This window comes from Astatotilapia calliptera, chromosome 3, assembly GCF_964374335.1.
Source record: "Astatotilapia calliptera chromosome 3, fAstCal68.1, whole genome shotgun sequence".
In the NCBI taxonomy this organism is placed as follows: domain Eukaryota; kingdom Metazoa; phylum Chordata; class Actinopteri; order Cichliformes; family Cichlidae; genus Astatotilapia; species Astatotilapia calliptera.
The window spans coordinates 45,019,281-45,140,987 of NC_137424.1; the positions used below are offsets into that span (position 1 = coordinate 45,019,281).

A 121,707-nucleotide genomic window follows, 5' to 3' on the forward strand; every position below is an offset into this window, starting at 1 on the left:
TAAGGCTAATGTTAAAAGTAGAGATAGTGTCTGTCTCCTGCATCCAAACTTTGAGCTGGTTCCACAGAAAAGGGGCTGAAGGCTCTGCCTCCCATTCTGCTTTTAAATACTCTAGGAACCACAAATAAACCAGCAGTCTGAGAATGAAGAGGTCTTTTGGGGTGATTCGGTACTATAAGGTCTCTAATATAAGGTGTGAGAAGACTGGTTTTAGAGTCGATTTTGGATTTAACCGGGAGTCAGTGAAGAGAAGCCAGTATAGGAGAAATGTGCTCTTTTTGCTAGTCCCTGCCTGTATCACTCGCTGCAGAATTTTCATCCACTGAAAGTTTTTAAGGGAGTAATCACCTTGGATTTATCCAAGAAGCCAGAATGGGAGAAGTATGCTCTCTTTTAGTTTTCAAGTTCAGACAACATATATGATACAAACGGGAAGAAAGAAAAATTCCTCACCTTGAGCGTTTCCATGGATGACTGTACTGAGCACTAAAATAATGGAAGAAATCAGATATTATTTAACTGACAATCCGAAGATGCAGCACAACCTTTGATAACGTAGAATACATTCCAGAGACAGTAAGAGATTTAAGGTTGGGGTGTTTTTGATCTGAAAAAAGCATTTGACACAATTAACCATGAAATATCATAAAACTGACAGGTAACAGGCAACAAATGGTAAAGATGGGAGAGTAGAAATGAAAATGTTTTTACATTGTTTGTGGAGTCCCACAAGGGCTAGTGTTGGGACCAAAACTATTTCTTATGTATATAAATGATATTTGCAAAATGTCAGATTTTTTTTCTATTTGTTTTATTTGCTGATGACCAGTGTTGGGAAAGTTACCTTAAATTGGTAACTTAATTACATTACTAGTTACTTCTATCAAAAGTAACTCAGTTACTTCAAGTTACTCGTTACTTTAAAAGTAACTAGTTACTCAGGAAAGTAACTTTGGTTTTACTCAGAATTCTCTTGTTAACGTGTTGCTTCCGTAACTTGATAGCCAGCAAGATTGTCTTCTAGCACTGTGCCACCTACCAATAGAAAGGAAAAAATCATGTGCATTGTCAGGTTTATATAGTGGATTGTCATTTATGCTTAGAAATATTTACTTATTTATGCTTAGAAGTGTATAGTTGATTGCATATTGAAAGAATGTCTCATCTTAAGAGGTCTGTAACAACTCTGTGTAGCATGAAGAGGGGAGTGCGTTCACTCCTCTTCAGAGTGTTCTGGCATAGATGACACACTTCCTAGGAGAGGTCGTACCTTCTCTTGCTGATATATGGTATAGCAAACATACGTATATCTGTTTGAGTGTAAGAGCCAGGAGTCTAGCGTTTCAGATGGACCGCTAGACTCCTGGCACCAGCTTTGGGGAGTCTTCACGGGGTCACATCTTGACCCCCCATACACACACACATACTACACGACACACAGACAAGGTATTCTTTGTCTGCATGTATACCTATATGAAATGTCATATGTTAATGAACTTGTGCATATTCATGTAACCACAATAAAAGGAGCGCTACAGGGAACCTGGCTGAGAGTCAAGATCAAGTGGGCGGAACGACATCTGGCTCCAGTCGGGTCTCCCTCGTGCACGAGCAATACAAAGAACTTTGCCTACTTGTGTCTTGCTTTGCTGTGTAGTAAATTGTCTCGTTCCAGCAGTGGCCCTGTGCTAGACAGACCCATCATGCATATTTCCACAAGAGAAATCCCACGCCTCGACCGTCGTTGACCGCCGCCATGATTTTAGCCTACGCCACAACGTCACGTGCGCTTTTTACATCCAACACAAAAACTGCAGTCGTGGTGCTTTTGATTGTACTCAGAACTCAGAAATTCTGCCTTCCGAGTAGGAAGATGTAGGCAACACCAGACTGCAGATGAGCTGCTTATAGGGCTGGACTGGGACAGAAAATCGGCCCAGGCATTTTGACTAGAGACCGGCCCACCATTATAGGAAAAATCATAAAGCCTTTGAATGAAAACAAACGCTGTTGTGACAGTGATGTTCACTGTTTTGATGGTATATATGCATCAATCTATCAATCATTTGTTGTAAGATTCAGATAATTATTTGTTAAAAGCTAGACATTTTAAATGAGAATAAGAAAGAAAAGTACTACTTTGTGCCCCCCTCTCCCTGTTAATGCCCCACCTGCCACCCTGGCAAAACTTTGCTAGACCCGCCCCTGCACAGTTACCAGCTATCAGCTACATTTTTTAAAAAAAAGGATCCTGGTGTTATTTGTCTCTCAGAAACAGTTTAGAACTTATGTCAGGGTTATATTGTTGATTGTCATTTATGCTTAGAGTTTTATAATCAATGTCATGTTGGTAGAGGTTTGATCCTTGGGAGTCTGCAAAGACTTTGTTTGCATTCCAGAGTGTTCTGGGATTCACACCCACATCCTGGGAGCATGGGAGAGGTCGTACCTTCTCTCATTGTTTTGTGGTAGGATAAACATATCTATGTCTGTTTTAGTCTAAGTGCCTTTTGTTTAGATGAACTGCTGGACTTCCAGACCAGCACGTCGTTTATGGGGTCACATTCTGACCCCCCCCCACACACACACACATACTTACACAACGCACAGGCAAGGTACTCTTTGTTTGTATGTATACGTCATATGTTAATGGACCTATGTATATTCCTGTAACCTCAATAAAAGAGCAGTGTTACGAGGGAGCAGACGAGAGCAACTGGGGTCAAGCGAAGGGACGGCGTTTGTCCAGTTGGTCTTCCTCGTATACGAGAAACATAAAGAACTTTGCCTGCTTGGTGTTCAATGCTTTTTGCTGTGTAGTAGAATTGTCTTGAACGTTCCAGCGAATAGGTTTATGCTACGAACCTATCAACTTCCCTTCAACTCATTCATGTCACCTAAAAGGTAAACCTGTTTCTCCATCACCTGTTCAGCTCTGATGATTCAGTAAGGACATCTCCTGGTTTCTTCATGTTTCCCTCTCACCAGATATCCAAACCGATATCATGACCAGCAGCTTTTACAGCTGTGGCTCCAGCAAAGATCAGCTGATACTAGAAATTGACATTGAATAAATTCTAACAACAGCTGATCAACCTTAAAAGTGATGCTGTTGTTTAACGCGACCTCCGCTGGTTTCCTCTTTCTGGCGCAAAGTGGGCAATAAACAAACAAGAGAGAAAAGCTGATCATTGATCAGTTTCATGATTGAAGTAGAAACAGGAGAGAATGAGAGAAGAAGAGGCAGCTGTGCAGCAAATACACAGAATAACTCCAGCTTTGTGTCTTTTTCATTGTAGCTGAAGTCCAGGACAAACTGTGCTCCTTTTCAGCTCAATACGAAACGCGTAATATTTTCTCTGAATACGAGACGATTTTTTAGGGAACGGTTGGCAACTCTAATAATTAACCTTATGAAAAAAATAAAGTTCAACATCAGTAACATCATAGCACCACCCAGCTGTATAGAAACCCCGTCATGCTAGCTAGCGCGCAGTACGAAAAAGTCAGCACAACGAAAATAAACTCCACCTAAACTTGGTTTATATCTGACCCAGATAGACTGCAGGTCATAACTTCTTACCTGAAGTTCAGTTCACCTGACACTCGGACGGGCGGCCGCCTCGAGTGTCTCCTCCTGCCTCCCCTTTCCCTCATCCACCTGCTGGCCTCCACCACTTGCTAATGTTACTGAATCTGTGGAAGCTCCGCGAGAGCCACCACACGAAGTAACAAATAACGACCCTATCTAAATCCCAGTAACGATTAATGCGTTCCTAATTTTGGCATAATAACTAGTTACCGTGCTCGTTACCACAATAATAACGTAGTTACTGTAACGCGTTACTTAATAACGCGTTAGTCCCAACACTGCTGATGACACAAATATCTTGCACCTTAATCACTTTAGAAATGAACAAAAAAAATGGTTTGCTCCATCCGTTTTCTTCTTCTTTTCAGTAGCTGGGTCATGGGCACAGTAGCATAAACAGAGAAGCCCAGACCAACCTCTCCCTAGCCTTATCCTTCAGCTAATCTGGGGGAGCATGGAGGTATTCGCAGGCCACCTGAGAGATGCAATCTCTCCAGTGAGTCCTGGGTCTGCCCCGAGACCTCCTTTCACCAGGAGGAGGCTCTGGGGCAGATGTAAATGTAGATGGCAATAATTGCTGGCGTAAATAAATTATTGCTAAATTGATATAAGACCAAATTCATGGTATCTGCTGAGCAGCACTCTTGTACTTGTGTCACAGCTGTCCCCTCAATTTTAATAGCACTTTGGTGTTCACACAGTGACATTAACTATTTAGTTACTATTAGTTACTCAGCTGTACCAATACACGCATCCAACAGACCACTTTTCACATGGACAAGGAGTGGAGTAGTTGGGTCTTCTCACACCTCTATTGTTTGGGAAGGAAACAATGGGGGTTTCCTTCCCAAAAATGGGAAGGAATTGTTTGGTGTCAAACACCCCAGCCCCAGGCCAGGTGTGGGTGGCCTGGGGCTGGGGTCGGCTAGTGATCTACAGTTGACTGCACTCCATGAGCGTCTGGCATGAGCGTCTGAAGGCAGGACAGTCCTGGTCCCCAAGGACCCCCAGGACATGTCCCATCCAACTACTGACCAATAACCTGCCACAGTACCACATGGAAGCTCCTGTCAGGCATCATAGCAGCGAAGATGAACAGGAATATGGCTGAATATATGAGCAGGGCACAAAAAAGAATTTGCAGGAATACCAGAGGAGCAAAACACCAGCTACTGGTAGACAGAGCAGTCACCCAAGACTGCAAGACCAGGCTCACCAACCTTCAAGAAAGCCTGTCACTCGATGCCCCACACCTGGATCCTGGAATGCTTAGAAGTACACAAGATTAACAGGACCCTAAGAGCCTTCGTCGGCACTCTATTTACAGTCTATTTACACCTGGGAGGAACACTGGTTTGAGTGAGGCGTCAAGGAGGCCATTTACGTGAAAAGGGAAGGGTGCAAGATACTAGCAGGCAGGGCATATATGGAACGTAAAACAGGGATGTTAAGGATATTAAGCTGCCATGTTGAAAATAAAATCAGAAAATTTTTAAATAATGCTACAACACAATTCTTGCCCAGTAGCCTTTTTATATCCAACACTGTTTCTTTTTATTATTTTTTTTATAGAGTTATCATTTGACAATGCACATATGCAGTAGTCATATTAATCATACTACATGTTATTATTATTATTTCATTTGATTTTTTCATTGTTGTTGTTCTTATTACTAGCACGGGTGCTGCACTGAACATAGTGTAACACTGACACAGGTATGAGGTAATATAACATCAAAAACAAGCAAAGGCAGATATCAAAAAGTTTAAAGCAACCATAACAGCAGCAAATGTAATGTGTGAAGTCTAGTTCACCTATCAGCAAAGGGAACTAGAGACCAAGATGCCAATGTATCAACAAATAGGATAGTTAGGTTAGTTAACTCAGCTCAGCTAAATTCACCAAAAAAACTGTTGCAGCACAGTTCCTTTTAATTTACACTTCCTGAATCTCCTCTTTGAGTGTGGACAAATGTTGTCTCACACTGCAGCTAATCTCAACCACCACAAGGGCATGTGACTTAATTTTTCTATCCAATAGGAAGTGTAAATTGACAGTTCAAGCGAATCAGACCACAGGTTCAATCGGAAAATTGCTCAGGATAGGGAGGCAATCAGGTGAAGAGGTGGTAAATCAGAATTGCAAACATAAACCTCAAGCAGTTATGTTTGTATCTGGCAACAAATATCTGTAGGTTCTGTATTTTTTTGCGCTTTGTCTGCATCTTTTTTCTGTTATAAAGATAGCTGAGACTTGTTGGAGTCTCATTAAGCAATTTATGAAAAAAAGTAGAAAAAATATTGTTTTATTGAGGATTTTGTTACATTTTTGTACACAAAGGTGTCAAGATCATCAATGCAGTATGGATGACATGTATGAGTAAAAGACACCAGATTTCATAAATTTGACTCAAAAAGAGATTTCCTCCAGAAATCCATGCCACAAGCTATATCACAGCTAAAATGATCACCAAATCAAAAAAAAAAAAGTTGGAAAAAATGTACAAAAGGGTTAAAGCAGGGATACACTGTCACCATTCACACAGAGAAGGTTTGTTTTGTACTCACAGAATAACCCCAGCAAACAGAGGAAAGAGTGCCCCATCCTCACGTCCAGCCCTGCACGCTCATCTGCATCTAATCTCAAAGTGTTCGACTTTGCATTGATAATAAATGCATAAAACCAGTTTTTATTCAGCTCCTCCTTCTGTCACCTCTCTGTGCTTCTTTCCCTTATACACCAACCTTAAACAGCCCCTATAGCTTTCACCACAGAAGTTGTGTGACGTGTTCACATTTCCTGTCCACTGCAAGCATTTAAGCTTCTCTCCTGTTTTGTGTTCCTACCTTTCTCTGTGATAGAGAGGCGCTCTCTTAGTTAGGTGACACACTTTGCAGGTCATAGTTCTGAATAGTTTGATTGTGATCCTGCTGGAATTTCCATCTTCTCAGCCCAGCTAGTGTTTTGTGTATTCATAATTATTCATGTTGTCATAGATGTAATCTACATAAAAAAATCTTTGCCACACTCTGCGTATCAACATTATGAATCAACTCCGAGCCCTGTGCTGGATCCTATGTGAACAAATGTTAAACTTGCAGCCTTTTGCTTTTCTATTTTTTCTTCTTATCTTTCTGTAAAAGTGTTATCCAATCACCTTTTCACTGTTTGAGGGTGCTTAGGCCGTTGCCCTGCCTGCCTTGTCAGACGTTCAACCTTATTTTTATGTCTTTCATTGTCTTTATAATCTGTCTGTGATGTCAGCTATCAGGGCTAAAGCATATTATCTGGGAGGCTGTGCACACTGAGCTTCATTTATGTTACATCTTTGTAATGTTAGTTGAACTTTTTCAACAAAAAAAACAACAAAAACTTTATTAATTTCACTCACAGTAGAACCTTCATCCAAACTAAAATTAAAATCTAGTCTTTGTGGTGTTAGATCAGCAGCATCTCCATCACTTTCCTCCTGTGTGAGCATGGCCTCTGCTGTTTTACAGCTTTGTTCATTGTACAGCAGTTTAAAAGTAGAGACATTTCATAACAGCCAGGCTCAGTCGACATCTCACTGTGATCTTGTTTTTGTGAACTGGTGCACAATTGATAACTGAACAACGTTGACTGTGCGTGTGAGTCCAGCAGACAGGTTGGAGTCACACTGATGTCATCATTACCGGTGTAAGAACCATTTCTGTAACACCAGCCAATAAGATAAATGAGTGTTATGAGTGGCATTATTGCTATTATTCCATTATGGGCAAAAAACAAGCAAACCCAAAAACCAAGATATCTGGTAACCTGAAGACGTCAGACTCAAACAAACCACAGGCGGAATTTCCTGTTTTCTAGGTTACCTACTAGTAGGTAAAAATAAGCCTGTCAGCAAACAGACTGTGGCAAACATTAGTCTTTCAGACAAAATTAGTCATAGACTGCTCAGAAGAACAAATATTTTATTCTGTAATGTTATGTTTTCAGTGTGACCTTTTAATGCCTAAATTGCTTCTTGAATAAAATATAATCACTGTATTCCTTTGTAGGTCCGAATTTATTGGAATTCTATTTCACGATTTTAAGTTTTACATCCACTATAAACTATACTAAATTACGGTGGCCCCTAGAGACAAAGCACGTACAAACTCCAAAACACTTGCAAACTAAAAAACACATGCAAACTCCAAAACACGTACAAACTCCAAAACACTTGCAAACTCCAAAACACTTGCAAACTAAAAAACACTTGCAAAATCCAAAACACTTGCAAACTCAAAAACACATGCAAACTAAAAAACACATGCAAACTCCAAAACACGTACAAACTCCAAAACACTTGCAAACTCCAAAACACTTGCAAACTAAAAAACACTTGCAAAATCCAAAACACTTGCAAACTCAAAAACACATGCAAAGTCCAAAACACATGCAAACTCCAAAACACGTACAAACTCCAAAACACTTGCAAACTCAAAAACACTTGCAAATTCCAAAACACAACGGAAGTGCTCCAGGACGCTAGGGGCAGTGTTGAGCTTTTGTTACCTAGTAACTACACAAGCCAGGAAGTGCCAATGACCGGATTTGGGGTTTGCAGCCTTAAAGGCCGCATTTTAAGGCCGATTACGTCACAGCGACAAGAGAAGGCTTTCCCAATTCAAAGGCTGCTCGAAATGCGGCCCTCAAATGCATCCTTAATTTCCCTGAATTTTAAGGATGGGTCGGTGTAGCCTTCAAGGCCCAACATATCCCAGACTTCATAGTGTGGTGGTGGTGTGGATAATTTTGCCGAAAAAAAACGGTGGAAGCGGAGCGGAGGAAGAGTAAACTTTCAGAAGTAATTACTGAATATTATGTCACTTATTTATGCGCAAATATTTTTTTAATGAAGAACATTAAACCATTATTGTTGGCCACATGTCGGGAAAGTTATGTGACATTAGCGATGTCTGTACTTTCAGAATTAACTTGGTTTTAAAGCCTTTACTTTAAAAAAATAGATATATAGTCGACCTTAATCTTACAGAGATTGTGATGATTTTGTGGATAATTAAAGTCAGTCATATATCCACAAACACAACAAGCTGAAGTCAGTGATGCTGCTCGGTTTGCAGTCCTGAATATCACGGCACAAGCAGGATTCACTGCACTGTTAATGTTAGCTATTTTACATTGCTGCCTCTGTTCGGTGGTGTCGAGCCAAACGGACTTTAACGTGTGTTTGAACGAGCTGACGGTTCACTCATTAAGCTGAAAGAAAGATGCTTTAATCACAGGAGTCACACATAGGGCTGAACGATATATCGCATTTGCGATAATATCGCGACATGATCAAGTGCAATTTTCTAACTGCAAAGGCTGCGATTATACTCTAGACATGTCCAAATTCATGGGCTGCATCCTCCTGAGGCCGCATTTGTAGACCGATTACGTCACAGCGACGCGCCGAGGGCTGTCCAAATTCGTAGACTCCTCCAAATGCAGCCGACAAATGCGTCCTCCTTTTCCCCGAATTTGAAGGATGGGTCGGGTGTGTCCTTCGTGGCCTACCATATCCCAGAATTCATAGCGCGGCCCAGCCAAACTCCAGTTTCCAACAATGGCGGCCGCTACTAAGTTTTAAAATTACTCTTATTAATCTTTCTGGGTCACAAAATAAACTTTTAACATATTTTCAGGCGAGGAAGTAGTTGTGTAAACATCAAATATCTGCTCAGTTTATCAAGATATCCCATATTTGCAAAAGTGCTTCGACGTTTTCAGAGACGTCTTCTACCCACCAGCTCGATAGCTAGCCGGGAGCTCGAGGGTTACTGATGCCGCCGAGAACGGCACAACTCCCGGCACATCATTTTCAGATCACCGCGGACTTTCGCTGCTCGGGTTAAACGTAATATATAAGTCACTTAGATAACCTAAAATGTTATTGTTGGGCTTTTTTCAGTGTTTTGTTTGTTCGTGAGTAAATCGGTTTGGCTGAGATTAAAGTTATTAGATTAGATAAAATAAAACTTTATTAATCCCCCGGGTGGGTTCCTCCTTGGTTTTCACACAGCTGACTAAACGTCAAACAGAAAACTGATTAAACAGAAGTGTGAGACGGTCGAGAGTTTACTCCAGTGTCTGGTTATATTTTAGATAGCAAGGAGCAGACGGCTGAGTTTATTAAACTCCACCGAGACAGCGGTGACGCAGATCAGAAGGCTAGACCGTCCAATTTCACAGCCTTTAAATTTTAAAGGCGTGTTTGTGTGTGTGTTTATACAATTGCTATTATGTTTGCACTTTATGTGTAATGTTACTGACTGCAGAGATCAGTAAGATGTGTGTATTTTTTATTTATTCGTTTTATTTATTTAATATTATTTTTTAATTGAATGACTGTCTAGTAGTTCACAGATGTCGAAAAACTGAGTGTGGTAAAGCCACTGATTTTGTTTATGTATATTTCTGCAATCTGCACATTGTACTGACTTTCATTTTAATGTTTACACCAGGGTTCCTTGTCAGCACTTTATGCTCAGATGTTTGTAAGCTAAAAATAAACTATTGTGTATGTTCAAATATACTGTTGTGATTGAAGAAGTTAAATAAAAATGTCAGTCATCAATTCATGCATCACCTCATGTCATCATAACAGAGGTCTGTCTTCCAGGAAAGAACAGTTTAAAATTAATGTAATATAGTATTGGCCATACTATAAGATGTATTGCTTGTCTTTGTTTAATAATACAGAAGACAAAGACCTTAAAAAATAATCGCATATCGCATCGCAATCGCAATATTGGGGCAAAAAAAATCGCAATTAGATTATTTTCCATAATCGTTCAGCCCTAGTCACACATGTGTCCACTGCACCATCTGGGAACTCTTCTTGTTTCGTAATAACACAAACACTAAATCCTCCTTCTTTTGTGCTGTTTTGTAGCAGTGTATACACCTGAGACTTTCACCTGTCTGTCTGTCCTGCACTCTCTCTCTTTTTCTTTCTCTCTGATTGTGTAATAAAAGTATGAACATGTGTTTATAAGTTACACTTATGTTTGAATCCTGCAGCTTATCACACATTTGATTTCCATGTGTGACAACTGCAAGTGTCCAGAGTGAGGACAGACTGAGGGACCCACTGCTGCACATCATCTGTGAGGCTTTGCACCCCTGATGATCCACCAGGACAAACTCAACAGTGTGTGAGGAAGAGGAGGAGGAAGAGCCAGCAGCAGCTGACAGATGGAGAGAATAGACAGACTGTTCCCTGTTTGTGAAGGACTGCTAGGAAAGTTTAACATAACTAATTGTCTGTCCTGAATCAGTCTTATTAGGTAATGTTCAAATAATTTGATCATTCCAGTGTTTTCAGTGTGGGAGAAAGTACTCAGGGCCTTCAAGTTACACACTATGAAAGGAAGCAACAAGTTCAATGTTCAGAAAAATAAAGTTTGTATCAGCAGCAGAATGGAGCTAAAAATAAATGTTTGTTTCAGTTCTATGAAGCTTTGAGTATTTTGGATTAGTAGTGTTTGTTGCATCATATTGCTGTAATTGTTTATATGCTTTATATATTCTGAGGTAAGTTGATCTATAGTGTTACATCATATTCTATAAGGATGTTATGTGTTTGTATACTTTCTGCCCAGTTTGGCAGCCAGGTATCCCAGAATGCACTTCAACAATCAGGGATTTTCCAGGCTCTAAATCTAATCTGTTTTAATTTTATTAACAAAATTGTCCATTTCCTGTTGTTTCTGTCCATTTGATAAACAAATAATTACCTCGTGCTTGAAATAAAAGGTCACATACAACTAGCATTCTTACTGCAAAGTTTGTAGTTTGTACGTGTTTTGGAGTTTGCATGTGTTTTTTAGTTTGCAAGTGTTTTGGAATTTGCAAGTGTTTTGGAGTTTGCATGTGCTTTGGAGTTTGCAAGTGTTTTGGAGTTTGTACGTGCTTTGTCTCTAGGGGCCACCGTACATGCTGCCAACAGTGGGATACAAGTGGTGGAGAAAAAGAGGATTAAGATCCAAGGGGGAGTCATACCCCGTGCATATGGAATGTGTAACGACATGGAGAGATTGTCTCGATATGACAGGGCTAAAGCATATACTACATCAGTTAGAGCAGTGGTTCTTAAGGTACCGAACCCCACCAGTTTCTTCTGTGGAACCAGCTTCCAGTTTGGATTCAGGAGACAGACACTATCTCTACTTTTAAGATTAGGCTTAAAACTTTCCTTTTTGCTAAAGCATATAGTTAGGGCTGGACCAGGTGACCCTGAATCCTCCCTTAGTTATGCTGCAATAGACGTAGGCTGCTGGGGGATTCCCATGATGCATTGAGTTTTTCCTTTACAGTCACCTTTCTCGCTCACTATGTGTTAATAGACCTCTCTGCATTGAATCATATCTGTTATTAACCTCTGTCTCTCTTCCACAGCATGTCTTTATCCTGTCTTCCTTCTCTCACCCCAACCGGTCGCAGCAGATGGCCCCGCCCCTCCCTGAGCCTGGTTCTGCCGGAGGTTTCTTCCTGTTAAAAGGGAGTTTTTCCTTCCCACTGTTGCCAAAGTGCTTGCTCATAGGGGGTCATATGATTGTTGGGTTTTTCTCTGTATCTATGAAGCGCCTTGAGGCGACTTATGTTGTGATTTGGCGCTATATAAATAAAATTGAATTGAATATGCGCATTCACTGAACCCTCTTTAGTGAAAAATAAAATATGATTTTTTTTTTCAAATTCAAGACATAGATATGTTTTTTTACTGGTGCACAAAATTATCCGTGCATGTCACGGCGGAGGCTCTGCCGAACCCCTGAGACCAACTCACCGAACCCCTAGGGTTTGATCGAACGCAGGTTAAGAACCACTGAGTTCGAGTATGTCACAGGATTTTCACCTCAAGATACAAACAAGTATCTGTTTTTTAGTAAGGTGAATCACTTTGCAAAAGGAGACGTTAATTCAAGCTTGTAGAAACCTTCATCAGACTCTGACACTGCAGAGATCTTCAGCTCCCCTCGGGGATCATTTTGAATAAGTTTGTCATTGTGATAGAAAAACACATTGGAAAGTATTTTTTGTGTTGTGTGTTGTGTCTATCTGTTTTCACCCCCGTGTCCTGCATACTTAAATATCACAGTGATAATGATTGCTACTACTCCAGTATGTCAGATCATATAAACATGTGGTATGTACATGTTTATATGATCTTACTTTTGCTTAATAAGTTCAAATAAGTTATGTGCTAAATATTAAACTTTTTTCTGAAACCACAGGCTTAATTTCCTCTTTTCTTGGTTGTCTAGCCAGAAATCATGAAGTCAGTCATGTAGATAAAAATAAGCGTGTGGGAGAATAGACGTAACCAACAAAGGCCTTTCACACAAATAAGAGTTGCAGGCTTCTCCGACGTTATTCTGCGTTGTCATCTTTGCAGTTTGAGCTTTTGTTATTTCTTTGCAGGTGTGAATTTATTGGAATTTAATGCAGTGTTTCACATCCATTAAAATATACAACATTTTCCATTTGCAAAGTGATTTATTCAAAGACACAAATACGGGTCATAAACAGCCTGCACGGTGCTCAGCAGCTCTGCTTTCAGATCTGAAGATGTTGAGTTTGACTGTACACTGTGTGTTTAGACACATGATGGCAGTGCTGCAGAGTAAAAAGGCAGAACGAAGGCTGCAAACACACAAAATTCAGTTATTTGACCATTCAGTTTTTTTCAAACACTTTCGTGAACTGAATTATTGCTGAGAAAATGAGACCAAAAAACCCCACTAATAGCAGTAAGCGGCTGTGAAGAGCTGGACATGTCAAAATTCAAAGGATGTGCACTTCTTCCTCTTCCTCATCAGCACCTGGGTTTAAATCTGGGACTCTCCACCATTTGACCCTAGAACTGAAGAAGCTTATTGGATGAGAGGTGAAACGTCTTCAAGCAACTTAAAGAAGTCCAGACGCTTTTCTTTACAAGCTCCTTAGACAACTATTATAAAGGTGCATTTCCATTCCTACCCTGCTGGAATGGAAATACAACACTCAAAAACACAGCAGCAGGAGACAGAGAGGTTCCCACAAAGAGTCCTTACACTTGATTTTCCCCAACACAGTAATACTGCTTGTCTTTCGGCCCTGGAGTTTGCTTTCCCTTAAAAATCTTAAACGTGTCGTCACACCACCACTGATAATAAAACCTCTAAAGTTCCCTCTTGGTCCTGTATCTTAGTTTAAAGATTTCTCCAGCTCCTCTGCATCGACTACATTTTAATAAAACATATTCAGTTGGTTCCTTCCCTGAACACTTTTCACACAGCCGTGCATAACACTTTCCACCTACAAGCTACAAAGTGAGTTTAATCCTGTGTGACCTTTTCTTAATTTTCTTAATGTGATTCATTCCCTTCTTTTTCTCTTTGTTGTCTTCACTTGTGCCACTTTTCCTTGAATTCTGGATGTGTCTTCCTTTTGCCCCTTTTACCCTTGTGTCCCACCTATGTTGCCATTTCTTTTTAAAATTGTAATTCTGTTAGTACTTTTAATTCCAGTAATGTATCCAGTACATGTCACTTTCTGACATCTCTGTAGGGATTCAATCATTTATATGTAGAATCAGGATTTCAGGCACAACAGTGTGTGTAAATCTAGCAAAATCTAAGGATGCGTAGCAGGATGATGTGACAATAAGCTTTATCTGTTCATGTGCAGTGAAATCAACGGCTCTCCCATGCCTTATTTGACAGAAAATTGAGCATTTACTTGATATGTATGATTATTTGATGATCAAGAAACTGTATACTTGAATAAATCATGCAACAGTTTAGTTTAAAAAAAAAAAGTTTAGCAAAATTAATTTTACTACAACACTGATGACTTTCCTTTGGCTCTAGCTAGTAAAGTTGTTTTTTTGTTTTTTGTTTTAATTAAATGGACAGAAATAAAAGAAAACATACTATTACCTATTACAAAACATAGTAATCATACTCAGTCAGAGCCCTTTGAATAAAGCTTACTCAACAGCTCTGAGTGATGGTGGACTCCGACCCAGTGACGAGGCGTCACTGTCTAGAGGCTGGTGCAGTGTGGAGGTGGAGGTGGGGAACTGGGGCAGCCAGGTATCCCAGAATGCACTTCAACAATCAGGGATTTTCCAGGCTCTAAATCTAATCTGTTTTAATTTTATTAACAAAATTGTCCATTTCCTGTTGTTTCTGTCCATTTGATAAACAAATAATTACCTCGTGCTTGAAATAAAAGGTCACATACAACTAGCATTCTTACTGCAAAACATATTTGAAATGTACTAACTTTGCATGAAAATTCTCAGGAGTTTAGTGTAAGATAATCTGATTAGTTTGCAGTACTGTGCTAATTACCCTAAGTATGTTGGGGGTCACTGTTAGGTTACATGAAGTGCATCAGACATCAGATTAAATTAAAGTTGTTGATGCTGATCAGATTCAGACACTGACTTCCACCTTTACATTTTCCAGGGGTTAGAGGTCAGCCAAGACAAGTCACGTAACATCTGTTAGCTTGTTTAATCCAGTTAGCTAAATCCACAAAAAGCATCAGCTGATCACAGCCTGTACACAGAAAAATCTACTGGAGCTCACAACAGAAATTATTGTGACTCATTTCTAAGTGATTCTTTCCACCACACGGCGCCACTGCAACCAATCTGAGTCCCACTTTAACCCCTGACTCATTTTTCTGTTTAGATGTGGAGCCAAAGTCACCCATCTACAATGCAGGCAACATCAAGCTAGTTATTATTATTCCCTTTATTCTCTTGTTTTCTACAAAGCTGACGTTCAAACCAAATACATTCAGTAGTAAGAATTTAACTTGAAATAATGACTGATATCCCCAGTATTAATATAATTGTATCATGGCATTAATATGACAAGAGGTCAAGAAAGCTTGGCATAAATAAATAATTTAAAAAAAATTTAAGCCAATATAAATGTCCTACAAAGAGTTACTTTTACTTTAATACTTTAAGTAGATTTCAGAGCCTGTACGTCTTCACTTTTACCAGAGGTTTTTTGTTTTTTTGTTAAAGTATGTGTACTTCTACTTGTATGGGACTAATGTGTGTACTTTTGCCACCTGTGGTGAACAGACTTTCAGAGCTTGGCAAGTTGGAGCTACATTATCTTCTGTTTAGCACCACAGAGGAATTTACTGGGGAAGCACATCCTTTGCAGAGATTATTAATAATAATAATATTGCTATATTACATTTTAAAATATTTTAAGGCAGTAGTAAGATTTTTGTAACTGTGTGTTTATTGAGTTTTAAACTTTACACTGACACCAAGATTAAACAAAACAAAACCAACATAGCAGAACAAAACAAAACAGACAAAACAAAACAAACAGACTGGCAACCCGGCTCATGAATACAGAGAAATCAATGGAAAATCCAGACATTTTGATTATGAGATACGATTAGCAATACATATATGTGTATTGCAGTGATCTGCTTGCATTATACCAGGGCCCGTGAGAAAATAGCAGAAATATCCAAACCGACATAAATAATAAATGGGTCCCATATTTTATGAAACCTTTTGTCCCTACTATGTAGCCTGCATGTTAGCCATTGAGTCTTAGATGGGGCCGTGTCCGTGATCTAGTTCAAGAGGACACATTTCCTTGCACAGAATGTTAACAGTGCATAGAGCTGCTTTCCAAACTTCCCCCTGATTTTGTCGTTTGCCACTCCAAGTAGCATACACAGTGGATTGCATTCAGTGTCAGTGGTGAAGATCTTATCCAATTCACACTTTATGAGAAACCAGAATTATTGTATTTTCCGGCAGGACCATAGACAGTGCGTGAGGTTGCCCACCTCTATTTTACATTTAGGGCACAGCGGAGAAAGGTCTGAATTGTATTTATGGCATTGAGAAGGTGATATGTGAGCTCTGTGTAGGATTTAAATTTGGATTGCCTATACTTTATTAGACACGCTCAGAGATTTAGCATTCTCCCAGACTTCGTCACTGATCTCTATATGTAATTCCTTTTCCCAAGTGCTCTTCAAATAGGTTGTGTCAGTGACCCCAAATTCTGTTAACAGGCCATAACAAATTTTTATAGAAGTTCTGAGATTTGGCTGAAATATCTGCTTTTCACATTTAGAGACGGTTTGATTAGTGAGTATTGTTGTAGCCCTCTGTATATGGTCCCTCACTTGTAAATATCTAAAGAAGTCATGCCTATGAATGTTGTATTTATCGATTAGCTGGTAAAAGCACATAAGGTTAGACCCGTCCATTAAGTCAGAAAAGGTAGAAATACCATTCGCAGCCCAATTCGGAAAGCTGGGGTCAGTGGTCCCAGGCAAAAAAAGAGGATAATCGGATAAGGGAGTGAAAAGAGATGTTAAGTGAGACCTTCCTTCTAGTTTTTGAGCCATTCGCCTTTAACAGTAGATAATGTGAGTGGGTTGCTACAGAACGTTGTTAAGGTCTTAAGTTTCCCCACAAAAAGCAAACTTTTCAAACGGAAGTTAGACATAGAGCTCTCAATATCCAACCAGACAGGAGTATACCCAGTCGGCAGCTATACGCATGGGTGCTCAGCTGATACTTCCTTATATCTGGAAAATCAAGGCCCCCTTTTGAGGATGGAAAACATAACGTGGATATTTTAAGACGAGGTTTCCTCCCTGCCCAAACAAAGGAGCTAAACCAGCCATTTAGAGTTAGGATAGTTTTATGTGGGAAAAGGGTCGGAACCATCTGTATTGGGTAAAGTAGCCTGGGTAGAATATTCATTTCAGAAGACCGAGCCAGGATAACGGTAAGGACTTCCATCTCTCCAGATCTAATTTGGCCTGCTCAAATAGGGGGGTAAAGTTATTTTTATACATCTGTTCAAAGGCAAGTGTGACCCTAATCCCCAGATACGTAAAGCCCTGTGGGGACCAAGTGAAGGGAGATGGAGAAGGGGCCCGTGGTTTTTGTTTCAGACTGCCCAATGGCATCTTCTGAGTGTAGTGTAAAAAACAGGTAAGACTATTCAACACGGTCAAATGCCTTCTCGGCATCAAGGGAAATTACCACACCAGGCAGAGATTTTTGTTGGAAGAACTGGATCATATTCAACAACCTCCGCATGTTATTATATGAATTGTGCCCTTTAATGAATGCCGTTTGGTCCTCATTAATAAGCGAGGGGAGTAAAAGTTCCAGACGTTTTGCTAATATCTTGGAGAGGATTTTCAGATCCACATTCAACAAAGAGATTGGCCTGTAGGAGGCACAATCTTCAGGTAGCTTACCTTTTTTAAGTATAAGGGATATATTGGCTTCCCTTAAAGAATTGGGCAAGAGACCCTTTTTAAAGGAGTCATTGTACATGTTCAGCAGCGGGCCAGCTAAAATTTCTCTGAATTCTTTATAAAACTCGGCACATAGTCCGTCTGGTACTGCTACTTTGCCAGCCTTCAGCTCTTTAATGGCATCTGTTTTGATATGGGAGAGTCCAATTTGAGGTTCTGGTCTCCAGACACCCTGGGAAGGTTAAGAGGGGCAAAAAATACATCCAATAGGTCTGCTGTATTAGTCTGAATTTGTGGTTTATAAAGGTCTTCATAGAAATTTCTAAATATATTATTAATACTGGTGTTGTCAAAAAACTGTTTACCATTTACATCTTGGATTTGCCTAGTAAATCTAATTTTAGTCTCTGCATCTTTTGTCAGTAGACAGTCTAATGCCTAGCATAGAGCATAAATTTCTTTGAGTTTACCCTTAGAAGGTTTTTTAAGATAATCTCCTTCTGTGTGTTTTAGCTTGGATTCCAAAACCTTCCTTTGCTCTGCTTGTCTACGCTTCTTACCTTTAGTATATGAAATAATGAGACCTCTTGAGTAGGCCTTTAATGTCTCCCAGAGTAACGACGGGTTATCCGTGGAGGGTGTATTAATTAACAAGAACTGTCAATCCAAGATCGTACAGGATAGAGGGGTCAAAGTGCCAATGGCTATCCTGGGGGGCGGATTCCTGACGTTGCAATGAAGGAAAACTGTCGCATGGTCTGATATAACTATGTTACCAATCGAGCTAAACGTAACTGATGGCAAAATAAGGTTTGGGACGAAGAAGTAGTCAATTCTTAGTAGTAAGATTATAACTGATTCAGCTTTTTTCCAAGAGGTTTAATGCAATAAAAACGCTACAAACTGTGTTTTTTACTGCGTGGTTAAGTAAATGAGCATTTTTACATCACTTGCAGCAGCATTGCGTGATTCTCTGTGGATTTTATTTTTATGTACATATAAATGTGGGCTTGCCTGCAGAGCTTTTTTGTTGGTAGGCGTGTTTCTGCTCCACCTGCCAAGAAGACTGCCGGGACACATTCCGCCCTGCTGGCCTGCAAAAACACTCAAAACTATGAAAGGAGAAAAGAAATAAAGGAGGACCCGCTTTGAATTGTTGTTGAACCGTGCACCCTGTGATTGACGTGAGAAACTAGGGGGAGGATCCTGTCTGGGCTCAGACGCAGTTTGGGTTGCACGCTGCTGCTCGGGCATACAGAAACTTCAGGACGGAGAAGAGGCATCCATCAGGAGGACTAATAAAAGTTTTAAAGGATTTCTCTTCGGGAGTCTTCTTCTTTTATCGGGCAGGCTCGTCCCGGTGGAAACATGAAACATAAATGATGTTCAACGTTTCCATAGATGGAGGTTCATTCTCTAAGAACCTGGAGGACTTTGACTCCATCCGCAGTGTTCTCCTTTACAGGTCAGTCTAAACTTCACTTTACCCTCAGTGAGCATACAGAGCATTTACGCACTTTATTTATTTATTTATGTATGTATTTATGTATTTATTTATTTTTCTACAAAGGCGACGTCCCGTGCTTTCATTTGCTCGGAGACACTGTTTTGCTGAAATCCTGAGGGGATTTAAAAAACCTTATGTATTCAGGGAGGTGGAGGCACCGGGCATCAAAATAAAGGTGCAAATTAACAAAATAAAAGCCTATATTGTCATATTTTATAGGCTACTTAAGGCTCCATATTCTTTCAGTTTCTTTACTGGATTTTTTAAAAAATTTAAAACATATAAATCATTAGCAGTTAAACTGAATTATTACTCATAGTACGTATAATATGAGCAGGCTTGAGCTGTTGTCTGTGTGCTTGCTGCATTATTTTATAGGAAATAGCTTCACGGTGCCAAATAAACCGTTAAGTGTGTTATCGTACGTAAACATGAAGTAAACCGTATCCCCGACCCGTTATAACATGATATGCTTATGTTGCTAATAATTGGCGGCGTGATTGACGGAAAACACTATTTTAACAGGAAACTTCAGCAGGAAAGCAGCTAGCAAGAAGCAAAAGCTTCTGCGTTGTCAGGGGCAACTGTGCTATCCACCAATAGAATTCGGTGCTCACGTGTCACGTGACCACACCACAGCGCTCACCACTGCTTACAACATGGCGAGTGGATGTTGGTGCTTGTTTTGGTGAAAGTTCCTCTGTTTTTTCGCGCTTTTGGTGAACTAAGCCGTCCATAAACCGATGGCCACCGCGAATCCCCGCCACTGTGCCGGGAAAAGTATATCCAGCCGCCACACGGACGAAGAGACAGCCCAGAGCGACGAAGGTAGTGACTGTGGATCCACAGCATCGAGTTTCAGCAGCTCCGACTCCTCAGAGTAAGGACACACTATGTGTCAGAGACTAGAAACGTTTCACCTGTCTGTTCATTTCAAATGTCCAGATAAATGTTGCTTTTGAGTGGGAGTACTGCTAGGTTGTCAGAGAGCGGTGTCCGCAGTTTCCGTCTCCTCCCTTGTGCTTTTCATAGCTCTGGGCAATGTTTTCAACTTGGGAGGTAAACCTTCATAAATAATTACATGCTTTCTTAGTAAATTTATGGATGCCGTGTAAAAGCTACTTACCGCAACTTCTTAAAGTTAAAAGAAGAAAGACCCGAGGCAAAAATAGCTCCAACTCTTTTACATATGATGTTTGTACATATGGTGTTTTTCTCTGTTCTGTTTTTACAGCATGCACATGGTAGACATTGACATATTTTAGGAGTTTTGATATTTGTTCTACAGTTCACTCAGAAACCCCCCAGAAACAAACAAAAGTGCAACATGTTTGTGTGTATTTTTTTAAGGGGCAGTGAGACCTTGACACTGTTACAGGACCTTTCTGTATTTCCACCACATCTACCTAGATTCCTACAGAGACTGCTGCTGGCCTGTTAGGGATCAGGGATGAATATTCAAACACTAAAATAGTGATTATATGTGGTGCACAATAGGGAACAGAGGTCGCACAGAGGTCAGATGTTGGCTTAACAGAAATATGAGATCTTATTAAAGGGTGGCACAGTGTTGGAGTAGTTTGCACTGTCGCCTAGGTTCCTAGTTTGAATCCTGGCTGGTGTCTTTCTGTGTGAAGTTTAGAAAATGCTATATAAATATATAGTTATACAAGTTTTCAGTGGTCAGTACGAGTAGAAAAGTGTTATATAAGTGCAAGTCATTTACATACCTATTTGTTGGCACTAATAAAAAGTAATCTAGTAATAAAGAAGTTAGAATCCATTTATTTTGAGCTAACTGAGAATAAAACAGAGATCAAAGAGGGGTTGGAGATTATAACCATTTGATATAATAGGATTTAAAGCCACCTGAGCTGGCATTTCAGTAAGTGTGGGAAACATATTTAGGTCAAACAGGACCTGATATTGTGTGATAATGGTTGCTTTTCTGCAAAAACAACTGTTGTAAAACCTAAAAAATAAACTCCCCGCTCTCTGAAGCATTAATTCATGATTAATCCTCCATTTATTAATGGCAAACATGCCATTTATACATTCTAAATTCAGCTGCAGTTCAAAATTTGTTGTAGACACTTATTATGAGTGAATTCTTGGAACCATACGGTGAATATGAACAGTACATAAGGCTTAAATCCTCTGCTTTCTCTCAGTGACCTGGAACCAGAATGGCTGGACGACATTCAGAAGAACGGCGAGCTCTTCTACCTCGAGTTGAGCGAGGGCGAAGAGGAGGCTGCGTTGGCCCAGCAGGTGAATCAAGGTGTATCCACCAATCATGTTCGCTTCAGTGAAAAAGAGGCAGAGATCATCACAGAGCAAAACAAGAAGCAGCGCTGCGGCTCACGGGCAAAAGGTGAGCCCACGCTTAAAAAGCTGGCTAGGATCCTGAGGAGGAAACGGCGGCCTTCACAGCGTAGAGGAGGGAAGGATGGGTGTAAAGACAGCTCATCGCCTCCAGCATCAATCCTGAAGAACCAGCAAGGCCAAAGGCAGGGTGTGACTGTTCAGCAGCAGCAGCTGAAGGAGGTGTGTGTCTACCTCAACCCTAAACGTTTAGGAGGTTCTTCGACCCCTTTGAGTGATGGCGGAGGCCTGCTGGAAGCACTGCTGGGTGTGGTGCATCGCCCTGCCTGGAGCAGAGGTCAGGAAGACCCTGCAGTGCTCACACGGGAGGAAAGACTGACTGTTCATGGATTAATACCAAACAGTCCAGCCATCAAATGTGGCCAAATCCTAATTGGTAAGAACATAAATCCAAAAGTCAGCTGGTTTTATCAGTGAGGGATATATTTGTTACTTCAAAGCTTATACTTCAGAGAAAGAAAAGTATCTGGGTAGAAATTAATCACTTAATTGTAACAAAACTGTTTGCGGAGGAGCTTGCGCCATCCTCAGAACTAAACTCCTACCTTCACAAGTGAGGAAAAAGTAGCTATGTAGCCATTAAGATTCTGTAACAATCATCAGCAGAGTCGAGATTTTAGTTGTTTTAGTACTGATAAAGATGAAAATTTAAAAAGTAGAAGAGATGGGAGGAAAAAAAATACAACCAGTGTGTGGGATTTAAAAAATCACCAAATATTGGTATCGGTTTTTAAAACCCTAGATTGGTCAGGCTTTAGTGGAGTCGTGTTTTAGTACTGACACATTAATTTCCACACCACACAAGTGCCCTGCCAAAACACGGGCTGTAATTATGACGACATAGCCATAGTGACTGCACACAGATTTCTTTTTTAATAATCACCTAAGCAAAGCCTAAATGATGACTCTAGCATGCAACACAAGAAAAAAATCTTAGGGAAAAGAGAAAAGTCTGCACATCGTTTGCCTTCTGTTTAATAATCTGTTTTATTTTAAATTACACAATTAAACTCAAATTGGGATGTGAACTGTATCTAAATGATGTTTATAAATAAAGTTCATTTCTTAGGATTTGTTAATTGACTTGTTATTATCATCATTATCATAGTAAACAAAGTAACCTAAGTTTGTCATATCTTATTTATTTAATTTTGCTTCTTGCAGTGTAGGTAGCAGCCATGTGTGTTGAAACCATAGTGCTAGTAAGCAGTATAAATCTGTCTGGAGCACACTGACCTATCTGCCCTGTTTAAAGAAATTTATTCAGTGCCATATTTTTATTCATGTATTCGCTCAGAGCAGCTTTACATGATTCACAGTTGTGTGTTTTTTTAACTCCTTATTTGTTTATCCCAGGCTGTGTTGGAGTCACTCAGTTTATTGTCTGCTTGAAGCAAAAAGGTTTCAGCTTAGCTTTCTTCTGATTGATTTCCCTTCACAAACACAATGTTTGTGGGTTGGGCTCTTGTGTGTTGCATGACATGTTAGGGATATCCTCTAGCGAAGATCCAAGAGGAGAACAAACTAGGGATCGACTTATGTCAGTTTTATAGGGGGAGATAATCACGTTCAGTTTTCTTACCAGAGCCACATTTCTTATGATCCAGTCCTCACATACTTGTTTGCGTTGTCCCTTCAAAAAGCCTCTGTTAACATTTTACAGTAGCTGAAGCTCTGCGTGCTTGTCAGCGATGAAATCGAGAACAGTTGTGGTCCTGTAACTTCAGCCGAGAGGACTGCGATGTTTATCGCGACTCCAGCGATAACTGCTGCTTTACTTTCAAACCGCAGCTCAGATTTCAGGAGCTACTTCAGACTGAATGCACTTGTGTGATGGCCTTTTACTCTTGTCATGTAACCAATCAGATAGCGGGTGTAGGTGAGATATTGCTCTAGACTTCAGAGTGGCGACTGCAAAGAGAGATGTGGCTGCGTTAGAGCCAAATCAGCAAAATCCAAATGAATTATTTTTATTGTAAATCTGTAAAAATAAAAATAATAATAATGATCCCAATGATCAGGAAAATGTAGAATATCATTAGAAGATTGGAAGATTAGCAAAAAAAAATGCCTTAAACCTAATTCATCTACTTTAAAGAAAATCGTTATTCATGACCAACTCTAAACCTTTACAATCCTCCGCCTTAAATAAAGCTTTTACTGCAGATTTGCAGAGTGACTGGAACTTTGTGCGGTCAGATGTGGTCCTGTCTGTCTGAAAGCTAAGCATCTCTGAAGTGATTTTCTTCTTGGAGGACTAATCTTTTTTTTGTTGTACCAGCAAACAGAGGAATGCCAGTTGTGCTTCACCACAAATGACTACCCACATCAGTTACGGTTTAGAGGAGCTTTTATGCAGTGCAGCTACATGTTTGAACAATTAGACTGCTTAAATACCTGAAATAGCTCCGTTACTGAGTCGATGGAGCGCTTCTCTGCACAAGAGCAGGTGAAGCTCTTTACCGAATGCAAACAGCAGTGGGTTTAGTAGCAGATTGCAGTTGCATATAATTAGTTTTTACAGGAAAGGGGTTGGCATAAAAAAAGGAAGGTACATTTCCTTGTTATGGTTACATTAAAGAAATCTGTTTTGTATATCTACCAGATGCTTTCTAACTCTCACTGTATGTCTCAGTCCTAATATACACGGCGTGTCTATCTTTCTGTATGATGACAGTGTATTTGTTAAAACTTGCTGCTTTTGTTCTGATTGAGCCAGTTTACTTGATAAATATATACTTTCTGCATGTTTTTCTCAGGCGATGCGCTCGTAGCTGTAGACGATGTCGACGTGACCTCGGAGAACATCGAGAGGGTTCTCTCCTGCATCCCGGGACCAACGCAGGTCAGTGTGTGCGTGAAGCTGCCAAAATCACTTTTTCTGCTGGTGTTTGGAATTGGTGACATGCCGGTGGTGTAGTCAGTGATGATTTCCAGATCTGGATAAAGCTGACACGGGGAGTTGACGATAGCTCTGACGTACCTGGATTACCTGTAGCAGCATTCATTTATGGCTTTTATGGCCTTTTTAATTTTTTTATTTGACACAGCGAATCAAAGGGAGCTTGTATTCTCAGCCTCTGTTAACAGTTAGCTCCAAAGTGACATGTTTTTTGTTTTGTAGTTATGCCTCTGTGAACTACCACGGTGGATTTTAATGAAGAAGTGCGGACTTTCAGCTTATCTTTTTAAACTAGTTTTCCACTAACTGTTTATGAATTACAGACATTTTTTCTGTAAACACAGGCTCAACATTAATTGTAAAGATTAACATAATTTAAATATAAGGAATACTTTTTTACACTGAAATCCTTTGCAGTCTAAAGTCTAGAACCCGTAAACTTCACAAAATGCTGTATTTCCACCTTAAGTTGCTCCTTGTTTTTGGGTCTCTCTGCCTTATGTTTGATTTTCAGTAACAGTTATGCTCTATTGGGTTGAAGAATATCCCATTTCTTTACAAACTCTTGGCTTGTTTTTTGTGTACTTGGGAACTGGCCTTACCTGGTCATGAAGCTGCTCATCAGTCAGTTGTCAAATTACTTTTGAGCCTTTTGTATAAAAATGGCTCCAAGTCGTAAAGAGTTAATGTATAACTTAAATAAAGCTAGAAGTCTTACTGTCAATATTGGGAGGCCCCTTTTTTATTTGATGGCCACTTAGTGAGTGTTTTGTGTTGCCCTTTTTTCATTTGGTTTGATTTCTAAACGTATAAGGCAGCATGTATGCTTTTAAGATCCCGCTGCCTGTCATGAGCAGCAGTTGTCGAATGCAGATACAGATCAAATTGCTTTAAAACGCAGCGGGCCTGCCAAGCTGCTAAATTGTGAGTAAAAAAGCATAAGCCAGCACTGTTTAGAAAGCCTTCAATGATCCTTTGATCGTCAGCAAAGAAAAAAAAACAACAACCCGCAGTCTGCGTCTCAGATGTGCATTTTCACCAAAAAGCAGACCATCAAAAAGAAGGAATTTGCAAATGACAGAGTGTACGCAGAGTTGATGGCAAACATGGCGGATGCACGGGACGGCGGTGTGACTATTTTTCGGTGCCACAGGAAGCTGTTGCGGGACTGAAAGCTCAGCTGATTAGAAGTTGTAGTCGGAAACTAAATTACATCGTACGGGAAGAGCGAGAGAGATTTTTGGGGAAAAATGCGCAGCTCCTCGGGCACCGTGATGACTTTCAGAAACTTGAAATAGAGCTGTGCTGCTAACAGAATCATTGTTTGGTGTGCGTGTGGGTTTGTTGGAGGATAGAGTGTGTTTCTGTGCGCCGAGCCTGCCAAATGGAACACAGACAGTAGTTATTAAGTTTGAAGGGACAAATATTAGTATTAAAGTCAGTCCACCATGGCCTTTACCAACCCTGAATGAACTACAGCTTTTCCTTTGTGCCTGCATGTGTGTGTCCATCCATGAATGAGCGGTAAATGACTGACATCAACAGACTGGAATTCTAGCAAGAGCACACTCCAGTCTAACCACATCCTTATTATTTATGATGAGAGAAAGTGCTGCAGTTAGCCCACTCGGCCTCTTTACTCAGAGATTTCCCCAATTTATGCCCAGCCTCTTTCAAACTGTGGTACACCCTTATTTTTCACGTCATTTCAATTTGATGTCCACAGCTCAGAACTTACCGCTTTCATCATCTGTGCACCCAAAATAATTAAAGATATGTTATCATTAAATCAGTTTTTTTTTTCTTTCTTTCTTTTTTTTTTACAGCTTTTAGAAGTCACTTTGCAGCACTGCGTTTGAAAGGTAGATCAGCGGGTGTTTCACCAGCGCTAACTTCTTCTTTAATAATACCCTTAAATTGGCTCAAATGGCCGAGCTCCCAGATGTAGGCGCCTGCTGGAGAGGCGGGTGGCCTGTGGTTAGTGCTGACAGGCCTTGGAGAGTTCTCAGGGAGCGATCGCTGGTTTAAAGAAATACGATTTAAACATTTTGACCAGGTAATTTGATCTTTTTTCTAAAATATATTGGGTAGGCTCCATGTAGTCTAAAGTTGGGAGAAATAAATACAGATTTATACCTTTGGAAAGTCTGCATCGGCTTATTATTTACTTCTCCGAGCAAACAATGCCCGTGTTAGAGTTTTAGCTCCAGATTGAGTTTTTTTTTCTTTAGAAAACTGTTCGCATAAATCAGTGTGAGCGGTTCTACAGTGTGCAATAAATGGCATAGTTCACATTCTGTGTTTCACAACCAGATTGTAGTTTTGGTGTGACTAGTGACAGTGGAGATGTAGTGGTTAAAACTTACTCACTGTGGGCTGAGGTTAAGTCTCAATTCTGTTCACTTCGCCTTTCTGCTTTTCCTGCAAACATTTTACTTAGAAAAAACGACTTAAAGCAGCTTGGTTCACCCCATAGGGTGCTGACCTTGGACAAGAGATAAACAGCATGCAAGCACAACCATATTGCTTCAGTTCATGTCAGCTTATTAACTTTTTATCAGGAAAGACACTTAACCCTTTAATCCCAAGTGTATCATGTTTGATACAAGAGTTTTTGAGACCTCTATATCAGCGGTCCTCAACCTTTTCTGTGCCACGGACCGGTTTAATGTCAGTCAATATTTTCACGGACCAACCTTTAAGGTGTCGCAGTTAAATACAACAAATAAAATGATACGACCAAGAAAAAATTGTGGTATTTTGTAAATATAATAATAAACGCAAATTCACTGTGTAATTGTGTAACTTTATTAGCAGCGTCCTCCTGAAATGCGCCAACAACATTGAGAGTAAAATCCTCCTCTCTGCCCCTTAATGCTCTCTGGTCGCTATGGTAACGCGTAAATATTTCTTTCAAAATCAGACACACAGCTACAACACGGGAAAAGACCGAGTTAACAGTAAAAACCCTGAAAACCATAAATTTCACACCCGATCCTCAACTCTCGCGGTCCGGTACCAAACGACTCACGGACCAGTACCGATCGTGGCCGGGGGGTTGGGGACCGCTGCTCTATATCATCAGTGTGATTTATAGGTTTTTGTTTAAGGTAAACAAAATATGATTGCACAAAAATGAAAACACACACAAATTAATATATCTTTTTTTATGTCCGATGGTCAAATAAACATACCAGCTTAAAAAAAGTAATTAAGTGCCCTGCCCATATGGTATTTATAAGGCTTTTTATTTACTATTCATTTGGAAATCATGAAAGTGGGACTGCGCTCTGTGTTTTAGCAGGAGCAGTTTCTTATAAACAAAAGTCTTGAGTTAAAACAAAAGAAATTGAGCTGGTCTAAAAATATCCCATAAATTTATACTTGGTTAAACACAGTATTTTAAGCAATACTCTGCTTTGCCCCTTTGTGCCACGCTAAAGTCTCACTGGCGCTCACGGGTTGAAATGCTAAATAAAATGTGATGTGGTGAGAACCTGACTTTTTTAGCTGAAGATATCTCAAATACCAACGCTAACTGAATCGTAAATTTTTGGGTTTAATCCTCATATAAATGTGAGCTAGTTTAAGACAACCACATAAAGGAAATGTCTTTTTCTTCAGCCGGTTTTTACAAAAGATTCATTACATATAATATTTATGTGTGTAAAAATGAAGAATGAAGTATAGCTTTGGCTAATATTGTGTAGTTTAGCCACAACAAGCTGTTGTCTCCCCATATCAACTTGTTGAATGTTGATTGCATGAAAGGTCAGGAAGGTGTAGTAGTTGTAGCTCACCATGTAAGTTCTCATGGATCTGCGTTATAGGTGGCAGTTAGCTGGTGTAATAGGCCACCACGTCTGTTCACCGATGGTCAGTCACAGTGGACGTAGGTGGCCTCCTTTATTCATCTCTCAAACCATATATCTCTCTTTTCTTTGGGTGCAGGTGTACAGCTGAGTCCTGTCCTGTTTTATTGCCTGTTTCAAATTCCCCTCCAGCATTTGAGTACAATTCAAACCCTGTGCTTCTGTGACAGAGCCTTCCACAAACTATAGCTGTGGTCTTCTTCCAGCTCAGCTTCTGCTTTAACACAGATTGCCTCTCTGTGTCATAAATCTGTTTGATATGATGCAGAATTCGCATTCGAATGAATGATGGCATATTTTCTAGTCCCCGAGGCAGTGAAGTAACCCCAGACTCTAATATTTCCACCACCATGCTTCACATTTGGTATGAGCGTCTTCTCCTGAAGAACTGTCTGTTCTAAAGACGTCTGGTAATACTAACCCTGGTCCGTGTGTCCATCCGTCTGTAACTCTGACCCGTCTGTCTGGAGCACATTATTATAAAAAGCCAGGGTTCACTCAGATGGTTGTTTTTTTGTTCAACTTATAGTTTTGCTCTATTGCTCTTTTTGGAGTACAAAGTCTTTTTCCTGGCACACCTCCCATGTAGGTTAAATTTAAATGAGGTAAATTTGTGCAGTCTCGATCATAGATGGACTTCGACATCAAGAGTTACCTACAGGTCCTCTAATGAAATTGGGGAGTTCTTGGAGACGTCTTTTAACATCAGTTTGGTGTTGGATTAAACTTGCTTGGGCCACCAGCCCTTTAAAATCTCTGCCACTTGTAGGTAATTTTCCTTGGAGTGAAATATATTTTTAAAAAATAATTTAAATATGTTTTTTTTTCCACGTCCTTTTCCTCCTAAAGAGCTCTTTAGGTCTTGGCATTATAGCAAACTGAACAACAGACCCTAAATGTTGCTGTCACTCATCTTCTATTACTTTTATTTTCGTAGATTAAACAGTCTTTTAATAAGTTGTGAAAAGACTTGCTTATTTGTTTCAGTGTATCATCTTTAATAATATCCACAACATTTTTTGTCCCGCTTTTAACTCAGCTTTGTTTTGATTGGTTGTACCTCATAAACAGAAGGTTTGAATGGTATGTGGGCGGGGCTTCTGCGCTCACAGACTATGTGCTCTGATGAACATGATAGTGATATGGTTTCTATACCACATCATACAGATTAAAGATTTGAAGAAAAAAATGCGTGGAACTCACTGTTTAAAGCACTCTGAGTTCTTTTGCACATGCTCAGCTCAGTATTTGAAATTTGACCACGTTTAATATGACCACTATAATCCAATGTTGTATAACCACTGACAGAAAACAAGGAAAAGCTCCAGAGGCCTGCTTCAAATTGTTAAAGGAAGGAAGAAGGTAAAGCTTTATTCATCCAGCTCTTCCTGAGCAACTCTTGCACACATTATGTTAACCAGCTGTTCCCTCTCACATCTGGACTCTGGCTCTGATTTACTTGAATTAGCATCAGCTTAGCTCCATAATTGGCCTCTGTGGCGCTGACAGCCTTCAGCCCAGAGTCAACACAGCGTGTGCGCAGGTATGCCGCTATAGCGTGTCTTTACTGTGAGCCGTCAGCACTAACTTCAGCCTGAACGATTCTTTAATTCAGTGTTTGCGTATGAGCGCACATACGTCCACACGGTCTTTCTTTGTGTTGATTCATTTTTGGTGTGTTTCTAATCTGTATGTGCATAAAAGAGGCTCTCTTGAAATGGAGAAAGCAGTAATCACAGGGCCTAACTAAAAAGTTTATTTAAATAAATACAGATCTTCTTTAATCAAAACTCCAGCACGATGATTTTAATTCATCTGTCTCCAGACTCGTCTATCGTGTCCTAATCTGTGAGGTCAGCAGGCAGCCTCTGACTCCAGCTATAATCACACTTAAATGTAGGTCTGACAAATTGTTTAAACAGAGACACCGCAGAGTTGCAGTTTCTCATCCTCCTGTGCGTCTCGGACACATGTGTTTCCATGTGCGGATGGTCCGATTTCCATGCGGCTCTTGTGTCTGTTTCCACTGCGACTTTCTATGAATGACAATGTGAAATGGAGGACTGTGGATGGAAAGTAAAACTGCTGCATGAATGAGAGCAGCAGTGCCGTCCGCTGCCTCAGCGCTGTTCCTCGGCCTTGTGAAGCAGTCTGGTTTTAATTTTAGTCAAACACACACACACAACCGCACCGATCTCTGCTATGTGTCATGCTGCGGTTAAGCCTAGATGTCAGTGTCACTTTCTCTTTGACAGTCGCCGTCCTGCTTTTCACTTTTCTCCTTAGTGAATGTGTAATGATTGAAGGTTTTTTTTTTCTTTTTTCCCGTCTTTTGGAAGCATGGCGCACATGCACACCTCGCCAAGTATAATCAAGTGGAGACGCAGTGACTTGCAGAATTTTTAGAAATGAATGAAATCTCTGAGAGGCCCTGGCAGGCAGACTGATGAAGTGATATTGTAAAAGAATGGCTGATTTTCTTCTTTGTCTCTCGGTTTGTTCCTTTACACTCAGAACTATTTCTCCGTAGTCTTTCTCTGATTTCCCTCATGTGTTGCTCCTCCAGGTGAGGCTGACCTTGGAGACCGTGGCTCCGTTGGACCGGGTCAGCGCTGGCGACACTTCCCTGATCCGTAGGACAAAGGCCTCTCCTCCAGTCAGCCAGCTGGTGCGGCTGCTGTGGGGCGAGGACACAGCCGAACTTCAGATGTCCATATCGCACATCCCTCATATCGTCATGTACCTGTCACTCAAACTGGACTCCACATCACCACAGGAGGAGGTTAGACAATAAAAATGCTACGATGAACAGTCTTTAAAGTTCATTTAATGAAATCTTTGTGCTGCGTTGGTGCTGCGCTGAGCTTTGCAGTCTGCAGTCTCACTCTTGTTCATGTTTGTGCTGTTGTTGATCCTTTAGGTTTGCCACGTCACAGAGAATTACAAGTTTTATAGACAAAGAACTTCTTTGAAGTTAAATGAAACTCGAGTGTTTAAAAACAGAGAAAAGTCTCCAGTGGAGACATTGTTTGTGCTTGTTCTCTTTGTTTCTCTGATCTTCATTGTTTTTTGCTTTGCTTATTTCTCACGATGACAAAGTCCGATGTGGCTTCTTTTCCTGTTTGAGCCAGCTTTTCAGCCAGTCAGTATTTAACCACACAGATATCTTATTCCAGATGGCAGACTTTTTGGAGGTTTGTGCATGAACGTGTCTCAGTAATCTTCCTGCTCAATATTCTGTGTGAAACTCAAAAGTTACACAGACAGACATGGAGCCATAAATCATACTCAAAGACCTACACTAGCACTAAATGGCGTTTGGACCGTCTTTTGCCTTCAGATCGTCCTTAATTCTTTATGGCACAGATTCAACAAGGTGCTGGAAACATTCCTCAGAGATTTTGGTCCTTTTTGACATGACATCATCACACAGTTGCTGCACATTTGTTCACTCCACATCCACGATGACAATCTCCTGTTCCAACACGTGCCAAAGGTGCTCTACTGGATTGAAATCTGGTGACTGTGTACACTACTGTGAGCTCACTGTCATGTTCTTGAAGCCAGTTTGAGAGGATCTGAGCTCCGTGGCATGGTGTGTTATCCTGCTGTGATCAATAGTGGGTCAGCCACCACCTCCAAAGGGGACAACCTCCATTAGGGTTTAAGCGCCTGGTTCTCATCATCTTTTTGAAGAAGCTTCTTGGATAAAAGGTGACGCGCCTTCACAAACTTAAAGTCCTCTTTTTCCATTTTCAAAAAAATTTGCAGAGCTTCAAAACATATTTGAGTTAAATAATGACCCAGCCTATTAAGTATAAGTGAGCCTGTCAACATTACTAATAAACTATTTAAATGTTTGAATTAATAACCACATGGGTACTCTACAGTGAGCTATACAGTATATAATTATTTGGTACTTTGAATGCTCATTGCAGTGATACCAGGTTAACTGCTTTATGTAGGAAAAAAAATAAAACTACTTATTTTGTTATGAAACATTTGCATCTGCAGACATGTCCTATTTTGAAACAGTAGCTATAAAACTTTACAGTACCTGTTTTTGTTTGTCTGTTTAATTTTGCCTGAAGTGCAGCGTAAGTGTAAACCAGCAGCTTGTTGTTTGGTGAAAGCAAACTTAAAGTATTTGGGGGAATTTTTGTATCCTTCCCCAGTTATGTCTATGCAACCATGCTAGCCACCAGTACTGAGGTTTAGCAACATCTAGGATATTATTAAAGATAAAGCATTGGCTTTGACACAATTTTTTTGGCAAAATGTTAAAACATTTTTGCATTTAAAGACTCCATTGAATCCCAAAAGGATAGACAAATAAAAAAATAGCAATTGTTTATTTTCATATTCATCTAGTTTTCTGTCAAAGTCTCTGGTGCTTCTGTTTCACTCATTTATAGCTAGTATTTAAAGTTATAATGAAGAAAAAAGTGTTTGCTGGGAAAAAAGGCAGTGCTGCTGACTCCACAGTGGTTATAAGTACTGTCACCAAAGCACTAAAGGTACGATTTGAAGGATTTATTGGCCAAAGAGCTACATTTAGACTTTGGGTCTTCCAGTTGAATTACAAGCAGAGTTCCTGTGTTTCTCTGCAAAAGGTTCCTGGAGGTCCTCCACTGAAAACAGGCTGCTATTAAAGAACAACATGTAGGGAGCTGTTAAAAGAGAAAGCCACCTTCAGACCTTAAATACTGCTGATAGGTTTGACCTAACTGAAACTGGCAGAATAAACAGAACCCTAAAGGCTGCTGTTGATATCCAAACCCCAGATGACCACATATTTTCCCATTCCTTTGGAGAGTAAATTGGTTTTTGGGGAAATCTGATCGTGACTTTTGTGGTCAACGGCTCTCATGACTCGGAGCAAACTCTATAAAACTCAATTTAAGACACTGAGCTGTGCTGAACAGACTGATTTAATTATCCACATTCTGACAAAGGGCATTCTGATAATGGAGTATTGAGTATTGGCCGTAGCTGTGTAGGAAACCCCAAGATTGGGAGTGGTGAGCTTCTCTTCTCTTCTGAATTTCTCTGATGTGAGTCAGACACTTCAGAAAACTACTACTCTGGACAGCGTCCAGCGCCTGCGGGTGCTACCAACCAAAACTAGAGAGTGGAGAGAAAAGCGAGAGGTGCTCTCCATCATTTTAATGCCGTGAACTTTCTATCCTGCCCCACGTTCCCTTTGCAGCAGCAGCGAGCTGTTCTTCCAGTCGGGCTATAAACAAAATAACATTTCCTATTTTAATTAGATCCATGTGCATGGTGCTGTTTTAACATCCCGTAGGTAGGACACAGCTCACTTGTAGTAAAGTGTTAATCCCAAAGTCTCTGCTGACCCACACCTCCCACACTGTAATCACATTTTCCCCGTGGACGCTGCTGGCAGGTTGACGTTGCCTTTATGGTTGCACTTCACTGTTCTGCAGTTCCTTTTTGTGTCTCTGCACGCCAGAGTTTTTTCTTCTTTTTTTTTTTTATCTCGACCTAAAGAGCACTGGTGATAGAGAGTACAGCTTGTCTGGAGCCACATCAGCCAGCGGTTGATTTTTCTAAATGACAGTGCTGCGCACGAACCCGCTAAACTCTGACTTTGATTTTTTAAGTCCTTTGATTGTAGGGTAGTAGGAACCGGAGAGGTTCAGTGGTGATATTTTTGAGCTTTAGCTGTGCGATGTTTTGCTGATGTTTGTGTACAGGCTGAAGTTGCTTTCTGTGGTGGTTGTTCTGTAGCAGCCTCTCCGTGCGTGCTTTGTCCCCCAAGGTGAATATCTCCCATCGGCACTTGTTTGTGCCTTTGTTCTGGTTGCCAAGGCTATAAGAGGCCGTTCATTCAAAGTTTTTACCCCTCACCCACCATCCTCTTATCCTCTTGGCGGCTTGGATCTTATCCGCTCCTTTAAAGTTGCCAGCGTGCTGGGAGGAATACTAATAACTCAAACAATGCGCTGGATCTGCCCCAGAGCGCTCTGATTCTCTGCTGCTCTTTCTGCAGATTTTGGACCTGCAGATTTTTGCAGTCGCAGGAATAAGAGTTGTACAGAAACTAGCTGAACATTAACCGTGTGCCGCTATGTCCCTGAGAACGAATGGCAATTAAATTCCTGTGTGTCCTCCAGGACAGGAAAGTCAAATATTTAAAATGTGTTTGGAAACATTGGTCTTTAAAGTGACATATTTTTGTTGCTTTTTGGAGCCAAAGTGACATTGTTGAGTTGTGGCTCATCCATTCTTTCTTTTTTTTCTCTCCATAATTTATGGCAGAGAGCATTTGGTAGCAGCCAAGTTCAGATATTTCACATTCTGCTATTGAAAAACTAACCAGAGTTTGTTTTCCCCTCTATGCAGCGTGCGCGATTTTAACAATAGAGTTTGTTTCAATGCTAAGCGACGCTGCTGTCTGTGTCTGCAGGAGGAAGTCTTGTACCAGTACCCTGTGTCTGGAGCATCCAGCCAGCTGAAAGGAGTGAGGGGGATCTTCATCACTCTGTGTGACATGCTGGAGAATGTCACAGGCGGGCGGATCATCAGGTAGGAAAGATAAAATGTGCTGCAGCGTGCTGAATCCAGGCTACGCACACAAGAAAATCAGCAGAGCCATCTAATCATCATATAATGCTTAGCCCTATAGATCTGTTATAAGATGATAAGGGGATCTTTGGAAGATATCTTCACATGTAAGGGGAAAGAGAACTCCTGTATTGCGTGTACTGCCAGTGACACTGGTCTCTTGTCACACATGGTGCGCTTATGATTCCAAACGCTCTGATACTTTGTCAGGCTGGAGCTCACTGCCTTTATAGACACTTACTGCCTATTAACCCGATTAACCTGGTTGTGGTCACAATGAAGCCACTTTTAATTTAAGTTTCCAATAAATTTTTGTAGCAGCTCCGCCCCAGTAGGTCGCTCCATGGTGTACTGGTTAACTCACCCACCCACATTACGTACGTAAAAAAAAAAAAAAAATCAAAGAAAACAAACTACAACACTTTTCCCTTAAAGTGATCACTGCCCAGAGGGTGAGCTGCCTTGGCAGATGTGTGTACTACTAAGAGTGTTTCTTGTATTGTATTAAAATTAAGTCACCCATTTCACCAGCTCTCATATCCTCATCCATCCTCTTTTTCCCTCCCAGTTCGTCTCTTTTACTCGGCAAACATCTGGTACATGTTGGCTACTGGAAAGAAAGCAACAATCTTCTGGTCATCGGCCTTCCTGCTGAGAGGTAGCCTCAGGCAGCGTTACACACACACACGCACACACACACACACACACACACACTTATGCTGTGAGGTCAACTGCAGGCACATTCGACATGCTGTGTAGATATTACACAAGTCGATAGCACATGGCAGGTGTTAAAGTTTGACAGTAATTTTTCACGTATATCTTTTTTCCTTTTTTAAATTGCTGCCCTGTCACTGATGTGGCAATAAATCCTCCGAGCATGACCTGTGCTCCAGAAATGAAGTATTTTTGGAAAGAAGGAAAGATTTAAGAGCACAATCTGTAAAAACAATCGGAAAGGACCGTCTTTTTTTCTTCATCTCCTCGCTTTTAACTTTACCATGTGCTTCTCTTTGTCCTTTGTTGGCCAGATGAATGCCTCTTTAAGAAGCACGTGGTCGTAAAACGCTTGGCGAGATGAGTCACATTAGCCACCTTTATGTTTGTAGCGGGTCAGCCCCAACCAGTCATCGTCTCACGCCTGGAAATAATGGATCGATTCTTGAAGAACACCCACAAGCAGAAAAAAAAAGCACTGCCGTAAAAATGTTTTTCTCCGTGGCTGCTGGCTGTTAATCCAAATATTTGATAAGCTTGAATTTTTCCATTTCCCTCCAGGGTTCCTCTGCTGTATCTGCAGACCGTGGTAGGAGACGTAGTCCGCACACTAAAAGTGATGTACGGCTCCTTAGACAGGTTGGTCACTGTTGCCTTTCCCTCAGTCCTGCTGAGAGCTGGTTGGAACTTCCTCTTTCTGGTTGCCATTTTTCCACATTATGCAAAATATGCTGAAATCAAAGTAAAATGTCTTAGCTGTAAAGCGCAAACCTTCCCCACAAACTCATTATTGTCTCAATTTGTCTACTTGATCTACTTTCTTCTCATGAGCATGTTTTTTTTCTTTTAAAGGGGACCTGTTCCACTCATTTCTAGGCCCATGTATGTAAGGAGGGAGTAGGGGGAATGTAATCACTTGTTTGTTTGTCTCTCTTTGTTAGCAGGTTTCTAGCTGTCATTTTTCATATTTTGCGTGATGGTAGATCACAGATGGTACAGCTTGGACAAGGCCACAGCAAATGTAACAATAAGTCTAAACATTTGACCTTAACCTTCATTGTTGGCGCCAAAGTTCAAACCTGACCTTGAGGAAAAAATGTCAAGAAACCATATTGAACAATACATTATATAAAAGGGATGGAGAGAGCTTTGCAAAACACTTTTTAAGTTTATTTCCAGACTGTATAAATCTCTGCAGGAGGGAAAAATGTATATCATGTATATTGTGTGCAGATGGGAGGCAGAGGCAAATATAAAATTAACAAAAAATCCTGATTGGATGAATTTATGTGAGACACGCTGATACACCACAATTTACTTGGAAGAACATGGTAAAGATTTTATACCTCAAAGATAAAGTGTGAGAAACTGTTCATCCTGAGCAGGAGCACTACTGGACAATGTGTAGGAATAAATCTGCAGGTCTCTTCCAAAGCTGTTCTCCCACTGAGGCAGCTGGCAGAAAAAAATGTAATAATTGGTTCAGGAGTTGGTCTTTGACTTCACTGTAATTTATCTAGGAAACCTACCATCTGGACTCGATGAAAAAGATAAATACTTAGAATAAATACTTTTTAAATACTAATGGTGGGTAGCGAAACATGCCAGACTATTAAAGACTGGATAGAAATCACACAGGAAGTAGATGAAATTTTATATGACACAAGCTGTGTCCAAATTCATGAATTTGGACACAGCTAAAGACTGGTCAAAATGCAACACATTTTTGAATCAGAGGTGTTTCTTCTCTGTCTGTGCATCTGTGATTTATCTGTAATTTAAATGTGTTATATGTTATAGTTTTTCAACTCTAGAAATGAATCTAAAAGGTGCTTATTTTATATGCCTGAAAAGACTAATTACAAGGAACACGACTGTGAGTGCAGTGATGTGTGCAATTTTATTTCATCTTTTCAGTTGTTTTTCTCATGTCTGTTATTAGTAGATGAACTTGTGCTTTTGCATGTTTGCCAATTTCATGAATTAACATTAAACAATAAAATTAAATATATTTTTTTTAAAAAGATTTCTTCTAATTGTGTCCTCCCACAGTGCGTTCTGTAAGGCGGACCACGCTCCCAGGTTGGACCATTTCTTCTGCCTGTTCTTCCAGCAGCTCATCCAGCCCTCGCGTCTGAGGGAAGGCTCCTCCTCGGCACCTCCGCCCGACATCTCAGGGACTCTCTTCCTGGACGGACTGCCGGCGGTTCGATGGCTCACGCTGCCTCCAGAAATCAAGGTACACTGCTGGATCTGTGAATGTAAAGTTTCTTCTATCTTTCTGTTCTTACATGTGGCTATAGCTTGTTAGTTTAGCTCTGGTGCCCCCTTGTGTTCAATATTAAAAACAATACCTGCTTGATTTTGATTGATTTATTAAATCTGATTAAATTTTAATGGACTTCATAATGACAGTGGGTGGTGGGAATAAAGCGTAAGAGTTCATGAAAAATCACATTTAAAATGACTGCAGAAGGCAGCTTTAGTGTTAATAATATTTATGTGTGTGCGTTTTGTTTGGTTGTTTGTTTTCATCTGTAGATGGAGGTGGACACGGTTCTGTCTGACTTTGAGTCTTCTGATTTTGGAGAAATGGTAAGAAATGTTAGTTTTCCACCTTTATACGTTCTCTCCTGCACATATAAAGCTGTGCTGTCTTTGCAGTCAGCTGCAAGTCAGTGAGGTTTAACTCTTTCTCATAAAGAACGTCTAACGACCTGCCCCTGGACCCTTAATGACGAGTTTTCACACTCATTATACATCAATAAACCACTCTGTTCAGAAACGAGCTTCAAGGTTTACTCGCAGCAGGCTTTCAGGGGTAAAAGGTTAAGTGGGCAAAGACACACGACCATCATAAGGGCTTCTCTTGAGCATGTGTGCATGTTTGCTGAGATCTGTCTTCTGTTTTGAGCAGCAGAAGGGAGAAGGTCAGACTATTTATAGGAAGGCGTTCATGTCTCTGTGTGTATTTTTAATGAGCAGCTAATGAGGTCTGGTCTGTCCCTTTGTACGCTCAGCGCTAACAGGTTAGAGATGGATTATTGATGCTGGGAGCAGTGAAGCTGTTACTGCTTTCACTTAAATGATCATTCTGTTGAGCTCCACTGATTTAATGTTGCACTCACACAACACACAGAAAACCTTAAATGTGACTTTTTTTGTTCTATGTGCTTTTACAGTCTGAGGATTTCTTTGGCCTGAGGCGTCTGTATATAATCCTCGGCTCCTGTTTGTTCTATAAGGTAAGTTTCATAGTCACAACACGCACATGCCTGCTTCAGCGCCAGCAGCCTTATCATGTTTTTACTTCCTGATAGCATCTACGGTCTACACAGCTATTCTCGTCCAGATAACAGTCATTGTGTACATTAGGTGGCCTCTTACACGGGATAACAGGATGATGAGTGTGTTCTGTGGCTCAACAGCAAATTTACAAACAAATTAAGCTGTTAAATTATTAACTGAGAGGATAAGGGAGACAGTAATTTATCCTTTCATGTTTCCACTCCCTCCCCTTCCAGTCCTACCTGATCGCCAACCACCTGCCTAAGGAGGACTTGCTGGACGTGTGTCTGTACTGCCAGCACTACTGCCTGCTGCCGCTGGCGTCAGAGCAGCGCGTGGGTCAGCTGGTCATCTGGAGAGAGGTGTTTCCCCAGCAGAGGGCTAACGGAGCCACGCCGGGCTACAGCCAGCCAGAGGGCCGACACTTCCTCCTCATTGTGGGGCTGGTAGGGAAGGAAATCACTGACTTGTTTTATTGATATTTATTCTTTTCCTTGACAAAACTCCTTTTCTCATTTCAAATAAAAGGAGCATTTAATTATCGTGTTTACACAAAACCCACTTTAATCCCTCTTTACATTCACCCTCCTTGTGTGAAGAAAAAAGTACATCATCTCTAAATTCTAAGCATATATTATCTGGTCCTTAGTATTCTAGTCTTAAAATGAGGTAAGTAAAACCTCAGATAAATGACAAAACATGACATATTACACCTGAACCAAAATTAAAATGTCTATGCAAACTTGCATAGGAATTAAGTAGCAGTAGCAGCAGCAACCAGGTGCTGCTAATCAAATGCACTTGATTAACTGATCATCAAGTATGAAAGCAGAGGTTTTGGTGCAATGTTCCCTCTAATTTTTACGTGGCCGATCAACACAATTTAAAAAGTGGTATAAAATCCACACTTTTTCCAGCAATTGTTCCGTCTATGCTGCTCACATCTCCAATGGTTGTACACGTTGTTATTAACGTGGCTTCACTCCTCATCAGCCGCTTTTCCAGCTAAAACACCGGTGTCGGCACATAAGGACGCTGTCATAGCCTGTCAACGACGTTGATTATCTGCGTATATACAAATGTGAATCGCATTATTGTCTGGACTATGGGATAAGGTGGCATCGTTCTAATCCCATACAGGAGCAGCCAGTCACTGACTGACTAACACTGCAAAACAGAATTGTTAAAGTATTAATTTTAATTTCAATTCAGGTTAGATTTTTTTTTTGTGCGCAACACAGATTTTCTGTGCGCAGAGACCGTGCCAGCAGTGCACAATTGCGCACACGCGCAGCTTAGAGGGAACATTGTTTTGGTGTGTGTTAACGCAGTTCCAAGGAGGGAAGACAATCAATTGGAAATCCATCATTGTAGAGCAAAAAAGATTATTTACATTCGAGGCAGTTGTCAGTCTTCCCAGGAGTGGACGTGAGACAGACGGTGCAATGCTGAGAGAAACTGCACAAAAACCAACAAAAAACAAGAGCCACATCTCAGACTCAGACTCTCAGTTAGCATGTTAAATGTTAAAGTTCATGACAGTCTTTGGAACCTGTTTGTTTACAGGGGTTTGCAGGAGAAAGCTTCTTTTCTCTAAAAATATAATAACAACATGGCTTATGTTTGCAAAGTTAGATCTGAACAAACCACAAGACTTCTAGTTGATGTTCTTCGGACAACACCTCATAACAGCTGTCAGCACGGCAGTGGAGGGGTGATGATTTGGGTTTGGGTTGCAGCCACAGGACCTGGGCATCTTGCAGTGTTTGAGACGACCATGAATTCCTCTGTATACCAAAATATTCTTGAGTTAAATGTGAAGCCAGCCGTCTGAGAAGCTTTAAACTTGGCCTAAACTGAGTAATGCCACAGAACATTGATCCTGAGCACAGCAGCACATCTACAACAGAGTAGCTATAAAAGAAAAAAGTGTCACAGCGATCCAGTCAAAGTCCAGCCTGATATAAATTTTGTGGTGGGACCTTAAGAAAGATGAATACCTGCAAGCCTCAATAACATTATACACAGAGAGTGGGCCAAAATTCATCCGACTCAATGTGAGAGTCTGACAGAAAACAGCTGCCTCAAGTTGTTGCTGCTAAAGGTGGTTCTACAAGCTATGCAGTCATGGGGTGCTTTTTATCATGACTGTAATTCTGCCTCATCTCCTCAGTCTCTGCCCATGTGTGTGTTATCTGCCAGTATCGATGCTTCTTCATGATATCATTTTCCCTCTGTCCTCAGAGACACTTTATGCAGTGTGTACTGTTGGAAGCAGGCGGCTGTGCTTCCCCAGCTTTAGGCTCTCCTGGACCTGATTGTGTTTACATTGATCAGGTGGGCTTTTTTAAACCTGAAGATGAATTCCTGCCATGATCATTTACGTCAAACTGAAGCTCTGTGTTGTTCTGGCCCCCAGGTGAAAGCCACCCTGCTGCAGCTGGAGGTGTTGGAACCAGGTATCGAAGAGCGTCTGAATGCTCCGCCTGCTCCCTGCCTGTCCTGCGCCGACTGGTTCCTCCCTGCTGCCACAGCTCGTGACCGGCTCGACAGCCTGGCCTCCTCCTCGCCCGTCTTCAGCAAGCTCGCCGGTGCCGTTAAAGCCTCCTCGTCCGGGTACAGAGCTCGCGCCCTGTTTGGGGAGAAGTCGTGGAGGGCCAGCCCGCAGAGGAGCTTGTCGGACAGCGGGAGCGAGGGGCAGATGGATGCCGGGTCGGGGTCCAGTTCGTCAGCGGCTCCAGGCCTCAGTCCGCATTCCACACCGGACTCAGCCAGGAAGCTGGGAGGTCGTCGGGACTCGCTGGGGTCTGGAGGGTCTGATGGGAGCGGAGGCAGCGGAGGACTCTTCAAGGTTCATCTGTAATCTTTTAAGGAGTTTATATTTGTTCCTGTTTATTTTTTCATCTGTTAGCCAATATCAGTGAATTAAATTTGTTACAGGATGTGAAATATCTCATTTATTTTCTAATAAATCTGCACATAAATGGAAAAGTGCTGAACACAGAGGTTTTGAACAAGGTTTGGCTCAAAGTATTTTCATTGAAAATGCAGAAAACTTGCCCGAATTGTTTGCAACAAGCCAGCTGGTCACAAATAAAACAAGTTATAGGGAACAAAGCTGGAAGTCGATGGACTGCATTAACTTTAAAGTAATTAAAAGCACACTAATACAATTTCTTTTTAAATAGGTAAAGTGAGAGTGGCTTAAATGTTTGTTTTTTTTGTCTAAAAGCCAATTAAAAGCAGATTTTATTTAACCTTGACATTTTGATACACTTTATATGTTTTTATCAGATACCCAGGATGAAGCACCCAAACCCTTTTTACCTGGGCACCCTGAAGAAGACCCTGACTGAGAGAGAAACAGAGGAGATGTACAACACCATGAAGTAAGTGACCGGTTATCCGGTTCCTTTTACTAACCAGATAAAAACGATCTCTTTTCAGTTTGACCTGAGGTCCTGTGTTTGCCACAGACTAACATCGGGTGCAGAGAACACCTTGTTCCACTACGTCCTGATGGAAACCGTACAGGGAATCTTCATCGCTCCCACTCACAGAGAGGTGGCTCAGCTGAGCGGCTCCATTCACCCACAGCTCATTCGCAACTTCCACCACTGCTGCCTCTCCATACGAGCCGCCTTCCAGCAGAGTCTGCCAGCCAGGGTGAGACAGAAAGGTGTTTCCTTTAAGTGTGAGGTTTCCAGAATTATGTGGAAGCTCGTTTCTGCCGCTGACAATAAAAAGGGTTCGCTGGGATTTCTTTCATAGACAAACACATCAGGACCATCATGAATACAGCAGATTTTCCTGATCTTACACATTAACGGAGGCTACAGACTCATATTTCCCTCAACAGTAACTTTTTGGTCAGGACTTCTTTACCCAGCATGGAGAGACTAAGGTGTGGAAACACGAGTTTCCACTGTGGTTAAAGGAAACCCGTTTCCTGCAGGGCTCAGCGGGCGTTTTCTGTATTCTGCGCATTAATGTGTTGAATGAATCAGGTGATTGTTGGTGTGATTTTTGTTTCCCGTAGAGCCGCCGTGCAGCAGACAGGCCGCAGGGCGGCGGCTGGGGTCTGGGTCCCGTCAAAGAACACGGGGTTCTGTTTCAGTGTAAACCCGAGAACTGGACCGACCAGAAGAAACCTGCTCCCACCATGACTTACTGGGTCATTGGGTACGTCAGCTTCCACTTATCCACTTATTTGCTTTTTTAACCGCACAGGTTTACATGTTCAGATTATTCAGGCGGCAGCTGGAGCAATGAAGTGTGCTCAGGTTGAGTCCTCATCTGGGGACTGCAACCATTCAACTTTCTGTCTTCACCTGAATGATCGAGCAGCCAAACCTGATTCATAGCTTTAGTAAATAATATTACTGGAGGATAAAGCTGGTCTCAGTCCCATTCAGGGAGACTTCCAGTAACTCTGTTTTCTCAGTCTGCTGTTTAATGGCTGAAATGAATACGAAGCATTGTGCAGTGTGTTCAGTGAAACACGGGGAGGAGACGGGGAACTCGTCATGTTGGACCCGATGTTGGTACTTTGTGTTTATCCTGGAAAAACTCCCAGTCTCAGTAAGTCAAAGAGGAGAGGGGCAGGCAGATTAGAGATGGAGTTAAAACGGGATTTGTAAGGGTCACAGGGGAACAATTTAGAATGAATTAACTGAGCTCCTTTGTCGATTCATAACATGAATTTTAACATTTCTTGTTTCTATCCAAGGCGTTTTGTAAATGTGCCCCCGCCTCATTCTCACATACACTATATATATCATATGTTGTCTCCTCACATACAAAGTTTGGAATAATAATGGCCCACCTTGTTTTAAAGACCTTACAGTACAGTATCACCCCATTAGAGCACTTGGCTCTCTGCTTTTAAGATCAGGCTTAAAACTTTCCGTTTTGGTAAAGCATATAGTTAGGGCTGGATCAGGTGACCCTGAATCCTCCCTTAGTTATGCTGTAATAAGTGTAGGCTGCTGGGGGATTCCCATGATGCATTGTGTCTTCTTCACTCACTGCGTTTATACTCTGCATTTAATCATATCTGGCTATCTTTGTTTTTTTCCTCCGTCTTCCTCCCCTCACCTCCAACTGGTTAGAGCAGATGGCTGGTTCTGATGGAGTTTTTCCTTCTCACTGTCACCAAGTGCTTGCTCATAAGGGGTCATATGATTGTTTGTCTCTATTATTGTACGGTCTTTACCTTAGACTAGTCTTTGAGGCGACTGCTGTTACGATTCGGCACTATATAAATTAAGTAAATTGAATTTCTCATCTCAGTCTCCTTCCTTCGGCTTTCAGACGCATGCTGCTGGAGCCCGTTCCTCAGGAGTTCTACGTGTGCTTCCATGACTCTGTGCCCGAGGTTCCCGTGGAAATGGCCTTCAGACTCTCCTTTGGTTTGGCTTTGTGACCTGTCGCTATCCTCTTCTGCACCAGATCAGCGGCAGTGATGAACAGAAACTTTAAGACTTCGTTTACCAGTGAAGCATCCGTAACATCCTCAGGAAGATAATTCAAATTGTGACGCTTGTCGAAGCACGCGAGCATAAATGTAGGGAGCCTTTTTACATTTTTTTTTTCAACAGTGATATTAGGCTGACTGCTATTTTGTACCTTATTGCACATGTAAAAGACCCTAGACACATTTTTTATGTGCACATGAAAATCCACTCAAGTCAATCAGGGAATACCTCATGACGCCATTGTGCAGAAACTCATGCAAGACCTTCCTGCAGCAGCAGCAGCGTACATGTCCACGCGGACACAGCACACAGGGGTGTAGTGATGTTTTCACAAACAGTTTACAGTGATGTAAAAATGCCTTTCAGTTGCTTAATTTAAACTTTGTACAGTTTTGTAAGGAAATTGACTCATTTGTTACATTAATGAATGAACATTAAAAAGGAAAATTATTATTATTTTATTGCTTCCAGACCAATTTGTTTTTTCACATTATTAACAACGAAAAGTGGAAACAGCTACTCTCAAAACTCAGAAACCAAAAAGATGCACTTTATCTGCACCAACAATGACGATGTTCTACAAATCATAATTACTGAATATTCGATTTGTACACAGATTGATCTTTTTAAAATATATATATATTGTACATAATTGGACGAGCAGCTCCACAGAGAATCATTATCATGACACATGAAAAAAGCATGTTGATATACAGTCTCCTCACACAGGTCAGGAAAGTCCAAAATCACCTTCCTACCACTACACAGTCACCAGTGTCCTGTTAACGTAAATACACGAGCATGAATACTCGCCATCGTCACATCCCAGGGTGGCATAAACTCAACTGTCTGGGGTTCACGCTGCGCTCTGCACGAGCATGAGGTTCCTCTTGTAGCACTCGAGGCTGCAGAGAGCAACTCCGGTCTTTGAGCACGAGTACTTCTTGAGGTTTGTGCACCCGCTCACTCCACAGTTCAATGGGGCTGGAGGAGGAGGGCAGGGAGGTGCCGGGGTAGGAGCGGGGACCCCTGCTGGGAAGGAGATGGCCATTCCCTGGACAGAATCGCTGTACCGAACCATGGGGCACTGGCTCTGCTTGGACTTCTTCTCCTTCATGCTTTTGATCTTGGCCTTGCTGGTTTTCGTCAGTCTCTCTATCGTCTGGTTCTTGTTCTCCTCTGCCTTCTTGGCGGCCTGCAGGCGTCTCTTTCGGGCACGCTCCTCCCGCTTCTGCATCATCTCAGCGGTCATCTCTTTCTCCTTGTAGCCCATGGGGAGCTCCAGGAGAGGCTGACTCTGCTGCTTGTGTAGCAGAGCTTTCTGAGGGGGAGAGACAAGGAAAGAAAAACATGTTTTAAGCTACTTTTAAAAAAAAAAAAAGAAAAAAAGTTTTACCCCTGATTTCAAATGCTGGAAGACCTTTCATATTAAAGTCAGGCACAGGTGAAAATGTTCTCCACAACACTGACAGCTGCTTCTTACCTGTCTGGCAGTGAGCAGAGACTCATCGATCTCCTTCTTCAGCTCTCCATTGTCATCGAGCTCTCCTTTCTCCAGAGCGTCCAGCCACCGCTCCTCCTCGTCCACGGGCCCGCCCAGCATGGAATCTGAGTCCATATCCGGCAGAGGGGATGTGGCCAGGTTGCTGTCTTCATCTGGTACAAAACAATCAAGATACAGTCTTTGTTGCAAGGCTAAAATAAAATCAAGATCAAGCTCTGTTGTGCTATTCTGTACCATCAGCAGATTCTCAGACATCACTGTTTGTTTCAGCTCTGAAGTTGGAGTCATGTAGGGATGCAGGCAGATTCTACTTATTAATGTGTGGAGTATTTCTTTCAAACCACAGTTTATAAACTGGTTTGTAAATATCAGAGGATGTTGTCCAGGTGATAAAAAAAATATTCAGTTCATGACCAGATTAGACAAAAGCAGTAAGTATTTGGGAATAAGAAAATATCTGGCAACAAACAGCACAAATGTTTTAATCTTTGGCAAAGGAACCATTTCTAACATAAAAATAGTATGTCAAAGACGTGTGACAAACACATGCAGAAAAAACCAACAAAACTGCCAGAAAAAAACAAAAAAAACAAAACCAGGTTTTTTTAAAGTATGCAACAAAGCTTTTACAAGAGCTTAGATCTCAGGAGGTTGGCAGAAACTTGAAACTAAACAGCAGGAACTAGTAATCATTTCTTTCAAATATGACTTCCTTCATGGTTTCATCCATGAAGTGTCAACAGTCCCGATCAAGCTGAGGTCATCCCTCCTCCTATATTAGAATTGAGTCCACTTGTTTTGCTAACTCACCGAGCCAGGCTCGATACTGCTCCAAAGGAACAGAGGGCTCGTCATCATCATCTTCATCGTCGTCATCATCGTCGTCATCAACGTTGTTGTCAATGATCATTAAAGGTGAGGGTGGACGAGCCACACCAGGATGGACGGTGAAAGTGGGAACACTGGAGAGCACAATGTCCTTTTAACTGACTGATCAAACTGATTCATGAACAGTTATCGATACTGAAATCTGGCTCAAACGTCTCACCTCTTGGTTCCCAGCGTCTGTCCTCCCAGTTTGATCTTCAGTCGGAGCTGCGGCGGAGGCCGAGGCACCACTACAGGCTCAGGCACCTCGGGGAAGCTGTGGTGCTTCTTCTTGTGCTTCTTGTGTTTTTTGTGTTTCCGCTTGTGAGCGCTGTGCAGGCTGGAGCCGCCTTCACCTGCAGAGGACGGGACAAAGCACAGATTAATACAAAGACCGTCAGTGAGTTAGTTGCTCATCCAGCTCATGGTACATCGCCTCTGTCAGTGCGCCCCAGGGTGGCTGTGGCTACAATGTAGCTTGCCATCACCAGTGTGTGAATGTGTGCGTGAATGGGTGAATGACTGGATATGTAAAGCGCTTTGGGGTCCTTAGGGACTAGTAAAGCGCTATATAAATACAGGCCATTTACATCACAGTTCACAATTTAGAACTTTTAAATGGCTAATTGAGCACAGTTTAGGTTAAGATGATGAGACAATCACTGTGTGCAAGTTTGATTAAGTTCTGATCAAATATGTAGGAGGAGAACTGTGGAAGAACAGACACCTCGCCACAGCGTAAGGGCAGTGGTCCATCAGCTCGATGAGCTAAAACACAAAATGATTTCTTTTCAAATAAAATGTTTACATCCACATCCATTCATCTTCTGCTTATCAAATTCAGATTCACAGAGCCAGACGGTTTTTCTAATTTGTTTTCTACAGAATTGAACCAGAAATCAAAGGTCAAGAATCAGAACTCCAAGTTGGTTTTAATATAAACAATCCACATCTTTGGATCTAGTTGTGTCATTTATATCCCCCTTTGAGTCAGGTAAACAAAGAAACTCATTACAAGAGATAACTGTTTCCAAGTCTTTCAGCTTTCCATCACAACATATACCAACATGTATTTAACATAGGAATAATGTGACACAAGTAAAATAACCTGCATTGGAAACATCAACCTCATTAAAAAGCAAACAAACAAACAAATCCCTTTCTATTCTCGGGTTCTGATGATTTTTCTTGTTTTATTTGTGTGTGTTCTTTTAAAAACCACGTCATTTTTTTAATTACTTACTTACATTAATTACATCACTTTGTTCAGTGATGGCTGCCTTTTAAAAGGCCTAATAAACAGACTGTTTGAACCCTATAACAATAAAATTACAAATGAATCAGCTCAGAGTAAAAACAATATGATTTCACCTTTTTTTTTTTTTTAAATACATTCAGCAAAAAAGTATTTCATTCTAGTTTGCCATTTTTAATAGAGTGGCCGCTCCTACAGAGGTCACTGAAGCAGATAATCTGCCTATATGTATTCCTATCATCCTCCTCTGTCACACCATGTCCATCACTACATCCATGAACCTGCTTTGTGGTCTTCCCCTCCTGCCTGGAAGCTCCATCTCTCCTTTGTCCAGTATATCCACTACGCCTCTTCTGTACATAGCCACACCATCTCGGCTTTGCCTCTCTCCCTTTCTGTGTGGCCTGAGTTGTCCCTCTCTTACATTCATTTCTATTCTTGTCTATTCTGGTCACTCCCACTGAAAATCTTAACATCTCCAGCTCAACCACCTGTCTTTGTCAGTGCCACCGTCTCCAAATCACACAACATTTGTTGTGTGTAGTTTATGTGTTGTTGGGCTCACAACTGACCCACAGTCTGAATGCTGGCAGATTAAAAAAAAACAAACAAAAAAAAAAAAACACAACAACAACAACGAAAATACCTTTTCTACTGCTGTAAGAAACTCTTTAAATCTACAAAGTAAACTGTGAAGGGACATGTTTTGTCCCAACTTGGAGGAGGTTTCTCCTATAAACATTTGTTTAAGATGCATTTCAAAATATCAGCCAAACTTCCTGTTTGTTATCCCCCCCAAACTATCAACACACACAGCCTCCATTTACTGCTAAAAACGGAGGCCAGCCACTACAAAAGGCCCACGTTAAGCTTTATATGAGGATGGGATATTCCAAGAGATCACCCCTGGTTTAGATGCGCTTATGTTTTGTTTTGTTTTATGGATATGTTTAATCAGCTTTTTGCAGGCTGTGGTTTTAAGCAGACAAACTGGAGACTTTAAGTACAAGGAAAGAATATACGAAAACGTGCGACTGCAACAGTACAAGCTTTCTCAAATACTCACCGAGAAATCTGGGGTGAATCATGTCTTTCCTTTTTCCCATTGAAACGACGAAACAAAAGCAGCTTACATAGCAGCAGAAACCTCACGGTAAACAAACATTAAAGCTTAAACACTGAGCGGCCTCATTCAGCCTCCTCTGCTAGCATTAAACAACTGCTAATATAGTCAAAAGGCTCAAAATAATGATAAAAAAAACCAATTACCAATAAACTTTGGAGAAGAAACGCTACACAAAACATTAACTAACTCATTTTAGATATTAACTAAGCGAGATTACGCTACATTTTCTCACTCCATGTTGAACAACACGGAAGTTCCGCTTCTTCGTCGTTTTCCTGCTGTTTCCGCTTTCCCGCGCTTCACTGCACCCTAGCGGGGACCAGAGGAATAAACATTCACCAGAGACTGCTGCACAACGTCTCGTTCAGGCTTCGCATCTGTGAAATGTCGAGCAGCCGATATTTTCTTTAACGTGAAATAATTTCTAACGCTTCGTGACACAGACTCGTACAACAGAAAATGCAGACATTTCTGCCCGGTAAGCAGGCAGGCGTTAATATTTTTCTTTGTAGTACATCTTGGGTAATGTAGTTCAAGAAGCGGTCACCGGCGCTAACCACCACAGAAAGTCGCCACGCATCTAGAAATACACTGACCAGAAGCCCCCGCGTCGATTCTGCCACACGCGCAAGGTCAGTTACACTGCAGAGTGTGGTAGAGCAAATGTCATAACTACAGTTAAAATAATTGTTTACACCTATGATATGTTTAGTCCTGTGTTCACTGTAGCCTCCCATAGTGTGTGTCCGTGTTAGCTCACCTTATAGCTGTTTCGGGTTTATATCTATATATGTATATATAGATATATGTATATATATAGATATAGATATGAATCTGTTTTTACGTTACATACCAAAAAAAAAGGTAACACATTTCTACCATAGCCGCTGGCTCAGTTAAGAGCTACAGTTACAGATTAACTTATAGAAACAGCGTAAATGCTTCACTGAAAGCCTGTGGAAGGAGGTGTAAGCTTAATGGGCAGATAACCCCGCTGTGTGAGGGGAGGCAGCTGATATTTTTCACCTTGTAATTTGACAGGAAACATGAATTACGCTCGGTTTCTGACAGCTGTCAGTGCAGCGAGAAAGCCTTCCCCCATCAGGATGCTGAGTGAGTACTTTTCATATATTAATACACTTGTGTCCGGTTGTACAGCGAGACTAATGCACCCATTACAATAGCCAGTTTGACACAAAATGGTAAAAACGGGTGTTCCTAATCACCTTAAGGCTCTGTAGCTAATGTGGAATAGAGCCTATGATGTCACTGGTAGCACCCGTGTTTGGTGTTTACCTCTCTTTCGTGTGAGTTATGTCTGTGTGAGAATGCAAAAAAACAGCAAGTCTTCTGAGTTTTTTTCAGTTTTTCCTTGTCTGCTGTGGTTTTTATTTAACTACAACAAAAATGACCAATTAAACCGGTGATCTTTCTAACCGCAAGGTTCATATTTTCCATGCCATCTCTATTTACTCCACCGGAAACAGATGAAATAAACAGAACACATTAAAACACGAGTTTTATTTAGTTTATATGGTTAAAAAAAACGTCAGAGGCGTATAAATGACGACACTGGACGCAGCGTGTTCGGGTGATGTTTTCCAACTTTACTCGTAACCCGGAAGCTCCCCCCACACACGGCCTTATGGGAACAGTAGTCTACCGCTACACCTCCTCCTTTTAGCTAAAGACATACTTCATAACGTCTCAAACGGCTCACTAGAACAGAAATGGGGAACATCATGAAACGTGAAAATTATACACATCCCTCATTTGTTCACTTACATTTAAACAAAACACATTATTGTAAACATCTCTGACAGCTTAACCCAGCTTTGAATAAGGCATGAATGGATAACTTCAGAGAATTACACATCCAGTCTTTCAGGAGGTCTCACCACTCGACCAGATCTGGTAATAGTCCCTGTTGGTCTGAGGTGGCTCCTATTTCTCCTCAGAAAACCCCTGTCTGTCTCTACCACATAGGATCTGGGAGCACTGGCAGGTCCAACTACTGCTCCGGTAGTTCCTTCAGTGGTAATCCACACTTTCTGTCCTGACGATAGTTCCGGAAGCGGTCTGACTCTATGTCTGCGGTTGTAGTGTTTTGCCTGCTCACGCCTCCCCTCCTCATCTTTTTTGCGAAAAGCCTGTAGGTCAGGCCACTTTGGCACCAGCTTTGCCACAGCTTGTGGCAGCGTGGTCCGCAGGTGTCTCCCCATAAGCAACTGCGCTGGCGAGAGCCCATGTTCCAGTGGGGTGGCCCTGTACGCTAGCAGTGCTCTGGTGTAGTCATAGTGCTTTTTCCACAAGTCTTTAATGGTACGAACAGCGCGTTCTGCCTCCCCATTGGCTTGGGAGTACCTAGGGCTGCTCGTTTCATGTGTGAACTGGTACTCTTTGGCAAAGTGCTTGAACTGTTCTGATGAAAATTGCGGCCCGTTATCCGATACCACAGTCTCGGCAACACCATGTCTTGCAAAGGCTTCTTTTACAGCATTAATAGTGACCTCTGCAGTTGTGTGTCTCAGTTCAGCTATCTCAATGTACCTTGAGAAAAAATGAATAATCAGCAGGAAGTGTTTCTTTGACCACTCGAACAGATCCATGCCGACTTTTTGCCATGGGCGGTCGGGAACAGGAGTTGCCAGCATTGGTTCACGGCACTGTAACCTATGTTTTTGACATGTTTCGCACCTGTCTACCATTTGACATATTTGGGTTGAGATTCCCGGCCACCACACAGACTCTTTTGCTCTGGCCCTGCATTTTGAAACGCCCTGGTGGCCTTCATGCCAACGTGACAAAACCTCCGCTCTCATTTGAGGTGGTATCACAAGTCTCTCCCCTTTCATGAGAAGACCATGGACTAGATTGAAGTCCATTCTGTATTCCCAGCACCCCTTTAACTCTGGATCTAGTTTACCTTTTTCTGGCCAGCCTGTCCCACATTGATACACCACCTTTCTACACAGGTCATCCATTTCCTGCGCCAACTTAATCTCCTCCAACCTTTTATCTGTTGCTGGGAGATGGGAAACTACACCGTCCACGAAAACCTCCACCTCTTTTTCCAGCTGAAGATCCCCAGCAGAAGGAGGCCCTGCCAGCGGTGCTCGTGAGAGAGCATCAGCAGTGACAAGGTTTTTCCCTGGAACATGGACAATGGTGAAAGTAAAGCGCAGCAGCCTGAGGCGGAATCTCAGGATGCGTGGAGGCAGGTCGTCCAGGCCTCTTGTGCTCAGAAGAGGGACCAGGGGTTTGTGATCTGTGATTAGAGTGAACTGTAGGCCCATGAGGTAAGATGACAGTCGTTCACACACCCACGTTACAGCGAGCGCCTCCTTTTCTATCTGCGCGTAGCGTTTCTCTGTGTCTGTGAGACCTCTTGAGATATATGTGACCGGTCGCCAGGAGTTGTCAGACTGTTTCTGAGTGAGAACAGCCCCGACACCGTATGACGAAGCATCTGCAGCGACTCGTGTATCTGCTGAGTTGGAGTACTGAGCGAGCACTTCTGGAGAGCTTAATATCCCTTTTAGTCTCCTAAATGCTTTTTCCTGTGGCTCCCCCCATATCCACTCGTTTCTGTCTTTTAGCAGTTCCTTTAATGGTGTGGTGATTGTGGCTAGTTGTGGCATAAACTTGGCAAGATAGTTGGCCATGCCCATGAGACGGCGCACATCTCCCACACTCTGAGGCTGCGGCAGCTGCTGGATTGCTGTTATCTTGTTGGGATCAGCCTCAATGCCTTTTGCTGACACTTTGTGTCCCACAAAGATTATTAGACTTTTAGCAAACTCACACTTCTCATTCAGAGTGAGACCCTCCTTCTGAAACATTTGGCGCACACAGTGCAACCTCTGGTTGTGCTCCTGCCTGTCTCTGCCATATACAAGCACATCATCGGCGTGACAAATCACCCCTTCAAAATCTTCCAGCATCTGTGACATTCGCCTTTGGAAATGTTCCAGCGCCGATGCAATGCCAAAAGGAAGGCGGTTGAACTGAAACCTTCCAAAAGGCGTGATGAAGGTAGTGAGTGGCCTTGACTCTGGCGTGAGCGGAATTTGCCAGAATCCAGACCGGGCGTCGAGCTTTGTGAACACTTTAGCATCTTTCATCATCGCTAGTGTTTGATCTACTGCTGCTTGCTCTATCTCAATGTGATAAGGCTCCCTCAGCACGCCTAAACCTTTAAAAACGTTTGGGTATGCTGCCCTGAAATCTGTCACCAATTCCATTACTGTGCTTACTCTGTACACAAGACCCAGAGCCTCACACGCTGGCCTGCTTAGCAGTGGCTGTACTAGACCTGACACAAGGTAGACGTCTTGAGAAACATTGTGCCCTTTCACTGCTAGCTGTGCCTCGAAGCAGCCTTTAACATTGAGTGGGTTACTGCCCGGCCCTAGTAACTTCTTTCTGGGTCTCTGCAGCTTACCATCCCTGTCTGGACTGTACAAACCCTCTGGAATAGATGTAACATCCGCCCTTGTGTCAAGTTTAAAATATACATTTTCCTCATTTAACTTGACCTTTTACACCCAGGGCTGTGACCTCCCAGTCTCTACTTCACCCAAGAACACACAATCCTCGCTGTCTGTATCTTTCGGATTTTCTGTCACTTCGCGTAGCGCTGTAGCTTCACTACTGCGACAGACCGCAGCAAAGTGCCCTTTTTTCTGACATTTTCGACACTGTACCTCTTTGGCTGGACATTCTTTCCATGAGTGTTTGTTCTTGCGACCACAGCGGCCACATTCCTTTCCGCTTTGCTTGATTGGCTTTTGTTCTTTCTTCTGCCACGTCTGCGTTTTCCCGCTTGTTGTATTTGTCCGTATTGTGTCCATGTTCAGTGTTTTCTCCACTGCCGCGCTGCTGTGAAGTATTGGTTGTTGTTTCTTTACCGTTTCGCTCTGCCTAACTTTCTCAGTGGCTTTAGCAAGAGTCAACTCTGAGTCCATTTGCAGCAGCTCCGACAGTCTTTTGTCTTTTATGTCAACTACAATTCTGTCCCTTATGAGTTCGTCTTTGAGTGCTCCAAATGCACAATTTTCTGCAAGTTTGTGCACAGCAGTGATGAACGACTCTGTACTTTCCCCTTCCTGTTGCCGTCTGGAGTTAAACTGTGCTCTTTCAAAAATTACGTTGTGTTTTCCTACGTAATGTTTGTCAAATGCCTCTTTGACAGTTGCATATTTCTTTTTATCTGCATCGCACAGTGGTAAAACTGCCGAAACATCATCAGCAGCGTCTCCTATAGCGTACAGGAGTGCATTAACTTGATACTCGTCTGATTTGTTATCAAGAGCAGTTGCAATGCGAAATCTTTCGAACCTTCTGATCCACTTTGGCCATTCGGCAGGATGAGAAAAGTCAAATGTTTCTGGGTAGCGTGGTCGCCATCGTGACGTGTGGATCCCTGGCTTCCTCGCGTTCAGAATCCAAGCTTTCCGGTGCGCCGACCTCGTCTCCTCCCTCCGACATGTGAGGCTCGTGCTCGACCGCGCGCGCGCACGCGCGCCCTGTTGCTAGCGCTGGTCACAGCCTCGGCCGCGCTTCACCTGCATGCCGGTCTTGTTCGGGTTACCGATGCGAAAACTTCTCTCGCAGTTAACTGCACCGTACTGTACTCGAAAAAGAAGAAGAAGAAAAAAACAGTGGAGACCGCCGTTCGTACTTCTGACACCACGTATAAATGATGACACTGGACGCAGCGTGTTCGGGTGATGTTTTCCAACTTTACTCGAAGCTCCCCCCACACACAGCCTTATGGGAACAGTAGTCTACCGCTACAAGAGGCACATCCCAAATCTGCCCTGTTTCATTGCACATAACAGATTAGGTGAAAAGACCAGCTGAAATAATAGAACAGAAGAAAAAGCAAGCAGATGACAATTTCAGTTTTTTAACTTTTTCTGTTATATACAAATATTTCTGTTACAACTAAACATTTGTAAGTCTGGGTGGTGATGAGACTATAAGCTGGGACCTTTCTGTGTGCAGTTTGTATGTTCTCTCTCTTCCTGTGTGGGCACAATCAGAATTAAGCATGCATTTTAGACCAACTGGTGACTCTAAATTGATGGGGTGCAAAATGAGAAACTGTGATACTGCATCTGGAAGTCAGGAGTGGCAAAGATGTATGTGAGGTGGTGCAGGAAATGCATGAGGAGAGTGAGACAGTGATGGGGTGTGCAGTTGGAGTAACGGGTGAGTTCAAGATGGTGGTGGGATTACATCAGGGATTCACTCTGAGCCCCTTCTTGTTTGCAGTGGTGATGAACAGGCTGACAGATGAGGTCAGGCAGGAATCTGTGTGGGCTATGATGTTTGCAGATGACACTGATCTGTAGTGAGAGTGTGGAGCAGGTTGATAGAGAGCCTGCAGAGGTGGAGATATGCACTGAAGAAAAGAGAAATTAAGGTCAGGAGAAACAAGGCAGAACACATGTGTGTAAATGAGAGGGAGACCAGTATAACAGCAAAGAGCAGAAGTAGTGATCGTGGATGAGTTTAAACACCTGGAGTCATCCATGCAAAGCAACAGAAAGCACACGAGAAGTAAAGAGGAGAGTGCAGGCAGGGTGGAGTGGGTGGAGACGAATATCAGTGGTGGATTGTGACAGAAAGATAGCAGCAAGAGTAAAAGGGAAGGTTTACAAGATGGTAGTGATGCTGTGATGTATGGTTTGGTGAGACAGTGGAACTGAATAAAAGACAGGACGCTGAGCTGAAGGTTTCATCATCTTCTCTCTGTGATCCCACATGAAGCTGAGCTGCAGCAGCGGTCACCTCCATCGCTGATTTCTTTGGCCGGAGGAGCTCCTAACTCCAACACCTTCCCCTTCCAGTCAGCGTCCATCACGGTGAAGAACGGGCAGACAGTCACCTTCGATGAGGTGGCGATGAAGAGAGCTCTGCAGTACTCCGCCTCTAATGGGTGAGAAATCCAGATGACAGAATCGGTCACTGCTTTGTGACAATTTTCAGAACAGCGTTTCAGTTTGGATTAGAGGATTAAGACAGACACTCGTGCAGACATGTGCAGTATTTGTGTGAAAATAAAACAGATTACTATTTTATGAAAATAGATTTGTCTTGGAAACACCTGATTTCTCTTCAATGCGTAGAATACCTGAGCTGCTGACGTGGATGAAAAACCTGCAGAAGAACCTCCACAACCCGCCGACTGCTAGCTACAGCCCTGAGAGCGGGCAGATGGAGATGTGTGTGACGACGGGGAGCCAGGAGGGGCTCTGCAAGGTACTGACACCATCACCTGTAGATTTACCTGTCCATCTGACATCAGCTGAACAGCTTAGACCCACTGAAACCCTTAAGCTATAGCTTTAAAGTAAGAATCTCTATATTTTAATATAGTTTTATTTATTATAGCAGTTTTTCATGTCAAGGAAAACATTCACAGCCTGTGTCTTAGCCTCGTATGTTTGCTGGTTTTGGTGCAGGTGTTTGAGATGTTGGTCAACCCCGGAGACAATGTTCTTCTGGATGCGCCCACGTATTCGGGCACGCTCGCAGTAGTAAGAGCATTTTTCTTCTGCACAACACAAACATTGTGACACGAAGCACTGCGACCACCTGACGCTCTCATTTCCTGTGCAGCTCCATCCTCTCGGCTGCAACTTGGTAAACGTTCCCAGCGATCAGCATGGCATGATACCTGCAGCTCTGAAGGAAGTCCTGTCCCGGTGGGATCCGTCAGAGATCCACAAGCCCGGAAGCACCGCTCCCAAAATCCTCTACACTATCCCTAATGGAGGAAACCCCACCGGGGCCTCCATGACAGCAGAGAGGAAGAAGGAAGTGTATGAGGTAAGTCGTCGCCAAAGTCATACTCAGTGAGATAAATACATGCACACGCTGCAGATTTTGACTCTCTTGAGTCACGGTCGTACAAAGCAAACCAGTGAAGCGTGCACTCTGCTAATTACAGCTTGTTGTAAAGCTGCTTTCCCTGCAGATTCACTCTGACGTTTTTTATTTAAACCTCTCTTCTCTTTAATAGCTGGCCAGGCAGTACGACATGCTCATCATCGAGGATGACCCCTACTATTTCCTACAGTTTGAAAAGGTGCAAAGACAAGAGATTTTTTCTTTAAATGACAAACGGCAGCCTGTTAATCTGACCTTCATTAATAATGAATAAAGGTCACAGTTAGTTCATGTCATGTTTACTTGTGTGGCAGCCGTGGGCTCCCACGTTTCTCTCCATGGATGTTGATGGGAGGGTCATCAGGACCGACTCCTTCTCCAAAATTCTGTCTTCAGGGTGAGTTTCTCAACCTTTGTGACCGTTTAGGTGGGTGGATTTGTTTTACTCCCAGTACATGTGGAACTGATGTTCCCATTTCTTGATTTGCCCTAGCGACTATGAACCTGACACATAAATTTCTTTTACGTTTGTTGGAATGAAAACGTCAGGATCCTTCAGGAACACATATATTTGGGTCCAACCCTCAAGTAAACAAACTATTTTAGCGACTAAAATGACAGAATAGGGTGATGTATGACCTGTAATATGTTCTGCAGGAATAGTTTGTTTAAATGGCTGAATATGTGTTTATCACAACTGTAGCGTTCCCTTTTGTCTATGACAGACATGTTAAATAATGTTCTAATGTACTTATTTGTGGTTCTGGCATCACATTTTTTCATCAGATCTTTATGCCATATTTGGCTGCTTTTTTTTAAGAGACTGAAACACCACCTGCCTCTAAAGGCCACCAACTGTTCATGTACACAGAGATCAGTAACAGGGAGAAAGTATTTCAGGCAGCAAACGTTGTCCAAATATGCCTGAAAGCAACAAGTTTGTCCGTGGCCTGTGTCTGAGCTCCAGCTGCTCAGTTGTGAAACTGCACACACCTCAGGATACCTTGTAATCTTGTTCTGTTAGCTGCAGTTCACAGTAAAAAAAATTTGTATTTAATGGTAAAAGTGGAAAATCAGTACTATTAATGTTAAAATAACATGTTTCCAGTGTCATGTGTTGCTCTATTGGTATTCTTGCCACATCACTGGACCCGTGAAAAGCTGTAGGAGTTATAGATTGGGGGGGGGAATGTCAGGAAACATTTTTATGAGTCAAAGTACCTCAAAGATCAGACACTGATGTAGCATACAGGTCTAGAAGGCAGCCCATGTGCTAAAGGGTCACTGCAGGGGTCCAGGTTCGAGTCTGCTCTCAGCCATTTTCAGTTTAGGTAAAAACGCTCAAAAATAAACTCCTAAAAAAGAAATATCACAGTGCCACATAAAAATATATGGCTCACTCACTCGCTTGAAGTTTATCTAGAAAAATCCCTCCGGTTATTTTTTTATTTATGTTTTTAACTACATGATGTGATGGCTTTGGAGAGTGGCTCCATAGTTTTTTACATATTGACCTAACAAGCAAAAGTTCCCCGGTTTGTTTCCGGGAGGACACACGAATCCCTTTTGTGTCATCAGGCATAAAAATCTGCCAAATCAAACACAGAGCGCTACCTGCTGTGGTGAAGCCTTGTGACTAAGAGAGCAGCCAAAGGTAACGCATGGAATAACTTTTACACTTTAACCACAAATAAAAAACAACAAATGCAGTTTTTTAAACAATCGTAAGTATAGTAGTGAGGTGAATTGTAGGAAATTATAAAGATTACAGTAGTATAGTGTGTAGCTATTTCTAAAGGGGTTCAAGCAGGGTTTACTGACTTATGTTGTCGACACATTCAGCGGCTTCCAGCCAAGTGACATAGTACAGACACTCGTTTATCAAGCAACATCCTCATGGACACAAAATGTAAATATGGCACCCCAGCCTTTATCTGCACAGTAATGTGTGTTTCCAGCATTGCTTATCCAGGCTCCAGTTCCTCAGTTTCAGTGAAGTCACATTGCGAAACACAGTCTGTTAAAACAGGATCCGGTCACAGAGAGTTTATGTCTTAGGTTTAAGAGTGAAGTTAATATTTGACTCCAGGTTTTATGTACTGTGAGTGTTTCTGACTTGAATTATTCAGCTGGTTGTGTTGTTGCTTCAGACTGAGGATAGGTTTCGTGACCGGCCCCAAACCGCTTGTAGACCGGGTGGTGCTGCACATCCAGGCTTCGACGATGCACACAAGCACCTTCACACAGGTGAGAAATCTCCCACTTAACACCACCCAGAATCTCATTGTATTCACCCTGAATGGACTAAAAGAAATCTTTCAGCGTGAAGTGCTGTTGATAGTGACAGTATGCCATCACATAAAGCAGCAGTAAACACAGAGCAGGGCTGCACAGTTGCGCAGTGTGCTAGCAATGAAGCATATTTGTGAGCAGAGTCATTACTGACTTTTATACTCTGCCAGATTAAGTTCCCACCCACCAGGCACGCCTGATTTGCACAGACATAAACTCAAACCAGGCGAGGATGAGTGGTGTGCTGCTGTCACGCTACATTTAAAGCTGAAAAAGAATTTATCGCGTGTCTGAACTAGCAGAAGCAGCAGAGCAGATTTTACTCAGAAAGAAGGAGGAGAGGATTAATGAGGACCTCCAAAAGATCTGCCTCCAACCTCTTATTTAATCCTCACCTCTGCATATTCATCTAATCTAAACCAGAAATGTTATTAATGCATGAAAGATTTAAAATGCAAACAGCTCAGGCATAAAAACCCCATGTGAGAAGGAGGAAAGTGTGCCTCTTCAACTCATTAAACTATTAATATGCAGTTTTATTATCTGCTGTACAGTCATTTTACAGTCAAATGATTTGGAGTGATGCCAATATATAATCAGAGTGCCCTGCTTTCTTTCAGCTCATGGTGTCTCAGTTGTTGCACAGCTGGGGACAGGAGGGTTTCCTCCAGCACATAGACAAGTATGTCACTTCCTGTCTGACCAGTTTGACTTGTTAAAAACTGACTTGGATCCAGTTACGTTTCCAACAGGAAATCAAACAGTTCTTTTCTTTCCTCTTGCAGGGTGATTGAGTTTTACAGGAAACAGCGAGATGCCATGATCAGCTCTGCAGACAAATGGCTCAAAGGTTTGTGCACTCACTGATGAAGCCCAAAGTATCCACATGTAAACAAGCAGTGACCTGTTCACTTTACTTCATGTTTCCTTTAAGCTGGACTCATAGACTCTATATAACAGGTGATGTAGCCACAGTCAGATCAGCTTTGATGTGTGAACACTCCAGACTGACATGAGTGATTCTGATAGGCAAACAGTAACGGCTTTTAAACATGGCCAAGCCGTGAAGGGTACCATGTTTTATATTCTAGTTCACTTTAAATTGTTCCATGCTGTATTAGGTATGTCTATAAACTAGTGGTTGAACCATAAAGTCAGCAGGTAGGCATTTAATGAGGTCAAGTTACCAATAGGGTAATTTTCTCTTTGCATCCAGAGGTGTCGCCTCCTGCTGGAAGCAACAGTCATCCTTTATATACAGTCTGTGCTTGCAAACATAAATTTAGATCTTTGATGGAAGGCTCACACCCACTGAGGCTGAAGGTGAAATCTGTTGTCAGCATACTCCGTTTTAAGGTTCCTGTATAGTTTTCTGAAGAAGAGCAACACTATTAAGCAATGACCAAGATTATTTGAGTGTGCTGAGGCCCTTTCTGTGCCTGTGTGGGTCTTTCTGGGTATGTGAATGTGGGTGTGAATTGGTGGATGACTGAATGGAGTGTAAAGCGCTTTGGGGTCCATAGGGGCTAAGTAAAGCACTATACAAATACAGGCCATTTACCATTTTACTCCAGCTTCCTCCCACAGTCCAAACACCAACTCGTTAGGTTAACCGGTATTTCTAAGTTTGTGTGTGTGTGTTTCAAATTATTAGGAAAATGTCTGGTTTACAGTTGGTTTCTCAGGAAGGAAATGGATTAAACATATTTAATATTTATTATATCCCCATTAATGGAAAAAGGAAAACTTACCTCTGCATCCAGACAGCTCTGACCTTCATTCATAACGGGCTGGAGCCAAAAGGTCATGCTGTATAAATGGAAAAGTACTGTAGTGGGGCCACACTCATATAAAAGTGTTAGTTATTTACATTCATCATAAAGCTTATGATTACTTACAATTAGACTTTGGACAGGTTGCCAGTCTGTTACAGGGCTAACACAGAGAAACAGACAACCACTGACACTCAGAGGCAGTTTAATCACCAGTTAACCTAACCCCACTAACTGCATGTCTAACTATGGGATGAAGCCAGAGTACTCACAGAGAACACACACAAACATGCAAACTCCACAAAGGAAGGCCACGGCCGGCCTGTGGAGTCGAACTCTGGACCTTCTTGCTGTAAGGCAATAGTGCCGTCATCTAACAGCAGTCATTTTTGTAAAATTACTTACATTTGGCAGCAGATTCACTAACAAACCCAGAACTAAGGTGTAGTGAACTATCAGTGATTTTTGACACTTCCTCTCATCCTTCTTCATCTTCCTCAGTCACTTTTCTTGGACTTTCTGCCCAGCAGCCTTTTCAGGAACCAAAGGCACTGAATCTAAGTGAGATTTTGTGGCTCACTGCACCAGCAGCCACTAAACCAGTGACTGTCTGCCCTACTTAAAGCACTGTATGACCAAAGAGGCATTGTGAATCACAGAAAAAATGCTCAGGCACTTTTGTTTGTGTGTGTGCGTGCAGATGTAGCAGAGTGGCACACACCATCAGCAGGCATGTTCCTGTGGATGAAACTGAAGGGCATAGCTGATACCCAGCAGCTGATCATGGAGAAGGCGTTGGAGAAAGAGGTCAGTGTGAACAAACATGCAGGTGCTGTTCTCTTTTCAGGTTAAGACCTGCCTATTGAACAGCAGATACCCCAGAGGCACTTGTGTGCGTGTGTGTGCGTGAGAGGGAAAACACTTGCACAAAGGCTGCTTTACAAGCACCATCTCCTCACAAACACACACACTCACACACAGTGTGTTTGTAATTCCATGCTACTGAATTAGCTGTGTATGAACAAGAGTGGGTACAATCGGGATTTTCCAAGGCCTCTGCACAGCAGGCTCGTGTCCTGAGTCCTGAGCATTTAAAGCCTTCATACAGCAGATAATAACACCACTGTGTCATTGGGCAGAGGAGGAATAATGGACAGCTGAATCTAAAATGAGTCTTTCAGTGCTGTCATAAATGCCACGGCGAACAGTTTACAGCCTGTGAGATCAAAACAGATACCAGAATATTTATACCCAATCCAAACTGCTATATCAGAGTGAGAAAGCTGGTTATCAGAGACAGAGAAGACAGGATGTTGACCAAACATGGAGGATATCCTGGACGTTATTCCTAGTGTTCCTCTCACTTCACATGAATAATGCCACAAATAGTAATTTTTTTAAAAAAGTTACCAAACAGAGAAAAATACGACGGTGACACAACCTGGCATAAAGGGAAACATTTGGCCTCACAGTTTGTAACCAGTACCTGAAATCCTAACAAAAAGCCTGCAGTAACTAAAATATATCACAAAGTTGTCATTTTACTCAGTGAGCTGTTTGAAAGCTAATGTAAGCTTTTTTTTGGACTTTTCTGGACTTAGACGGACACGATTGTAATTTTTATCATTTAGAGTAAAATCTGGTGACCTGCCTGGCTTTATGTTAGCTCAAGACACAGTTTGGCTGGGGTGAATGTAGGAAAAGACAATATGTAATAAGTTTTATTCCCTATGTAAAAACTGGAGATGTGTAAGAACTGGTGATACATGTTTGTGTGTGTGTGTTACAGGTCCTGCTAGTTCCTGGAGGCGTGTTCATGATCAACAGTAGTGAGCCCTGCCCCTACGTCAGAGCGGCCTTTTCTCTCAGCACACCGGAGCAGATTGATGAGGTAAACAAATGGATAAACAACCAGATAAACACATACAATCTCTACAACTCAATCTAATCTTGTATTTCTTTCCCCACCAGGCTTTGAAAAGACTCTCTGCGCTCATCAAAGAGGCTTTGTGATGGTTTATTCGTCCTTGGCAGATGCAGGATTTTTTAAATATGTGGTTGAAGGGCTTAGTTTAGATTTAATAGTGCGTTCTTATGACTGTCAAAATTATAGTGTTACAAGCCCAAAATCAGGACCTACACAGAAAAAACTATAGGTGTGCTGACTGGGTGAAGAAGGTATCTGATCATTTGAGTGATGCCCGCCTTCCTCAGCTCAGAGTTTGTTTAGCAGACCAAGAAATCGGTACAGCACACCCTAAACGCTTAATGAAGTTCTTCTAAATCTAGTTTTTCCAAATCTAACCATCACCCATCACAGAGACGTCATAATCTCTGGGATGAATTCATGTTAACAAACAGATCATTTTCCAGAAGAAAAATGATCCCTTTCTTAGCGAGCAGGAAGTCAGAGAGCTCCGTCTTAACAGTTCTTGATATAATTATTTTAAAGTAGACCAGAGGCCTCTGCGACAAAGCAAGATTTAGGTTTATCTGGGTAACTTCAAGGTTAGCCCTGAGTTTTGTGTACTATGAAAGTGGTTCACTTTCATGCTGAAACATTCAAGCAAGTAAGTAATACAAAGGGAAACGGAGAAGGACGAGGTGGAGGGAGGAACAGAAAACGAAACCCTGAAAACACTAAACATAAATAAACTAAAACTAGGAACTGAAACCACGTAGAAAAAGCAAGGACTCAACTCCAAGAAAGAAGAATACAGCAAGACCTGAAGCACCACATAGCTGAATCGAAACCTCAGCACAGCAGCAACCTCAAACTAAGAGGATCAGAATATCCAACACATTAAAAACCCTCTAAAGAAACTCTGACCCCTGGGACCCAAACCAGGGCAAACATGGCAGACACAGCCTCACTGCTGTATAATGAACAATGGCTACACAAACTCATTACTGCATGAGAACATGGTTTTATCTCATCTGTGAAATAAAGTAAGGACTTTTTACCTTTTGTATTTTGTTGTATTTTTTTTTGAGTCTGTTTGTAGTTTGCTGCTCAGGGATTGGTGCAGATGATAAAATCAGATCATATTGCAGGTGGCCTGATCTGATTTCACTTTACAAAGTAATTGGTGTGGTTCTTACATAGTGCTTTTCTACTCTGAGCACTCAAAGCGCTTTAGAAAACTTGCCTCATTCACACCAGTGCTTTTTTCTACGCTTGTTCTAGCTAACATTCACACACATCCATAGCAACTTGAGGATAGTATCTTGCCCAAGGATATTTGGTATGCAAAGTGGAGGGACCTGAGAGCTGGTCAGGTTCAGGTGGAGTCATGAACAATTCAGCACCGACTCGTCTTCCTCTTCATCCTTTTTTCTAAAGTCTGCTGGCTCTCACATAACAGCACCTGCTGACAACAGCAACAACAGGGTCTATCTGTTTGGTGGGAACTGTTTTCTTCTCCTTTGTACAGACTTTCTGCCCCCGCTGTGTTAATATGTAGCAGTCTGAAGTGTTTGTGTACTGCTCAAACATTCATCTGGAAAGGAGGACGGGGTCAGCGAGGTGGCTTAGATACAAGACTGTTAACACTTTACCCCTCTCACTGCAGTCGTGGATGAAGCGTTCAAATTTGAATGCAAAGATTTCTGTAAATACCAGGATGGGAATCTGAACAACAACTGAAGAGGAGCAACTGTGAAGAGGTCTCTCTTTGAATGTGTTTCAGTCAACAGTAACTTTAAAACCGAAGCAGTGCCCCAGATTTGTTTGGTAGAATGTGAAACATTAACACAGAAATGGATGAAAGCACCAAAATCCTCTCTAGAGCAGAAAAGTTGAAATTCTCTTAAAGTTACTGAATAAACTTTTGTTTTGTTTTTACTTTGAAACAATAAAAACAACCGTCCACACAAGCTAAAACACACACCACCTCCTTAACCTCCACAGCTTCTATACATAGATGAAGCATTGACTTAATTATTGACTGCCTGCTGAGGTTCTGGCATATAACGTCAATCCCCGACTCGCGCTGTGGCTTCAGGGTCTCCTTTTATCAGGCCTGGTAAACAGAATAACAGCCTGTACAGGCTGAATGACCCTGGCCGGGTCTAAATTTAGAGCAGCCTTTATTCTGCCTTTAATTGTTTCAAAAGGAAGCTGGCACTGTGATCCACATACAGTCTTTTCCTTGAACGGCCTTTTAGAATGTGTTTTCACCACAGCCCATTTACCTCTTACTATAGGCCTACGCTGTAATGCAGACATGCACAAAATAACCTACTTAGTGTGCCATGCTATTAAATGCCACAAGGCTTTATGTGAGCGAGGTTATCAGTCTTTTGCACTGGAAAGCTGTTCAGACCTTACTTCTGTCCTCGTGGGAGTCTGGAGGCCGGGCTGCATAAACATGCAGCAGTTATATCCTGTGTGAGGAAGGATAAACGAGGCTCCAGCACTGATGCTCACAGGTGTGTTGTGTATTAAAGCTTCCAATTAATATCTTACTTCGTGTGTCTAGGTTTGTCTGATCTATCTGAAAGTAAACCATGTAAACACAAGTATCATTTTAAATCAGCCCATGGTGCTTAATTTTTAATTAAATTTAAAAAAATCTACATTTTTTAAACCTGTTTTGTGTATTAACTTGTGGCTTTTTGTGGTTTAACTTGTCAAGCTCAAGTTAACATAATTTCCAATATCTTCCCTGCCTTGTGTAAGCTGCTAATAAATTAACCAGAGAGCATAAGAGAACCGGTTTAGTGATGGTTTGGATAAGTTGAAGTACTGGCAGCATATTAGCGGTATTAGATCGTATTGCACTGCACCAGTATTTGTTCATGTGTTGCATTTTTCCCACCCTCTGCGCACCCCACGTGATCAAAAATCAAGCAAAGAATGTTAAAATGGATTAAGTTATAGAAACCATGTCACAAATATTCTTTTATTGTATAAAGTGAGAATTGAGTTTGAGTCTGGCAGCCATCTGTACAGGCAGGGCAACCCAAGCAACTGGGCGACGTTGCCTCCCTCCGTGCCTTGAAGCAGCTCAGTCGTCGTTTGCAGAGCGAGCTGTCAGCGGTCCGATGAGGAGGAGGACGATGATGCCCGAGCAGAAATAGCACAGCGATAACCGCCGACTATGGTAGTTTCTACCAAACTTTCGAGGTGAAACAGCGGCCGACCATGATGTGAGTATGAAGCCCGAGTTTTATTAGCGGGGGAGTCGCGGATTTTGCCGTTTTTAGGACCGTTTATCCGCCGCCGCTGCCATTGTCAACGGTAAGGACCGGCTTGCTGGACCGCTTGGCTCTCCGCCGAGGAGGTAACGTTGCAGCATTACCCGGTGTCTTTTCAGCTATTTGTTTCTCCTCTTTTGGTCCAGTAACGTTGTCAATTTAACTGTAGCGATACATGAAATGAACCCTCGTCCTGTGTAAACAGTCTGCGGTGGCACAGTTCTGGAAGGGTCCCCATACATATATCTGCTGTCCAGCACGTAGCCGGGCCCCACGCCCTTGTTTTATTTTATTTTATCCTCAAGCACAGTTTAAAATCTTAACAGCTCAACCACACATGACTAATATCCGCATTGACATATCTGTATTCTACCTAATTGATAAAGTAATGTAGGTAACGTTATTTTTGTCGGAGGGACTTTACGTGTGACAGCGGAAAATAGCCGGAGCCCACACACAGCTCCGTTATGTGGCAGTCTCCCTTTGTTTTCATACTAATCGAGCCCAAAGATGCGGTTGTAACGCAAAGCAAGGCTGCCTATATGGATAAAACGTTAAAAAAACAACAACAACAACATTGTTAATCGTAGTTGTTGTTAAGCTGTACTATGTGCGTTATATCTGTCTGATGTAACACTACCAGCCTTTAGCTGGAATATTAGCTCGATGTCAGCTTCAGACTAGCAAAAATGCTGCCGTTTGATGTTGCTAACTTTGAAGTCTATGAATGAACATTTAACGGTGTTTTAGAGAGGATTTCTGTGTGACTGGCTCAGATGCGGATGCAGTTTATTGCAGTGGAAGCTGATTGAACAGTAGATACCGTTAACCCTGCGAGACATAAAGGAAATGGGTGATTAGTGTAATAACAGCAGCAGTGGTCAAAAATATGGTATTTACCGGAATAAGAACGCAGTGTAGGGGAAGTAACTGCGAGGTTGCAGGGTTAAGATTGTTGTCACTTTAAATCTAGCACAGAAACAGAATCTGCTGCAGGTTATTAAACATGGAGTGCGTTTCTTCATAGTGTATATAAAGCAAAGTGCTGGGCCACACCTCATAATCTTTGAATTCAGGTGGTTAAAATCAACCCTGAGTGGTGTTATTGGAGCGTGGGAGCCTTTAGGAACCACAGCAACTCACCCACAAAGTCCCAGATACAGTTACGGAGCGGGGTCGCTGAGTGCTGAGGGATGTGGCATAGGCATTAACATCAGCACAAACACTGCCCTGGGAGCTTTGAGGCCAAGGAGCTCTTGTAGGAGCAATATGCAGGTGGCCCAGTACTTTTGTCCATATAGTGTAATTGTAAATGGATACTTTTAGATCTTAGATCTTTGTGTGAACAAAATTCAAATGTAAAAACGTAATCCTGTCTCACAGAAGTGTATTAACCTATGGTTGGAGTTATCAAAACATCTGATTATTATTAGTTTGTTCCTGGGCTGTCTCTAATTATTGCATGCCCCTCACTTTCTTGCTTCAGTGAGATACTTCATGGACCTGAGCTGAATACCAAATTACCCTCAAGCATCACGAGATAGCCAGTCTGCAGGATGGAGTCCCTGGAGGAATGACAGTTTCGTCCCCCTTGGGTAACAAACCTTCAGCTAGAGAAAATGAACTGGGCCGCTGGATTCGTTTTTCTGGTCCTGGTGTTCTTCGTCGCCTCGAAAACTGCCGGGGCCTCACAGCTTAACGCAGACGGAAACTACACGGAAACCGGTAACGCGACAGACGGAGGATCTGTCCCCGCTGTGTTCACAAGCGTGAGCCAGATAATTGCCCGAGAGGGGAGCTGCACACTGATTGATTGCAATGTCACTGGAGACCCATTCCCCAGCGTTCAGTGGTTCAACTCCCACGGTCACCGGGTGGACACGAGCGGTGAGATAGACTTTTTTTAAAATTCATTATAAACCTGGTTTCCTGCTCTCACTTTCCTATTATAAAATGATCACATTAAAGCAGCCCACTGAAGTGAGTGGTTCCTGACTGTTTTTCTTTTTGCAGTGACATTTTTATTTACTTGCAGCATCATCATTGTTACCACATGAGTTTAGGGTGATTTTCTTAATTGGAGTAAGTTAACGAGGACTTAGAAATCAGCATAAACACTGCAGGTTTCTCCCCACGGGAGCTTGTGCTGTGGGCTTTAAACATTCTGAGCAGTCATCGTAAGAATCTAAAGACCAGAAGCGTTGCTGGCTCTGTATTCAAAGAGGAGTCTGACTTGTGTTCCTGGGGGGGATTGTGGCCTAATTATTCTCCATTTTGTCTGGCAGCAGTGATTATTCTTTTTCTGATGGATGGTCTGTGTCAATTAGATTCAGGAAGCCTTAAACTAGTGATTTTCTTTCGAGCCCACTATCCTTTTGTCTGTGATCCGCCTTAGTAGAAACAGGGAGGGAGCAGTGGTTTGTTGTTTTCGCGATCCTCCTGAGCCGACCTGTTGAAACCTGCAGTTGAGAGCGAGAGAAAGAGAAGCCGCAGTTGTTATTATGACCTACAAACCCAGAAGTGCGTCTGTACCCACCACTCAGCTTTTCCCTTGGGTTACACTCAGGAATATAATTAGGGGCAGATAGACTTTCCCATAGCTGGCAGTACTTCACTGAGCAATAAACGTAGCAGAGTCACTAACCTGGATCCTGTAAAACGAAGCCAGTTCATCATACCCAGGACATATTTCTGTTATCAGGTCTCACTTACTGTAACATTACCAGTCAAACTGTCACAAGAAGCTGGTTATCGACTCGAAAAGTCTACCCAGGGTTTATCAGTCTAGCTGCCAACACTTTCAAATGAAAGAGGGGTGACGTTAGCAGTACCTGGCCAATCAGAAACACGCACAGATCTGCTGGTGAAAGTTCTATGCATGCTTTTTACAAAGATAAAGGGAGCAGATGTGGGTGTGCGAGAGGAAAAGGGCTGTATGAATGTGTGTGTCTGGCTTTATCAAAGGATAAGTGAAGGTCCAAAAGTACATATGTGTCCTGTTTATGATTAAGGTTAAAAGAACAAAAACTATTTTCAAACAATTAAAACTGATGCTCATCTGGGAACAATAGCGACTTTTAGACCCAATTTAAAAAACCAAACCTTAAACCTTCTTACTAACTCAGCGCTAAGATCTGAGGGATACTCCAGGAATAGTGCCTTTCCCTAGAGCTGATTGATCAGTAGTTTTGTACCTGTTGATCTCTTATTTTAAACAGAACATGCTCAAGAGCAGGTGGCGTGTGAAGCAAGAGTAAAACACCCAAGGTTAACCCTGAAGTTCCCTCGATAAGCCCCACATCCTACTTGGTAGCACAGGCTTCTGCAGTTTGTTAGCTCGTAGTACTCGGCAGCACATCAATCATTTTATAATCTGGTGGTGGTGATAAAATTAGAAATGCTCGCCTCCACATGAAAAAGGCGGATGGGCGGGACACTGTTTGCCGGCCAGGCTACATTTCCTGAATGCCCATTCATCCTTCTCCTCCGGAGGATAGCAGTGTGGGAAATTGATCGTGATTGCCGAGTAGAAAGGAGCAGAAGTGGTTTTTAGACCTCATACTGCAGATTTGTAAAAGCCCTCTGTGATTTCTGTCCATCTCTTGCTCCCACACAGTAGAGACAGTGAGTAGCTGGGGAGGAGGTGAATGCACTAAAACGTTGCTCTGTGGGGGAAATATGCAGCAAATAGGGTCGTTAAAAACAACTTTCAGCCAAAGGTAGAAAACGGCAATAACTCAGGAATGTTAACTGCATCTGCAGAAAGACTGCAGAGCGACTACAACGCACCTGCGCTGTGCTGGGCTGCAAAACCTTATCAGACAAGCATCTCTTAAGCTGAGCTCAGCACAAAGATTGGAATCAGGTTGAAACAACAAACTTTGTTTGGTCTGTAAGTAACAATATCTCCACCAGCACCTCCGCAGCCCACTCAGCAATATGTTCATACAACACTTTATTCTATACACTTTGGTCTACCTCACATCCACGGTCACTCACTAATTAACCTGGCATTACAGGTGGATGATATACTCTAAGTCATATTATAATATGTCAGCAGCATTTATAATATTTCTGATGATATAGAAGAAAAAAAAACATTGCAAGTTTAAATGTAAGCACACAAATATAACACAGCTGCTTAACGCTTTACTTTAATTGTTCTTATTAATAATCTAAGCCTGTAACGCGTCAGGAGCTGCACAATATTGTCACATAAAAATGAAATTGATATTTTCTGCCTGGGATGTTTCCACACAGTTACTGTAACTTTCATCTACCATTTGTCATATGGAGTGCAGCTAGCAAATACTCCAGCAAAGCGTATCCTTGTTATGCTTAATAATGATGGGTTATTGTTATTATTTCTTTTATTTATTTATCTTTGCCTCAAGTGGTAAAACAAGTTTCCACCTTCAGTGAACACCATAGCTGGATTGGCCATCCCGGTATGCCGATGGTGATTTTTCGTTTTTATGGGCCGATGATTTTTTTTATTTATTTATTTTTATAACGGTATAAACAATGAGAGGTGGTGGATTGACCAGATGCTGGCAGATGTGTAAAAATAACTCAGTTGTTTGGTGGTGGCTATGGCGGAGCTGCCACAAGAGGCCAGGTGGATGAGGGAAAGGTGAGGCAGGAGGAGCAGAGACCCAAGGCGGCTGCCGGTTCGAGTGTCAGGTGAACTGAACTTCAGGTAAGAAGTTATGACCTGCAGTCTATCTGGGTCAGATATGAACCAAGTTTAGGTGGAGTTTATTTTCGTTATGCTGACTTTTTACTGTCAGTTGCAATAACAAGTACTGCGTACTAGCTAGCATGACAGAGTTTCTACAGCTGGGTTGGTGCTATGTTACTGATAGTGAACTTTATTTTATTCACAAGGTTAGTTAGTAGAGTTGCCAACCGTCCCCTAAAAAATGGAATGGTCCCTCATTCAGAGAAAATATTACACGTTTCGAATTGAGGTGAAAAGGAACACAGTTTGTCCCGGACTTCAGCTAGGATGGAAAAAGACACAAAGCTGGAGTTTTTCTCTGTCTTTATGCTGTCAGCTGTCTCTTCTTCTCTCATTCAATCGTGAAACTGATCAATGATCAGCTGATCGGCTTTTCTTTCTTGTTTGTTTATCGCCCACTTTGCACATGAAAAAAGAGGAAACCAGCGGATGTCGCGCTAAACAACAGCAGCACGTTTAAGCTTGATCAGCTGTTGTTAGAATTTATTTAACATTAATTTCTACTATCAGCTGATGTTTGCTGGAGCCACAGCTGTAAAACTGCTGGTCATGATGTAGGTTTGGTTATCTGGTGAGAGGGAAACATGAAGATGAAACCAGGAGATGTCCTTACTGAATCATCAGAGCTGTGATGGAGAAACAGGTTTACCTTTTAGGTCACATGAATGAGTTGAAGGGAAGTTATGAACTGTTTCTGAGAGACAAATAACACCAGGATGCTTTTCTAAATAGCTGACAGCTGGTAACTGTGCAGGGGCGGATCTAGCAAAGCTTTGCCAGGGGGGCAGGTAGGGCATTAATAGGGAGAGGTGGGCACAAGGAAATACTTTTCTTTCTTATTCTCATTTAAAATATCTAGCTTTTATTAAATAATTATCTGAATCTTACAACCAAAGTTTTTATCTGATGTACTACAACGTATAGAAATCATACATATACCAACAAGACAGTGTACATCACTGTCACAACAGCGTTTGTTTTCATTCAAAGGCTTTATGGTTTTTCCTATAATACTTGGTGGGCCGGTCTCTAGTCAAAATGCCTGGGCCGATTTTTTGTCCCAGTCCAGCCCTGGTGAACACAGTTTTCTTCCAAGTATTCTGCTGTGTTGGAAGAGGCTGAAGCAACTCCCTCTGATCTGATTGTTTTGATGATGAGTCTTGTATGCACCAGCGAGCATAACCACGTGGAGCTGCCGTGACAATGAAGTCATCATGTGGTATTTTATATCACTTAGAAATGTATACAGGTATTGACAATGTGGTATGTGGTACCTCACTAGCAAGCACGTCTTTGGACTGTGAGAGGAAGTCGTCTGCTTCTCCATCACTCACTAGAATAGCTCATGAGGGTGAGAACAGCAGGCATCGAGTGCTTTTCTCCTTTCCCTTTAAACCACACACAGGTGTTAACAGCACCACTCTGACTCCAGGCAGTTTCTCAGCTAAAACAGCCACTTCACTATTCTAATGAGAACTGATACAGAACCAGCAAACATTTAGGCTACACACACACACACACCCTGTATGAATCACTCTGCCATGGATTTGACTGTAAACCACATTTTAATTAAGCACTTCTCGAGTTACCTCCTGTGCTGCCTGACAGGTGCTGTTAGTTATCTGTCACCACAACTGGTGGCCAACCCTGTGACTGAGGTTATCAAATGTAGGCTAGCAGGGAACCAAACTTTATAGATGACATCATTACCCGTGATCTGTTTACAAGTGGGTAAACAGATCGCTTGTGTGCCGATCAGTGCTGGAAACCTCAGCACATCGAGACATGTTTAAATATTGAAAGCATGGCAGGAACACTAAGGTCACTTCAGCTCTGCGCTCACACGCACATATGCAAACCACATGTTACCTTAAAACGAGTCAGTTCATTTATCTCATTAACATGTAGCACTGTTGACTTCAGCATAGAGGTGAATAAGAGAGTGCCGATGCTTTAAAGGACTTTCTGTACAGTAACAGGACAGGCATGAAGATAAAACGCCGTGTTTTCCTGAGCGGACGGATTCTAAAACGCAGAGTGAGAAGGAATAAAAAAACAAAGTGCTCCTATTCAAAAGCAGCAGCTGCAGAAACACAGCTGAGGAGAGGTTACAGCAGACTCGCAGAGCAGGGAGACTGATGCATTAAGAGGATTTTCAGGGTTTAAACTCTGACTTCAGTAGGCCGTGTTGTACCACTGAGTGGTCATGATTCTAAATCTGGTCAGGATGTCCAGTTTCTGCTAAAACTAATGACGGGATTTTCTTTCTGCGTGGTCTAAAATGTTTGGCAACCGCGAAGACGTCTCAGTCGGAGCTGCTGTAATAAAATGATTTTTAACCAGATTTTTTGATTGGGATTTAGTTTACTCCAACATAGCAGACAGCTTTTCTTATTAAATGATAGAAGATAAAAATGTCTACATTTCTGTCAAACAAGGTAACAGAGTCATTGCCTTGAATAGACAAAGACCATTTGTGCCCATAAGTCACTTCTCAGAGGCTCAGTGCAGGCCAGGAAAAAGCTCATGTTGTTGGCTCAGTCGGTTAGGATAACACAGCCATCACCAAAATAACTTCCAAGGAACCGAATCTGCACATTAACAGGGAAAAGCAGCAGCAGTGACACAGTCAAATCCTCCAAACTCATTTCAAACAGATGGGCCACAAAAACAAAAATCCTGATTCTTTAAAAGTTTTTTTATTCCATGTTTTACACATTCGTGACCTTCTCTGTGTCTGCAGGAGGGAAGTGGTCGCTGCTCGACAACGGTGTCCTCAACATCACTGGCATTGAATTCGCGGACCGCGGGAAGTACACCTGCATGGCGTCCAACGCGTACGGCAGCTCCAACTGCACGGTGACGCTGCGCGTGGTGTTCACCAACGGCGACATGGGCGTGTACTACATGGTGGTGTGCCTGGTCACCTTCACCATCATCATGATCTTGAACGTCACACGCCTCTGCATGATGAGCAGCCACCTGAAGAAGACGGAGAAAGCCATCAACGAGTTCTTCCGCACCGAAGGCGCAGAGAAGCTGCAGAAGGCCTTTGAGATCGCCAAGAGGATCCCCATCATCACCTCGGCCAAGACGCTGGAGCTCGCCAAGGTGACGCAGTTCAAGACCATGGAGTTTGCGCGGTACATCGAGGAGCTGGCCCGGAGCATCCCGCTGCCCCCACTCATCATGAACTGCCGCACCTTCATGGAGGAGATCCTGGAGGTGGTGGGGGTGGAGGAGATGAGGCACACCTTCCTCAGGCAGGCTCCCGACGGACGCCGGCTCCCCTCCATCGGGGTGAGAGATGTCTTCACAATCCTGCAGGAGAGGGAGCGGGGACGCAGCGAGTCACCCGCCGCCGATTCCGACAACTCCTCCGATCACGAGCAGCCGCAGCACATCGCCATCCAGGTGTCGGTCCACCCGCCACTCGTTGTCGGCGGGTACAGCGAGGAAGCCGCAGAGCAGCCAGAGGCTACGGCGTCCCCGTCCCCGCCGCCGTCTTCTCTTCACCACAATGAGCAGCCCGAGGACACCGAGGAGGTCGCTGCCGCCGACGAACCGGTGGCAAGCAAGACCCCAACATGCCAGGTGTTCTACGAGAGCCACGTGTGACGAACTGTGGCGAGCTCCGGAGAGACGATACGTTACCCTGCTATGCATTTCCACTTGAAAAAGGTCCATAAACATTTGTAAGTTCACATTTTGAAGAGAAACAATCAGTTGTATTTATCGTTTGTGAACAATCTCTCTAAACCTCTGCAGGCTCATCTACTGAAAATCAATCAAAAGGAGACTCTGGGTGCTTGAATGTATCCGGGCGGAGGAATATCAGTGTAAATGTAACAAGCAAAGCATTGTAAACGGGCATTTCCTGTGTTCTTATTTAAAGAGTTGTGGGGATTTTTCAGTTGGTAGTTTCTTACAGTGCTAGGGGTTTTTAACGACATACTTCAGAAATCTGCCTCAAGCTGCTCTGCGTACTCTTGTTTTCGGATTGTGAAAGCGAGCTTCCTAGATCCACTCCAGAATTCACATCCAGCTACTGTCACAGCCTACAGATGCATGCTGGACTCGAGGAGCAATAGCCGACAGTCCGACTGCTTACTCATGATTGTATAAGCTCTCTGCATCTCTAACAACATGGAAGTAAGCGAGGAGAGAGCACACACACACTGGGTGGAGCTTAGATCTGTTTCCTTTAAAATACTTTGAGTATTTTTATTATTACTGCCCATTTTGTGCTGTGATTTTTGTTTCTTAGTCATTTTTATCTTCTTACTAAGACTAGTGTCTTGTTTTCGCTTGAGTAGAGAAGAGCAGCTTTGCTTCCTTTGTGATTTTATTTTAATTTGACTCCTGACCCGATTTCTTCGTCTTGCTTCTGCAGAAGCTTTACAGTACAGTCGTATTTCTGCTGCATGTTGGGATTTTAGACATCTTTCTCTGGGACTGAAATGACTCCTTTTGTTTGGCCCTTCGCTTGGCTTACGGTCCAGTCTGTGGCAGATATGAGTGGGCGATGTTCTGCTTCTTCTGGTGCTCTTGAGATGCTTCTCTTTTGTAGTGGAATAAAATGAAAGTGCTGTGCTTAAAATGATTCCACAGTTTGGTCTGATGTCTTTTTTTCATTATCAGTCATGAAGTTGGCATATTAAATGGAACTTATTATGCTCATTTCCAGCTATTACAGCAGCTTTGCATGATTCACAGTTCAAAGTAATCATTTATCACAAGTAACCCTGTATGAAATAAGCCATTATTAGCACCTCTCCATTTACACCAGTAGTTCTCAGCTTTTTCTGGTGTTTCCTTTTTTCCCAACAAGCAAAAGGTTCCTGGTTCAATTGTAGGAGGAGACAAATGTCTTTGGGGTTGTATCAGAAAGAGCATCCAGTGTGACATGACAAAAACAAAACAAAAACATGGAGCTGTGGTGACCTCTTGTGAAAAAAATGGAACAGTCATCTTACTTCTGATTGGCTGAGAGAAGAGAAGCTAAAGCATCAAGTGGCTGCAACTATGCCCTTTAATAATACACTAACAAGGCTTATTTTGAGCCATGACTCATGCAAAGTTACTCTAGTAGAATCAAGAATAAAAATCTAAGATGGAAGTGGGAGTAACTGACCTCCTTTAAAAGCTGAATAAAGACAAAACAAGTTGCATTGAAGTTTTGGTCCTTTTATTCTTTTTCACTGCAGTCCAATAACAAACCTTTCAAGGTCTGTGCTTTTTCCTCAGCTTGAAATCGTATGCTCCCGAAGGCATTCATGTGAAGGGCGTTAATAATGCAAGTTAGACCTTTTTGTGTAATGGCTGTGGTAGCCATGGCTACGAGGCTGTGCCAGACACAGGTGATGGAGGAAACAGATCTCCTGAGGAGAGAAAAAAATAAAATAAGTCTCATTTCTTTCAGAATGCAGGTGAACAGCAGCACATTCATTCAAACAACAAACCCACAAACTGAGAAGCTGCACACAAAATGTTCACACAGCTAATCCGATGTTAATATGGATTTAGGTGAGAAAGCCCTGTTTGTTTCTGAATCTGCAAGAGGATCAGACACTGTTTTGTGAATAGAGGTGAACAGGGAAAGGACAGAGTCATGAATGATAGATGTGTAAGTGGATCGCTGTCAGGTCGCTGAGACACTGGGCAGGGACTGCTCACAGAAGCTGGTCCATCTCTGGGAAACCTGAACCTCTCAAACTCAACCCCATTCCTGCGTTTGGGACAACATTATAAGACTTCCTGTCTGCACTAATTAGCTTCTGCTAGTCTGAGGACAAGAGATAAATCACAAAGTGCAGTGCGAATAAACAAATGTCTCGATCTGAGAGAAGCCTTTTCTGTTTCAGCAGCAGGCTGTTGCATTACACCTAAAGGGAACCTCAGACGCTTCAGTAAGACACGAGTTCATTTTAGGCTTGAAATCCTTTTTTAACATCACAAAAAAAGCAATTAATATCTGTTTTACAAACATGTATAAACAGAAATGACTTCACGTCTCAGATTTCTTGCAATATGACTGAGCAGTTGTTGAGAAAGCTGCAACCACAGAGATTATTAGGAGAGACTGAATGAGAGAGATGTTTCATACCGTCTATGCACAGCAAATCATCAGTGGAAGAATCATCAGTGGAAACCTATTAGCTGTTTGTTCTGTCCTGCCACACACACACACACAGTGTCAGCGTGTCCTTGGAGGAAAGTGGGGTAAGATGAGCCAGTGGGTAAGTAGATCCACCCTAAATTTAGGTGGCATTTCCTGTTTCAACTGGCTCTGGAGGAAGAACCTGATAAAGTGGATAACATTCTTTTTTAAACAAGATTTTCTTTGCATCATCAGTTGCATATCAAATTCTGCTTTTATCTTAGATTATATACAGTAAAGTTATACCACAGCTGCCAGATGTGCCACATCTGTGTCAACAATATGGCAAATTATGGCTGTGGAGCAACATGAGAACAGAGAGTGAGTGCGTGCCTATCCATGCTAATGTTTCTAAGTGCCCGAATAAACAACGTGCAAAGCAGGGTGGAGAGTATTTGCACAGCATTTGACTACAAACAATAATGAAATCCTTACAATGTTTACAGTAAGTGATAGCTCGGCCTGCAGGTTCTTCCTCTGGCAAAGACCACAAGATTGCAACCACAACTCCGAAGAAAACCTGATGACCTGAAATACAAAGCAGCCATTACATGAAAGGAAAAGAGACAGCAAATCAAGAGTTACACTCACTGGACAGTTTATTAGGTACCTTCATGGTCCATGTTGGCATGACAGCATCACACATCTATGATTTGAATCTCCTCTTCTTCCGCATCTCAAAGCTGCTCTATCACACTGAGATCTGGAGACTGTGGAGGTTGTTTGAGTTGAGTGAACTCATTATGTTCAAGAAACCAGTTTGATCTGAGCTTTCTGACATGGTGTGTTGTCCTGCTCGAAGCAGCCATCAGATGGTGCACTGTGGTCATAAAGGGATTGACATGACTGGCATTAATACTCAGGCAGGCTGTGGTTTTTAAATGATGCCCAGTTAGTACCGAGGGGCTCAAAGTTTGCCAAGAAAATATCCCCAACATTATACCGCCACCAGCCTGGACTGATGATACAAGGCAGGATGGAGCCACGCTTTCATGCAATTGACACCAACTTCTAATCCTACCTTCTGAAAGTTCCAGAGACTCATCAGACCAGACGCCGTCTATTGTTGTCCAATTTTGGTGAACCTGTGAACTCAGTTTCCTGATCTTAGCTGACAGCAGTGGCAGCTGGTGTGGTCTCCTGCTGCTGAAGCCCATCTGCTTCAAGATTCAACATTCAGAGATGCTCTTCTGCATCGTCTACAATGGTAACAATAGTTATTTGAGTTACTGCTGCCTGCCTTCAGCTTGAAGCAGTCTGCCCAAAATAAAATCCTCCAGAAAACTGCTGCTCACTGGATATTTTCCCGATGTGGGGAAAATCCCAGCAGTTTCTGTAACAATTATACCAGTGTCAGTTTAAACTTCAGTAGGTCGTCTTGATCACGTCCACATGAATAAATGTGTTGAGCTGCTGCCATGTGATTGGCTGATTAGATTTACAAGCAGTTGATCAGGTGTACCTGGTAACCTGTCGGTCAACAGGTGAATGGTTTGTATTTTATAGAGCACCTTTTTCTTTTTTGTAAGAATGAGTTTCTATTTTAATGAAAAGGGTAAATAAACTTTGTCTTCGTGGAAACTATAAAGTTTTCTGAAAAGTCTGTCTGATTCTAAAATCGAGGACTTTTGTGAGCTTCATGACAGCTAACAAGTGGAGCTCAACAACCTGACAACAAGCAAAACCTGCTGAGAACAAATCACACATCAGTCCTCGTGTGCAACTTGAATCTTTTTTTTTTTTTAATTTAAAACAAATTTTAATCTTTACAGGTTTTATTTTTAATATACAATCAAACAATTGTTGCAATCATACATGAAATTTATTATAGTAATGCACAACTCTATCCAGACTACCCATAAATAAAAAAAAGAGAAACAAAAAAAAGAAAAACATCGAGATCAGTATGAAACACAACGTTAGGCAACACCACAGGTAACAAAGACGATCCTGTCACACCACAGCAGGACAGTCACTGCAATGCAAAGACGGACACAGGAACACACACACCTCACTTCATTTCCCTTCATCGAGTGATGACGTTTGATTAAAAAAAAAAAAAAGAGGGAGCAGAGAGATCGGGGTGTGAAAAGCCTAAAGAAAAAACAAAACAAAAAAAACTTGTGCCAGGCACTTGGCAGACGTGGGGAAAAAAAGAAACCTGGTGTGATTGAAAGCGACAGACAGTTGCAGCCAGATGTTCTGCAGTATTATCCTCTACAACCTTGAAAACAATGCAGGGCAAAAAGCAAGCTTCATCCGAGGCGTTAGTGACATGTTAGACCCAACAAACACGCGTGGATTTAAGGTGGCGGCAGCTTTGGATCAGAGTACAAACTCTATATAAAAATCTCTCAAACTCCAACAACTGTAGTGCAGATAAAGTTGAATGGTTTTTAATTACCGTCTGCTGGCTTCATCTTCTAAAACGTGACAATTTACAGCTTCACAGCCTCTGAATGTTGGGACGAAGCACGTTTATTAAAAACACTGAGAATCTGTGGATCAAAGCATCGATCACGGAGTGCTGATCAGTTGATCTCTCTTTCTGTCAGTCTTTGTTGTGTAAATGAGTTTGGAGTGTTAAACGCCACCTGTGGGGGCTCAGACGATCAACTTTTACATATTCTATAATTATAAAAGGCGGGCTGAAGGTACGCGAGTCATGTTACTGATGAAGTTACTGATCACTTAAAGCAGACTTTGGAAATGATTGGAGAGCAATAATCTAAAGGTCACATGGGGAGAAACAAACTGCGATTCCACAAAACTCAACCTTTTTCCCTTCCTTTTCTCTCGCTCTGTCTCACACACACACAGACACACACACAGCACAAACTGGCTCAGAAATGGACGCACAGAGATCTTCACTTCTTCCCTCCTCACTGGGAACACGTTTGTTCTTGAAATACAGTACCGTCCTCTCTTCCTCGCACTCTCTCTCTCTCTCTCTCACACACACACACACACACACACACACACACACACACACACACACACACACACACACACACACACACACACACACACACACACACACACACACCTTACAGACGTCTCATTTTCACATGACCCAGGGAAGCAGCAGCGTGCCATGATGCGATCACAAGAGGCTGCCGTGTTTTCGGGGTGAGGAGCGTAAGATCATCCCCTCACTTCCGATGATAACCTGGCTGGAATGTAGTGGTGCTAACGACACGCACACACACACACACACAGACACACACACACTTCACAGGTAAACAAGGTAATCTTCTGCAGGACGGACAGCTCAGGTGTGCGCAGGGGTGAGGGAAGTGAGTTGTTTTTATGTTGCTTTTTGTTTTAAACTTTATTTAAACGAGAGCCTGGAGGCTTCAAGGTCCCTCATCGCGTCCCTCATCAGCGGTTCATCCTGACCTTTGACCCCAGCCAGGCGGCATCCACCACAGAGGAGGGAGACAGTACAAGGGGGTGAGGCACGTGTAGAGTGCAAACGGGCGTAGCTGTACAGGTTTAGGGAGTCTTTTGTGTGTGTGTGTGTGTGTGTGTACAGCATGCATGAGTGAGGTGTCTGCGAGTGCAAAAGTGTGTGTGTAAAAAGTGCATTCCTTGTGTGTGTGCGTGCCTTCGACCCGTGACCTCATCGTGTCCTCGGCAGCCGGACGATGAGAACAAAGTCTCGTGTCATCGTCTTCTCCTCGGGTGGCCTGAAAGTCTCTGGAGGCCTCAGTCAGTCAGTCAGTGAGGTTCAGGGTCTACAGCTGAAAACTAAAAACGAACAAACAAAAACGGGGTCCGCGTGTCAGAGACTGGAGCCGTTCAGGAGGCACACCTCTTCCTCCTCCTCCTCCTCCTCCTCGTTGCCCCCTCCACCCCAGCCGTCCTGGAAAGAGCGGATCAGTTGAACATGATGGACTCTGGATCCTGATTTGCCATTTGAGCCATGTGACGAAGGATATCTTTTTTTGTGATAATACCAAGAAGCCGCCTGCAGAGGGAGACAAAGAGGGACAGAAGCATGAGGAGGTGGTGGTGGTGGTGTTGGTGGTTGGCAGCTGAAGTAAAGCAGGAAACAATAAAAACATCATGTTTTTGTTGGCAAAAACAGAATCGCATGGTTTAATTTTGGCTCTGGTATGACATTAATTATATGAATCTGTGTCAGAATGAGGCCAACAAAAGCACGAGTCCCTGAGGAAGCAAAAGTCAGCAGCAGGAGGTGGAAGAGGAAAAAGGCAGGTGAGAAACAGCACCCAGCTTCCCCCGCTTCAGACCCCTGCCACGGCCGTTTGAGATTTGCTGCTGAGCAAAAGGAGGAGCTGGATCCTTCAGAGGAGACAGGAAGCAGTGAACAGGAGTAAAGTCAGAGGAGCAGAGGAAGAGGCGGTGCCCATCACAGGAGTCGGGACATTTCTATCTTTTACCTTTTCTTTTTATTCAGTCCAATTTAAAGCTTTTGCAGTAAGATCAGACAGCAAACATCACAGTGATGTGCAAAAGTCTCAAGCCAGCATCACTTCTTTATATTTTGTTTCCAAGCAGTCCGGCTTTTGTATTTTTTAAAGTGCTCTTGAGCAACAGTTCTCCAGTCTTTTTTGAAGGACTTTCAAAGTTTTTCATTGGATGCTTTTTCACTCATTTTCAGTCCTTGTACTTGACCATTTTCACAGGAATGCTTTGTTCGTTGGGCTGCGTAACACTGGTTCATCCTTTGATATTTTACAGGTTCATGATGTGCCTACACGTAATTGACAACTTGTATCTTTAGACACTTTGTTACTGCCTGTCACAAAAACACATCAATTGCTCCTGTTCTTTAAACCTGTGAGAAATATTTCTAATGTTTGACATTTTTCAAAGTGCTTTCTGTAACATCATTTTCATAATACGAAGCCCTGAATGTCTGACAGGTGACAGAGTCCCCGTTGGTAACCAGGCGACAGTGTCACATTAAAGGGCCGTTCACACAGGAAGTGACTCACATTAAAGCATCATTGGTTGCTAGTGGAGAGTCCAAGCTCCAGTTGCCAAGGTAACCCTCTAATCTGTTTACCACTCTGTCATATATCAATCAGCAGTGCACTTCACCCTCATTTCTAGCCGATCGCCTCAAAGATTAACTCTCGACAGACCCGCTTTGTGTCGCCAGCGGTTATATCGCTCGCATGAAGTCAGTCATCATGGGTCTGTGGAGATGAACAACATTCTGACTCGAATTTCATTAAAAATGTAATCATGTTTATTTCAGATTGCTAAAAAACTTAATGGTGAAGGGTTTGAACTGTGTAGAGCCAGAAAGTCTACATCGCCCAGTCGTTGTACAGAAAAACATTCAAAGTCTGTTTTTTAGTGTGAAGTTCCACATTTTAGGATTTATTTTCCCTTCCAGGTTGCATTTCTGATTTCTCTTTTCCTGAAAGTTTCCACAAAACACAGGTGGTTTCAAGTTGTGATAAATTACAGCTCATTTCATAATCATGTTTCAATAGCGATTTCTGACTCCTGTGATGAATCCACCTCGCAGCACTACGGAGCACTTTCTCTCTGTATGACACTGTAAAGGATTTAGTCAGTCAGCTGGGGCCATTAAGGACTAACACGGCAGCTTTTTAAACATCGGCGATGCTCCTGCTGACTGCAGTGAGGTCAGGTGAAGAGGAGAAACAGCTGAGAGCAGTGAGAAGAAGAAGCAGTGAGCTATGTGACTCCTACAGAGCTCAAATCATGTAGAGCTGGGTCCAAAGAGCTCAGTGTGCTTTGTGTTAATGCAGTCAGGTGACCACAAGGAGTTCATGCGTTTATGATTAATCGTGATCTTCAGCTGCGTTTTGACCCTAGAAGGCAAATAATTGAAAGCGAACCCAGGTCTGAGTGGGTGGAGCTGAGGTACCTGTGGAGGGCGGAGGTGTGAAGCAGCAGTCACACAGATCAGACCTGGGTTCCCCCGCCGGCCGATCAGACCGGCAGCAGAGGCTCGGGAAGCCAGGTGCAGATCAGAGTGGGTCAGGTGAAGAGTGACCACAATGTTTCCAGTTAAACCAGCAGTGACCTGCCCCAGCTAATTTCAGGTAAAAATCTGGGCCAGGAAGTGAGCGTAGCACCACCTGCACTAACATTACAACACATTAATAATAAAGCAGCCTGTAACTGTGCTGTACACCTGACTCTTCTCTGCATGCACAGCAAGGTCATAAATCTGTGCTGCAGACCGTCATTATTCCTCTGGTGCTGATACACGAGTGTGCGAGCTGCAGTTTACGTGTGCAGCCATGTTAGCTGATAAACGAGCCCTCCATCCTTTCGTCCACACTCGGACGTTTCTAACGTCTGATATGATGGCACCAAAAATACTGAAGCTTCAAAATCTGGAAACAGAAGCAGATGGGTGGTGTCACAGTAGCTGATGTAGCCATGTTGCTTATTACAGATTATTATATCAACTGGAGCTTGTGCAAATGGTGTTTTTTGTGTGTTTCTAATGACAATATACACAATTTACTTATAATTTACTTTGAAAGTTTCTATTTTCCTTCCTATTGCTTCTCATAATCGTGCTTTTTTTAACATTTACTCCAGAGTATATTCTAACACCTTCTCCATGTCTGCTGTGGGCCCACACGCAGAAGGCGGGACACTGCTGGCTCAGAGGAAACATCGGCAGGTTAAAGAACAGGATTAGTAATCACTTCATAAAAGGAATCATGTGATCATCGCACGCTAGCTACATAAGCTACAGCACTACTGGCACCAATCAACACAACATCGTCACTCCACCACGCGCACTACCACTACAGGATGAGGGGGATTATAGGAATGAGTCGCATCACTACAGATTGCCCCCCTCCCTCCCTCCTACTAACATCCCCCCCCCTTCAATCTTTAAAAGGACTAAAGCAACGGTGGTCCGCTTTCCCAAGGCGGCTAACTACTCGCCCAGTCGTTGCACAGGTGACGGCTCACATGTCGTTGATCTGTGGAGCCCCAGGGGCGGTTGTGGTTGAGAGGGGAGGGGTTTAAAAAAAAAGGGGGGGGGGGAGGGAAAAAGCAGTCGTTAATGAAAACAGAAAACTTTGGGAGGCTGAACTTGAAATGACTTCTGTTGTGAGGGGGAGATGGGAAACACACAACAGGCTTCACGGTACACGACTGCACACATGCTGAGTGTCTCTGATCACACAGTCAGCCAGGAACACAACAGGGTGCTGTGAGTGAACGGGGCTAGCACGAAACAGCTACTGTGTGTACAAATGCAGGTCGATGGGATGAACTCTGCTCTGTGGGAATCTACTGAGCCCCTTTCAGACACCGTCAGCAGCACTCGTCACACGTCTGCTAAACTACCGTTTATTTTTAAAAACCAGGAAATCACTGTTTCAGTTAATATCAGTCAATTTATGTTAAACGTCTTTTACTGAATAGTGTTGAAAATCTCAAGCCGTGTGAAACAAAATGTCCATGAAAAGCAAAAGAGTGCGCCTGAATCTGGATTAGTGACGGAGAACTGTGCATAAAATCCAGAGATTTACAGCGACTACAACGTGCCATCATTGTTCATCACACACAATCACTAGCTCAGCCTGCTTTATAGCCTGAAGTATCTCAGTTATCAGGCACAGTGTTAGTTTATGACTCACTTCTGTTTGCTTACACACTCCATGCAAACTGCAGCTTTTAAGTGGTGCGTGTGCATTAACGCACTTTATGGATGCAAACAGTTTTAGGGAGGGCGATGCTCGTTATCTTTACTATCAATTAATACTTAATGGACACCGTTTTTTCTAGACCAATATTAAAACGTGTAGCAGAGTTTGTTTACTCTGATGCAGCTGCTCAGGTGCGCTCAGAGGCTCTGGTGGTTTCCCCACTAATGTGTTTGAAGTTGAAGGTTTTGAGTGTAAGAGGCATATCTGATCAAATCAAGGCCCTGATCATGCTACAACCTGGCTCGATGAATATCTTCAGGTTCTCAGTAAACTCTGATTTATGTCCCAAACTAAACACACAGTTAAGTCAAAGGACAGCAAAAAGGAAGTTCAGGCACTAAATGTAAGAGAGGCAGCTTTATCCACCTGCCACGAGGCTCTGTTTGACTCCAAAAAGCAAAAACAAGAAAGCCACAGAAAGAGAAGAGAGTCATTTAACTGTAAATAGCCATGCAGCTGAAACACAGTGTGCTTCTCCTTGAGACAAATATCAAAGTAATGGAGTTGAAAGCAAAGATAAGCTTTGTTTTCATGTGCAGCTGGTTTTATGCCACAAAGCTGGGCTGTACGGCGCAGAAAAACTACATGATGACAGATTCTTTACTTTTCAACTGAAGCTTCCTCCATCATCAAAAATCAGTCATTTTTTCCCTTTTACATCAGGATACAGTCTAGTTTTATTAAATGCTTCGCACTACCTGAAGCTACTGTTGTCATGAGTTTGAGATGTTTATGTGCTGGACTAAACCAGAGTTATGACGGTTTTGTGTTTTCTGATTAGTTTCAGCGTCGACTTCAGTTTAGTTTGTTCTGTTGTGTTTTAGTTTAGCTGCCGTTAGTCATAACGCTCAGTTTTAATTTTATGAGTGATTAAAATACTGAAGTTTAACTGTCAGCGGTGAGATTCAGCATTTTCCTTTGTTTTTTAAGTAAAATTAATAATATTAGTTCATTCTTTGTGTTTTTTGCTGCTTTTAAACTACTTTTAGTTTTTATTAACAATATTATTAACAATAACCTTGAACTAAGCATTTTAACGGTTATTAGACTTTTTCCTTGAGGACCAAATGACAAGTTTGATGAAGGCTGTGTTGTTTGTATTACAGGACGTCAATAAACTCTGTTGTCCAGTTTCTCAGACATGAGAAGCTGCCATGCCTGAGCAGCTGAGCCTTTGTCTGGCCCTTCGTGTGACTCCTTCTGCGTCCAACACGAGTCACAGTAAGCGCTGAAGCTCGTGTCTGAAAGGGGCTCTGAACTGATGTGGGCGACAGTTCCCATCGAGGTCCAACATTACAGGACCAGCCTAATGCTTCTCTACGCGATGTCTCCAAAACTGCTACAGCTACCATGAAGATGGAGGTCAGACTAGTCTGTCTACGCATGTTTGGCTTCATTAGAGGTAAATCCACAACAAACAAACCCAGGAGCAGAAAAGTGCTTGAAGTAAGGAAGAGGGCAGGAAGTCTGGATGTTTTAGCCGGGAACTGCCATCAGCTTTTCACACTACACTTCATGCATCCCCCCCTCCCCTCCCCTAAGAGGCAGAGCCTAAGAGACAGGTGCAAAAAAAAAAAAAAAAAGGTGGGGGAACAGATCACGTGTGAAAGGGGCGGGGCTAGTCACCAGGGGCGGCGTGTGCTGCTTGAGCTCCTCCAGATGCTCTAATATATTCTTCTTAGTGATGATGCCCAACACAATCCTGAAACACACACCTGTTACTCAGCAGACTGCCCAAAACAACAACAACAGACAGACACAGAGAGAACACACAGCAGCAGTACACAATAAACACAACAAAAAATACAACTCAAAACTAACAAAACTAAACACGCAAATACAACTAAAGTTATAAATGAAGTCAAAGTGTAATGATAAAAGAATAACGGTTTAATTACTCATAATATGACTGATTCTTCTGTCAACAAATCCCATGAAGAGGGATTTTACACTCATCTGCCACTTTATTAGGTACACCTGTTAGACTGCTCGTGGCACTGCCATCCTGGATGTGCAGCAGACAGATGTGCAGCAACTGTGTGAACTTCTCATGTCAACATGGACGAAAATCTCGGTAATGTTTTAAACACCTTGTTGAAGCAGCTGTGAAGACAAACCTGGGTCACACCCAGTACTAGCCAGGTGTACCTAATAAAGTGTACAGTGTCTTTTGTAAGCTGTAAAAAAGATTACGTTACAGCAGAGTATCAGACAGGTGCATTAAATGACTTTAGGTTTATCCAACGCGAATGTAAGAATCATTAAGAACCAGCATTTATTAGCAGCTAATAATAATCCAACCAATGAACCTAATCCCTCTAATCTCTGTAGGATTGCTCAGTGTTTTATAAGTACTTGTTTTTCAATCATTGTGTAACGTTGTTCTTCTTCATACGTATAAAGGAGGCCTTGCTCCTTCCTTACTCTTACAGGAGTGAGTGTTCATATTAAACATTTTAAATTATGAGATAAGTGTGTGACTCTGAGCCACAAACTCAGCATTCGGACTGCTCTATGTGCTCAGTTCTTTCTGTGTTTTGCTCTGTATGACATCACTGTCTATCACTAAAACAGTCATCTCAGGAACTCTGAGCAAATCCCCTGCTGTTCAAACCTTCTGCTTAGGAGGGGCAGCCAATGAGAAGGAAGCTGGCTAAAGTAGCTGCCTATATTCAGGTGGATGAAGACCCAGTATCAGGTAAATACAGATTATTCTGAACTATTAATCAAGCAAAGCTACTCTAGCAAAGCCCAATAACAATAGAAGGAAAGATCGTAATAAATTTACATCTTTAAATCATCCTGAACCTCCTTCATGACTGACAGTTTAGGTCTTTTCATGAGATTTGTTGACAACAACAAAAATATGAAAAATAAAAAAAACTAGTGTCATTATTTAAGAAAGAAATAAAAGGTTAATCCTAAAAAAGGTAAATGAAACAAACACTGCTGCACAGTTCCTCTCCAGTGATCATCACAGCAAATTAACACGGTCTGTCTCGTAGTTTCAACATCGCACATCTGCAAAGACCCAAACAGACCGGATCTCCTGCAGGCGTCTCCACACGTGGACGAGACTTTACTTTTAAATTAGTTTCACTGAAGGTTTCTCGCGGAGGTAAAACCTTTAACGTTCCTCCTCAGATTCAGACCACACATCAGCTCCTCTTACTGTCTATACTCCCACTGCGTGACACCTGTTATGTGTTTGTGGTTAGTTTCCGTCAGCAGCTCAGCCTCTCCTGTAAAGGAGACCGTCACTGCTCACCGGGAGGATAAAAGGAGGTGCAGCACAGCGATTAGGCCAGGCCATGCAGATTACAGCATAAATCCAGGGATCCCAGAGCTCATGCAACACCAGACAGTGTGTGTGTGTGTGTGTGTGTGTGTGTGTGTGTGTGTGTGTGTTAAGCAATCACTACACCAGAAACAACGATGTGAGACGGATCCACCTTCAGCTCCTACAGCACCTCCTTCCTTCCGAGACACACTTACCCGTTGTGAGTAACCAGGCACTGGCGCAGACCCAGCTTCCTGAAAATGTCCACCACGATCTCCATGGGGGTGTGGTCAGTGACGGTGAAGGGGCTCATGTCCAGGATGGAGCGAAGCTTGAGGGGTCGAGGGCTGTCGGCAGGCAGCGTGGGTGCATGCTGGGTGAAGTACACCCTTGAGTTCAGCACGATGCCCTCCTGTTTGCGGCGTGCGTTCTCTGTAGAGATATGAAAAGCATTCACTTTACACCATCTTTAAACTCCAGAAGGTCACGGGGGGTTCAGGTGTTGTCTCTCCAGTCTTACCTATAGCGATTGTGATGTCTCTGCGCAGAGCAAAGCCCACTAGCCTCTGGGACTCCTTAGACACGATCACAGGGAAACCATTATAACTGGTTTCATTGATAATGCCCTGCAGCTCCTCCACAGTCAGGTCGTCCTGCGTGAGCACTGCCAACGGCGGGTCGTTGCGTCGGGGCCTCATCACCTCCCGGGCCAGCGTGGTGTGCGTGAACTCCTCCTTTGAATCCAGGAAGGGGTATCCGTTCAGTCGGATGTGGGCCTCGTAGATTCCCTCTCGACCGAATGCATCGCCCACCCATTTGCTGGTCATCACGGCGGCCATGAGGGGGACGATGTACTCCAGCCCGCCGGTCAGCTCGAACACGATGATGACGAGGGAGACAGTCATACGAGTCACTCCACCTACAGAGGGAGGAAGGCGTGACAGTAACACGCATTAAACTACGACTCCAACTAAACAAGTGTTTATTTCTATAACAGATGAGGCAAAGCTACACATCCCTGATCCCATGTTACTCACAGTGAGTAACATGTTCTGACACAGCCAGTTATTGCAATAGCAGCAGGATATCTCATATATGCTCATCACCCGCCCCTCGGTGCTGAAACGTGAAGGCTTTGGCACAAACTGGTGGCAAAGCTTAACAATCCCATTAAGTGCTGACTCACCCAGGCACGCTGCAGCTCCCACCATAGCGTAGAGCCCTGGAGTGATGCAGTCAGCTCCGACTTCGCACCACTCTTTGAACAGGAACCAGTCGTGGTGATAATATGCAAGCTGCTCCATGGCAATGCCAACAATCCGCCCCGCGATCGCCCCGATGGCCATGCTGGGGATGAACAAACCCGACGGTACCTAACGATGAGAAAGGAACATGTTTCAGTGCTGATGAAGACTCGCAGGGCAAAACATCTGCTTCATTATTAAGGAAAAAAAATCTCTCACCTTGAGTCCAAATGTGAATATAGTCATGATGATTTTAAAGATGAGCGCCAGGCACAGCTGCCACATGGCCGAGTAGACGCCGGGCCCCGCCGGCTGGTCATCAGAGAAGGCTTTGGTGCCGTTCATCTGGCTGCGGTACTGACAGAGCTGCGAAGACTCCAGCGGACCGCAGTCGGTGAACAGCTCCTTTATCAGCTCGCTGGTGTTCTTACGCGTGTAAGGGTTTGGGAAAGCAACCACCGCAGTGATGGCCGCCACCAGGATCACCTCCAACACTGGGTACCTGCCTACAGAGCGAGACAGAGGTTTGTGTGAAACGCCTCAAATGCAGATTAAACACTGTTGCTCTGCTTCATGGAAAGATGCTTTTATACATTTGATTTTAAGAAAAGAGGATTTTAAAATTCAGACACGGCACTGTGGACTCACTAAAATCATAAAAAGCACATGAGAGGAGAGTATCGACTGATAGAAACAGTCTTTATTCCATTTCACTTTTTTCCACCATTAAGCTCTCAGTAAAAGTTTTAAATAGTGAGGTCACCACGAGGTCACATCATACCGAAACGTGTCGACTTGCGCCGCCGGCACCAGGCGATGTTGGCTTTGATGAAGAAGGCGCCCCAGAGGCCCCCGAACACTCCCAGCAGGATGAACGGGAGGAGCTCAAACAGGTACCATGGCGTGTGGTACTCCACGTAGAACAGCACCAGGCGGCTGTTCCCAAACGGGTTAATGGAGCGAAGCACGAAGGCCGCCACCAGGGCCGCAAAGAATGAGCGCCACAACGTCTTTAGAGGGAAATAGTAGCTCACCTGAAGGAGCGAGGAGAGCACTGGTGGATTAATACTGTTGCTGTTACCATCACATTAAAACAACACCACATAGTAACTTGTTTAAGTGCTGATGCACCTCCTCTAAGCTGAAGAGGACTCCCCCGATTGGTGCTCCAAAAGCAACAGACACCCCGGCAGCTGACGCGGCAGAGAGAACCTGAGAGCACAAAACAAACACACCTCAGCACCAGCGCCGGGCTCGTTCACACAGGCACAAACTACTAAATACACTCGTACGTATTAAACATTTATTACTCGTGCTACAGGGACCTGGACTTTTTTGCTCTCACCTCTCGTTTCTTGGCCTCGTTCTTGCTGTACTTGGGGAAGAGGTAGGAGAAGATGTTCCCACAGCAGCAGGCCACATGGACCAGGGGGCCCTCTTTCCCCAGGCTCAGGCCCGACGCCACAGCCAACACCAGAGTGATGGTTTTGATCATCAAGGTCCACTTGCCCAGATATCCCCGGATGATGAACCCACTCAGGATGGTCTTGATCTATGGCAGAGGCAGGAGTGAGGAAAGCGAGGTGCTCAGGATCAGACACGTAAACACATGAAAGTTAAAATGAAATAATGACATAAATTCACTGGGTTGTTAGTTGAGCTGCATCTCTGCTTTCAGGTCATTGTCTAACACGTGCCGCTTTTGTGTTTCCATGGCAACAAAGAGCCCCCCCCCCCTTTTTTTTTCTTAGCAGTAAAATATTTCACATCTCCCAGCTGAATTAATCATTTTTAAGTGCTTCAGTACATTAAAAGATCCAGAAACCCATCAGACTCTTTCACAGAGTCACCGGGAGACAAATCGATCACCCAGCGAACAGTCGAACAACATTTCCCATTTAAGAGTTCAAGGATTTCCTTCATACACATCGATGTATCACCAGAAGAGGTTAAAATGAAGAAAGTTTCAGCTGTACCAGGACTTACAAAAGCAATGTTTTCCTCACCTCTGGGATCCCTGAGCCGCAGGCGTACGGCGCAAACACCTTAACCAGACAAACTGCCAGGAAGGCGAAGGACAGAGCCCAGTAGATGTACATGAAATAGTTCATGATGTACGAGCCGGGGCCCTGCAGAGAGGGGCGGATGAAGAGGGAGGGAAAAGTTAAAGAGTGGAAGAAAAACGTCCAAACCTTCAATAAAAAATTTAAAAAAAACTCGTGTGGACGCCTGAGACTACGTCTGCCCTTATGTGTCAGTGTCACTGCAGTCAGCTCATGAGAAAAGGTGCAAAGCTTTTGCAAACTGTCTACTTTTTAATTGAAATTTTTTTTTTTTAGATGAATTTGAACAACAAGGGTTTTATTTTTGCATCGTTGCTTAGAAGCCGTAGCCTCTTGGTCTCACTGCAGTGACGAATACGTACTGCAGAAAATGTCTGGTTTTAAATCGACAGCATGCGCTCCCTTTCATGTGCCCGTGTTCCTCTACCTCAGCCTGCCCCAGTATTAGCTCAGCCCAGCTCTTCCACTGAGGACACTTGTCCCTCTCAGCGAAGGTGGTCTCATTGGACGTCCAGCAGCACTGCTCGTGGTTGAACCACAAGGCGCTCAGACACACGCCCTCCTTCAGGTCGTTCATCCAATCAGCAGCAATGTCAATCAGGCCAGCCAAAGCACCTGGCGGGAGGAGGGAACCAGGAAAGGAAAGGAAATAAAAGGGCAAAGAAGTGAAGGCAGGGACGAGTGGGAAAGGTGAAGAACAGAAAAACAGAGAGAGAGATGAGTTCCTAACTACACTACCAGGCTTACTACCTGACAAAGATGTTTTCAGGTGATTTAACAATAATTCTGAGAAACATCCTCACTGAATATGAACCTAAACGCACACTAGAAAACTCTGCAGCAAATCTTCACATTAGACGATCTTCAGCTCTCAATGCATAAATATTACAGCACAAAAATCAGTGTCTGACTTAAACAGCAAAGCTTCTTTCGGCTGCTCCTTTATTCACAAACCTTGCCACAGTGGAAAGATTCACATGTTTGATCTGACAGATGTTTAATGCCTGATACCTGGATATCCTGATACTGGGATCTGGGTCTCCTCCTGTTCTCTAACCAGTGACCTTTGGCATGTAAGGGGACTGTGTGGCTGACATTTTCATATCAGATGGATCTTTGTAAACATCACAGGCTCGCTGACCTTCACGTGAGTGAGTGCAGCCACATTTCTAGATTTCTACATATTATTACCATCATTTTATCCGCCTACTTCTCCCACAACCTGTCAGTTTTTTGGGGAGAGTGGGGAAAAGGCCTGTTGGTGTGATAAAGATAATGGAAAGTGGTATCTGTAAGTTTATCAGTAATAATTATCTCATTTCAAAAGGCTGTATTTTATGAAGTAATGGACATTTTAGGCCCTAAAACAGCTCAGTCACCCCAGTTTTAAATCTATATAATGTGATATCACAGTGCAGAGCTTCTTTTACACAAAGAGCCCAACAGGCATACGCATTTTACTCATTTCTCCCCTCTGTAGCCTGGACCTTTTCATAACTACTCCACTTTGACTAGCTCAGCTAGAAAAAGATTTTCTGTTATTTAGTGGCCATAAAACACACACGGCGAGGATTTCATGGCTCTGAGATGTGTCACGTGGGGCTCTGCAGGAAGAACAGTGTGCTTATAAGAGGTGGGTGAGCGAAAGCACAAGACAGTGAACAAGAGAAAGACTGAGTGTGAGCTGCCTGAGGCAAAGCATGTGAGAGTCACCGGCAGGGCAGATAAGAGCTGTGTGCACTTTAGTACCACATGTATGTTACCTGATGCCAAGCCAGTGAGCGTCACCACCAGCCAGCCGGACCAAGCGTCGTACAGGCTCTTGGTGAACTCCCATGCAGACTCCTTTTTCTTACTATTGATCTGTATCAACACACACAAAAGACTCAATAACAAGCATCGATGGCTAAAAATAAAACTATTAGATCAACTTACAGTGAGAGTAATGCAAGTGAGGGAAAGGTTAACAATACCTCATCAGCCTTTTACAGCTGAGGGGTAAAAACAGTGACCTTCAGTGACAATACACCACCTCTACAGCCATGATTTCCACTGTTGCCTCAATATAACAGTCAGCTGAGGGGCGGAGAACACCGGGTATGCAAATAACATTCAGATTGTCCTGCAGCGTCTTGCAGTAAAACACTTGGATAAAAGTGTTGGCAGACCCGAAATGTGCTCATGACCAACTGAAGGGCCGTAAAATCTCCCACACACTTAGCCCATGAATGCTAGTGGTGGATAAGAAACTGATCTCTTAATTTATAATTTGGAAACTGTGGTCGAGTTTGTATAAATGGAAAACATTATAAGAAGGGATCATTTTTGTTGGAAAAGTGTTGTTTACCCTCTCTGTTAAGCCATCAGAGCAGTAGGTGCTGATCCTACCTGACATTTCTTTCTTTTATGTGACCCAAACAAACTGTTTATACAACAGGAAGTGCATAACACAGTGGTGGGAAACGTATTTTTTTCTTTAAATTAAGTAGGGCTGTTTGTGGCCCGTGAAGAAAAATATTTTCTTTACAAAATATTAAAAGTATTTTTCTGTCTCTGGGTCAGCTTCGGTCTCTGTTCGAAGCTGAAAAGTGGCTGGTTTGTAGCTGGTTTGGCGTCGGGGTCCTCACCTTCCGGTGTCTCTCGCGGTCCTTGCACTTCTCACGGACCCAGTCGATGGTGTGAAAGTCATCGTAGGTCCCAACACCAGGGATGGGCTCCTCTAGGAAGTCCAGCAGGTGGGTGGAGCTGCTGGGAGCCCCGCCCCCGTTCGACATGGCGTAGTTAGATCCTGAAGAAAAAACAACAAGCACAAGTTCACGGTCCAATTTTTTAAAAGAAGACTATTGACATTTAAAACATATTTGAAAGAGTAAAAAACAAGAAATGTGATTTTTTTCCCCACAATGTATGAAACCAGAAGGCTGTGTGAGCAGGCTTACAGTGTTACACCATACATCAGTCTGATGACTTTTCAAACGATACATTTTGGCAGTTTATACTTCTGATTCTTACACATAATCCTTGGAAAAAAAGAAAGAGATCCATCACAGTGCTGCCTCGGCTGCATTAGAGTTACACCTCCTCCATAATCGAGCCCCATCACAAGCACCGCAGAGATCACTGCACGTCCATCACTGAGATCTAATGAGACTGCTGGAAACACTGCAGCCCATCACTTCATGTGGAACAAAACCCATAACTAATCATAACAGCTTACCTCTACAAACTAGATGTAACCATTAAAGGCCATTACATTTTAAATATATTTATGTATGTTTAGGTTTGCTTTGAGGGTAAAAGCCATTTTGAATTCTGCTTCACTGGTCCACAGGCTGCAGGACCATGTGACTCCCTTCAGGCCAAATAACCACTTCTATCTTGTAAGTAATGACTTGAACATGACTTGGATTATTATCAGGAAAAATTCATTAATGATAAGCGAAACAGCAGCAAACATTGTTAGCCGAATACTATATGAATACCCATATAGTATTCAGAGATGGGCTGATCCTCTCATTCTGTGCAATGACTTTGCTCATTATGCTGGGACGAGACGCCGGCAGTCACTGGTTAGGTCTGACCTGCTCTGGCAGGACGGACATGCTCAGTATGAACACAGAACAAAACATACTGAGTCATCTGCACACACAGACGCACACACATCAGGGCGAGTTGAGGGGCCGATTCTCTGCTTCTTATCTGAGAAGCATCACAGGCTTTACACGGCTGACATTTCTCTTTGCTGCCTGAGACGTGATGAGAAATGATCTCTGATGTACAACAGCGACCTGTGGGAGACTTTAAAATCCCTCCACAACATCCGTATAATGCAGCAGGTTTCCTTAAGAGCGCCATTTAGTTTGTTTAACTTGGGACAAAGCCTGTTTGAGAAATCAGAGAAAAGTCCATCCTCTGACATTTAAAACTGTTATCAAATCGAGCCCGAGCCTCCTCCTTCAGATGACACAAGTATTCATCTGAAAACAAAGACTGAACTGTGCGCAACAACAAGATTAAATGACACAACAACAAGGCCTGCAAATCCAACAAGTATAGCTCATTTCTCCTGTGTGGGGACAGTCAACAATATGAGATTAATGAACAAATACGAACATGGGTGTAATTACTGCGTGTGTTAAAACCAACACCACCAAAGCAGACAGTAAGATGGCTCACAAGTCCTACCTGACCCAGCTGATAATGACGGAGACAAAAGATCCAATGTTTGTATTTTACTGTCTTTAACAGATGAGCAGCTAAACCAGGACATCTTCATAAACAAGGCTTTCAGATATTTTACTGGGACATCTAAGCAAAAAGGCTTTTTCAGATCTTCATGCTGAGCTCGTTTAATACTTTGGTGCTCTCCGAGCTTAGAGATGAACACGCGGAAATACAAGATAGTCATCTTCAGAAAGTTACTCACAGGAAGTAACAAGGCTGCATGTGAGTGCAATGACACTTTCTAATATTTAGACAACTTTAAAAGACTATTTTATAAACAAACCTCACAAGTTCTGAATAGGAAACTAGAGCAGGGTCAGCACACTGTGATGAACTACTAGTAGAGCTACACTCTACTAGTACTCTACTACTAGTAGCTCAGCTTTTGCACAGTCTTCTTTTTTACTCAAGTCCAATAAAGAACAGAATGAGCTCCCTAAAGGATTAAAAACATGGATAGATTTTCATATTTATATCTCCTGACACACACACACACACACACACACACACGTTCAGCTTTCTCTCTTTTATTGACATAATGCTTTCCCTAGCCCCTTACCCTAACCATTACAAATGAATGCCTAACCCTAACCATAACCTAATTGTAACCCTGACACTAAAACCCCATTTTGAGCCTCAAAAATGCCTTCAAAAATGTGAGGACCAGGTTGTGTGTCCTCACAAGTGACTGCTGGTTCTCACAAGTACATTAGAATGCAGATTTTGGTCCTCACAAAGATAGCTAGACAGGAACACACACACACACAAGCCAATTCCCAGAAGCCATACTTGTCAGTATTAATTAGATGCACAGTCACCCTGACTGAAATAAAAGCGCTGCAAACATGGAAGGATAAAAAAGAAATCCCTGCAGTTCCTCTTCTGGCCACTTGAGGCAATTTCCAAAAACGAGCCAATCATGCCATGACACCACTGTTTTTGCACACAGTCCCTGAGACAAAGAGTAAAACTAAACTAAATAACTGTGTCAGAAGTTTACAACACAAATTATAATTGTTTTAAGTATTTAGTAAGATATGCAAATATAATATCAGATAAATTTACCTTCAATAAAAAGAAACAGCCTACAGTAGAAACAGCATTTCATTATATGGTACCCACACACAGAGAGAAGCATGAATACAGTATAAGTGCCAAACCAGTCAAAACATACAACGGGGTAACTCTCATGACCTTCAGTACAGCAAACACATCAATTCCAGGCACCACAACAGAACTCCTCTTTACATTTTTAATATCTTGAGAAACTAAGAATGAACGGGGCTTATCACACAAAGGTTTGTTCATCACTGTGACCTTAAGTGGTTGGGATCATTAAAACAGATCATGAAACACATCCTCATGTTGTCCTCTGCATTCCTACACAGCCACATCATTAACTACTACTGCAGGGGGGGTAACGTCAAAATCTTTCTGAGACATTAGTCCAGAGTAAAGCCCGATTCCCACAGACCTGAACGGGGCCGTAACAGAGATTCTGAAAGAGCTGCTTATTAGCTCATGTCGCTCCCTTTGAGGTTTGACAGGATGTAGGAGGAGAAGAAGCAGGGATGAAATGCTCCTGATTAGACGCTGCCTATCCTGTCCAGTGAACAGTAAGGAGTAGTGACTGTGTAAGACACTACTGCAGCTGCTGTGGAGTCAGCAGCAATAAGGAGAAGCATTACAGAGATTGTATCCGTCTCCATTTTGATTTCAGAGTGACGGTTACAGATGGATTGGCTGAGTGATGGGGCGATGACTCAGTTCACAACACAAGCCTCATATGTTTGCTTTGGACAGGTCAATAAACTAGGTGCACCTATAAGGGCTCAACAAATAACAAAGGTAGAAATAAACCTTCTGTTTATGTATCGAGTTTCCTTTGACTAATCAAGGTTACATCTGCATAGTAACTACAAAAGAGTGACAAAAATCCTTCTATAATTTCGGTGGTTTTAGTTTATTGAGAACAAATTTCAATTACTTACTTTGTTGCGACACCACAAGTTGGACATCCTGTTGCTATAACAACCTCTGCTGACAGAGCTCTGTGCTGTTTAGCTGACATTAAATATATCAAGACAAATTTAAAACTCAGATTCGTAAAGGATCAAGCTCTGGAAAAAGGCCTTTAGAGTTTGCAGTTTTTATTTAATGAAATGAAATGATGTCAGTTTAAGTATAATCCTAAATTTATCTTCACCTGCCTCTTGCATCCTCAGTTGTATGTGTGGCAGAGAGGAAAACACACAGTGCATCACCAATGGACCGGCCAGAGACCAGACTGATCAGACAGCCAGCTTCATATATGTTTGATTATGAGGCAGTCAGTTTCAGGCAAACAGTCGTCACGCAGCCACATGCTAACAAGTGGTTAGCATGGAAGCTCCTCACCGTGATTGAAGATGCCATTTTGCCAGGGTAAATCAGAGGGAGACCACCTCAAAAATGAAACGATACCCTACTTAGACACTTGTATCACCCTCACGCAGCAGACACATGGACTTTTCAAAGAAGCTTACAAAGAAAAAGGCGCTAAAGCTAAAGCTATCCAGGGCTCACAGGCGGCCAGCAGCCTCGGTATGAGCAACGTATCAAAATCGTTACAAGGATGACTGAAAAAGATTTTTAAAAAGTTGATGGCTTGTAAATACTGAACTGAAGCCTGACTCACTGTAAAAAAAACAACAACAGAATTTTGTCACAAAAAATAATTTTCTCAGAATCCTTTAGCCCTGATGTTACCCCTTAATTGAAAAAGTTATTATCCAAAATTATTATCCTGGCATCTCTGTAGATGATTCACAGCCTGACTCATGAGAGGAGTGAAAGAAAAAAAACAGCCTGATTGAACAGGAAATAAAAAGACTCCAACACACAGCTGACAACTGGTTAATAAATGCTAACCACGAACACGACCACAAACAGTTTGGTTAGAGCAATGTCCAATGTTAGAACAGGTTCATCATACCACAGCTAATGTGACCCAATTTATTTGTGTGTTGAACTCTTTTTCATGACAACGTGAAGAGCAGCACATATTACACAGAATCTAGAATCTAATCATTTCACTTCTCATTTTCATAAGCGAGAATCGAGTACACAGCACATCTAAATAGTCAAATCAGAAGTAAAGGGACTTCTATGTCACTTCCTGGACTCTAGTATCTTACCGTGAGAGTCATCTAGCGAAGTGCTCATGAATGTGGTTAACAATGTTTCCTCACATCCTTAAATTGTGCCTAACTGCGTTTCAATGTAGTCATCTAAGTCACAACCCTAACCCTCCATGCAGAAGTGGCAGCCACAGAAGCCCATAGTTGGCTCCATTTATCCTGGAGCTCAGGTTTTGCAGGTTTCCACAGCACATCGACATAACCGACACCATAAATGCTGACTACACTGGCCTCCATGTTTACGTCAGTGCACCACGTGCTGCTATTGCTCTTTTGCAGATGTGCCAGCCCATCCTTGAACCTGACAAAGGCCACATTTATAGAAAAACAAAAGAGAAAAGTGAATGCTTTACGAAAGAGACGAACTGCCTTTAATATTTTCTGCTGTCGACTGGTTTGTTGATCACAGCAGTATCTGCCTATGAATACGACGGAGGATGAAGACACGACTGCTGCTCTACACTGCAGAACCAACGTGGCTCAATTAAGAAGGGAAACGTTTCAAAACAACAGATTTCACTGATGGAATAAACCAGACGAGCCCCTCCTGATGATGCTGCGCTTTCAGGCACTCATTAGTCCCACTGCAGGTGTGGATGGTGACGCCACGGAAAACAGAAACCAGAGGGGATTGTATGTGCGCACATTTCCAGCATCGTGCTTGGATGGTTCAGCAGACATGCAGACAATACACATGCATTTTAAAAAAAGAAAAGAAAAAGAAGGCTTCAACTATGTTCCCCTGTGAATGGCACCGCGACGCTGCGGTCCTGCATTGGAGGAAGAACGCCACGTCAGTGTGCACGGAGTCTTGCTGACAGTGGAGAACACACTTCTCTAAATGAACAGACGCAGCCTTCCTGTACAACCATCACCAATGAAATGAGAAGTGACTAGAGGTTTCATGCTTCACTCCAACAACCACAGCTGTATTCATCTTCATTAGATCTACTCTACTACTGTTGAGTAATTCAAAGAAGGGTTTAGAGGCAGCTGGGTCATCAGGGTTAGACTTCTCAGCCATCATGTGATCATAAATGATCCCATTAGAGCCCGAGGACAGACAGCAGCGTGCTGTCCACACTGCTGGAGTACCATGAACCAGGCGGACAGAAAAATGGATCAAAGTCCAAAAGGTTGTGTTTACGTGCTGCTCACCAAGCTGAGACAAGGCCACAGTGTTTCAGGTCAACGACCACAAGACGATCGACTTACTATAAGTTTGTTTTGCAGTGCCTGTACTCTGCGCACTGCACCGGGTCCACTTTCACCTTTAATTCAAACTTTTCAGCAGTACAGCTAGTGTGCTTTTGACCGTAAAATTGCTAGAAATTCCAGAGTAACAACATTAAACTGATGAAAACAGAAGACATTTGCCGACTGAAGCGTGAATGCTGGGAGTAGGGGTTGCCTACTAAGCTTAAGTGTTTTGTCCCTGCTCGCTCACCATAAAAAAATCTAACAAGGCCAAAAGGAACCAACTCCTGACTCCCTGAACGCCACAGAGGAAAGATAAAGATTAGAGCAGAGAACATGTCAAAAAAAAAAAAATGATAGCCTGGCTGATTGATGCGAGTTGACATCCTGTATCTTGCCAACAGGTGTCCTCACACTCACTGCAGGAAAGACTGTGAGAGGTGCAAAGACGCACAGCAGCGCAGATGTACAAACATCCAGCTTACATGTGCATAACCAGCAGTTTCTGCAGAACGTCTGTGCACAAATTAAAATGGATGCCCGTGATGTTCTCAGGCCCGAGCTCGAGTCTTCACACCAAATCCACCCTGTGTTTATCTCATTATCTTTGGCTGACGTGCACACACTGCTGGTTAATCATCAGCAGGAGAGGCCAGAGCAGGAATGTGCCGGCTAGGTAGCTTGTTGACTGTGGAAATGGCAGCTTGTGGTCCATAAAGCAGAGGAGGCAGTCGTTTGCTCCACCTGCCATATGGATACATGCACTCAAGTGTACAAGCAGAAGGAGGTCGACCTATGTTATCGCAGCAGCGTTATAAAAGGAGGGAATCAAGAGGGAGGGGGGGAGAGAGGGAGACGTGTCGTTACCTCTTCTAGGGATCTCCTGCAGGGGGATGGTGTCACCTCCCCCGTCGTAAGGCAAATAGGGATCGGCCGCCGCGTCCTCCTCCTCCATGTTGACAGTCTAGATGAGGCTAAACTAAACCGTGCTCAGTTTCATTACGCTATGCTCGCTGCGTGTGCCATTCGCTGCTCCCGCTGCCATGTTTACCAGAGGAGGACAAATGGGGCTGTGTGTGAGAGAGAGCGCGCGTGTCTGTTTGAGCGGAAAAACGTGCCTGTGTGTGTTAGAGAGCGCGCACAGCCCTCCCTCCCTTCCTTTTCCTCCTCGCTCGCTCCTCACTGCAGCAGCTGACTGCTAGAGTTGATGATGTCATCATACACAGGGAAAGACGATCACAGGCCGGTCGGCCCTACCCGCTTTAGTTGCTAAGGGAGATCAGTGAGCCGTGCCTCTTACGGAAGAAACCATAGTGTCGGGTCACAGGGGTGTGCGTGTGTTTTACAAGCGGTGGAGTTGGTGAGCTCCAAAATGGAAAATTCTACTCTAAGCACTGCAGTAAGGAGGATAAAAGAAAGTTTTTACAGAGCCGTATGGAGTGAAACACATACACCATGCTTTAAAAAAGACAAAATAGCTAACTAGCAACAAATTTGACCAGAGATTTACGATTAATTAATTTTTCTGAGCCTAAATGTCCAACTGTGAATGTTTCTTGCTTTTCTTTGTATCATATTGTAGTTAATTAAATTAATTAATGATAAAAAAAAATAAAGTCGGACTAATATTAATTTTTTTAATAGTTTATGGCAGAGATAGGCAGTAACACGTTACTTGTAACAAAAAACAAATAAATTGTGGCCACAAAATACTACTTCGTGCCCTCGAAATAGTGTAACGTGCGCACGAAATGCTAATTTGCGTGCACGAATTGGGTATAACGTGGCAACGAATTACGTATTTGTGGCAACGAAATAGATGACGTGCGCACATCACAGTTGCGTAGAACCATAGGCATAAGAGTAGGCTAAACCCATACACCATGGACAGAGACGGTATGATTGAGTTTTATTTTAGGCTGGGAATGAGCTACAAATGCATTTTGAAAAGCCTGCAATGCAAGGAACCATTATTACGGAGAGACATTTAAACAGGATGTTGAGAGCCACGTTGCTTTACAGACGTAATTGCTACCTAAATAATAGATTTTATTGTCAACCAACTGCAAGGGCCTGGGAAGGATCGCGGTTATCGGTCAAGTGTTTCGTGCCCACAAATTAGCATTTCGTGCGCACGTTATACCTGTTTCGTGCCCTCGAAATAGTATTTCGTGGCCAGGCGGGGAATCGAACCCTCAGCAGCGAGGACAAAACCTTCAGTGCCATCGAAATAGTATTTCGTGGGCACGTTATACCCATTTCGTGCCCACGAAGTAGTATTTTGTGGCCACAGTTTATTTATTTTTTGGACCATGTCATCAGAGGGGCTGATGTTGTTAAACAAATTTCTTCCAGTCAGAGAATGTTGCATATAATTAATTTTTTGCTTGATGCATAAAGTTAAAAGGTTAAAACAAATAAAACAAGTTTTAAAAAGGGACCTTTCCATTTGATTACATTTTGTATGATGGATTATGCAGAAAAGTAGAATTGGGCTGAAAGATCTATCGCTTTATCACCTATTCAGGTTGTAAATTGTGTTTTTAAAAAGTAACTAAGTAATTAATTACTTTTGAAAATAAGTAATCAGTAAAGTAACGGGATTACTTTTTCCCGTTCCTGTTTAAGACTGATGTGCGTTATTTCAGGAAAATCAAATCCCCATTAGATCTGCCTAGTCTCCGCAGGGAGGACTAAAACGGCCAAAAAACCCACATAATGACCATATATGTAACAGTATAGAGGTCAAGGGATGACATGCAAATGGCCAGGCGGGGAATTGAACCCTCAGCAGCGAGGACAAAACCTTCAGTGCAAAGCTCCTTCAAATCCCAAAGGCAAACAAGCACTGTGACACATTAAACAGTGGACGTAAACAAAGACAGAAAAGTAAATGCTAGCAACGTTTTTGAAGGCTAGTGAAATTGAGCTAGTTAGCGTATATCTGCTGCCTTGTGACCAGCAGTAGAGCTATGGTTACACCAATGTAAAACACATTAGCACAGGAAGGATGTAGGATGTGGGTTAGACTGTTCTCAGTAAACATTCATGTTTAGCCAAGAGTTGAGCTCACCCAGAGCACAAGGTTAGTCATTAATATGTTGCTGTTTAGTTTGAGTCACTAACATCCACGTTGAAATCTTACTCCACAGCAGACTGATTCATTTCTGAAGTGCATCAATATTTGCTGTTCGTGACACTGTGAAGTTGTAAAACCTCACTTGAAGACGCACTACACATGAAGAATGCCAATAAAAGCCAATAAAAAGAACTTTGAAAAGACTAGAGCCTCAGCCAGCACAGTACACCTCTACTTACATCCTAAAATGATAAAGAAAACTTTCCACACCAGTTTTTATCTGAAATCTCTGTCAGTCCATGGATGGAAATAAAGAAAGCAGAATGTAGTAGTTGGGCACTGATGTGTTGTCTTGCCTTTAGCATCCAAGAAGAAAATGAAACATTTATGAGGGTTGCAAAAGAAACTGAATCCCGAATAAAAACTAAAAACAAAGTTTCAACCACGTCAGAACAGCAGACACAGACCAAATCAAACAAAAACAAAAATCACCCGAGATATTATCTGGAGATCCCAGAACTTAGGCACTATGACTCAACATTACTGGTTAAACATCTCCAAAATAACTGAAAACAATGTCACGGGTAAAATCCAAAAAGAATCAGTCCCTATGTTTCAAAGATGTTTTGTAAACTCGGTGTAATCACGTGTTATTATATGAAACAAAAACCAGACTCAGTTCCCTCTTTTGTGGTTTCAGGCTTAACATGTGTTATTCTAGGATTTCACAAATTGAAATCCTTTTACCTTCACGCCCCCTTACCTTTTGTCACGCCGCGTTATCGCTGCTCAGCAGTGGCACAGGTGATATCAGCCATAGTTTGTCACCTCCCTCCTTTAAAAAAAGCCCTCGTCAGCACTTCAAAGCAGCAAAACCACAACAAGTCTCTCAGGTTTCCATAAAATGTGTTCCAGTAAAAGTCCAGTGCAACAAGTCTCACTCCAACACTCCATGGGACTACCGAGTGATCCGGCTCCTTGGTCACACTGCAGTCTAAGCTCAGACGAGGGCTTTACGGGGCTTTCTATGAACCCACCCCTCACGTAAAAATAGCACAGAGAAGCAGACACGGGCAGCACACCAACTTCAAGGAAAGGCATTCATCCAGAGATTTCCTTCGCTCGCACCAAGACTGGTTCATGGGAATGCTGTTCCACGTCTATCACACACAAAGCATGAATGACGAGTCAGGTAGGTGGAGCTCAGGCCTGTAGTAATGTGCTGCATTACAATATGGTCCAAAATATCAATGTGGAAAGGAAGCCAGTCATTAGCTGTTAATTACTGTTAGTTATTAAAGATTTCTTAAAGAAAGAAAAGGGTTTCTCTGTCTGACTGTGTCATTAGTGTATAATTAGTGTTTTCTCTCACAGTTTTCTGTTTGTAGCAGCAGTGAGAACACAAAAGGTGACAGCTTAAAGTTAATTTATGCTTTCACCTTTTCACCACGTTCAGAGTACATCAACAGAACCTGAAGACACGGAACTTTAAGCCAAACCCTTTTATATAAACACTCAGTACCTGAAACACACCCTCTGCTACTCTCTGCACATAAAGAGACGAGACAAAGACGACAACTCTCAGAGCCATCCTCAATATTTCCACACAGGATGAATTTCAGTGACTTCAATGATCCAGCTCCATGGTTGGTGTATACCCTGGATTGGTATACACCAAGCAATACCAAACAATTACTATAAAATGTACTATAAGACATTTAAGGAACTATAATACTATCAGGCCATATCTCCTAAATATTACTTTTACTACCTGCGTCAAAAATATTGGGTGGGCTATTTTACGAACACTAATATACTAATATCTATAAAACATGTTCAGAATTTTATACTAATAAGCTAACATGTCAAAATGCTAAATCAGAGCAAAAACTAACATCAGTGCTGTAATTGTGTATCCGATGTCACTGTGTTCGTAGTTTTCTAACAATATATACAGTGTTGCTGTTCCAGCGCCATCACTGCAACTGTCCAATCACAACATTGTGATGTCACAGCTTTGCGGCTCAGTGAGAAACACTAAGGTGTAGCTCATGTTGAAGTGGAAGGGGTGTGCTCCATATAAAGATGGTTTCTTTTGAAGTGGAAATTTACGGCTGGAACATACCCTCAAGTCAGATTTCCAACTTGGAACGTCAAAGCAACCCCACTGACCCCAGCTTAACAGTCCAAGATGGTGGCAGTGCACATAAACAGCAGTTAAACTGTAAACGGTGTGGTCAGTATAGCCACTGTTATGTATTTGTGACTTTGGCTAAATAAGCCACACACAGAACTGACCAGGGTCTACCCGGGAACGTGCTGCAGTGTTTTTGAGTTACAAAGAAAAAAGGATCGAGCTGTGTTCTAGAGGTCGCTTTCAGAGCTTGACTTTGCTAAGGAGCAAAACCAACCCCCTAAATTTGCCAACATTACTTTAAGATAAAACAAAGACTATTTTATAACAATTTTTAAAAAATGCTTTGCTCTAAAATAGGTCTTTAGGTAACACATTAATTTGCCTTTCTGTTTTTGTTTTTTTTACAAAAAGCCCTGCAGGCAAACTTCTCCCATGTGCAGTCTTTCAAAACTGTATATAAACATGATTTTCAGTCCCAATGACTGAAGAAATCCTGATAACGAACAATATCAGGTTGTGTAATAGCCATGACACGTGTTAGCATGCTAAACCTACCTGCAGACATAAATCATGCTTCAAGCAATCAGCTCTACAGCTGATGCCTTTGCTGCTCCTGTTAAGATCCTGCCAGGATACTTTTGTTTAATCCAGCCAAACTTGATTTACTTATTTCTAATGATCATTACAACAAAGCTAGCCAGACTGATCTTGTTCCGTACAATCTCCCTCTTGTCTGGTCGCCCATGCAGTTAAAAGTCATGTGTCTCTCCTCTGACTAGCCTGGTCACCCTCAGTTTCACTGTTTAATAATGAAAATGCTCAGTCAAGACTCAACATTTTACTTTACTAAAGGGAAACTCCCCTGTGAAACCTTTCAACCTTTACTTAGACTGACTCTTAGGGTATGTGTGTGTGCTTGGCTACAGGTATTAGTGTTTACTTTGCAGATTTAAAGTCAGGAGAAGGAGCAGGAAAAGTGGCAGAGATGCACGGCTGCACTATTCAGTATGCAAGAAGAGCTGCAATCACCGGGACCACAGAAAAGAAAGATGACAGTCAGGATTGTGCTTTCAGCACAGGCTTACCAAAAAAAAGAAAACAATTATTGTCGTGTACTGTATCTTCATTTTAAGTCATCTGCAATTCAAGAAATGTATCAAATAGAAACAGTTGATCCTAATTATCCTTTTATCAAAGAGGGAAAATAACCTCTGTGCTAAACAAACACTCAAAACAGGGTTGAAACTGAATGCGGTGCCTTTATCGCCTGCATAAACACACTAGCTTGCCAAAATCAGTCTTCGTTTTGCATTCAAAGAGAGACACCGCTTCAGCGCAGAGATATCCTGACTAAACACGAGCGGCTCATATTTGGAGAGCCGAGCTCGGCCGACACCTCTGACACCATCCTCAGCACGACGCGCGCTCTCTGTTTGATCAGCTGCGAGTAAGAAATTAAACGAATCAGCATATTTACTGAGACGAGGAAGAGAAAACAGGAAGCTGCGGATTGGGTGCTGATGGGGATAAGCGAGTCGGAGCACCACTGAGACGCTGACTGACTGAGAAGCGGGTGACCGCGCTGAAAAATGATAGGCATGAAGGGAATTATGAAACACGGCAGCTTGGCACAGAGATCACATTCAGCGCTGTCTGTGATTGAAGTAATTAAGTAACTGTAACATTTGCTCCAACATGGCAAAACACAGCCAATCAACTCGCTCTGCCACATGACAGTACTACTACCACCACCTCCGCTTAACAGCTACCTAACACGAACATCTGCATGTGCCAAGGGATGAAAGGAGGAGGAGAAAGCGCAAAAGCAGAAATGACAACATGCAACGAGGCACACTTTAGGAAACAGGAAGCAAGAACATTAAAGAGGTGATAAGGTCAAACTGATCGAGGGAAACAGCACGGCAAAATAAACAGGATGCTAGAAGAGGACAAACTATAAAACCACGCAACAGAGCAACAATTATAAATAAGGTGGTATGCAGAGACAGCAACAAATGAACAAAGGAAGAAAAAAAACTACATGGAGCTGCTGAAACTGCCTTACATATGATTACAAAACAGCTAATTAACTCAGTTTTAATTGGACGATATTGATAATCAGTTAAGTACCATGTCTGTTTTACATGTTTGTTACTTCTGTTACATTTAATTGATGAAAACTATCATATTTGGTAATACAGCTCCAGAAATTTTCATGGGTGAAAACAGGAAGAAGTTAATGGTTCTTAAAGAAAATCTAGAAAGTGAATACGAGATAAGATAAGTTAAAGTTCTTTGTCTTCAATGGTGAAAATGGAAGCAGGACAATGATGCTGGGTGGATGGTTTAAGAGAAAGTTTTTCCAGGGTTTGACATAGAGAACAGTTGATGATGATGAAGATGAGGGTGGCGGTGGCACAAGACAGAAGCACACACAAGCGTCAGCAGTGCGATGACTCACAACCAGAGACCAACAGAGAGCCGTAAGATGGCAACGATGGGGAAGCTCACTGAGAGTTCAAGGAAAGGAGGGTCGGGGGATTCGTGAAGGGAAGCTCAAGATGTCCAGATTCTGACCAATCAAAGCGCTGGAAAAGAATTTCCCGTACTCCCTACCTGGGGAGGCAGCGTCCCCATCCAGCAGGTTGTCGTCCTCGGTGGTGTGGAAGTCCATGATGACGCCGGCTCCATCCAGCAGCTCCTCGTCGCTGCTGGCGCTGGCGATGCTGTTGTAGCTGTTCCTGCAGTAACCTCTGTGGTACAGCTGCTCCGACTCCATTTAGCAACGCGCCGGGACCCTGGGTGATAAGGAGGGGAGTGGTGGAGTTATACATATTGTGCTTGATTAGAGTCTACATGGTGAAGTGAATCTATGATGGGCACAGGTGAGCAGGGTGGTATGTTAGCAGGTAAATAGCAACGATAGACGGGCAAAACAAACACATCAGAATCAAATACAGCAACGCTTTGATCGCTGATACATTCACCGAATGGTCTGTAGACCTGTGTGACTGGGGCGCGCAACTGGTCGAAGAATACCCATCATTACTTCATGACCAGTGGATGCCAAATGGTTGCAGACTGGTCTCTCGTCCAGTGTGAATGCAGACTTATTCACATGATCCTACGCTGTCACACATCCACACACGTCATGGGTCTGCAAGTACACTTTATCCCACCCCAAACAGAAAATTTTACCCTCTCTCTTTTTCATGCATCACACATGCTTTGTATCTCCATCTGTACTAACTGAATAATATAAAAAAGAGATAACAAGATCCAATATATAAAATACACAGCATAATAAAGATATTACACCATTTAATCTGCTGGCGTTTTGCAGAGCGTAGCTTTGATATGTTAACCATCTGCAGCCATTAATTTCTTTCTGCAGACGAGAGGGATGAGACATCCATTCAGCTGAAAGATGAATGCAGGCTGACAGCGGGTAATGAGAAGAGAAAAACGCACGATGATGAAGATGATGATCAGCTTGTGACCCAAAGTGAACCCTTCATGGCAATGACGTGGTACAGCAACAAATCAGACCTGAGGCGCAGTGAGCAGAAGAAACCTCCCGCCTCTAACTGAAGAGATCAGTCCATCAACAAATCCCAGTGTTGGGGTTATTTTTCAGACTTAAATGGGTCATTTAACCACAACCCCCCCCCAAAACCTAACAACCCTATATTATTACTTATTCTTAACGCTCGTCTAAAGTCTTTTTTCCCTTTTTGTGTAAAAGCTTTATTTTGTTTTGTATGCCCAATGTTTCAATGGTGTTTGGCATATGAATAAGAGACATTTCTTTATTTTTGTTTCTTAGCCTACTTGTTTTCTTCAGACAACACTAAAAACTTTAAATCTTAAGTATTTGATACACCAAGATGTCGCCGAGTATGGCAGCCTCGTCACGAGCTCCCCCAAGCAACAGCTACACTCTTATATTGCACATTTATTACTCTCAGATTTAGCCATTCTTATATTTTTCTTGTTTTATGTTATTGTATTTTTGCACAACTCTGTTGCTTGTGAAGCTCGCACACAAGAATTTCACTCGCATGTACTGTACCAGTGTACCTGCACATGTGACGTGACAATAAAAGTGATTTGGTGATTTATTTGGCAAAGATGATGCACCAAACCGAAGGCCCTTCCACTCGCAGCGCAGCCAAGGGAAGGTTATTTATAGACTGAGGGATTAAAATGACACATGGGTATCCTCTCCACAATGAGAGCACGATTATGATAATATTCCTGCTGGGGGAAAAATTACAGAGCCTGTTCAATGCCACTGCATGCCACCTGCTCTTACATCTCGCCCCCTTGTGGAAAAGTTGGAAATTACAACTCAATACGTAACCACAAACGTGACTCAGGACCAAACCAAAAGTGATCCTCAGCAGGCCCCACACACGATGACAGTGCAGCGGGTCCTGAAGATTAAAGGTGACCTTCGGCTATTAATAGAAATATGTACCCCGAAACATGATGAGCCACGCTGTAATGGGGAAAGATGGAATATCAGCAGCCTGGTGCTGAATAATGGAGGGTCTTTATTAATCAAGGATGCACAGGTGGCTCTATATTTATCCAACACACTTGTGAAAGGAGATTTGGGCTTAAAACAGACATTAGCTCTCTATATTTATATTCCACAGGAGCTAAACTTCCTACAGAAAAGTAGCGTAGAGCTGAAACCTGACCACTGCTGATTTGTGTGTGTGTGTGTGTGTGTGTGTGTGTGTGTGTGTGTGTGTGTGTGTTTTCCTGCTTGGATAACACTGACTGAATTATGGCCAGAAGTAAAACATGCTTAGTCAGCCCTGTAGTTCCTACGTTGCTTCACGCTAAAGTCGTTCATTTCCTGACGGGTGTTTCTCCACACAGTGCTTTTCTTCATATTACTTCCTGAAACCAGTTAAATTTAGACTTCAAGGTGCACAAAACTCTGTTTTAAGATAAAAACCGCGGGGAAGGCACTGCTATTGTTCATCTATCTTCTCCTTGTCAGATTATATCTGACATAAAGTTTGAGGGTTTTCCCCCGCTCTGTTGCTTTTTCAGGATTATAAGGAAGTATTTTTTTCTTCATTAAGTATTGGGATACTGGAACTCACTGTGGAACTCTAGATTGACTTTTAAAATAACCATATGTCCATCAGTGATACAGATTCTGTCATTGGATCCAGATTGAATATAATAGTATAAAAGTAGACAGGAAAAAGGGAATAGCGGGAGATCCAGCTTTCCAGTGCAGGCCAGAGTCACACTGGGCCTGTCACAATTAAGTGGCATCGTCCTTAAATTCGCCCCAAAAATTAAGCCCATCTTAACCTCTGCACACTGCACTGCTGAAAGTCTTTGTGTGTGAATCACAGCTGGTGGTCACAGCATGTTTTGAGGCTGTGTTAACAATGAAGTGAATTGTGTGGTTCACAGAAAGACACACACAACGGCTTTTTGAAAGAATAAATATAGATCAAATACAATCCTCTGCAAACATGAGTAACCTGGTTTTGTGACATCTCTCTCCTGTCTTGCTAGCCTTCATTCAACAGCCCCATATGAGGTACTTCTCCACACCCTGCAGCGGTGGTTGCATTGAATTTTTTTGTCACATTTGGCAACTGCTTCGATGTAACTGAGGCTAAGTCCACACTAGCCCGGATAGATCTGAAAACCGTGTTTTCGTCTGAAAACGCTCCGCGCCCACACTAGCGTTTTCAGTGGTTTTCACAGAGTTGTGCGTCCACATTGAAACGGCCCAAAACGCTTACGTTTCAGTCCTGCGCATGCGCACAAGCGAGTGAGAATTAAAGAATTTGAAGAAAAGCTATCTGGAGCATGTACAAACTGATATTCATCTGTCAAAATTGAGAGCAATCAAAACAACTGCTGTATAATGCCCTCCGCTATCTTTGTTTAATTGGTCAAATGACTGCATCACATGACTAAAATGCGTCATCGTTTTAGAAAGGCTGCGTTTTCGAGTGTCCACACTACGACGGGGCAGCTCCGTTTTGAAATGAATGCGTTTTCGAGAGCGTTTTCAAAACGCTGCGTTTCTCAGTGTGGACGGGGGCCAAAACGGAGAGAAAACAAGAGAAATGTGTGGACGTAGCCTGTGATGATCAACTGGTCACCCAGAGGTGGAACATGCGACACGTGGCAACCTGTTTCCAACGATCGTGGTCCGCCTCAGATTGACTTCAATCATTCTCAGACAGATTGGTGCAGGGTGAGGTTTCTGGTTTCAGGGTTTCTCCCTATGGCATTTGGCAGTTGAATCACTATCTGGCAGCACCTACCTCACGATTTGTGGAGGCATCTATGTGAATTTCTTTAATGTCATTTTCTCCATATGTACAGCAGACGGCAACAGATCTGCAATTTTCAATTATTACTCATCACAATTAATAATTGTGCACTAATACACAATTTATCATCATCTATCCCGCACAGTTTGCAAATAAAAATGCTAAGTCATTAAATATCCCGTTCTTACCCACCCGCAGGAATCACACAAACATGTTTCTCATAACTGACCCCCTCCCTTCAGACGCTGTTCTGTAGTGAAAATCTCTCACCTCCAACAAGCAAACGCTGACACTTGTTATGACAGCACACGACAGCCTTCTGCAAAGGCCAACGGTGCAGCTACAGAGCAGTAATCCTCACTGGAACCAACTCCACAATGTGAGGAAAAAAGAAAAGACAAACTTTCCCCGAGCCAACAATCACACTCATTCACTGTGAGACGGGATTTCCCTTTGAGCTTTATCAAATCAGTACGGTCAGGAAATTCAATTCAGCCTATTTGCAGAAACAACCCTGAGGCAGAGATTGTTTTCTCTTCGCTGTTTGACCTCCAGTTACATAAAAACTGCCAAGATCTTGGATCCATACTCTGCCAATTCTGGCATTTAAATAAAGCGCACAGCAGGGGTGCTGACTCACGAAGCATCGCAAGCTAAGACAATAAAATGCACGTATGAGATGAACCACACTGCTGCGTCTCTTAATGATGGACAGCTTCACTTCTAACCATCATATTTTCTTTTACTCAGCTCTGCTAGTGCCATGTGATAGCTATAATTATGACAGTCTGCAGTGTACTTGTTCAAGTTTCCCCTCTTTCTCTGCAACAGAAATCAAAACAATAATTACACCAGGGAGACCGGAGGGTGTTGATTATTTAGGAGCTGCAACCGAGCAACTCAGATTGCAGCTCGCTGTTTGAGGGTAAGCTGATAAGTGCGGCATAATCAGCAGCGCAGCAACAAAATGCTGCAGGGTCTGCTGATGTTATACAACTAGTTGAGCAGCGAGGGACCTTATCTTTCTTCAGCCGGTCACTATGGAGGTGTTGCCCAGGCGACTGTTGCTGAGATGTGACTCAGCTTTTTACCCTCCCTCTAACGGCTGGGCTCGTACCTCCTTCACAGAGAGGACTTGACATGCGTATCCATCATAGGCAGCGGGCGGTCGATATATGGATCGTGAACATCCGATGTAGAGCAGCCCAGCACAGCACGGGGCTTTCACTCATCATAATTAACAGCACTTCAGCAACAAGCAGCCAACTGCTCTGACTGTGTCACTGACACTGATGGCTGAAGGTGTGAAGTCATGCAGGGAAGTCAATTTGAGAAAATAACACACGCATATACAGCCAAACATGCACATATAATAAATGTAAGCAGTTATTAGTTTACTGAAACAGACGAGTATCATTTAATCAACTTATATCATCATTTTTCTGCCACTTCAGCACCAAAGTTACACCCAATAGAAATGATCGTTTCCAAAATGCTTTATAATTATTTAACGAGCAGTCAAAGTAAAATGTAATAAGGGTAATACTTATAATAACACTACTACTATCAGTGATAATATATTTGATCAGATAGGCCGTAGTCAAACAGGGCTATAGACTATCTGGCAACCACCAGCTACAAGTGGAAAAAGCCCCCCCAAAAAGCAAAGTGTATTCTCTCCCCAGTTGGCTAGTGTTGCTAAATGTTGATAGCAGTGTCTGTGAAGACTGCTAAAGGCCCAGGCATATTGACCTAAAGACCAGTTGTAAAGAAGTGCTGCACTGAAAACCTCCTTGTGATTGTGACTGTGTTGGTCAGTGGCAGGTGGCCTGGGTTGCCTGCAGTGAGGACTCAGACTTGTCTGCAAACGCTCAATAGTTGCTCTACAAGCGGTTGAGAACCTGAGAAAGATGCAACACAAACTGCAAAATATTTGCCTTCAAAGTAAAAGCTGCACCTATGGAAACATGTTGTTTGCTGCAGGAAGGCACATCTTTACTTTGATGATGAACGTGTCAGCTGGGGAATACTCACTTTTCCCTAGAGACCGGTGGTTGCCAGATAGTCACCAACCCGTCTCTAGGTCTGTGTGACTGGGTTTAGCTTAAAGGCACAACGGTTCAAACTACATGTACCTAGTTTATAACATTAAATCTGTACTTGGAAAACTATACGAAGTGGACAATGTGTTTGGCAGATGATTATAAAAGTATGATTAATAATAATAAAGTTATTTATCTTATAGTGAGCTATAGACATAATCTGCATATCTATTTAAAATCTACATTTTCAAACAGACCAGTGAAGACTGAAGCACAGCATTGAGAGTATTTGCAGTGTGACTCAGCAGACAAGGATAAACTAACAATAACCTAAAAATGTAAAAGTTGGACGTTATAAAACAAACAATTGTTAAAAAATAAAAAACAGTAACGAAAAAGAAGATAGTTGTGAAGTTCAGGCTCTTCTGCCTGCCTGGCTAGCAGCAAACACTCAGTTGTGTTTTGTATTAAAGAGGCGGTGCAGAACAGTCAGGAGGTGACTGCAGAGCCAATACTGGGACAATGAAAGGCTTTAACAGTAGAGTTAAACATACTTCTAAAACAAACTGGCAGCCGGTGCAGAGTCCTTAAACTGGTCTACTATGTTCACTTGTCTTTGCTCTTGCAGGAATTCTTGCTGCTCCATTTTGAACAAATTGAAATCTATTAAGTGGTGTTCTGACTGATAACTGTTAAAAGGCCACAGCAGTAATCTAATTGAGAGGAAATAAAAGCATGAATAATAGCTAGACTGCCTCTAAAACTCAGTATTGATCGGGTCCCAGTTTCTCAAACGGTGGGAGCAGAATATGCATTTCTCCAAAGCGAGTTTTGTATCACAAAGAACAAATATGTGATTCAATAACAACAGATTGATACAGGTGCTGATACACAAGGACCACAGAGGAATTCAAAGTTGTATTTATTTATTTAACCTTTATTTATACAAGTTGTCGTATTGAGATCCAATGTGTCATTTGCAAGAGCGACCTGTTCCAGACAAACAAATTAAAATGACCAATAAATAGCTAAATTTGTCAAATGTACACAGTCAAAATAAGTTCTGTATGCACATACACATTATTGTGAAGTGGTGCTACATAAATAAACCTGAATGGAACTGAACTGCATGTTGTTTACTACACAGCACGTCAGCAGTGGCGTATTGGTAGCTAGCAGGAGAGTTAATGTAGTGTGGAGGACACTACCAGTAAAAGGTCGGCAGCTTGAGGGACTGCACTCCAACTACAGACAGTTTTTATTTATAAGTTCACTGAAGTATCAGTAAATCTTTACCTAAAAAAAACTAAATTAATTGTCATCAATTGTGTATAAACCGCAGGCCTCACTTTGAAAGTGATTGTATTTTGGTTGCTGAATACACACACACACACACACACACACACACACACACACACACACACACACACGGAAGTAACTTGACAGAAAAGTATATACTCAGCAGTCAAAAGCACTAATACTACTTCTATTACTGTCAATAATGAAAACAAGTCTCACTAGACACAGGCTATATTTTTCTTGTAAGGAAGAAGACAAAACTGAGACTTAGCAGGATTCGTAAATGTTCAACCAGTCTCAGGCAGTGTGTGTAATCTGACCTACAACATAGCAAGCAGCAAACCTTACAGACCGGGTCATAAGTGGATAGGAGGGAGAGAAACAGTTGAACGAGCTGCTGTGAGTGCTGATTAACCCAGCAGAGAGCAAATCAGATAAAGAGCATTGCAGCGCCTTTGGTCTGACCTGTCTGTGTCTGCCAGGGTGGAAAAAGTGAAAGCGCCACAGATGCTGATTGTGCTGTGACGGGACTACCGGCTAATCAGAAATTACACACACACACACACACACACACACACACACACACACACACACACACACACACACACACACACACACACACACACACACACCGGGTTTTTAAGCACAGATGGATATACAAGAGTAAGGGAACATCACCATGAGGTTATGCATAATATTAAGAATTTTTTCAATGTCAAGGTCACTTTGTCAACAAGTTAATGTCAGAGCTACGTGAATAGAATAAAAGTGAATATTAATATGAATGTTGATCATGATCAGGCTCATCACTAATCACACAGAATATCTGTGTGTCTGCAGCATCCCACATTTCACATCATGTGTTTGACATGATTTTTACAGGAGAAATGTTTAGTTGACTTAAAAGAAATCTAAAAGTATTATTACTGATTAGTACATATTGTAATTCCAGCTTTGTAAAAGTGGGGATTCACTGTTTTTGTCTTTATATTTATTTTGAATTCAGTCTTTTGAAGTGTTGAAAGTTGCTTAAAAACAGTTTAAAAAAATGATTATTAGGTCATTTGTGATGATCATTCGTTACAGTTCAGGAAGTTAAACACAACCAAAAACTGCCTGATTTATCAACCATGCAATCGGTGGATTTCATAACTAGATGTTCCTGATGAGGAACATTTTTAGTATTTGAAAAATTCAATATTAGATCCACTTAAAAATATTTTTCTACCAAACTTTTTTTTACTCATACACCATCAAGCTGGGACCTTTCTGTGTGGAGTTTGTGTCTGCGTGGGTTCTCTCCCTGGGTACTCCGGCTTTCTCCTACAGTCCAAAGACACGCAGTTAGTGGGGTTAGGTTAACTGGTGCATCTAAATTGCCCATAGGTGTGAATGTGAGCAGTGATCATTATCAACTAAAACTGTCGACCTGCCCAGGGTGTACCCCGCCTTTTGCCCTATGGTAGCTGGGACAGGCTCCAGCCTTTCTCCAGTGTGAAATGGTTGTACAGGATACATCTACAGTGGGGCAAAAAAGTATTTAGTCAGCCACCGATCGTGCAAGTTCCCCCACCTAAAATGATGACAGAGGTCAGTAATTTGCACCAGAGGTACACTTCAACTGTGAGAGACAGAATGTGAAAAATAAATCCATGAATCCACATGGTAGGATTTGTAAAGAATTTATTCGTAAATCAGGGTGGAAAATAAGTATTTGGTCAATAACAAAAATACAACTCAATACTTTGTAACATAACCTTTGTTGGCAATAACAGAGGTCAAACGTTTACTATAGGTCTTTACCAGGTTTGCACACACAGTGGCTGGTATTTTGGCCCATTCCTCCATGCAGATCTTCTCGAGAGCAGTGATGTTTTGGGGCTGTCGCCGAGCAACACGGACTTTCAACTCCCGCCACAGATTTTCTATGGGGTTGAGGTCTGGAGACTGGCTAGGCCACTCCAGGACTTTCAAATGCTTCTTACGGAGCCACTCCTTTGTTGCCCGGGCGGTGTGTTTTGGATCATTGTCATGTTGGAAGACCCAGCCTCGTTTCATCTTCAAAGTTCTCACTGATGGAAGGAGGTTTTGGCTCAAAATCTCACGATACATGGCCCCATTCATTCTGTCCTTAACACGGATCAGTCGTCCTGTCCCCTTGGCAGAAAAACAGCCCCATAGCATGATGTTTCCACCCCCATGCTTCACAGTAGGTATGGTGTTCTTGGGATGCAACTCAGTATTCTTCTTCCTCCAAACACGACGAGTTGAGTTTATACCAAAAAGTTCTACTTTGGTTTCATCTGACCACATGACATTCTCCCAATCCTCTGCTGTATCATCCATGTGCTCTCTGGCAAACTTCAGACGGGCCTGGACATGCACTGGCTTCAGCAGCGGAACACGTCTGGCACTGCGGGATTTGATTCCCTGCCGTTGTAGTGTGTTACTGATGGTGACCTTTGTTACTTTGGTCCCAGCTCTCTGCAGGTCATTCACCAGGTCCCCCCGTGTGGTTCTGGGATCTTTGCTCACCGTTCTCATGATCATTTTGACCCCACGGGATGAGATCTTGCGTGGAGCCCCAGATCAAGGGAGATTATCAGTGGTCTTGTATGTCTTCCATTTTCTGATGATTGCTCCCACAGTTGATTTTTTCACACCAAGCTGCTTGCCTATTGTAGATTCACTCTTCCCAGTCTGGTGCAGGTCTACAATACTTTTCCTGGTGTCCTTCGAAAGCTCTTTGGTCTTGGCCATGGCAGAGTTTGGAGTCTGACTGTTTGAGGCTGTGGACAGGTGTCTTTTATACAGATGATGAGTTCAAACAGGTGCCATTCATACAGGTAACGAGTGGGGGACAGAAAAGCGTCTTACAGAAGACGTTACAGGTCTGTGAGAGCCAGAGATTTTCCATATTTGATGTGACCAAATACTTATTTTCCACCCTAATTTACGAATAAATTCTTTACAAATCCTACCATGTGGATTCATGGATTTTTTTTTCACATTCTGTCTCTCACAGTTGAAGTGTACCTCTGGTGCAAATTACTGACCTCTGTCATCATTTTAGGTGGGGGAACTTGCACAATCGGTGGCTGACTAAATACTTTTTTGCCCCACTGTACATGCATGTTTAATCCATCCATCCTCTTCCACATAGCCTTTTCAGAGTCGCCTATCCCAGCTCTCCTATAAGGCAGGGTACACCCAGGACAGGTTGCCAGTCTGTCACAGGGCTAACACATAGAGACAGACAACCATTCACATTCACACCTATGGGCAATTTAGAATCACCAATTAACCTAACCCCACTAACTGCATGTCTTTGGACTGTGGGAGGAAGACGGATTGCCTGGAGAGAACCCACGCAGACACAGAGAGAACATGCAAACTCCACACAGAAAGACACTGACCCAATGGTGGAATTGAACTCGGGACCTTCTTGCTGTGAGGCAACAGTGCTAAACGGCGGGCTGCCACCATACATCTTTAATTTCTTTCAAAAAACAAGAAAGAACAAGAAACTTATGCATCCAATTCTTGTTTTTGAATAATTTTAAATTTATTTAGAATTTTCTCTAATACACACAGTCAAAAGTATATATACACTCACTTAACTATTAATAAGTAGTGTTTTTCAACATTTTTATCTTGACTTGGCCAAGGTTTAATAACTTGTTGTTAGTGATCATGATCAACTAAAACTGGTCGTTTCTCTTCGTCAGCATTAAAGGGAGTTGTGGTAGCACCATGCTCAGGAGCTGTTTTGCTGCCAGTGGTACTGATACATTACACAAAGTGGAGGAATAATAATAAAGGAGAACTTCCTCCAAATTCTTCAACTTTACCTCAAATCAGCAGCAAGACAGATAAAACTTGGACACATTTGGGTGTCCAAACCGACAATGATCCCAAACACACTTCAGATGTGGTTTTGGATCGATCAGGCTAACATTAAGCTTCTGGAATAGCCTCCCCAAAGTCCTGACCTCAACCCTATTGAAAATTTGTGGACTGCGCCTAACAGCAGAGACCATGCTAGCAAACCAACCAATTTAAATGGACTCCACACCTTCTGCCAAGAAGAGTAGCCAATATTCAGAAGCTTGTTGATGACTACAAAAAGCATCGAGATGTGACTTGCTTAGGGACATTTAGCCAAATACTAGTGGGAATGTATGTATATATTTCAGCTTTTACATATATATGTAATTTTGAATGGATTAGAGAAAATCAAGAGTAAATTCAAACTTTATTTGCACCAAGATCTGTTTTTAAACTCATTGCTGTATAATCATTCCAGCCTGGAAAAAGAACAGTTTAAAATCACCATAACATTTCTGCACATGATGAGTGTATTGTAATTCTGACCTGTATGGTTGTGATAAATAACAGCGACCACAATTAGGACTTCATGCACATGACAGCATAATAGGTCAACTTCAAATGATCAATGATACCAAAAAACAAAAATCCGTTTCCCTTCACAGAAAGCCTGAAAACGTTCACTTTTCGAAAGCTACTACTTTCAGTGATTTGGGGACATTATGCCTGAAAAAAAAAAAATACTCATCAGTTTTCAAATGTATTTTCCACTTTGTAGAAAACACCTCAGAGTAAAATTAATAACATCATGCTGAATTATCTGGTGCACGAAAAGAAAACAACACCACTGTAAAGATGCAGCGCTTGACCTGCAGACCAACTTTTTTAAAGTCCCTGACAGTTAGTTAGTAAGCGAGTTATAGCTTAAAAATGCTCCTATACATGAGATTAAGTAAGGAAAAGCCAGCTTTCAGCTCCAGAGCTGCACAGGTACAGACGCACTGATGCTTCCTCGGCTCCAATGAAGAAAAACAACCCTGTCAGAGCCAGCATGGCAGAAACAGAATCGCACCGACAGTCCTTTCTCGCACCCACACGAGCTCGGCAGTTAGCCGCGCGTGCACTACTATTACATCTGCATTACAGGGTAAACAGGTCCAGAAAAAAACCCAACAACAACAAGACAACAGCCCCAGCTAGACTCACCCTGAGCTGCAACCCGAGGGCCTGACTCCAGCAAACTGTTTGCAAAACACAGTGAAACGTGCAGCCAGGCTAACAGTAAATTTCCACTGAAGGGGCATCGACGCGGAGCCAGGCTAGTATCTACAGCTAGCTAGCAAACCCGCTAGCACCTGTTCGACAGCGCCGAGGATGAGAAATGAAGCCAAGTTCACTGAATCTGACAGCTACAGGAGGACGGGTGGATGGACGGAGAGCTTCGGAGGATGAAACACACATCTCTGTTCTCCAGCACACAGCTGGCTAACCTTCACCTCAGCACCCGCAAATGACAGCAAACGTACCTTCCTGATGCCTCAAATCCAGCTCGGACGCAGCAGTTCATCCTTTTCCTGAGCTGAAGCCGGGGTTTAGTTTCCTACGCCGAGGAGCTTGACATTCTCCTCATCCTGGTGGTGTTTTCCTTTTTTCAGTCCCATTCCTGTGTCAGTGACGTTCACTTCCTGTTCCCATCATATTCCAGCAGCAGCAGCGGCGGACATCGGCGGACAGCGGCTCCCACCCACCGTCTCTGTGATAGCACAACAGCCTGGAAGCAGCCAGCTGATCAATTATTCATCCCACACTGCAACCGAACAGACAGAGACGACCGAAGGCGCTGCTGCACAGACGTGTGTTGTTCGACTAATCACAAAATTCAACCATTTCAATCAGTTTTTAGTTATGCAATGCAATGGATAAGCTTGTGCACTGTGAAATGTCCAAATTCGAGGAGTGTGCAGAAACATGGTTGTCCAAACTACTTCCACCAGAAACAGTCATCATTTCTGGCCAGTGGACCAGTGGAAAGAAGTGAAGTTTCAATGACCTTGACCTTTGACCATAAAAATCTAACCAGCTCATTTTTCAGTCTGAGTGAACTTTGTCCCAGATGTGAAGGAATTCCCCTGAGGCCTTCAAGAGAGCAAATCATGACACTGGGATGGACGGACACACTATAATCGGACATAGTTAATGGAAAAAGTGGCAATTAAATCCACAAATAAAGCCCTAAATTAAGCTTGTTGACTAAAATTAAAATAAAACACAACTTTAAAGTAAAGTTGTGTTTTGTCTCTTACCCACTTGACTCCAGGTAAGCGACAGATCGGGATTGTTGTCTCTGTCCTCTTTTGTGTCAGTCTGTCTGGTTAAAGCCGCACTCACACTGGCCTAGGAGAATGGTTGGCAAACACCGATCACACCGATCCCTGGAGAAAAATATGTATTCCCTAACAGCAGCCATGTATATGATGAAAATAGGAATTTCAAGCTTTTAGAGGTTGCTGGAAGTTGCAACGATTTTCAGCTGTCAGCTGTTCTTCAATAAAATACTGGGCTTCAATTAAGAAAAAAACAAACAACTTACATTCATGGTTTGGTCATGTTTTCAAAACCAAACATTTCTAAGAATAAAGGTGTTTTGTTTTGGTTTTTTTACACCTCTTGAATGTGTTCATCCAGGTTTATTTAGTTAAT

General features: G+C 42.5%; 5 protein-coding genes and 2 long non-coding RNA genes across 19 annotated transcripts; 3 read left to right on the top strand and 4 right to left on the bottom strand.

Moving 5' to 3' along the window:
* The first annotated feature begins 18,890 nt into the window (after positions 1–18,890).
* intu (inturned planar cell polarity protein) lies at positions 18,891–45,071 on the top strand. 2 transcript variants are annotated; one of them, XM_026162341.2, is made up of 17 exons: positions 18,891–19,344; positions 21,558–22,147; positions 24,531–24,616; positions 31,112–31,327; positions 34,976–35,094; positions 35,702–35,791; positions 36,412–36,489; positions 37,903–38,089; positions 38,392–38,445; positions 39,033–39,095; positions 39,375–39,584; positions 41,383–41,475; positions 41,558–41,989; positions 42,433–42,527; positions 42,615–42,804; positions 43,178–43,320; positions 44,452–45,071. In XM_026162341.2, exons 1-17 carry the CDS (start codon positions 19,259–19,261, stop codon positions 44,561–44,563), a joined length of 2,844 nt encoding a protein of 947 aa, XP_026018126.1. In that variant the 5' UTR covers positions 18,891–19,258; the 3' UTR covers positions 44,564–45,071. The 2 variants fall into 2 exon arrangements, with proteins under 2 accessions (XP_026018126.1, XP_026018125.1); XM_026162340.2 differs by lacking the exon at positions 18,891–19,344 and adding an exon at positions 19,982–20,266.
* On the bottom strand, positions 45,058–49,656 carry ino80b (INO80 complex subunit B). Its single transcript, XM_026162343.2, has 5 exons — positions 49,308–49,656; positions 47,168–47,342; positions 46,930–47,081; positions 46,099–46,271; positions 45,058–45,936 (listed from the first exon to the last, which is right to left on the bottom strand). The coding sequence occupies exons 1-5, from the start codon at positions 49,345–49,347 to the stop codon at positions 45,472–45,474; spliced, it is 1,005 nt and encodes a 334-aa protein (XP_026018128.2). The 5' UTR covers positions 49,348–49,656; the 3' UTR covers positions 45,058–45,471.
* Positions 49,657–49,670: 14 nt separating this feature from the next.
* On the top strand, positions 49,671–64,302 carry aadat (aminoadipate aminotransferase). Of its 2 annotated transcripts, none has more exons than XM_080291300.1 (14): positions 49,671–49,845; positions 50,409–50,480; positions 56,145–56,313; positions 56,504–56,636; positions 56,840–56,914; positions 56,997–57,206; positions 57,400–57,465; positions 57,581–57,663; positions 59,417–59,513; positions 60,179–60,240; positions 60,344–60,408; positions 62,031–62,137; positions 63,120–63,221; positions 63,302–64,302. In XM_080291300.1, the coding sequence occupies exons 1-14, from the start codon at positions 49,827–49,829 to the stop codon at positions 63,341–63,343; spliced, it is 1,302 nt and encodes a 433-aa protein (XP_080147426.1). In that variant the 5' UTR covers positions 49,671–49,826; the 3' UTR covers positions 63,344–64,302. The 2 variants fall into 2 exon arrangements, with proteins under 2 accessions (XP_080147426.1, XP_026018127.2); XM_026162342.2 differs by having other exon boundaries at positions 49,700–49,999.
* A 2,012-nt stretch (positions 64,303–66,314) lies between these two features.
* Positions 66,315–75,873, top strand: mfap3l (microfibril associated protein 3 like). 3 transcript variants are annotated; one of them, XM_080291337.1, is made up of 3 exons: positions 66,315–66,481; positions 68,016–68,416; positions 74,014–75,873. In XM_080291337.1, the coding sequence occupies exons 2-3, from the start codon at positions 68,149–68,151 to the stop codon at positions 74,886–74,888; spliced, it is 1,143 nt and encodes a 380-aa protein (XP_080147463.1). In that variant the 5' UTR covers positions 66,315–66,481; positions 68,016–68,148; the 3' UTR covers positions 74,889–75,873. The 3 variants fall into 3 exon arrangements, with proteins under 3 accessions (XP_080147463.1, XP_026018132.2, XP_080147468.1); XM_026162347.2 differs by having other exon boundaries at positions 66,327–66,615; XM_080291342.1 differs by having other exon boundaries at positions 66,342–66,572.
* Positions 68,528–69,310, bottom strand: LOC145421283 (uncharacterized). The gene is made up of 2 exons (XR_013902610.1): positions 69,174–69,310; positions 68,528–68,988 (listed from the first exon to the last, which is right to left on the bottom strand). It is a non-coding gene; the product is annotated as an uncharacterized LOC145421283 (long non-coding RNA).
* Positions 75,874–76,441: 568 nt separating the features above from the next.
* On the bottom strand, positions 76,442–78,250 carry LOC113018925 (uncharacterized). Its single transcript, XR_013902607.1, has 4 exons — positions 78,041–78,250; positions 77,866–77,958; positions 77,377–77,572; positions 76,442–76,651 (listed from the first exon to the last, which is right to left on the bottom strand). It is a non-coding gene; the product is annotated as an uncharacterized LOC113018925 (long non-coding RNA).
* A 2,496-nt stretch (positions 78,251–80,746) lies between these two features.
* On the bottom strand, positions 80,747–120,700 carry clcn3 (chloride channel 3). Of its 9 annotated transcripts, XM_026162352.2 has the most exons (16): positions 120,534–120,700; positions 108,135–108,316; positions 94,330–94,490; positions 93,466–93,565; positions 92,130–92,317; positions 91,646–91,768; positions 90,985–91,191; positions 90,771–90,851; positions 90,421–90,673; positions 89,859–90,145; positions 89,582–89,768; positions 88,916–89,314; positions 88,611–88,827; positions 86,742–86,817; positions 84,346–84,383; positions 81,262–81,400 (listed from the first exon to the last, which is right to left on the bottom strand). In XM_026162352.2, exons 2-15 carry the CDS (start codon positions 108,295–108,297, stop codon positions 84,369–84,371), a joined length of 2,457 nt encoding a protein of 818 aa, XP_026018137.1. In that variant the 5' UTR covers positions 108,298–108,316; positions 120,534–120,700; the 3' UTR covers positions 81,262–81,400; positions 84,346–84,368. The 9 variants fall into 9 exon arrangements, with proteins under 9 accessions (XP_026018136.1, XP_026018141.1, XP_026018133.1 ...); XM_026162348.2 differs by lacking the exon at positions 84,346–84,383 and having other exon boundaries at positions 80,961–81,400; XM_026162349.2 differs by lacking the exons at positions 84,346–84,383; positions 120,534–120,700 and adding an exon at positions 120,214–120,327 and having other exon boundaries at positions 80,961–81,400.
* Positions 120,701–121,707: the final 1,007 nt, after the last annotated feature.

Excerpts from the sequence above, each read along its gene's own strand:
- clcn3 (XM_026162348.2), bottom strand. The coding sequence starts at position 108,297 with ATGGAGTCGGAGCAGCTGTACCACAGAGGTTACTGCAGGAACAGCTAC. Across the intron at positions 92,318-93,465 it reads GCTCACTGGCTTGGCATCAG|GTGCTTTGGCTGGCCTGATT; the intron begins GTAACATACATG and ends TCCTCCCGCCAG. Across the intron at positions 88,828-88,915 it reads AGACATCACAATCGCTATAG|AGAACGCACGCCGCAAACAG; the intron begins GTAAGACTGGAG and ends ATATCTCTACAG.
- aadat (XM_080291300.1), top strand. Across the intron at positions 57,664-59,416 it reads TCCAAAATTCTGTCTTCAGG|ACTGAGGATAGGTTTCGTGA; the intron begins GTGAGTTTCTCA and ends TTGTTGCTTCAG. Across the intron at positions 59,514-60,178 it reads ACACAAGCACCTTCACACAG|CTCATGGTGTCTCAGTTGTT; the intron begins GTGAGAAATCTC and ends GCTTTCTTTCAG.
- intu (XM_026162340.2), top strand. The coding sequence starts at position 20,130 with ATGGCCACCGCGAATCCCCGCCACTGTGCCGGGAAAAGTATATCCAGC. Across the intron at positions 31,328-34,975 it reads CCACATCACCACAGGAGGAG|GAGGAAGTCTTGTACCAGTA; the intron begins GTTAGACAATAA and ends CTGTGTCTGCAG. Across the intron at positions 38,446-39,032 it reads CTTCTGATTTTGGAGAAATG|TCTGAGGATTTCTTTGGCCT; the intron begins GTAAGAAATGTT and ends GTGCTTTTACAG.
- ino80b (XM_026162343.2), bottom strand. The coding sequence starts at position 49,347 with ATGGGAAAAAGGAAAGACATGATTCACCCCAGATTTCTCG. Across the intron at positions 47,082-47,167 it reads CAGACGCTGGGAACCAAGAG|TGTTCCCACTTTCACCGTCC; the intron begins GTGAGACGTTTG and ends TGTGCTCTCCAG. Across the intron at positions 46,272-46,929 it reads GCAGTATCGAGCCTGGCTCG|ATGAAGACAGCAACCTGGCC; the intron begins GTGAGTTAGCAA and ends GTTTTGTACCAG.
- mfap3l (XM_080291337.1), top strand. The coding sequence starts at position 68,149 with ATGAACTGGGCCGCTGGATTCGTTTTTCTGGTCCTGGTGTTCTTCGTC. Across the intron at positions 68,417-74,013 it reads TCACCGGGTGGACACGAGCG|GAGGGAAGTGGTCGCTGCTC; the intron begins GTGAGATAGACT and ends CTGTGTCTGCAG.